The sequence below is a fragment of the Crinia signifera genome, chromosome 2 (assembly GCF_055691185.1).
Source record: "Crinia signifera chromosome 2, ASM5569118v1, whole genome shotgun sequence".
NCBI classification, from domain to species: domain Eukaryota; kingdom Metazoa; phylum Chordata; class Amphibia; order Anura; family Myobatrachidae; genus Crinia; species Crinia signifera.
In genome coordinates this window covers 217,669,606-217,787,109 of record NC_139218.1, presented here as the reverse complement: position 1 = coordinate 217,787,109, position 117,504 = coordinate 217,669,606, and the positions used below count along the sequence as shown (strand labels likewise).

Sequence of the window (117,504 nt, the reverse complement as noted above, 5' to 3'; positions counted from 1 at the left end):
TGCATGTTCCCTGGCCTTTGGAAGTTACAGACGAGTATTTTAAGAACAGGGCTCGGTGGTTAGCATTGCTACCTAGCAGTATTAGCACCCTGTGTTTATCACTGGCCAGGGATCCATCTTCAGGTTTTCCAGTTAATTTGGTCTGATTGTCTAACCCCTATTTTATCAGCACAGGTCAGAGACGCACACAATGTCAGTGCTCGCAGAGTGGCACGCAAAGATCCTTAAACACTGGCACAGTGCATGTGACATCCTCTAATTCAGGTTCTTTGTCTCAGCAATTTCCCATATGCTACAAGTTTGAGAGGTTTCACCCATTAACCTCTGTGTGTGCTGATAGCCCTGAGTCACCCAAAAGAGAACAAGCCATTTCCCATATTGTCTTGAATCACAGCCATGGCTCACAGAAGCCGGCAGGGGGCTGCAGGGTGAGTAGTAGTCTAGGAAAGCAATGTGTGGGGAGATGGAGCAGGATGAGAAGAACAGTATGTACAGGCTAAAGCGTCTAAATTTAGCGTCTGCATGGGGGACTCCCCCTTTGATAGCGGTGTGCCGGGGTGTCGACTTTTACATGCCCCCGTTGTCAGCGGTGCGCAGGGCTGCCTATTTCACTGTGGAACTACAAGTACCACAGTGACCTGTCAGCGCCTGGGCAGCGCAATGCTGCTGCTGCCCAGCGCTACGCTGATAACGTAAGCTGACAATACGTAGCTTACAGCTAGAGCGGCACGCGCACAGTTAAACAGAGCTAGAGTGGCACGCGCACAGTTAAACAGAGCTTCTGGCAGGCTGCCATGTTTCAGAGACAAAGTGTGCGCGCGGCGGCGCCGTGAAACTACACAAGTACCATATATATATATATATATATAAATAATTTTTTTCATGCCATACAATGTGTAACAATTATATGGTAGGTCAACACACCTACTACATGCACCTTTTGTGTTTCGTGTTTTTTTCCCCCTACTACTTGCTTTTCCTGTAGTGTATTTTATATCTTGATTACCAGACAGTATGGGGGAAATTTACTAAAGGAAATTTGTAAAAAATAGGTGTATTTGTATCCAGAAATACACTTATTTTTGACATTTACTGTCCCGAAAATACGGCAATTCGTATTCGCATTGACAGCACATCAATACGACTAGGAATTGCCGTATTTTCAGGATAGTAAATGTCAAAAGTAAGTGTATTTCTGGATACAAATACACCTATTTTTTTTTACAAATTTCCTTTAGTAAATTTCCCCCAAAGGACGGCACATCACATAACATTCATACATATATGCAGGTGCCACAATTCTGGAACCATACTGATCTTCATTGTTCAACTTACTGTAGATCTGAATTACAAGAAGACATAAATGCGGGAGGCCTGCCTCATCCTGGGGCTGCTTTGTTTCTGCAGTTTACAAGGTTATTGGCAGGTGATCACTCAATACCTTCAAATTGGCACATATTTTAAAATGGTATACATTCAATAACCTAGTGGTCAAAATACTGACGCCATCATATACTGTATATATGATGCAGGCTGATTACATAATCAGTGCGGCAAGTCAGCTGAAGCCACACCACGTGACCCAATGCGGAAGATGCCGGGATCTGTGCACTGACACTGCCTGGCAGCCATTAGAGTTTGTCATTCAGGTGTTGCCTGCAGCCTCTGGGCCGGTAAGTAACCAATCGGGATGGTGTAAGGGGGTGTGTCTATGTGTACCCTAATGGTTTTAAATGTTTTGTTAGTTGTACTCTGATTGTCTCTGATGATGAGGTGGATACCTCTTAATGACGTAGGAATAAAGGACTTTTAAACTGCTATAATCCAAGTCTGTGTGAGTGCCGCCCGCTACCCACTGTATATCTTTGACCCTTCATGGATCTTGGGAAGGCACTACAGAAAGAAAGCACCTATTGAGAGCTGGAGTGCCGGTCTTCCTCACTGATATATATATATATATATATATATATATATGTGTGTAAAAGAAGAGAAAATAGCGCAACCAATGAGCAATCACATAAAAGTATTTTACTTATAAAGTCAAGCTCACATACATATAAAAAAGCAGCAATCAGCTTGCCCCACACATGAAGTCCATCACCGCATCCAGAGGACGGAAGAAGCCGGGACTCATTCTCGGCCGTCAGTGCGTCTCTAATTGGACCAGGAGACCAAACCAGTCTTTGCATGGAGTTGTGAGAAGGTAACCACGCTTCAACGTGTTTTGTCGCACAATGGACTTAGTCAGGAAATGGACTTCGTCATACAAGTTTAATAGAAGCAAATTGTCAAAATGAATACCCACTTCATGCTAAAAGATAGTTGGTATACATGAGGAAACATATATTAGTATTCCTACAACAGGCAATGTCAAATTATAACATTTTAATAAATGCTTTATTTTAATGGTGTATATGGGTCACTAGAGTATTAATGCAAATGATTTAACCCTTTGAGTGCTGGCTGCTCAGCTACTGTGGGGTGTGTGTGTGTGTGACCAACATTTCAGTAAACTTCAATCAATTGACCTCAAATTATTTACTGACAATAACTAAAGTGATTCATATTCCTCTATTACAGCCCTGGCATTTTTTTGAGGATATTTAGCGCTTCTCTGACAGCAACGCTGGCTCTCAAACGGTTAAATTATCTTTATACTCTATCAATCTGTAAAGTGCCTGGTATAGGAAAACTTTTTCTATGGGATTCTTGCAAATTGTATTCCTGGGTGCACATCCCTTTTATAGTTGTAAGAGTATTTGTTATTGCCAGCAAGCCTAAAGTCCCATACACACTGGGTGACTTTATTTCAGCTTGAAAGCTGCCCAGTGTGTACGGGGGCAGTGATGAGTGCTGATGCATGCTCCCACATCATTGCTGGCAGCCGCCGTTTGTCTGCTGGTGTTACCAGCAGACTGAACGGCTTTCTATCGTGTTCTGCTACGAAAAACCGGTTACAGCAACGGAACTGGCTGGGCAGGGGGACAATCGGTCAGTGTTCATGCGCCGAGCGATTTTCAGCCCAGCGTTTTCATTGATCATCGATATCCATACACAGAGGGCAAAGTGGCCCAGTGTGTATGGACCTTTACACTACTCCTCACTATTGCTTCCTTCAGACGGGCATGGCCATTGCTGCTGACATTACTGTTATGCCCCTTTCAGACCGCACTTTTAAAACGGTAAATTGACGTTTTTTTACCGTTTTAAAACGGTAATGTGTGCGGTCTGAAAGGTCCAGTCCCACTTAACCGGTTAGAAAATGCTGTTTTTTCTAACCGGTTAAAATGCAGGGTCCTACCCGTTTCTGAACCGGTATTTTAGCGCAAAAATCGGCTCAGAAACGGTATTTAGGACCCAGCCAATGAGCTGGGTCCTAAATTCAGCACAGTGAATACTTAATGAGCGCTCATTAAGTATTCACAGCACTGGAGCCCCCCCGCGCGCGTGTCGACGCCCCCCCCGCGTGTCGACGCCCCCCGCGCGTGTCGACGCCCCCGCGTGTCGACCCCCCCCCGCGCGTGTCGGCGCCCCCCCGTGTCGACTTACCCCGTGCCGGTATCTCCGTTGTGGTTCCCGGCACTGCAGCTCAGTATGCTCGGAAAGCACTTATGAAAAAAGTGTCTTTCAGAAAATGGCTGCCCCCCATACGGAAGACAGTTTTTTTAAACAGGGTTTCCTATGGGGCAGCCATTTTCTGGAAGACACTTTTTTCATAAGTGCTTTCCGAGCATACTGAGCTGCAGTCCACAACGGAGGTACCGGCACGGGGTAAGTCGACACGGGGGGGGGGGCGCCGACACGCGGGGTGGGGTGGGGGGGGCGTCGACACGCGCGGGGGGCGTCGACATGCGCGGGGGGCGTCGACATGCGCGGGGGGCGTCGACATGCTCTCGGTCGACACGCGAGGGGGGGGGGGGAAGCTGCACGGAGGGGAGGGCTAAAGGCTGCACTGGCTTTGACCCTGTATTTGGAAAGTTTCCAAAAACGGGTCTGCCAGTGTCAAAAAATCGGCACTTAAACGGTAATATACCGTTTAAGTGCTGCGGTGTGAAAGGGGTTTTATCTGGCAGACCCGTTTTTGGAAACGTTTCCAAATACAGGGTCAAAGCCAGTTATGCGGTCTGAAAGCAGCATTATTTTGCTCCGTCTTTCTGCAGGACTGGTAACTATTATGATAGAATATCGGGGACGGATGAAATTGATTATTCATGGTTTTAGAGAATTTTCTTTTTCCCACTATAGATAGGTGTTATGAATGGGGAACAACGTTCCATTGTGATTTCCAACTAGATTTTAAATTACAAGAGCTTAGATATATGCTGTGAATGTTACTGGCATGCATGCTAAATGGTATAACCTGTATTGCAAGCTAGATTAAATAGGATTATTGAATTTTATATTTTTTACTTACTTTTATATTGGAATTTATTATCTAAAAAGGTTGTGGTTATAAAGATGTACTGTTCAAATAAATGTATCTATGCTCCAAGTGAATATATTATAATGTGTACCAATGTCAAATGAAAAGAATAAAAGTTAAACCCCTCCCTTCCCCCCCAAAATAAAGGAAACACCAAAGCATACATTTTCATGAACCATAAAAAATAAAAATGTTGATTTTTCTTTTCCAATGACATTATTCTAACTATGTCTCCCTCTAGTGGGTAAAGGTTACATGGCAACTGAGTAATACATATTTGTAAAATAACTCAAAATAAGTTCTTCAGGACAAATAAAGATTAGCTATACAGTACCATAGTACATAGGATGCTATGGGCACAGACAGTGGGGAAGAAGGCTGCCATTTATTATGTCTGGATGTAGTAACCAGTCTGATTATGCCAAAGAATGTAACTTTGTGGGTATAAAAATTGTAGCAGCACCTCCAGGGCCGGCGCTAGCCACTCAGCAGAGCCTGCAAAGCAGGGAGGCGCTGAGCTGAAGAGGCGCCCTCCCTGCCGCTGTATGACAGTGCAGCGCAGGCAGCAAGTTAAAGATTGCCCGTCCCTCTCTGTCACGACATCCCCATCCACTCTTACTCTCTACCCGGCGCTTATATGTAAGCAGCAGGGTCAAGACACATACACTTTTTTTTAATATACATTTATGTGGGAGGCGAGTGCGCCAGGCCAGCCATGTAGCGGCAGCGGGAGTGCGGGCAGGGGGATGCCGGGCAGCGGGTGAGAGCGTTGAACCAGCTGTCACTCACTGAACGTGTGTGACTGTGCAGCCAGTGGCAGTACAGCGGCAGCAGTCGTCCGCCGCTGCGGAGCTGCCTCATCCTCGCGAGTTTGGCTGCAGCACCGGATGCTGCATGTAGCCTGACCTAAACTGAAGGGGACACTGAGCTCGAGCCAGCCCAGCCCTGTATAAAAGTCTGGCTGCTCTTCAAATTTAGTAAGTAAATGTTTCTGCCTGACTTTATAAATACACACTGTGATTTGATGGATGGATGGATGGATGGATGGATGGATGGATGTATGTATACATACATATACACACACATGTATGTATAAATGCTCTAGTTCAGCCTGGCACTCCCTGGACTTAAAACATCTGCCGTGGGTGCCTCCTGGCACAATAACATATGTGCCGCTGTTTGATTACTAGTGGGATATATATATATATATATATATATATATATATATATAATCTAGCACATACATATATACTTTATATGTGTGTGTATGTTTGTGCTTGTCAATCTACATAGTGACAGCATAAGAGACAGGCAGCGGCTCTGGGATTCTGAACTTCAGTGCCGTCTGCTCCCCTCAGTCAGCAGCTTCCCTGGCTGTGAGCTTAATCAGGGTGAGGGAGGCACAGGCGTCGTGTAACAGGGAGCCCAGAGACACAGCAGCAGCACTTCTCCTTGTCCCTACTGTTTGGTCCCTCCATTCCCTCTCTTCCCCCCTCCTTCCAGCTTCATCCCAGGTCCCCGGGATGGGCTCATTCGTCCGTAGATGAACGTGAGAGGCGGCTTGGAGGGGTAGCTACCCCTCACCACGATATCCAGCCTGAACTTGATGCTGGACTTCTATGGGGAACTTGTGCCTGCCTGAAGCTGACTCTGGGCGGCGTAGCTACCATCTGCCACTGCATCATAGTCCCTTTAGAAATGGCAGCAACTTACAGCCCTCCAAAGGTACTGGGGGTACAGGAGCTTGTTAGTATTAGTATAATAGGCATTACGGTGTGTGGGGTATAATGTGTACATAATGTGTAATAAGCATTACAGCGTGCGGCATAATGTTAAGGGCATTATGGTGTGCGACATGAAGTGTAATAGGCATTACAGTGTGTGACAATGTGTAATGGGCATTACGGTGTGCTTAATCCTGGTGCAGTGTTCCTATAGGGGCTCTACCTGGTGCAGTGCGCCTAAGTAACTGGTGCAAGATATACTGTATAATTGACTGTGGTTTAAGGTGAATTATGTGGCCACATGCCTTCCCCACGAAGCCGCACCCTAAATTTTTTGACTGTGCCTACTTTCAGTGTGTGTTTGTTTTTGAGGGGGGGGGGGGGGTACAATTCCTTTTCTGGCACAGGGTACTGAAATTTATAGTTACTGCACTGCTGCTACTTTACACAAGATATCTGTATAAGTGACACTACTACTATGGGCGTTATACACCCTTTTTTCCATCATGCGTCTTCAGCACTTGCTGTCTTTTTTTGTAAAATATATGTGGGCGCAAATGTAGTTTGCAGGAGGGCGCCAAACACCCTAGCACCGGCCCTGCCCAGTGGAGCTTACAATCTATATTCCCTACCACATGTACACGCACACACAGACATTCTAGGGTTAATTTTGTTCGGCGCCAATTAACCTACCAGTATATTTTTGGATTGTGGGAGGAAACCGGAGTACCCGGAGGAAACCCACGCAAGCACGGGGAGAATATACAAACTCCGTACAGTTAGAGCCATGGTGGGAATCAAACCCATGACCTCAGCGCTGTGAGGCAGTAATGCTAAGCATTACACCATCTGTACTGCCCCAAATGCTAGGTTCGATCCCCACTGTGGCTCTAACTGTGCGGAGTTTGTATATTCTCCCCGTGCTCGAGTGGGTTTCCTCCCACAATCCAAAAATATACAGGTAGGTTAATTGACTTAACAAAATTAACCCTAGAATATCTGTGTGTGCGTGTACATGTGGTAGGGAATATAGATTGTAAGCTCCACTGGGCCATCGACTGATGTGAATGTTCAAATATTCTCTGTAAAGTGCTGCAGAAAATGTATGTACTATATAAGAAACTGTTAATAAATAAATAAATAAAATAGTATAAAGCCATTTACAGCTCAAGTCAAACAACCCCCCTAGGGGTGGCTTCAACTTTCTATCTGTAATGTTCAACCACATAATGGAGAATGATGTAGCCGTTTTCCATGACTTACTTTAAAAACCACTAAAATCTAGGTATATGATACAGTGACTGGCTTCAAGGGTACTTATATGTTAGTTGGGCGCCCACTATAGTTAGTACGCTCATACCCCCACTATCCATGTCGGCATGGAGCTGATTTTATATAGTGTGGCGAGCGCAGCGAGCCCGAAGCGTGGCAAGCCCACGGAAAACTAAGCAAATAGCTTAGTGGGCGCCCAACTAACATAAATACCGCTTCAAGTTCTCAACTGCAATCATCTCAGCATATTTACCCTTCAATTGTTAAACCATAAAAATATTATATTTATTGCCAAAATGTATAGTGTGCAAGTAAATTAAATGATAGTTTGATGAATGAGCATTAAAAAAAAAAATCACAAACTAAACATGCAATAGCAGAAACATATTTATTAATTCTTTTTAAATCAATTTTTTTTTCTCTTTTTATTTTAAGCTATACAGTGCAATTACAGGTTATCACAATGCTGATTACAAACAGTTTTAATATGGCTGGATGAACACAAATCTCCGAGTGTGGATATCTGCATAGAATGATATGAAAGTTATCCTTCATACAAATCGAAAAATCAAGTTTTATCTAAAACTTTGAAATTTCATATAACCCCCATTATATCAGGGAATAAGATGCCTTTTATTCAGAATGATGTAATGTGTGGAGATAGATAGATCTATCTATCTATCTCCACACATTATACATATAAAAACACACACGCAATTATTAACTCAAGTTAGAGTACCAGCAACTATTTTTTAAAAACAAAAAACTTGTGCACCAACAATTTTCTAATAAGCTGCGAGTGTAAAATATATATTTAATTATAGTTACTTCAAATCTACATTTGAAAATTTGTAGTTCATAAACTTTCTAAGGCCACTCATGCATTATTTATGGATCCAATGGGTAGCAGCTTCTATTTTAGATACAGGAAATTCCATTTAAAAGAAATGCTCACAAAAAAAAAAAAAAAAAAAAAAAAAAAAACTTTACCATTTTTTTGAGTTGACCTTACATTTTGTCATAAAAGGGCATTCAAGATGTTGGTACCCTTAAATAACTGTATTCACTATAATAAGCATGTATACAAAATCTTCATTTGAAAGTATTCCTAATAAACTATTTTCATGGATAGATATATTAATACTATAAAGTCTTTTTTTTTATGAAGCTTGATGTGGCACTTCATATCAAAGTCTACTTGAATCCAGAGTAACTATCTTTTAACCAAGCATGAAATAACAAAAGTATTCAGCAGACATTTGCCCTTCTTGTCTATAGAACGGATACATTTTAAATGTTCAACAAATATAGAATACACCCTGTGGAAGGCAATACCTGGTATACAAGCTATAGCGCACTACTAGGAAAACAGGAAATCAGACGTCAAACACAAGACTAAAGAATACAAGATGGACCAAACTAAAATATATTTGACCTCAATGCAGCATTTTAACCAACACTTTACTGACCTCATTAGATAAAAGGCAATTCATCAACCAATTGGGATTCACAACAAAGCATAGCACTTAATAATATCTGCAAATACTATTATTCATAACAGATAAAGTTTTTTAAATAGTATGTGCATATATTCATTGCTGACACACGCGCACACTGTAGAAATATGGCATTTTGAGAAACGTAATAAAAATAATTCATGTTCGATATTGCGAATGATGCATTACTGTGGCACATATAGGTGTAATGTGCTATGAATTGTACAGAAAAAACTACAATCATTATGGGTACAGTGCAAGCTAAAAACAAATAATATCCACTGCTGTAAAAAAGGTATGTGTAGGATACGTGGGCAGTCAATAAGTGAATATTGACTTGGTCATTATATATACACATTAGCCATGTTGACATTTATCATGAAGACAATATGTCAACATGTTACAAATGTTGACATATCACCCCTGGTGGCCCAGCTCCTGGCAACTGCAGCAGCTTCAGTGCAAATTCTAGTCGGTCATGTGACTGAGTTCCGTCTCAGAACTCTAGCGTTCCAGTGAATTTCTCCCTTACCCATTCCCTATAGTGCCTAACCTTAAACCCCCAACCTCCCTACAGCCTACCTTAATGTCAACATTCTGAAAATATGGACACATAGCCTGTTGACATTTAATAAGGTCGATATAACGGTCATTGACATTATATCAGCATTCTGAAAGTCCACCTTTTGACTACATGCTGGAAAAGGGCAAATTGTGAAAAAATAAAAATGTACATTATTACGACCATTACTACACAGAACAGCAGAAAAGGGCCACAATCAAGAATACACACTGCTGCGATATACATCTTTAGAATGTTACAAAAATTCTTTATCTAAGGTTGCCAATATCAGGACAGGGCTTAAGAGGCTTGGCATGGCATAGCAGCTGAACCCAAATTAATGGCAATTATTGTTTTAACAGCTAGTCTGAATAGAAAAGTAACGTGAACATAAATAAAATGTCCACTAAGACTAATATCTGAAAAGGTGATAATGCCACACTGGGCACCAAAGCATCAAAACATATTCTGTGAAGTTGAGGCAGATGTATTAAGCCTGGTAAAATGATAAAGTGGAAGGTGATAACGCACTAGCCAATCATATCCTAACTGTCTTTTCAAACAAAGCTGATTGGCTGGTGCATTAGCCCCCTCCACTTCATCACTTTACCAGGCTTAATACATCTGCCCCATTTTTTGGTCTAGGGGGTCCTTTAGTTTTTAGTAGAAATCATAAATAAAATAATGATATGCAATTAAATTGAAATGCATTGTAGGCAATACCAGATCTACATTTTGACTTATACAAGAAAAAGCAAAAAAAAATAAGAAAATGTCACCTCTTTTTAAGTTGCCATTATCATAATGTAGTGAATAATTAAGGACTAATAGCATTCTAAACAAGTGAGATTATGATTGTGCAGGTTTATAAAACTGTTCAAATACACTGTATTTTAATAAAATGTAAACTATAGCAAAATATAAAGAAATGCTTACCCCAAAAATAAAAAAATTAAGTAGTCTCATTATACTTTCAATGATGTACCTGTATCATTGTAAGAAACTACTCAAAAAAGGAATGTATGCATGTTTAATCCTATATCTAACTTCTCGATATCACAAACGAAATGTCACATACAATCTTTAAATACAGCAGGCACTTTAGACCTGATTCGCCAAACTTTAGCAACAAGGGTAAACAGGAGACGAAATAAAAAAAATCACAACATTTTTTCATAATATACAGATTACTTAAACTAGTGTCCGACAGTGATCTATGTCACAAACTAACCCTAACCTCCTCTCCAACGTAATGTGGCTAGCGCATCTCATGTACTATACATTAACCTCTTTAACATGTTACTGACATAGCAGACAACTAGACATCCTTAGCATAGCATCACTTAGAAAGTGCACACTAACCAGATTATGATGATCATTATAACAGAATAGTAAAAAGGCTATTTATAGATTTTTTTTTCGCCCTGAACCTAAATGGTCGCACACTACAGATATGCCTCAAGTGATTTTGGGCCAGAGTAAACTTTTTCTGTAATGTTTCAATTTGAAGTTCCTTTTAAAACCATATCGATTTTATTTATACCTAATGCCACAGACCCCTGAAATACATTACACTAAACCTTCATGTATAATGTTGTAAACTTACCTGACATTAGAGCTATTTATATCTTGTGCACTGATCTTTAAATCTACAACGGCCAAAAAGCACTTTTGAAAATTGGTCACTGAAGTGCAGAATCTCAATGAACATGAATATTACATTTGAGAATTCATATTTGCAAGTATATATTTTACTAGTGTGCCTTTAATCTGTAGAGGAAAAACCACCCAATAGTGTGCAATTTCAGTTGGGTACAGGGGTGACATCCCTTGTACCCAGCCTGTCAAAATGGCAGAACATAACATAAATGTAAGGGCCGGCATTACATAACCAAATTGAGCAACACTTAACTGTTCTATCGAGAACCATCTAGTGGCCAACGGCAGGCACAATTGAATCGCCCCCATAGGAGGTGAGGACCAGAGTTAGCCATTTATTATAGATGTCTTGCAAAACGTAGAAATTATATTAAAACCTAAAAAAATTCGCAGAACAGCCATTTTACAAATGTGAGGACCATTTCATTTCAAAAACAAAATATAAGCCGTGTCTGCAAATCTATCTCACCCAGCTTTCCTCCAGATGGGGACCATATTCTCACTGATTAAAGAATGAGGGCAAAGAGGTGTGCACAAAGTCAGGCTCCAACTATCGAATTTCATAAAGAATATTCCGTTTTGGGTTTAAAGATCATTAAAATGAAATCATGCATCTGTAACCTAAAAAATAATGCAATACCTGCAATAGGAGCTCAGCTGAGGTCTGATTAGGTTGATGGATATTTTACACATAGCAGAAAATCTGTTCTTGTGGGCTGTGTTCCAGAGTAAAGAAACTTAATAAAAACCCTCAAATTGGGAATAGTTGGTTATTTTTGGATGATGTTCAGTATAAATGTAAACCAAAATGAAGCAGAGAGATGGCTAGCCATTGATCAATATTTATAAGAGTCTGTATTGGCAAATAGTTTAGTCCTAAAGGTCTCCAATTCAATTAGTATTTGTAATTAATAGCAATTGTGGAAAAATTGGGTACATGTTTGCGTAGAAAAAAAAATAACTTTCACAGGAAATTTTTGTTATGGTTTTATTTTAAACAGAGAGAATATGTAGTTATTCCCAGCTATCAGTTCATAATGCTCTGCTATCATCATATATAGGCAGACACTCACTGGTTATACCAGTAGAAAGTGGAGAAGGCACAGTACTCATTCAGCATGCTTACTAAAATGAAGCAGCAAAAAATGCAACAAAAGCACACAAAAATGGTTTCATAGCAATAAAATTCACCACAAAACCCCGAAGTGTCACTTAACACATATGAATCAACTAGGTTAGGGTATTTTAAAGAAACGTTAAGGAAATTCTGACCAGATAAAAGCAGGGCCATAAAGCATCTCTTACAATCCAAAAGAGAAGATATTTAAAAAAAAAATTGTATTACTTTGCAGACGTACGTCATATATGAAAACAATCTTTACCTCAAAATTGCAAAAAAAAAAAAAACATTACAAGGAGAGACGGATATGAAAACCAATTCAAAAGCAAAGTGGGTGGTCTGGGCCTTTTGACATTTAAATTCCGACCTTACACCTAGGGGTCTTTATGCTGTGCAATGGTTAGACAATGTGCCAAAATCTATCCGAAATCATCATATCATGGGCGGTATTCAATGCCCCTGATGGCGAGCTATACACTGAGCAGTGCCAATAGGTTGCCATCAGAGTATTCAACGCCGTCCCCTTAACTCGCCATTTCCACCTTGCTGGTTCTTTTCATTCAACAAGGTGGAAACGGCGAGGGTGGGCATTGAAAAGGCGGGGCTCGCCACAAAAAATTGCAGCCGACTCGCTGCATTTGCGGTGAACCTCGTCACTTATGGGAATCAAGGATTTCGGCCAAACATTGAAATAAGCCATCCTCTGTATCAGCCAGCCGTACAAACCCCCCTCACGCAGCATTGAATCCACATCCATGTAGGACATTCAAAAGTTTGCACACCTGCTAACTACAAGCAAAATTTAAATTACATTTAAATTAAAAACCTTTAGAATTTATAATAAAAAAAATTATAAAGTATATGTATATTTTTTATGCACAGCAGAATGCTTACTTTCGCCTGGGTATGCATGTACAGTTTCATGTTGTAAATGTGCTCTCCATTATCCTCATTCCTAAATGCCTACCTCCCAAGTTTTGATGTTAATAACTCAGGACCTGGCACACCTGCAAAGGAGATGAAACCTCAGGTGGTGTGGGTAGGGCCTTGCATCACAATCCCTAATAATAATTTTGGAGGGCGTTGCCAGCACTCCCTAAGCAGACCCCCAGGTTCACCTCTCCACACTGTTAAATGCGGTGTACAGGAACATGGCATTTATTCAGACATCACCAGCTGCTTTGCAGAACAGTCGTGATCACTGGCTCCCCTGCCTACCACCCCTAAAAAGGTGGTGGTGGGCAGTGGGCACTGTCCATATAGCTGGACTGTCCCGCTGTAAAATCAGGACAGTTGGGAGGTATGCTAAATGTACCTTAGACCATTTTTAATAAATTATATTCCTGCAAAGCAGAAATTTTGTATTTGAAAATCAATATTAGAATTTATAATAGTATTTTAAAATCACTGAATAGTGCAAAACAATGAGAAAAATACCATTTTGCATGAATTTTTTCTAACACTTGAACCACAGTCTTACAGGATATCTTGTACACATAAGTCGGTTTTAAATATGATTATTGCTTTGCACAGTTTGCATTTTAATTTAGTAGAAGAATTTTTAATTTTAATTTTCTTTTAAAAATCCAATTTAAAATAACTTTTAGAATTGCTTGTGCTTGATGGCCCTTTCAGTATATTTGGCATACACCCAACATATAGGGAATGGTAAAGTGAAAGGCTGTCACACACACACACACACACACACACACACACACACACACACACACACACACACACACACACACACCCCTGAAAGGTAACATTCTGGTTCTAGTAAGTGAAAAATAACATGATCTGAATTACAAAAGAAAGATTAGACAGAAATACAGGATATGTTCAGAGCTTATTGGCACAGGTCAACATATGAAAAGGACTAGGCTTTATAGCACATAATAAAAGCAGTTTAAAAAAGCAGTTATACTGTACAACAAACAGAATTGGATGTGGAATTATTTGCATGTTTATCTCAGTTTGAAAACTTGCTTCTGGATGGAGAATGGAACCAGCATTAGCTACTTAGGTTTTCTGTGTAGTGAGTGGAAATGGCTGCATGCATCACACCCAGATTGTCCTGGAGAAGCACCGGCAGCCATTGAAAAAGTAATCAAATGCAGATTTGTTCTTGATTTCCAAAGCATGCGCAGTAGGCAGAAAACATTTTAAAAAAAGGCAGAAGCCAAAAACGGACATCAGACTAATGTCGCCTTACTGAATACTAGACGGTTTTCCCTTTAAAAGCTGGTACTGACAGGACTCAAAGTAATTAAGTTCAGTGAGTGATTTTGGAAAATGAGCTTCCATGAATATGAAATAAGTGGTGGAGTGCACTATTAGTTTAACATTATATAACATTATATAAACTCCTGACTCAAATGAAACAGGGAAAACACATTATCTGAAACAGTTTTAACAGTTTTATTTGCATCTTCCTGTTGGAGCTGCAAAGGAAAACACCACACACTTGTCCTTTGCCTTGGGAGCTGAAGTAGAAAAAGTGGATTAAGCAGAGAGCATTCCATAAAGTACGAGCCATCCAGCTGATGCACAGAACTTATCCAGTGTTCCAGAGAACAGGACCAGAGTCGCACCTGTGGGTTTGTGCAATTTCACAGTATGAACTTTCCCAGTATGAAGAGAAAACAGGTAAAGCTGGCCATTATTTTCCTTCTTAACATTTTAGCAATGGTGGCCTCCTGTGGTCTGTGACATTAGAAAAGACTGCACAACGTCTTCTGTTGACAAAGGGCTTGTATTTACATCCTCTAGGGCATCGGTGACCGAAAATTGACGATCCCGTAATCTGTTCCAGCTTGCCAATATATTATGATACTCAAATACCTTCTCAAAATTACCAACAGAATTATATAGTTTAATTAGGCCCCTGTAGTCGTATTCCAGTCCACTATAACCTTCACCAAATAATTTCTTTCCTGAAAAAAATAAAAAATAAAAAATTAAATAAATAAAATACAAATTTTAGTCTAAGTGGGTAATCAATCCTGCCTGATATTTCCAATAATTGTAAATACTGTCCAGGACCTATTCAATCCCTGCAGTTTTCAGCCGGGGGTCGTCAGTGCAGATTTGGCTCTTTAAAAAGCCATATCTGCATTGGTGGGAACTGACGCTTTTACGAAAAAATACATGGATTTGCAGATTCACGTCTTTTCCGACTTCCGGAATGTTTCAGAAAGGAGGGGAAAAACAGAAAAAAAAAATAATGATTGAATAGGTCAATGTGCCTGCAGGTAACCAGCACGTCCGCCGCTGGTTACCTGCCCGCCGCTAACCACTTAACACACCGGCGCTCACCGCTGCCCTGCTTTCCCGCTTCTATGAAAATAGGGTCAACACAAAAAACAGGGCAGTTTAAACAGGGACGGGGGTGTGGAAATCCGGCAAAATCCCGGGACAAAAATCCGGTACTTGTTTCCTAGCACAGCGCCCATCGCATCGTATACCATAAGACTAAATATGGTATACAATGGGATGCGATGCGACATTGTACAATAAAATATCGTATTGCATCGTATGACATACAATGCGATGGTATACGGTGTTTTATTGTACAACTACCCTGATGGGTCCTTACTATGTTAAATGGCCCCCCCCCCCCCATTGTCAACGCCAACCCAAAGTGTGGTGAGCGGCGGCGGTACGAGTCTGCGAGTTGCGGTGGTATGCATCCTCCGACCTTTTCATACCCCCACTAGCCACGTCGGCGTGGAGTTGATTTTAGATAATGTGGCGAGCGCAGCAATACAAGTAATACGCGTCCGCTCGCCATGCTTCGGGCTCAGTGGTTCGCAACACGATCTAAAATCAGCTCCACGCCGATGTGGATAGTGAGTGGGGGTATGAAAAGGTCGGAGGACGCGTACCGCCACCCTTCGGGTTGGCGTTGACAAAATCGTATACAAAACGTATGCGGCTATATGCCATAAGATGAAAATATTGGGCGCCGTGCTAAGAAACAAGTACCAAAAATCCTGTGTGACACATACAGATTAAGTATAGATATTTGTTGGACAATCACCATGATGGCAGTTAACATATGATGCCAAGTCTACATGGTAAGAATGGAGAGAAAAAAATCTACTATTTATAAACACAAAAGAAATGTTGACATTTTGCAGGTGTTCAGCTTTATTTTAAATCTCAACAATTTAACTAGTTTGACATAATCCATGCCAACATTGCACATGTCGATATGTGTAAAAGCAACAGTCACTACATATCTACAATATCTCAATTAGTTACATATGTGGTTAAACATTACTGTAAAAATTAGAAAAAGAAAACATTAAATACTGGACTACATACCAATAGCTATTGATCGGAGATACAGCTTCTCCGCATTTTCATACTGATTCATGTCATAGTTATACAGAGATGCCAAGTGCCCCACTGACAAAGCCACTTCATAGTCTTCTTGGCCCAGCAGTTGTTCCTTAATCTGTATAGCCTTTATGTGCATCTCCTCAGCCTCCTGGATAGACATCCACAAAACATACAGTTGAGACAAAAAAAATTATCTATCCATATCTCTATATTATATAATATAGCCATCACTGAACTATGGATTTATGTGGATAACCTTGACACTCCAGCTGTTGTTAAACTACACATCCCCAGCATGCCCTGCATCAGATTTCGCATGGCCAAATAGTAAAACTGATGCAGGGCATGCTGGGATGTGTATTTCAACTAAAGCTGGAGTGTCAAGGTTAGCCATCACTGCCATAGAGCCTGCATCACAACCTCCCAAATCTAGAACATAAGAAATTTTATATAGACTTCTTTAAAAAATTAGATAAAATCTCAAAGGGTAAAATCATTATAGGAGGAGACCTTAATGCCATAGTGGATCTTAAAATGGATAGAGAAGCAAGTACCCCCCCTAGTTTAAAAGTAATAAAGGAAGCAAAAAGACTCAAGGAGATTATTACATCAAATAATCTATATGACGTGTGGAGGACTCTCTACCCAAAGGAACGTATATTTACCCACTTCTCAATCCCGCATAAAGTCCATTCTCGACTGGACTATTTTTTAGTGGATGCCCAAACAACTAAAAACCTAATAAAGGCATGGGCAACGCCAGTAGTTTGGTCAGACCACCTAGCTATCACAATAACGCTTCAACTTAACCATCCTGATCCAGCGATATATATGTGGAGACTAAACTCCGCAATGCCGTCCAAACAGAAGGATAAGACAGAGATAGAAAACTCCTTAATAGAATACTTTGAATTAAATAATACGGAGGAAGTGAAGCCTGCCATAGTATGGGAAGCCCACAAAGTAGTAATTAGAGGCCAGATAATAAAATTAACGAAAGCCCAAAAAAATAAAAGATGAAAAATGAATAAAAGAATTAGAGCAACAAATAACCACATTAACGTTTACTCATCAAAAAAATCCTAAACGTACCATATATATAGTAAACTTCTCGCTTTAAAAAGCCAACTTTTTCAATTACACTCAAAAAAAGTTGCAAACACGATGAAATGGTTACAATATAAATTTTATGCTAAGGCCGATAAAGCAGATGCGCTACTAGCTCATCGATTGCGGAAAAGAAGGCAGAGAGATCGAATCTACGCAATCAAGGATTCTAACAACTTAATGTACGATCCGAAGGCCATGTCACAGAGGTTTAGAGAATTTTATGACGCATTATATAATATTCCAAATGATATCACGGAAGAGGAGTTCAAAAATAGATTTGAACAGTTTATTTCAGCATGTAATCTACCAAGCTTATCAGAAGCTCAAATACTAATATTAGAAGCCCCCATCTCAGTGGAAGAGATTGAACTTACCATCAAAACCTTAAAGAATTCCTCAGCACCCGGCCCAGATGGCTTCTCAGCCATATACTACAAAAAATTTAGTAAAATCTTAACTCCCAATTTAAAAATTTAGTTTGATTCTATTCTGGAAGGACATCCTCTAGATCAGGCTACAACAACAGCCGAGATAATAGTAATCCCAAAGCCAGACAGGGATCACACCCTCTGTAGTAACTACCGGCCGATTTCTTTATTAAATTCAGACCTCAAACTATTTGCAAAAAGCTTAGCAAATCGATTATCAAAAGTGGCACCCTCCATAGTCCATCCCGACCAGGTAGGGTTCCTACAATCAAGACAGGCCTTTGAAAATATCAGGAGAGCTATTGATACGATTCAGGCCATACGCAACTCTGAGACGCCCGCTCTAGTAATGAGCCTAGATGCGGAAAAGGCTTATGACAGAGTCTCTTGGCCTTACATGAATCAACTGCTCCCCAGATATGGAATTAGAGGAAGATTTTTGACAGGTATTCAAGCACTATATAAAACACCATCGGCGGTCATAAGCGTTAACGGGATCAAGTCATGCCCACTAAAAATTAATAACGGGACTAGACAGGGGTGCCCACTCTCGCCCCTTATTTTCGCCCTCATGGTTGAACCTCTGGCGGCGAAAATAAGAAATGAGAAGGAAATAAAGGGGATAAAAATTGGGACGGAAACATATAAAACGGCTCTCTATGCCGACGATATACTCCTAACGATATTGGAACCTGTACCATCTATAAGGAAGACGTTTGAGACAATCCAAGAGTTCGGTATAATATTGAACTTTAAGATCAATACAGATAAAACCGAAGTCTTGGATTTTTATATATCAATAGATGAGAAAAGAAGTATATCGTCTGCATATCCAATTAACTGGAAGAACTCTCAGTTAAAATACTTAGGAATAAATATTACGAAAAATTATTACCAGTTATATAACGCGAACTTCCCGAAGATAATATATGAGATCACAAACGATTTAAAGGGATGGACGCAACTCTTTATCTCATGGACAGGCAGAGCCAACGTTCTGAAAATGAATATTCTACCAAGAATGTTGTACTTATTTCAAGCATTGCCCATTAGAATCCCAGTCGAGATATTTAAAAACCTACATAAGGTTTTTACCCGCTTCTTATGGTCAGGGAAGAGAGCAAGGGTACGGTTTAAGACCTTACAATACGGAACAAAGGAGGGCGGACTGGGAGTTCCAAATCTAAAAAAATATTATTCAGCACAATGCGCACAACTGATTCTGTGGCACTCTGATAATAAAACCCGGAGATGGGTCCAGCTGGAATCGGGAGTACTCCAGCTGCACACCATCTCAACTTTACTCTGGCAGTCTAAAAACGAAAGGCCAGGATTGGTATAGAGTTTTCTCGCTTTCCTTAGCAATATGGGACAAATTAAATAAGGAATATAAGCTGAGTTCCCAACCCCCCAAGCTGATCCCAATGTGGGATAACCCGCAATTACCAGTGAGTACAGAATCAAGCTTCAAGAAAACTTGGGCAAAAACGGATATATTATTTATTAAGGAGATGGAGGCCTCTGGTAGATTTCCCTCCTTTGAGGATATCAAGGGTAAATATGACATTCCATCTAAAGCCTATTACCAATATCTTCAAATACGCAGTTATTTTATGAAAGTTAGCAAAAAACAAAAAGCCCACCCTAAGACTATAATAGAAGATCTTTGTCAAAGGAGGGTAACATCCAGAGGTTTAATATCAATTATATATAAATTACTACTGAACTATAAAAAACCAAGTAGATTGCCACATGAAGCAGCTTGGGAAGGGGAGATAGGGAAACAGCTGACACCGGAGGAATGGAACAGAATCAGACAGAACTTGATTTCATTCTCTCAATCAATCCGATATAGAGAAAATACATATAAGATTTATACGCGTTTGTATTTAACTCCAAATAGACTTCAACATATCTACCCTGATGCCACCAACCAATGTTGGCGAGAATGCGGGGAACAGGGCACACTAAATCATATTTATTGGGGTTGCCCACGAATCCAAGAGACTTGGAAGAAAGTGGTTAACTTAATTCAGCGGGTAACAGGGATAGACATCCCAATTGCCCCGGAATACCTAATTCTCCCTCAAAAAATGCCAGGGGTAGATAATGCAATACAAAAATTTATATGGTTTGCTTTGGCAGCAGTTAACATAAAAATAGCTACTAATTGGAAAACAAAGGAAACACCTTCTATCAATAACATAAAAGAGGCCATCTGGCATATATATCAGATGGAACTCCTCTCAAGTATTGTAGATGAGAAAACAGAAATGTTCAAGGAAACCTGGTCCCCGTGGTTGGAATACCATAATATTCCACGTGAGTAATGGTCCCTTGATAGGAAAGAATAGCGGCGGGCAGGAGGGCCTATAGAAGAATGTCTTGTTTGTCTGTCTATACGTTTGTCGAGTGTTAAATATAGAAAATGTAATAGAAGGTCATGGCTTGTTTATATGACATAGAATTACTGAATTTACTCACTCCCACGCAGTATTATAACATTTTTTGCAACTTGATGGACAAAAATGGAGATGAATTGAATTAACATTGTCTTGTTCTCTACGTCTTTGTGACTGAATAATACCTCAATAAAAAGGCTAAGGGGAAAAAAAAAAGGGAGAAGGAAGGGAAAGGAGGAAAAAGGAAAAAAAAAAAAGAAAAAAGAAAAAAAAAATTACCAATAGAGATTAAGTAATATGTCAGTTCGAGCCAATGTTATACAGTAGGTGAATGTCTCAAAAGTGAAAGGGAGCTATACATCCATATATAGTATGACAAAGTAAATGAGAGCTGTAAAGAATATCGAGGGATTCTGGATCCACATGGATAAAGATGCCCTCATCCCCTTACTTTCCTTCCCTTTTTTATCCTTTGTTATGTGTTTGTAACCCCCTTGTCTAATGAAAAATTAATAAACAGATTAAAAAAAAAAAAAAAAAAAGAGCCGGCATCACAAGCAAGAGTGACAACATGGAACAAGAATAAAAAAAGAGTGAAAGCTGGCACCACAATCTCTTGGTTAATGTGAAACAGAGCGATGAACTTAGGGAGAAAGCCAAAGCGATTCCTCAGGATCATCCAACCTAAAAGAAGGCATTCGTGCACGGACCATGGTAAGGATGAACCTTCTTGAAAAACTTTTGGCTCCAAGGATGGGTGTCTAAAGAGCCTCTGTGTCAAAGGGAGACTGTCCATATCTGAATGGAAGCAAAGGTCCTGCGAGTGAAGGTCCAGCCAAAGGGGAATGTCTACAGAGATGCCCATAAGATTTGCAAACCACACCTGGTAGACCCCCAAGCAATGCACCAGTAACTGGAAACGTCTGAATGAAGAGCCCATTCACCGGAACATACATTCTGGTGGCTCATGAAGTCCGCCTCCAAATTTGGCCATCTTGAACGCCACCATCATAAAGATTATTTGGTCTATTTCTTGTCCAAATAAGATTCCCCCTGAGTAAGGGCCCCCCGTGTCATCAGCCACTTCCCTTAATTATTGTCTATAGAACCCAAGGTCTCCATTTAATTCCTCCATCCAGCGGCAAGGAGCATCATTGTGACCCTCTTCTGATGCTTTAAAACTTGGACTAAGGAGTCTGTTCTGAATCCTCGATCATGCGTACCTATCTAACTGCGTTGATACGTGCCTCCACATTGACCAGTGACAAGGCATCCTCATGCACTGAGGAAGTGTCAACGTCAGAGGCTGGCCTCATAGTGAGAATAAACGTCAGAACAGGAATCTGTCCCAGATAAAGGAGAAGAGTTCTCACTTCTGGGAAGCTGGTAATAGGATGCGCAATCCTGGGCTATCATCTGCTGGCAAGATGCTGACCTTTGTGCCAGGTCATGTATGGACTGGCAAAATGGCTGCATCCACAAAGGTTGAATGGGAACTGTGTCCAGGGAGAGTGTTACAAACTGGGAGAATACTGTTAGACAGAGGAGCCAAGGGGGCAGACCTGAGAAGAAGGAGCCTGGAAATAAATTGTACCATAGTTAATGCCATGGATGTGCAGTCAGGAGAGGCAGTTGACTGCCCAAAACTCAGTAAAAAACATAACAAATAAACTAAAGTAACCAGGCGACCAAAAGGTGCCTGCTCCAGCTAGGCACCAAACTGAAAATGGACTAAAAACTGGGGCTGACGGAGGGGTATAGTGTGAGTCTGGGGCTGCCAATGAAGGAAGAAGAAAGGGACATCAAATATTTTGCTGCAACCCAGATCATAGTTAAGCATCTCCTCTACACAATCTGCATGCAAAGCAGAAGCAACTGCAAACGCTACACTCAATTGTCTAGATTGCTAATGATCAGAGGCCTTTAAAACCACTTATTCATTTAACATGGTCATCACAACACTGGACAGGGCAAATAGTGTAGACTAAAAAGAACCCCAAAACCACAAGAAAGTAAAAAAATATATATATATCTGCACGCACCCCCATTACCCAACTCAAATTAAAAAGAAAACAATACAATACAAAAAAAACACAATGCAAACCTAGAATTATCGATTCTCAGTCTCACCTTAAATTTCCTCATGGATTGGTAGAGCCTGCCAAGGTTTCCGTAGTGTTTCGCTGTCTGTACATTGAACTCCCCAAAGGCTTTTTTAGCAAGTTGCAGTGATGAAAGGTGAAGGTCATGAGCTTCTTGGAGAAGTTTTTGTTCAGTCTCCTTGTTGTGACAATCTATAGCAATTTCCTCCAGTATAAGTGCTTTGAGGTGTAAGAAAAAAAAAAAGTGTTTGCACAGTATCATGTGTCACAGTGACCTATTTAACGCTTATTAAAAGACAAAAGGATAAGAAAGACAGGCAGGTAGGCATACCTTTAACTCTTTTTGAGGATGCTAATAAAAGATGGTCTTCTGGGAGTATATGAGTGATGATATCTATGGCACGTTCTGCATGAAATCTTTAATAAAGCAAACAATTACAAGACACAATGGTAACTTCTGCATGAACATATTTACACATTATGATGCAAGAAGTATAAACAACACAAGTAATAGCAAAAAACCCACACTGTCTCATTCAGCCCTGCCAATGTAGCATCTGTGTACCAACATGGTGCTAAACTTCAAAACATCACATTCTCTTCTGTACGCCTAATGGGCCCCATACATCAGCAATCACAATTTATGGATTTTCAGATATTGGGATATTTTGGCCAGATAAATGGATTTTCAGATCTATCTGACTTTGCCCACACATTACAGTTTTTTTCAGTGATCGGCAGATTTTTCCATCTAAAGATTGCATCTTCATATCTGGAAATTGCCCCAATCGATTGTCATTTCAGCTGTTCATAATGTAAATAGATGAAGAAAACGAATTGGGAATGCCCACACATCTAAAAAAGATCTGCAGATAATACCAGATTATTAAACATGTTTAAAAACCTGATTAAGCAATCGATTGGCGATTGTGATTGGGATTGCCAAAAGGGGGAGCCCACACATCTAAAATTAATTGTGGCAATCATCTCCATATCTGAAAATTGTCACAATTTATTGCTGATGTATGGGGCCCTTAAGCCTCTCCTTGTTGTATCTTAGGCCCCACCTGCACTTCGCTGCCAATGAAGGTTGTGACACCTGACTCACTTACATCAAGCAGTAATGGACAAGTACCACAGCTGCCATTGATAGTGAAGCCAATTAATACTGCAGTTCATTAAGCTGGTACAGTTCACAGGCAGGCTGCAAGCCCACCATATCTACAGGGAGGATCCCAGACATTTGGGTGCTTGAGAACAAAAAGGATTTACTTTTACACTATTTTATAGCCATGACATTTTCCCCTTATTTATTACAATGTGATAGATCGACCATAAAAAATGGTGTACTTGATATTTTAAATTATGTTTAAAACGACAAACATGCAGATGTGGAGCCAGAGTGTGAGGAGAGTTTTCAGGTAAGAGAACTTACTATTGATTGTATAAAGAAGAAGCACTTTGCAACCATGTCTGACAGAGGCAAAGCCGGAACTTTGTGTAAGTAATGTGTTAGTTAATGTTATGTCCCGTAGTAGTGTGCTATTTCACATTGTAGGGCTGCCAGTACACACTATGAAACACAGTATCACCAAAATCACATTGACAGTGTCCCCAGTACATATTCCGCCCCACTCCACTACATACTGTGCCACATTACAGTGCTACATTACAGTGCTGTATGGGGGATTTGGAGGCATCCACATCTGAAGAAGGAACAAGCTTCCGAAACATGTTATGAGGGGGCCATCATGCTGATGGGATGACTCTGATCATACCATCTTTGATCCCCATCTAAGCCTGTGCGGTGGTGTGCAAATTCTGCTACCCGGGACCCACCATCTATAGCACCTAACCCACCGCACCTCCCTGGAATGGTGAGATAAAGATTCAGATTGCCCCGTCCAGCTTATTGTATATGCACTTTAAAACTGCATCTTTTCTGCATTTGCACTTTTCAATGTGTTTGTTTTTATAAATAAAATTGTTTTTTTCTGGCAATACAAAATCCCATTGTGGGTCCAGATCATCATTTACATATCCACTGTTGTATTACATGCGCCGACTCTGTTGACCTATCCCTGGAACTACATCACAGTGTACCAGTTAATTTTATTCCACATTACAATGAACAGGTCCAGAGATGTAAATATATTGTAGACCCAAGGGCAAACATTTGTAAGGGCCCCTATGTAATGCCCAATGGTTAAAAATGTATAATACATGGAAGTGTGACAGGGAAGGTAGGCCCCTCTCTACTCTGGGCCCCATAACAGCTGCAAATACAAACTAATTAAATCATTTAGGACAGTAGCATTTTATATTTGGAATATCAGATATCAATAGTGTAGCTACCATGGGTGCGGAAATCCCCATGGCAGTTACACTCTTGATATTTGGTATTTCCAAATCCAAAATGCTGCAGTCCGAAGTTATTTAGTAAGAGGTCATAACTATTAATTCCCTTTACAAAAATATATTATTTTTTTTTAGTAAAAAAAAAAAAAAAAAAATTCCTTTTAGATCTAGTCTGTATACAAAGTTTAAACAAAAAGGTGTTTGATAAAACGTCAGAAACACCAACGCTGAGCACAGCACTTTGTAGAACTAGATGGTTACAAATACCATGGGAAACAAATAATAGGGCATGTACACGGCTGTAGGCTGAACCATGATCACTGTACCCTGTGTTTATTATGACTGATGGCATATTACAGGGGGGGCAGATGTAAAATGTGCAGAGAGAATTAGATTTGGGTGAGTTATTTTGTTTCTGTGCAGGGTAAATTCTGGCTGCTTTATTTATACACTGCAATATAGATCTTACTTTGAAGTAAAACCCCACCCAAATCTAATTCCCTCTGCACAAGTTACATCTGCCCCACCTGCAGCGCACATGGTTTTGTCCATCTAAGAAGGATTTTGTCAGAAAAAGCGAACTAGAATAAGGCCCAATGTGTGCTGGTTGCTTTCTGGACATTCCGGAACGAGCTAGCTAGCAATTTTTTATCTGGCACATGTCCTCACCACACCATTTATGTCATCAGGGGTTCCAGTGGATGCAAGATAATATACACACAAATGTACGTATTTAAAAACTCATATGGCCACATAAAAAAAAAAATTAAAAAAAAACTATAATAAAATACTCACAGTGCATTATCAAATTTCCCTGAACTGTACTGATGAACATAGGACGAGTAAGCCAAATCTTCATGGGCTGTAGCAACATGAATATTTTTGCCTCCAAACACGGACTGCCGGATATCAAGAGCAGTCTGAAAATGTTACAAGTAGAGCTCATTAATCAACGTAAGAGCCCCCAAAAAATGAGAGGTACAACCTCTAAATCAAAAAGGTAGCAGCAGCAAAAAAATAAAATAAAATGCAGTAATAAAAATAAAAATAGGATTTTAATATACCTATCGGTAAATCCTTTTCTCGTAGTCCATATGGAATACTGGGGTTCAATACTATGGGGATAGAGATCCTCCGCAGAAGAGACAGGCACATAAGATCTCTCAGTGTGGGTGCACTGGCTCCTCCCCTCTATCCTCCCTCCACTAGTCATTTAATGAAAAACTGTGCCGAAGGAGAGCAAAGTATATGAGGAGTAAGCGAGTAAATGTGGTGAGATTCATACCAGCACACCGTCACAAAAATAACAAAATAGGTGAAGAAACCTATAATAATAACCTATGGTGAAACTGAAATATTTAAATATAAATATATATAAATATTAACTCTTACTTGTATAAAAAATATTCAAGGGCTCAAACTAGCCATACTGATTTGATTTAATTACCGCTGCTAAGATTGAAGCGGCATAAAGTAAATCAGTATGGCTAGTTTGAGCCCTTGAATATTTTTTATACAAGTAAGAGTTAATTGCTCAGCTGCCGCCCTGATTGTATCTTTGTCTTGGTAAATAAAACAGGCCGGAGAATGACGCTAGGCCAGCCCTCTGACGAAGTCGATGACGAAATGCGTTGGGGCGTGGTCTAGCGTCATCTCTGACCGGAGCTGAACCTTTGGAGAGTTGATCACCGCTGCTGGAATCGGCCGCTGTCCGCTGAATGGTGTGCGCCGCCCGTTGGTAATCCTGATAGAGTGTAACCTCTCCAACATTTGTGCTGCGGTGTCAGCTACCCTATGTGCAATTACAGCGGTGTTTGTACCGCCTGATCCGGTACGTGATCCCTGCTCTCTGTACCACCAACCTTTTTACCCTGTGTTTAATAAAACTTTTAAAACAGATTCATGCACTATGAGCGCTTGCTCTCCTCATTTTTCTTTTAGATATATATATATATATATATCAGCAAGCTAATATTAGAACGTCACTCGTTCAAAAAGGCAACCAGCCAATACAAGAACGTTAACCTTCACCAGGGCAACATGCCCAAGAAAGCAAGGTATTACCTGCAGCAGAAAATTCCGCACTGAGGCGGGCGCCCAGTATTCCATATGGACTACGAGAAAAGGATTTACCGGTAGGTATATTAAAATCCTATTTTCTCTAACGTCCATTATGGAATACTGGGGTTCAATACTATGGGGAGGTCCCAAAGCCATCAGAACAGGCGGGAACGTGCGGAGACTGCTGTAACACCGCTTGCCCGAACTGGGAATCCTCCCTGGCCAGGGCATCAAATTTGTAGAACTTTACAAACGTATGCTGCCCCGACCAAGTAGCAGCTCTGCAAAGCTGTAAGGCCGAGACTCCTCGAACAGCCGCCCAGGAAGTCCCTACAGACCTTGTCGAATGAGCCTTCAATGAGGATGGAATAGTCAATCCAGCCATCCCATAGGCTTGTTGGATCGTGGTATGTATCCAACGGGCAATAGTCTGCTTTGATGCAGAACCACCCTTCTTCTGTGCATCGTAAAGCACAAACAGACCATCCGTCTTCCTGAACCTAGAGGTTCGCCTCACATAGACCCTCAGGGCCTGAACAACATCCAGGGATGCCGGAATCCCTGGATGAGCCAAACTGGACGGGACCACAATCGGTTGGTTTAGATAGAAAGCCGACACAACCTTAGGCAAGAATTGCGGCCTAGTCCTCAGTTCCGCCCTGTCGCTGTGAAAAATCAAGTAAGGGCTCTTGCAAGAAAGGGCCCCAAGTTTGGACACCCTCCTGGCCGAAGCCAAGGCCAGCAGGACCACAGTCTTCCATGTCAGAAACCGCAAATCTGCCTGATCTAATGGATCGAACCAGGATGACTGCAAAAAAGATAAGACTACATCCAAGTCCCATGGCGCAGTGGGTGGCACAAAAGGGGGTTGAATTCTTAACACCCCCTGAAAAAAAGTCTGGACCTCAGGTAAGGATAGCAAATAGAGATAGTACCCCGCACAGGACAAAGAGTTTAGTACACTGTAGTTATAGAACCAACTTAAATACTATTGAGTCTTAACAAACATAGACAGTATTAAGTGTTGGAGGTGCCCCCAGGAATCAAGTACTAGTATACTTAAACACAGGGAAACAGTGCTCCACAAGTAGAGGGCCACCGTTCACAGAAAGGATTCCTTTTTGGAGGCACACTTTTGAGTAAATGATGATGTGTTGAATGAACTTTTATTTCCAATTATTCTTTTAAAATAATGCTAGCTCTATGTTTACATATAATGCATGAATTTGCCATAGAGAATTAAATGCGTGAAAATAATTTTTTTAATAATTTTTTAAAATTTTTTTGATGAAAAAACAAAAATGGAAAAACAAAACAGGGATGGGCCACTCAAAATTGATAACGTATTAACGTATTTTTATCAACATAAAGGCAAATTGCCATGAATTAATATTGATAGGGTGGCCGATAAGTGGTGTTATTCAGTAATCATATGTTGTTAACAAACGATTTAATAGGGTCCAAAATAGGCCCAGCGTCTGTGAGAAGTCTGTACTACTGGTATGTTTGGTATTGTCGAACAGTATATTTACGAAAAAAATATATATATAAATTAACCAGGTACAGATACTTAATCACAAATAATACCCGTTGGTGGTAAAGGGTGGTATTAATACACAAGCATAAATGCTAGCATAACAAATGTCAGGTATCTTTATAAAGTGGAAAAAGTTAAAGTACAGTGGATTAGGTTCAACTCTTTCTGCTGCCCACTGTCTTCACAAATAGGAGCGGACAGAGGGTGAGAGAAGAGGTTGATGCACTAATGGAAAGGGAGTAAATGACAGGAGGACACTAATGTGAGTGGTGTTAGGTCCGCCCTGATGCCTGCGTATTGCAGGGAGGAGATGCGCCACCAGAAAGTCTCTCCTTCATGTAAAATAAGACAAAAAGAAAGAGAAATAGGGAAAAAAGAGAAAGAAAAGGAGAGAGAGAGAGAGAAAGAGAGAGAGAGAGAGAAAAAGGGAGAGAGAGAGAGAGAGAGAGAGAGAGAGAGAGAGAGAGAGAGAGAGGGAAAGAAAAAAGGGGAGTATATAAAGAGCCAGGCACAATTTTGAATAAATGGGGATACTTAAACTGAGTTGTTAAACCACTTGTAAACCAAATCTCCTGCTGCATAGGTCTGCTGCTATGTCGACATCACTGTGTGTTCTTGAATACGTAGAAAATATACCAGTGGGACAAAAAGTCCAAACTGATCCCTTGCAGTACAATTTTTTAAGAGAAATTGTACAGGACAGTGATGGAGGTTTTCGGTAACATCTATAAAGCCAGGTATGATAGATATGTCGACACACTAATGTGTGTAGTCAGTTTTGTGGCAGACAAACAAAGACCGTACAGCAGGTAGCAATACTAATGGAACCAGGCAGCAAATATCATTGAGGAGGAGGTCAAACAATCAATAAAGATAATAATTGTACAGTTTGGACCAAGTGATACATATTATGTGCTAGTAATTGGGAGCTGCAGCGGGTAACAGGGAATTTGTTTTTCCATTTTTGTTTTTTCATCAAAAAATTAAAAAAAAAAATTCTTTAAAAAATTCACGCATTTAATTCTCTATGGCAAATTCATGCATTATATGTAAACATAGAGCTAGCATTATTTTAAAAGAATAATTGGAAATAAAAGTTAAGTTTTACTTCATTCATTCAACACCATTATCATTTACTCAAAAGTGTGCCTCCAAAAAGGAATCCTTTCTGTGAACGGTGGCCCTCTACTTGTGGAACACTGTTTCCCTGTGTTTAAGTTTCCTCAGGTAAGGATGCCAGTTTTCTCTGAAAAAACACAGACAGGGCCGATACCTGGACCTTTAAGGACCCCAGCGGGAGCCCTAAGTCCAAACCTGCTTGCAGGAACCGCAAGAAGTTACCCAGTTTAAAATCCGCAGGTGGTAGGGCATTTCCCTCACACCAGGCCACATATCTCCTCCAAATGTGGTGATGATGGGAGGCCGTTACCGGTTTTCTGTCTTGGGTCATGGTTGTTATGACCGAGGAATCCAAACCCTTGTGCCTCAGGATCTGCCGCTCAACCTCCAGGCCGTTAAACGAAGCCGAGGCAAGTCCTGGTAACCAAACGGCCCTTGAAGAAGAAGGTCTTCTCTGAGGGGCAGATTCCAAGGGTCTTCCACCAGCATGGCCTGAAGATCCCCGAACCAGGCTCGCCGAGGCCAATCTGGTGCCACCAGGATTGCCTCTGCTCCTTGGTGTCTTAGTCTTTTTAACACTTTCGCCAGTAGTGGTAACGGAGGAAAGAGATATACCAGCCGGTATTCCCAAGGCCAAGTTAGTGCATCCACTGCCTCCACACAAGGATCCCTTGTCCGAGAGCAGTACCTGGTTACCTTGTGGTTTCTTCGAGAGGCCATGAGGTCATCTGTGGAGTCCCCCACACATCCGCAATGGCAGTGAACAGCTCCTGGTGTAATTCCCATTCCCCGGGATGGAGGTCGTGGCGGCTGAGAAAATCCGCCTCCCAGTTGTCCACTCCCGGTATGAATATGGCGGACAATGCCAGAACATTTTGCTCCGCCTAAGAGATGATCCTGGCAGCTTCTCTCATGCACGGCATGCTCCTCGTTTCACCCTGCCTGTTTATGTAGGCAACCGTGGTCGCATTGTCAGACTGCACCTGCACAGCCCTGCCCTGAAGCAGAGGAGCAGCCTTCAACAGGGCGTAGTAAACCGCCTTCAATTCCAGCCTGTTGATATGGAGCTTGGCTTCCAACAGGGACCATCTGCCCTGAAGATGGACACCCTGAACCACGGCCCCCATCCTCTCAGGCTGGCATCCGTGGTCAACAGAAGCCAATCCTGGATTTGAAAGGAACGGCCGGCCAGTAGATTTGTCGACTCCAACCACCATTGGAGCGACAGCCTTGTGGTTGCAGAGAGTGTTATCATCCTGCACATCTGGCTGGGGCACCCCGACCACTTCGTCAGGATATCCAGCTGGAATATCCTTGAGTGAAATCTGGCATACTGTATGGCCTCGAAGGAGGCCACCATCTTGCCCATCCGCCTCAAGCAGAGGTGAACCGACACCTTTGGGCCCACCAACACCTCTACCACCAGTTGCTGGATTGCAGCCACCTTCTCCGGTGGAAGGAATACCTTCTGTTCTGCCTTGTCCAGGATCATGCCCAGGAACAGCATCCTTTGACTTGGGACCAGGGATGATTTCTTCAGGTTCAAAATCCACCCGTGGTCCGAGAGGATCCTCCTGGTCAGCTGAATAGCACTGCAACAGGCTCCTGCCGACCCTGCCTTGATCAGCAGGTCGTCGAGGTGCGGGATGACATTCACCCGATGCTGCCGTAGAAGGGACATCATCTCCGCCATGATCTTTGGAAAGATGCGGGGAGCAGTGGACAGGCCGAAGAGCAACGCCCGAAACTGATTATGTTCCCTTCCGTGCAAACCTCAGAAACATTTGGTGTGGGGGCCAAATGGGGACGTCTAGATAGGCGTCCTTGACGTCTATGGAAGCCAGGAACTCCCCTGGCTCGAGACTGGCGATGACCGAATGGAGGGACTCCATTCTGAATTTGAACACCCGCAGTTACGGGTTCAAATCCTTCAGGTTCAGAATGGGCCTCACTGACCCATCTTGCTTGGGCACCAGGAAGAGGTTCAAGTAGTAACCCTGCCCCTGCACTGGAACCGGCAGGATTACCCTGGACTGGAGCAGTACCTGGATTGCCCCTTGTAGGAGAATCCGGTCCTCCGCTGCTGCGGGGAAGGCCGACCTGAAGAACCTTCTGGGAGGCGGTCTGTCGAACTCCAGCCTGTAGCCCTGCGAAATAAGAGTCCTGGCCCAGGAATCTAGGCACGAGGCATCCCACACCTGGCTGAAGTACGACACACGACACCCCACCTCGAGAGGATCCCGTGGTGGGGAGATCCCGTCATGCTGACGGCTTGGAGGCAGCTGCAGTGGCAGCACGGTCCTGTGTGCCAGAGGGGTTAGGTTTCCTGAACTTACCCCATCCACCTCTGTTGGCATTGGACGCACCTCTGGCCTTGGAGCGGAACAGAGTCCCGCGAAAGGACTGCTGGGTAGGCAAGGTAAATGGACGTTTTGGCGCAGGAGGGGCTGATGGAAGAAAAGTGGACTTACCAGCCATAGCCTTGGAGATCCACTCATCCAGCTCACTCCCAAAAAGCCTCTCCCCTGAGAAGGGAATACTTTTCACGCTGCGTTTGGAGTCCACGTCCACCACCCACTGTCGCAGCCACAGGGCCCTCCAGGCTGAGACCGCCATTGCAGAGTTGCTGGCATTTATGGCCCCCAATTCCTTCTGGGCCTCGCATAGGACCTTTGTCGTGTCCTGAATGACGCAGATTTTCACCTATCTGCGCCACCGACATGTCCCCCAGCAAACCTTTCTGGATCTGGGTGGACCACGTGTGAATGGCCTTAGCCATTCAACAACTGGCCAGTACGGGACATTGAGAGGCCCACTAGCCAAATACATCGACTTGAGAGTGGTCTCCAGTCTCCTGTCAGCCCCATCCTTAAGGGTGGAAACACCCGGGACCGGTAGTAACACCTTTTTAGAAAGGAGTGAAACTGAGGAGTCCACAACGGGAGGCTCCTCCCACAATTTTCTACCTGCAGGTTCAAAAGGGTACGCATTTGCAAACCTCTTTGTGAGCTGGAACCTCTTCTCAGGGTTTTTCCAGGCGTTTTTGAAAACACCCTCTAGTTCCGCCTGCTCTGGGAACACACAGACTGCTTTTTCTGTGTCATAAAGAAAGAGTCACCCTCCGTGACTTCCTCCAGAGGGAGCTCTAAGACCTCCCTAATAGTTCTGATAAGAGGCTCAGGGCCATGTACTGGAGCCTGTTCTTGTACAGGCTCCTGATCCTGCAACTCCTCCCCCTCATCAAGGATATCATCCTCATCTGTATCAGGGGTCACAGCCGACAAGGGCCTTTTCTGAGGCTGGCTAGACTGGCTGGGAAAAGGAGTGATGACATCCACCCTAGCTGACAGGATGGCTAAATCCTTCTGCACCCTCTGAGTCTGCTGTGTATTAGCAGCTAGCTGGGATGAGACTGAGTCTAACAGCGTTTTAATGCTGCTGGCCCATGCAGGCTCATTATCTCCCTGTGACACCCCACTATATTGTGGGGGAACACCACTAGCCAGAGGGGTAGTCCCACTAGGCTGTGGAGACATACAGGGTTCACAGGTACAGATGTAACGGGTCTCATCTTTGCAGGGGATGGCGTCGCCATCGCCATCCCTTCCCCGCCGCCATCTGTATGCCGGTGGCGGATCGCCAGCAAAGACAAGACCCGATACATCTGTAACCTGTGAGGCAGGGATAAACTTGGTGCTGCACACCAGTGTGGGGTAAACAGAGCTACTTGGGTAAGCAGGGCACCATGTAACTTGAGCTCACAGATTGGAGAGAGTTCACAGTAAAACACACAGTAATTCTTCAGAAAAACAGTGCTATGCAATATTCATATGCTAGGCAAACACAATGTAAGTGTTAATTAGTGCTATAACTTGCTGTCTCTGCAGGCAGAAAGATCCCAGATCCACCCCACCGATGAGGAGCTGTTAATGGCTACCTCAGCATGCAGGAAGAAGCAGGAAGTCTTGCCTAGCAGAGCCTGGTCCCACTCTGAGCTAAGCCCCGCCCCCAAAACGGAGCTGGTGCTTTTAGCATTAAAAAGCTGGCATTTTTAGGCTTATCTGTGTTTTATGCAAAAACCAGACATTGGCCATAGCCCTGGTGGTCCAGTGGCTATCTGTACCTACCAGCAAATATATAAAAGATGGGGGGTTCGCATGGTACCTGCGGGAGGTCCGCCGCTACTGTCACCGCCATCTTGCCGCACATAAAGTCTGGGTTCCCCCTGTGGGGGACCCCGACCAGTACTCACCACTTGTAGTCTTCAGACCCTGCTAGGGGTGTGCGGCAGCTGGGAGGTCTGCTCGCTCCAGCGCAATGCTGTGCGCTGACAGAAACCTCTCTCAGGACAAATGCCTGCAGCAGGGCAGCTCTGCGCCTGAAAAGGCCGGTGACTGACCCTTCCCCTGGCACCTTCGAAGCAGGACTGCTGCCTAGGTCTAAAAGCAGCGCCCCAAAATAACAAAATGTTGAAAAAGCTCTCTGGAGCTCCCAGAAGTGCAGCCTCTCCTGAGGCACATTTTTCTGAACTGACTAGTGGAGGGAGGATAGAGGGGAGGAGCCAGTGCACCCACACTGAAAGATCTTATGTGCCTGTCTCTCCTGCGGAGGATCTCTATCCCCATAGTATTGAACCCCAGTATTCCATAATGGACGTTAGTAAAATAAACATGACTTACACTTTTTGCATACTTAGGGGTGTATTCTATCTGCGGATCATGGCTGTCGAGCTGGCTTGAAAGATGTTACCCAGTCCCGTTCTTGGTCAGCTCGACCAAGAACAAGCAGGTGGGATTCAATGTCCCGCCTGCTGCGGGGAGAGAAGGGGGCGTGGCCACGAGTAGTGGCCAGGAATAGTCGAGCTGTGGCCGTGAGCTCAGCAATTCCCGGCAGAGTGAGCCCGACTGCAGTGAAGTCGGGCTCGTTCTGCGAGATCCCCTGCTCAATGCTGTCGAGGGGGATATTCAATGCTGTCTTACCGGATATTTCTTAAGGGGGATATTCAATCACCAGCAAGCATCTCCCGTCGGGGGACATGGCCACCGGGCCCTATTCAATGCGGTCTTACTAGACAGCATTGAGCAGGGGATCTCGCAAAAAGAGCCCGATTTCACAAGCAATGGGGCTTGTTCTGCCGAAACCGGCCAGGAATTGCCGAGCTCACGGCCGCAGCGCGACTATTCCCGGCCACGCCCCCTTCTATCCATTGAATCCCGCCTGCTTGTTCTCGGTTGAGCTGGCCGAAAACAGATTCAATACCCGCCTAATGTAAAGGAAGTTTCACCAGAACAAATAAAGAGTCGAATTATACTCACCGATAATTCCTTTTTCTTCCTAGAGATCCCATGGCAGCCATAACACTGGGATGTTCCCTTCCCCCATAGAATTAGACAGGATAATTTTTCTCTAGGACCGCCCACCTTGGGGTATAATAGCCTCCTCTTCCTCCATGTCTTTTCATGTCTCCGAAATATGTCCTGGAGAAAAAAACATAACATAGGGAGGGAAAACCAGTGGCTGCCATGGGATCTCTAGGAAGAAAAAGGAATTATCGGTGAGTATAATTCGACTCTTTCTTCTACGATCCCCATGGCAGCCATAACACTGGGACATACCCAAGTAAACACACGGGAGGGCTAGATACTGCATGAATAATATATATATATATATATATATATATATATATATATATATATATATATATATATATATATATATATATATATATATATATATGTAGTCATTCACCCGTGAGGGCTTCTTGCAATACATGCGTCCCAAAGTGGGCAGTAGAAACGTTGAGTGAATAATGGTTCGAGAAAGTATGAATGGATGACCATGTTGCTGCCTTACAGATCTCAGCTGTTGACGCCTTCGCCTTATTCGCCCATGAAGTAGACACTGGCCGGGTAGAGTGTGCCTGTACTATGGAAGGTGGTGCTTTGCCCTCTTTTTTATAAGCGAATAAGATGGTCTCTCTAATCCACCGAGATATGGTCTGCTTCACAGGTGCTTTGCCCTTTTTTATTCCTTCCGGAATTACAAACAGGTGCTTAGTCAACCTGAAAGGTTTCGTTCTTTCCAGATACACCGTTATCCCTCTCACCAGGTCTAACGTGTGCCACACCTCTTCTTCTCTACTTTTAGGCTGAGGATAGAAATCAGGTAAGGTTATTTCCTGGTTTAGGTGAAAGGCTGACACTACTTTGGGAACAAAGTCTGGATGCGTCCGTAATACTACCCTATTAGGGAAGATTATCAGATATGGTTCCTCCATCCACAGAGCCTGAAGCTCACTGACTCGTCGTGCTGAAGTCACAGCTACTAGAAATACCACTTTCCAAGTTAGGTATTTTAGCGGGCAATCTTCAATTGGTTCAAAAGGATCTTTTGTTAGCACCGTCAGGAGCAGGTTTAGGTCCCAGGGGGCCACAATCGATTTAATCGGCGGTCTGATCCTCTTCATCGCCCTGCCGAACCTCTTAACAATTCTTTCTTCTGCTAGAGGTCTGTCCAACAACACACTTAATGCAGATATCTGTGCCTTAATTGTCGCTGTGGCCAACCCCATCTGGAAACCTTCAAACAAGAATTGTAATACTTGATCAGTAGGAATGTCCATACAGTCCTCTTTGAACTGCCCCCAACTGATAAACTTATACCAGGTTTTATAGTAGGCCTCCGATGAGACCTTCTTCCTGGCTCTCAGCATCATCTCAATCACTTGGGGTGACAAATTGTGTCTCTTTAGAATCTGCCGCTCAATTTCCATGCCTCTAGTTGTAAACTCGCCGGCTCTGGATGCAGCATCGACCCCTGATGAAGAATGTCCGGCCTGCTTGGCAGCTGCCACGGTCCTTGTATCGCCATCCTTAAGACATTGGAAAACCATGCTCTTCTTGGCCAATGTGGAAGAATTATTAGCACTATTACTTGGTCTTCCCTGATTTTTTTCAGTACTTTGGTTATCATTGGGAATGGCGGAAACAGGTATCCCAATTTGAAAGTCCACCTGGTCGAGAAAGTGTCTAACGTCTTCGCCTGTGGATGATAGTACTTTGCGTAGAATTCGCTCACCTTCCTGTTCAAATAGGTGGCCATCAGGTCCACTTCTGGTGTTCCAAAGATCCTTGTTAACTGTAGGAACACCTCGCTGTTCAATTCCCATTCTCCTGGCAACACAGTCTTACGACTCAGGTAGTCTGCTATGACATTTTTCTTGCCTGGAATATAAATTGCAGAGATTGACCTTAGGTTGTTCTCCGACCACTTCATAATTTCCTCCGACATCTTCATCAGTTTCAGACTTCTGGTCCCGCCTTGATGGTTGATATGAGCGACTACGGTCACATTGTCGGACATAATTTTTAGATGTGTGTCCCGAATCTTGGGTCTTAGTTGGCACATAGCTTCCCAGACTGCCTGTAGCTCCCTGAGATTGGAAGAGTTCTTTGCTTCTTCCTTGGACCAAGTTCCCTGGACCGACATCTTTCCGAGGTGACCTCCCCACCCCACTAAACTGGCGTCCGTCGTCAGGACCAGGAATTGTGGGTTCTCTAAGCTTGAGGTTTTGTCTTCCAAATCTTGGATCCACCATCCCAGAGATTGCTTCACATGGCTGGCTAACCTTATCATATGCTGATCTTTTAGCCCTCTTTTTAGCAAGGGCAGAAGGAACCACTGCAGCTGTCTCGAATTCCGCTGAGCCCACGGAATCACTTTTATACAGGAAACCATCATTCCTAATAACTGTACCGCTTTTATTAGGGGAATTTTCTTTCCTTGCAGGACTTCCAGAATTAGTTCTCTTATTTTTATGCACCTCTCGAGGGATAGGGCTACAGAATAATTTCTGGTATCTATCCTTACCCCCAAAAAAAGAATATTTCTGGTCGGTATCAATTGACTTTTGTCTCTGTTTATGACCCATCCGTGGTTTTGCAGTGTCTCTGTGACCAGGTTCAAACTTTGCTTCACCTCGTCTACTGAGCTCCCAGCTATCAATAAGTCGTCCAAGTATGGCCAGATCTGGACCTTCTGTTTTCTCATCTCCGCTACCAGCGTAATCAAGACTTTAGTGAAGACTCTTGGGGATGTTCTTAACCCAAACGGAAGGCACGTGAATTGGAGATGCTGACCAGCCACATGAAATCTCAGGAACCTTCTGTGTTCCAGGCAAATAGGGATATGGTAATAAGCGTCTTTGAGGTCGATTGACACTAAGTACTCGTCCTTTCTTATGCCCGTCACTATGGATGATAGACACTCCATGCGAAATTTTATTTTCTTGATAAAATAGTTCAGATCCCTGAGGTCCAGGATCGTCCTGAAACCTCCGCTGTTGTTTTCTACCAAGAATAGGCTGGAGTAGAATCCCTTCTTGTGGTAGATCTCGGGTACAAGCTCGATCGCCCCCTGCTTCAGTAGTTGTCTTATCTTGGAGCATAAAGCTGACCTTTTTTCTTTTTCTATAGGTACCCTGGACGTCAGGAATCTGTTCTGTTGCGGAATTTCCATAAACTCGATATGATAACCCTGCTGGATTATCCTTAGTACCCATCTGTCGGATATGGTATTCTCCCATTGGCTCCTGAAGTGGAGGAGTCTGGCCCCTATCACTGCCTCTTGGGCATAGTCATGATCTTCCTCTGTCAGGCTGGAAGCGTCCTCGAAAGGGCTGACGGAAAGCTTGCCGCGAAGTGTTCGCTCCACCTCTCCGAAAGTAGGGCCTACCCGGCCTGTAACTCCTCGAATCCCTATAGGATAGCTTGGTCGTGCTGGGGTATGGAAAACGACTCTTTCTGTCCTGCGGGAGACGTACAGACTTCCCTCCTGACAATCTCTGGATCATTGTGTCCAGGTTCGAGCCGAAAAGAAATTTCCCCTCAAACTGCAGAGTGGTCAGCTTGTTCTTGGAGTTCGCGTCAGCGCTCCAGGGTTTTAGCCACAGGGCCCTCCTTGCGGTTACCCCTGCCGCCATAGTCTTCGCCGCAAAGGCCACTGAATCTAGGGAGGCCTCGCACAGGTAATCTATGGATTTTTGCATCACCTCCAAACTTTTCAGTACATAATGTTTAGATATTCTTTCTTCTATATCTGTCTGGAGGTTAGCTGCCCACAGTCTCAGGGCCCTGGACACCGATGCGACTGCCACCATAGCCTTAAGAGACCCAGCTGAGGCCGTATGAACCTTTCTAAGTCCATTCTCAATTTTTCTATCCATTGAGTCCTTGAATGCTGCTGCGTCCTCTACCGGGATAGTAGACTTGGAGGTCAGCTCTGCTACAGCAGCATCTACCTTCGGGATAGAGCACCATCCCAGGAACTCATCATCCTTATATGGGTACATCTTCTCAATACGATTTCCCAGAGTCAGTTTTTTATCCATATTCGTCCACTCTTTGGAAATGGTTTCCCTGACCATTTTGTGAACCGGGAACGTTCTTCCCTTCTTCTCCCTATCCTCGAATAAGGGGTTCTTTGTCTCGGACGTGCCTGGTTCTTCCTTATAATTCATCGCTTTATAGATGTTTTTCAATACATTTTCCACTAGCTCCAAGTTAAAAGATCTTACATCTTCTACTTCGCCTTCATCTGTAGAATCCTTTCTATCACCCTCTATTTCTTCAGCCGAACCTTCCTCCTGGCTAAATTCTGCCTGGGTTCTGGATCTTTTCTGGGTTTGTGACTGTGCAAACTCCTGCTTTGATACAAAGGATTCCTTCATCCAGTCCATGAGTTCTCTTAGAACATCTGACTTCTTCTCTTTTCTTTCCAATCTGTCCTGTCTAGCCTCACATTCTCCACATAGAGATTTCTTTTGGGCAGATACAAAAGACTTGTCACATGACATGCAATTAGTCTGTATAAATTTCTTTTTGGCTGTTCTCTTCTTAGGAATAGCAGGTATATCCTCATCTTGTTCTATAGGCACACTACAAAAAGAAAATACTATTCTGTAGTAACATGCTACAAATAAAAACATCTAATGCCCACAAAAACCAAGGGCTTACCTCTGAGGGGCATTATCCGGCTTCTGGGGAGAAGGCTCATCCATTATGCACACAGCAGTCAGACAGCCAGGCACTGAGATCAGTGTAAAGCACGCTGTCCATTGCGTCTTTAAATATGGCGCCTTAACCCTCGGTTCCCTGGTTCACCTCCGTTCAGGATAGCCAAGCGGAACCAATATGCTTCCCCTTGTTTCCTTGGGGAAGCATTTACCGCCCGTCCCCCGGCGTCACAGGCGGAAGTGACGCGCGCGCACACTTCCGCCCCGTCTGCCTGATGTATCCGGAGTGTGCAGACGCGGCTTCCAGCCGGTCTGCATCCACTCCACGTGGAGCGCGCACACAGCTTCTTCTATACCGCAAGAACCCCGCTGGTGTCCTGAGCCATACTTACTACAGGTACCTCCGCTCGCACGTGGGACTTCCATTATTCACATACCATTGCGTTGTATACAGGCAGGAACCATTGTACTAACATAGCTAAAGCTAGTTAGACACTTCTTCTCCCCAGGGAGCCACTCCTTCAGCTCCATGCTGCGTGAGGTAACCCTGCTTAAAACAAACATAACAGCCTACTCTGTCCTAACTCTAACGGAGACAGGAAAAAAGACATGGAGGAGGAGGAAGAGGAGGCTATTATACCCCAAGGTGGGCGGTCCTAGAGAAAAATTATCCTGTCTAATTCTATGGGGGAAGGGAACATCCCAGTGTTATGGCTGCCATGGGGATCGTAGAAGAAAGAAAAAGCTCTTTTAAAGTATAACAAATCATAGGATGGTAATCAATAATTTTCCAATGTCTCAGTTTGCTGGTGAAAGAAGTGTACCTTGCATATGACCTACCTGATATATTGCAACAGATTGGCAAATGTTGTCAACGTTGAGTAGATAAAATCCATAATCTAGTAGTGTATCAGAATATTTGGGATGCTTGGGACCAAAATTTTCCCTGATAACAAAGAGCATCAGTTACTATTTGCCAAATTTAAAGTGGTCCCTCTTCTAAAAACCGCCCTCAATGCTCACCTAGCCAGATATACTGCATGTTTTATTAACTGTTCTGCCTTCTTGAACTCTCGCTTCACCACACAAGCCTAAAGAAAACAGAAGCAAACATTAAAATTCAAAGCAACATTTTTACTCACACAACATTACCATTTTTAATTTGAAACAAATGATCAACTTATAAAAAAATATTCTTCCGTATAAACCAGGCATGTCCAAACTATGGCCCTCCAGCTGTTGTGAAACTACAAGTCCCATCATGCCTTGCCACCAGTTTGCTATTAGGGAATGCTAAAACTATGGCAAGGCATGCTGGGATGTGTAGTTTCACAACAGCTGGAGGGCCATAGTTTGGACATACCTGGTATAAACAATATACAGATCCTCAAACCCGCTATAGTTCAAATCATGGGTTCTTCGCAGAGACCACTGCACCTGCAAATGTGTGTATGCACATGGGACTGGGTGGGAATAGTTGGAAAAGCTGAGTGAGAGACCATCAGTTTTATTTATTAGAAGTTAGTAATATTCTGCTTCATACTTAGGAACAACTAAAGCACAACCAGGTCAGAGCCACAAAAAAATATTACATGACCCTAACAAATGAAAACCGCAAGGGGTTTGATGTTCAGGAAACTTTGAGGGCACTCTATATTCGAACAATAACTTCTATTTTTAAGACAAGGGTCTCAAAAGCACAAATATACTCAGCTTGCAACCCTGGACAATCACAGGCACAGTCCGACTACAGGTACTGCCACCTTCCCTCAGAAAGAGGAAATAAATAATGATAATCATTTCATAATAATAATAATAATAATAATAATAATTCAGTAATTGAAGAGACGCGCGCATCTGATGAGAAAAAGCTTACAAAGCCAAATCTCTCCGCTACTTAAACATCTGGAGATTTGGCCAGCAGATTATTTTTGTACAAAATAGTGTCTTTTCTCATTAGGATTATTAAGATGAGCTTTTATGTCCAAGTTTATTCAATTACAGCACCTTTTTGTAAATGTTCTGCTAATACAGGTTAACTAGCAGGTTTCAGGAACAGTATGCAGGTGCTATGTATCTATGCCACATATTCATGGTATCCACAACCAGGACACTTACTGTGGATTTTTGTCCGAGCAACCCTCAGACAACTTGCAAGCTTATTTCGGCCTGTAATTGAATAGCACTGGCAGGTAAATTAGCCCATGGTTAGCTACTGTGGCTAATTGTATCCAGCAATATATCTTCTATTGTACAACTCATTTCTGATAATATTCTATCTGCAGGGTCCAGACTATAGTAGTGGCAACAGCATTGTTCTGTGCTTACAAGTGATGCTGAAACTGAATTAACAATTTTATAAAGTGTTACGTAACCTAAGATTTCTTATATTACAGTTTAAAAATATTATACATTGCTTAATAATACCTGCTCAAATACATTACCTACTTTTTGGCTTTTTTTCTTTAAAAAAGTGATACAATCTTCATGTAATTGTATAGATTCCTGTACAGACCTTAAGCTGGGTACACATCTATACAATCCCTGTTTTCTTGCGCCCGTTCGACCGACCGTAGACGCGTCGGACCATCCACAAACAGTCGATAGGCACGTACACACCTGTACAATTTTACTTGCGACGTCCGATGTACTCCCGTCCAGTCGCAAGAAAAAGATTGTACCACTGTACACACTCTCTCGATTATCATTGCATGATGGTTAACACCCCTGTTGCACAGGTACTTGTAGTGCCACATAAAAAGATGTAGTCAGCCGGCAGGGTTACTAGAGACAGACATACGGCAAATAGCTGGGGTCTGGCAGGATGACTAGAGACAGACAAACGGCAAATAGCTGGGGTGCGCGTCTAGATGTAGTCAGCCGGCTGACTACATCTAGACGCGCACCCCGGCTATTTGCCGTATTTCTGTCTCTAGTCACCCTGCCGGGTGACTACATCTAGACGGCCAGATACACCGTTCTTCAGAGCGGTTTGCCGGACTTAACTTTTTGCGTGGCACTACAAGTACCTGTGCAGCAGGGGCGTAAACCATCAAGCAATGACAAATCGAGAGAGTGACTACATGCTGTGCTGTAGGAGAGATTATGCAGCCACATGGGCATTACAGCTTTGGCAGTATAGTCGCAAGAAGGACAGCATATCGATAGAACGTGCGTACACACTGCACTTTTGTTCCTATATGGGCTCGTCCTGTCAGATGAAAATTAAACAGCACTGAACCTTTGACCGACCGAGTATGGACGGACAAGACCGTTTATCGCTCGTATAGAGGGAGTCGAGACAGCGTACACACCAATACAATTGAACGGCCGTCCAACCCAGAACGGCCCGACGATTGTATATGTGTACCCAGCTTTACAGTTACATGGAGTTTGAGACATCTTGCCTTAGGACCTGTATACACAAGCGGTCAGTGCTCTGGACCACATGTATTTATTATAAAACATACATATCTGTCAGGTAAATGGCTGGGAAAGCACTAGTTAGTATCAGAGCCAGATTTACACATGCAGATGATCAGAGATGTGTGGGAAAGGTACAGTAGGCAGGGGACGCAGTGCCCCACCTGTCATACCCCAACAAATATTTATAATATTTCAGGTTTTTTATTTTTATAGTTAAATTAGTGGAGTATACTGAAGAAAGACAGTTTTTGATAGCATGTTTGTGATACACGTGTTGCAAATCCTTTTAGGATACATTGGGGCAGATGTATTAAGCCTTAACGAGAGATTAATGCAAGGGTGATAAAGAGAGATAAACGTCCAGCCAATCACCTGTTAACTGCCATGTTACAGGCTGTGCTTGAAAGACAAAAAAAAAAAAAAAAGTCAGTAAGGAAATGATTGGCTGGATGTTTGTCTCTGTTTATCACCCTTGAATTTATCTCTTGTTAAGGCTTAATACATCTGCCCCATTGTTTCATTTGTTCCAAATGGTTTACATAATCTAAATAGAAGATTGACCACAATGAAGTTAATATGACCACACTGTTCACTCTGAGATTTACTGTTAAAAAAGGAGTAGGCCCATAGGAAAGGGGGATTTAATTTCATAACATCTAAACCACAGCAAAATAAAAAAGTTTTTATATATTTAAGCAAATGTAGCAAATGTAGCAAGGCTATCAAGTCCATGTTAAATACATTTTTCCATAGTAGCACATGCTAATAACCCAAAAGCTGCCTTGTATTCAAGGAAACCCACAGCCAGCTTCTCACATTTACTGCTTACATACAAGAGAGGATATTTGACCACCAGCCCCCCTCTGTCTCCATAAAAAAAGGAGTATGAATAATTGTTAGACGCAATATCGATGTTGTACGTAGCTTATTTTCCAATGTGTATGCAACAGGCTCAGACACTATTATTCAAATAAATTACTTATTTATATTAACATTATAGAAGAAAATGGCTTCGATAGATCACACATTCATTGACTTGGCCATACTGAATATGGGAAATTTAGGATTAAAACCTTACAGATTTTTATATATTGCAGTGACACTTTATAAGACAGGCTGTACATACCTTCGATGCTTGCCTGAGAACATCAATCACCACCTTCACAGGCAGTCCGCTGGTAATTTCCTTCATTGCTTCTATACACCATTTATATGCCTAAATTATAAAAAGGTATTAACAAATGTTTAGAAGAAGTTCTTGAAGGACAAGAGGTTTCAGAATGGTCGGCCACACATAATAAAACATTGCAATCACTCTGCATAAGCAAGAATCATTTGTAGCGGCTTGATCCTTGATCATTCAGATGGATGAAGCAAATGTTCGTTTGAATACCAGGAATTATTACCTGTGTAAAGGTGGCCATACACATGCAGATTTATCTGCAGATCTGTCTGGTTGGAACAAAAACATGGTTATGGATGAGAGCAAAAGACAGTTGACCATTTGCTTGGAAATGATGGAAAACTTGCAAACTGTCAGTCATCCATAACCATGTTTTTATTCCAACCAGCCAGATCTGAAGATAAATCTTACTAGTGTATGGGCACCTTAACACTACATCGCTTATGCATGCTTATTGTGGTAAAAACTAACATATGTAAATAACATTCATTTTTTAAAAAGATTTAGTCAATACGGATATATTCGTTGTAGTTTAAAAAAAAACAGCATGTACTATACCTCATCATAGTGACTTTTAGCAAAGAGCAGAGCACACAACTCTCCATACAAAGCAGCTTTGTTTGCATGTTGTCTGTGTTTGGCCAACTTCTCCATATAATTTTGTGCAAGCTTAAAGGTTTCTTCTCCCAAATAGTATTTGCAGTTACCATTACGCACATGCAGCAGCCTAAAGATAATTAAAAAAAAAAAACAAGGTACTAAATCAGAAGGAAAATGGTTATGCAAGAGTATTTCCCAGATAGTATGCAGAAAATGTCTCCAGCTGGGGTACATTCTACAAAGGGGGAAGACACAGGCTCAATAGGTATTTACCCCCTTTAAGTAAAAAAGCCTGTATGTAAACGTGTAGATATTTCACCCCAAAACAACAGTATTCGTTTTGCAGTAAAAAGATATTAAATTAATAGGTTGGCCTAAAACAGTAGCATGCAAATGGCCAACATAGTAAAAAGGTCGAAAAGACAATGGTCAACAATTGTTCCCCCATCATTTACTGTGATAGCATCCTTTGCCAGACATAGCTGGAATGGACCAAGCACGTCGCCCAAAGGTTGTGAGCCACTACTTTGGCTTAGAGATGCTGAAACATACAATATGACAAAAAAAAAAAAAAAAAAAAATTTAACCCTGTCGACCATTTGGGATTGACCATCTTTTTACTATAGATCTATTGAACCACACCCAAAAAACTCAATACAATAACATTTGTAAAACAAATGTGATGGGTTTGTGTACAGGAGATCATCATCTCTCAAAATATATCCATACTAAAAAAAAAAAACGCAAAGTTTCAGGCCATTTACTTACAAATATATTGTTAACAAGTTACTGCACCAATATTGTATTAATGCATTGTTAGGCAATTCAATGTTTCCTTATGGCATTTTACTTAAAGGAAGGTTTGTTAGCTAGGTTCCCAAGCTTTACCTTTACAGTCTATTATTAAGGAAATCCATGCTTGGGCACAGGTGACTTAGTACCTCAGTAAATCGGATTTAATAATCTGGACGCAAGCATGACTGTCTTTAAAAAATGGAACGTAATAGTAGACTTTGGTAAACTCTGAGCTGTGAGGAGTCTACTCTAACAAATGTATCTACTGTATATTACTGAAAAATTCCATTCCTTAGTATTAGGGAGAGATTTCTCTTACAGGCAAAAGGTGCAAAATGCCATTGCAGTGGTGTTTAAATGCTGGCAACGGCCCCCATCTTGCACCCTTCTCCCGCCCAAGACTGGAATTTGTACATAAGTGTTCGCTATCTTAGGGCCAGGTGGACACTGTTTTGAGTGAGATCAGGCTGCCATAAATTATGAGAGCAGAGTGAATTGATTCACCCACAATGAAAAGCCTTGCAAAGCATTCTTACTTTGCATAATTTTTTTGCACACCTGCCTAAAACATTTGCACATTTTACATTCATGTAATACACGTAGACAAAAGTAGGAATCTTTTTCGTATTTACTATTGTCCCTATGATCACATCCTGTTCTAAAAATAAAACCAAAGAACTCTGCCATACACACCTGACACAGCACTCTACTGCACGAAACCAATGCAGCATTTCATTGTGAAGGGTGCAAAGCTGTAGGCAAGAGAGGAACACCTTCTCAGCATCACCGTACCAGCCAGCATCTGAGAGGAAACCACCTAGAACAGAAACAAAGATACATTATTTCTGCCAATTAGGACCTAAATCCAGTCAAAAGCTGTATTCCTAACTGGAGGAACTATGATGAGAAAAAAAACACAAAGAAAGAAAATTTAGTAAATATTAAATTGGCAAAACCACTAATGTCGCGTTTGGTATTACAACCCGACAGGCTGGAGTCTGATGGTCAGTATACAGACATCGGAATCCCGTCTGCCGGTACTCAGACGGGGACACGGGGCCTTATTTTGGTTCATTCTTTCTGACAAAATCCTTCTTAGATGGACAAAACCATGTGCACTGCAGGGGGGGCAGATGTAACATATGCAGAGAGAATTAGATTTGGGTGAGTAATTTTGTTTCTGTGCAGGGAAAATACTGACTGCTTTATTTTTACACTGCAATATAGATCTCACTTTGAAGTAAAACCCCACCCAAATCTAATTCTCTCTGCACAAGTAACACCTGCCACACCTGCAGTGCACATGGTTTTGCCCATCTAAGAAGGATTTTGTCAGAAAGAATGAACCAAAATAAGGCCCAAAGCCCCTTGTGGACTCGCTGTGTTAGCCATGGAGCGGGCTCGCTGCTCTTGCCATAGTTTCTATTCTCCCTCTATGGGGCTGTGGACCCCATGAGGAAGAAGAGCCCACCTAAGTTGGGATCCCAACAGTAGGACATCTAACAGTCTGGATTCTGATGTCAGTATACATACCAGTAGAATCCTGACTCTGTGTTCGCGAAAACCACCCAAAAAAGTGGGGACCCTTCACTTCTAAATATTGGGGTCATACCGGACCTTTTCTGGGTCCCAACGGAATAAAGCCTCCTCTCCCCTTCTCCCCAGCATGGCACATGTGGGTCAGGGAAGGGGGGGGGGGCCATCAATTGGCCCACTCGCATAAAGGTACATATATAGCAGAAACTATCTAAACCAGAAAACAGGCATAGTGCGCGCCAAAAATTTATGGCATGGTTTTTTTTTTTGGGGGGGGGGGGGGGGGGGGGGGGAAGTGGTCACATAGTAGTACACATTACAGCACACACCTTAATGCCCAGTACACATTTATGGTGGTTGCCATGAGGGGGGGGGTCGTCGTTGCCCAAGGGCTGGAAAACATGCCGACATGCTGCTCAGCAGAGTAGTTGAGCGGGCTATCAGCTCGGCGGGGGACTGGATGTGGCTGGAATAGCTGACACGCTGCTCTGAGTTGCTTTAGCCACATCCAGTCCCCCGCCACCCTGACAGCGCGCTCATCTACTCTGCTGAGAGCGGCTGTTACAGCCACATCCCATCCTGTCCCCCCCGCTCTCAGCAGCGGAATGAACTTACATGGCGGGGGGAGGAAAAGATGAATGGTTATGTATGTTTAGTGTATATTATATAGCCAGTTGGGGGATGCTCTCAATAGTTATCCTTGACAACTGACAGAAATACTAATAATGAAATACTGTTCTTAAAGCAAAATGTTGAGATGATGAGATTTGCCTGTATGTTATAGGTACTCAGTGGCTTACCTTAAAGATACCCACTATCCTTTAAGAGAAGTCTGAATTTTTGGAGGTGTTGTATGTGCTGAAAACATTCATATTGACATGATCACAGTGCACAATAGCAGCAGTTTGTTGGCTATAGCTTCTTGCTACAAATCTCCCGTTTCACCACACCTCAAAAGGTCTATTGGATTGAGATGTCAAGACTCAAGGTGCCATTACACTTATCTGATTTGGGCTGATTTCACCCGACTCCGACGGATCGGGCTGAGAGATCGGACCAAATCGGATGCGTTGGACATCCCATCCGACCCAATGCTCTGTTCCATGCGCATCGGGTCGGACCCTACATATTGATCCTGCTGCAGGTTCTATCTGTCGGATCAGACCCATCAGTTGCACATCACAAGTGCTTTTTGGTTGGTCCTTCCCGTATGGGCTCTCAGCCAATCAGCGGCCGGCCTATCTTTTGAAATTTTCAAATTCTGCCGCGCTTTCCGCAGTGCGCTTCCCATGCACTGCGGACTGCCCGCTCCACCGCTGTACCCACAGCCCCCGGGCACTTCACACAACCCGGACCTTGAACCCCACACTGCCCAGGTAATTTTTATTTCTTCTGCCCCTGCAGCTCCCTGGGAATTTTACAAAAATGGTACATCAAGAGCCAAATCGTAGGGAGTTCTCCCAGGGGAGCTCTGGGGAAATGAGGTTCGACTTGTCCTTTGGACAAGTCGGCCTAATGTATGGGGGCCTTAAGAATGCTAACCCAGACATAGAAATTGGTGGGATCCTGGACAATTTGTGCATAAGCACTTTCATATGTATGCTGGGCAGTGTTGAGCACCAGCAGCACTAAGCTCAGATGCTGCCCAGCAGCATGGCTGTGCGTGACGTTATTTCAGAAGAAGGGTTGGGGTTTTGGTATACTTACCTGATCCCTGTAAAGCTGGCCATACATCAGAAAGATCGATCTTAAGATCGATTGCGCTCATGATTGTGTACAATTTCCCTTGAAATACCCGGCAGTCCTTGGTGGTTTTTGGACACACAATCTACACACAATCCATCATACAATCAGTCATACAATCCATCTGCTGCATGATTGTGTACACAAGATGTGCACACAATCTGCATACAATCCGTCATACAATCCATCTTATGATTGATTGTATGATTGTGTACACAAGATGTGCACACAATATGCATACAATCCATCTTACAATCAATTGAGATTGTATGATTGGGTACAATATCTTTCTGATGTATGGCCACCTTTAGTCTATAAGATTACTGCAGAATTGCGCAAAATGCTGTGCCGTTCTCCATCTGATTGGGATTAGGCACATTCTCCCCAAGCTCAAGCCGTCTGTCAGCTACCTTATATGTACTGGTCCTTGGTGATGGACCAGTGGGAATTAGCTGACACCAGTCATCAGCTATTTCAGCAGACTGTCCACAAATACACAGAAGTAGACGGTTCCTGGTTCCAATAGTAGGAGACTGGTTGAGGTAATGAATGGAGTCCATAACAGGCAGTTACTGATGGTAAGAGAAAATCCCCTAACAGGCCAAGTCCAGTGGGGTCAAACAAATCTATGATTACCAGGTTACCTGATTGCAATGTACATTTTTATTACCAAATGGACAAAACCATGTTGCACTGCAGGTGGGGCAAATGTAACATGTGCAGAGAGTTAGATTTGGGTGAGGTGTGGTCCAACTAAAACCTTAATTGCAGTGTAAAAATAAAGCAGCCAGTATTCACTCTGCACAGAAACAAAATAACTCAACCAAATATAAATCTCACAGCACATGATACATTTAACAATAAAAAGAAGTTACCTCACGCTTCCTATTGGGGTATTTAAGGCTTAAATAGGTACTTATATGTTAGTTGGGTGCCCACTAAGTTATCTGCTTAGGTTTTACGCGTCGGGCTCGGTGGCTCGCCACACTATATAAAATAAACTCCATGCCGACATGGATAATGGGGGTATGAGCGTACTAACTATAGTGGGCGCCCAACTAACATATAAGTACCCTTAAATACCCCAATAGGAAGCGCAAAGTCCCTTCTTTTTATTGTTGTTTACTGTATTTGTAGGAGGTGTTACTACCAGGTACCCTGCTTCATCCTAGTGGAAGCGCAGACGTTTATATTTTTTAGTAAAAGTACATGATACATTTGCCACATCTGCAGTGCGCATGGTTTTGTTTATTTGAGATCAGGTCTGAATAACCCACTATAATCCTGTAAACCTGCGCGTAATAAGAAAATGTGACTACTTTAATAGCCTACATATTTTGTTCTTTATAGATCTGTTATTTACAAACCTTTACATGGCATCCAGCTCATTTTCACTATGCAAGTCAGGAAAGGGTTATAGTTATGGAGATGAAAGCCTAATTTCTACGCACTATGTAGGGATTCAAAAAGCACCAGTAATTGTTGTGTTCCTACATTAACTAAGCAAATTGGGTACTTATGTAATATCTGGGCACCCGATTTTTTCATTGCATGCCACTACTTAAGGCATGCAATGTGATTTTTCATTGTAAAGACCCTATTTTTAATTGTATAGTCAACCATGGGTGATTTCATACCCCCACTATCCAAGTACGCATGGAGTTGATTTTATATAGTGTGGCGAGCGCAGCGAGCCCGAAGCGTGGCGAGCGCAGCGAGCCTAGTAAGGGGACGCGGATTACTTTACATGTATTCTGCGTGCGCTCGCCACGCTTCGAGCTCGGTGGCTTGCTACACTATATAAAATCAACTCCATGCGTAGTTTGATAGTGGGGGTATGAAATCACCCATGGTTGACTATACAATTAAAAATCGGGTCTTTACAATGAAAAATCACATTGCATGAATTGTATGCCACTATATTGCATGCGATGCGATGTAAAAATCGGGCGCCCAGATATTACATAAGTACCACAAATTGTGTATTATGAATAACTCAAGTAATTACAAACTAACAAGTGACAACCAATGACAAGCTGATGCACGGTGCACTGGGTAAAGATGTGAATACATACACGGTATGTAACGGATTAACAGAAAATTCTGTTATAAAGACTTTTTTGACAGTGAAAGTATACGATTTATATACTCTTTCAGATTTAGTGAAACTTTTTACAAGAAATACATAAACATAAATGAAAGTAGATCTATTACCATAGAGTGCAGGACCACAAAAAAAAAAAGACACCTTGCTGTGGCTGGGGGCTTACCATATGTTTGCAAGTGAAGGTAACAGATACCTCTACATTTCTACTATTATGTGGGGTATAGGACTCTCCTGTTGGTCCTCTGCAGTGCTGGTGGAGTCTGCATTTTCTGGTCTACATTTACTTCTACCTGCCATGCACCCATGATGGGACAATAAATTAAGAAACCACTATTCTGTACATCCGTGAAATATTTTACTAAAATTTGTATGTTCTCTCACAGAATGTAATGAGATCTCTACTATATGAAATATAAAACTATAGCAGTATTAAGATAGTTGACAGTTATAGAGGTGCACAGTGTTTAAAGACCAGTGGGCTAAGCAATCGGGTGAGGCAGCTGCCCATGTATCCAGATATGCAGGTGCGCACAAGGCACAAATTTGGGGAGTTTACCATACTACGTACAACTGAGCATCAGTCCTGTGTTATTCAAATGTTTTTATTTCAAAGTAGAGTTTCTTTAATGGTGGCAGAGAGGAGAGTCCACACTTAAAGCGCCCCTGCAATAAGGGAATGGGAATAGAAAAGCCAGGTGTGAAAAGCATAACGGCCGATGGATAAGTTAGAGAAGTGGTTCTCAATACATTACTACATGTGTATGCTTAAAACTATTCAACAAAATAATTATGCCAAAAAATGGTAAACTAAGAAAAGTTGCTTTTTTTTTTTTTTTTTTTAAATACAAACCCTCTTACCAAGAACAAAGCCAATCTGGATTGCCTTTTCTTTAACTTGGGCATCAGATTCGGCAATATAAGAACACCGTCTGCTAAAGGAATATGCCAACACAGAGGCAACCTTAACGCCATGGTCCATTAAAGCTTGAAAGCAGTGGTGTAGTAGATGTCTGCAAAACACAAACACATATCCCAATTACAGGCAACTTTATAACAAATGTTTATTGTAATACGCTGGGATATATTTTATGTAGTGGCATAATATATGGAGAAACCACTGCAAATAAAAGTAGTGTTTTTGTTTGTTTTTAAGTGTGACCGAGATACAGACACCTTAGCTCGCTGATTAGTTTAATACACAAAATGTTTCCAACTGATTTAGGTCGGAAAGGAGTCTGACCTATTCGATAGCTGGCTGTCCGAAACCAGGTGGATTGGCGGAAGAGCCGCGAATCCAACTGCTTTTGATGGAAACATGACCAAATCTGACAGATTTTGGCCCCGTTTCCAGCAATCTCAATCAGACTTGAAAAGATGTCGGAATGAGGCATGAAGGACGGTGCTGGGTGAGCAGAAGCGGCAGCTCAGCCGGCGCCGTCCTCCTGCTGTGCTCACCGTCCCACCGCCAGGTGAAAGCAGCTCACGTGTCGTCCCGGATCCCGCCGACATACTCACCCCAGTCGGGTGAACGTCAATCAGTGGCCAAATCAGACATTCAGATTTGGCCGCAGCATTGAATAGGTATGGTCAGATCCATTCCAGCAAAAGAATGTCAGAAAGGATTCGACACTAAATTAAATATACTCCTATGTGTATATGGTGTTTTGAAACAAATGCATTCTTTGTTTTCACTGTACTTACCTCTTATCTAATGCACGTAGTACTTTGGCGAAAACTTCCAATTCACAAAACTCACTACCAAGCTGGCACAATCTGCCTTGCTGGTAAAGCTGAAATAGGAAAGATGTGACAGGATAAGTGAATAGGATACTAAGAATCGCAGATCAAGACAATCAAAACTACTTTATCAAAGAGCAAAAAAACTAAACTAAAATGGCTTCCTTTTCCCCAGAAAACAATTACAATGCTTCAAGAAATAAAAAAAAATAAAAAAGTTTGATGCAATATATATTTAGAAGTGTAATTACATTTTAGGTGGCGTTTGAGAACAAAAGGCAAAATGATACCAGACATTTGCACCATGAAACTAAGTTTGTAAAACAGCTTAAATCATTGGTTTGCAGCACAGGTGGTAGCCACAGAATACTATTACTACCTAAATACCTGTCATTACGTGTTCATTTGCCATTTTTCCAACTATGGTATTAAAACTGGAGGTTGGAGATTGAAATTATTTACGGATCAAGTTAACTAAATGGAACCTCACATTATCTTTATTAAGGGGTTATTTAGAGCTGACAGAAAGCTGGCATTTGTGGGTGGTAACCAACCGGTTTTCTGGGATTGTTAGATAAAATGCAGGCGTGGCCAAGCATTTTCATAGAGGGCGTATATGTTGTGTTGTTAAAGGGTCAGTGTTGCACAATCTTGCACAAACTGGAAAAAATAATTTGACGGAGAGTGCATTGCGTATAGATTTGCAGCTGGCCGCCAATTTGCAATATTTTCATAAACCATTTGCACAGGGTTTACGGTGTCTGGGCGGTGACCATCTGTTCACAGCCCTCTGAAAATTTGCAGAGCAGCAATCAGGTCTCAATAACCCCCTAAATCCATATTTACCAAGTACAGAATTGGACTATGATCAGGGTATTCCATTAACCACTTTGGTGGTATGCCCGGAAAATTTCCGGGCTCAGCTGCGCTGTTGCAGTGGGCTGTCCTAGAATATCTCCGGGCATACCACAATACAGTATGTGAGCGAGCGCCAGTGGTGCCTCCAGCACTGGCATGCACCTACATTCTGTTTAACTCTCCCATCACCTGTCCTGTCCATTCCTGGTCTCTCCAGGCACTCCCAGCAGCCACCACCTCTGGAGATCATCACTCTCTGCCGGCTCCACAGATCATCACACCCGCCGCCAATCATCACTCTGCCACTTCTGCAGAGCACCACTCGGAGGTTCGGGGGCCCTTGGCAGGCAATCGAGTGTTCGTGCCTGAACAAGTGAGCGCCCGAACACCCAAGCGCATTCCTTGCCACTGCCGCCGGGCACCACTAACCACTCCCCACCCCCCCCACGCCCCCGAGTGGCCCCGAACTAAATGCAGTTGCTTGCTGCTTCTTCTCTATGCAGCACTACCTGCAGGAGGCAGCGACTGCAGCTATATTGGTAGGTTTTCCAGGGACAGGACAAACCTGCCCTGATAGGTTTGTTCTGCCCCAGGAATACTCACCACTCACGGAGTTAAGTGCCCTTATTTCAACTAGTCAGAAAAAAAAAAAAAAACTCACTTTTCGCCTTCTTTAGATCGAATTTACATTCAACCTATTCAATTGAAACAATGATTTTTTTTAGCTAGACAAAAAAATATATAAATGTCACGGTCGAAAAAAAGTGCCAATAAACGTGTTTTTGTAGAAATCGCGCCTCTTTTCAACTTTACGTAATTTTTCGCCGACTCACTTTCAACTTAAAAAAAAAAAGTGAACCTGTATCGGCAAAAAGGAGTAAAAATCAGGCAAACCCCCCCACACACCCAAAAAAACAACCTCACAAATAGTTACTAATTTATTACACTTATGCATTGATTAATAATGCTATTTGCTCAATTATTTTTTTTACAACTGCCTACACTTCCCCTTCCTGATCACCCACAACAAAAATTCATGTGAAAAACTACAATTGCCTGTGGATCTGCACAGAAGAAATAAGATAAAAAGGCACAAAAGTAATTGCACCAAAACACTACCTACTATTGCGCTCTTAAAACAAAAACAAGACTTTTCACACTCACAGAAAATAAATTCTATAGAATGTGCATCATTACTACATTAATAACCTCAAAGAGCTATTTTATCAGTTTCACGATTGCGCTTATCATGTAAAAACATTGCCACGCAGCTTAATTCTTCAGATTCTAAGTAAAAAAAAATATAGTGCGAAAAAATAAATCTGATTTCTCATTACTTAGGCCGAGATATCTAGATTTATTTATTTACAGTTTCTTATATAGAGCAGAACATTCAGTTGCACTTTACAATTGGAAACACAAGTGATTAAACTGACAGAGGTAGAAAGGCCCTGCTTGCAAGCTTACAATCTATAGATATATTATGGTTTGGTTTGCATATCAGTGCTGATATACAGACCACACTGTGCTAGAAGCACTACAGCAAACAGCGAAATCCCAGGCACAGAAGAGGAACTGCATGGGTTTTCAAAGATGGCGGGTGCTAGAATGAACACTATAATAGAAGGGATACATAATGATAGGATTCCATAGCATGGCAGTCCCTCCAGATTCCAAGACAGCCCTGATGGGATGCAATTATGTAGGGTACACACCAGAACGATTAGGGCTCAATTCTATCAATCTGGATCCAATTCTGACCGATTGGATGTAGATTGTAGTGTTCCCGCTAGGCTGTTTTAGCGGGGCGCTGCGCCCTGCCCGATTTTTAAAGGGCAAAATGTGCCCTGCCCCTCTCACAGCGCCCCGCTAAAACGGCCTCACGGGGAAGCCTATCGTCGCCGTAGACGGCGATGCCTGGTGCTTCCCCGGCAGCATAGTGACTTTGGAGGGGCCGGGCCCGCTCCCTTTCATGACGGCGGCAGACTGCCCGCCCCCTTTCATGATGGCACCGGCCGGGCCCGCCCCCTTTCATGACGGCGCCGGGCCCGCCCCCTTTCATGACGGCGCCGGGCCCGCCCCCTTTCATGACGGCGGCGGTCCGGGCACGGCCCTCTACTGACGTTGGAGGTCCGCCCCCAGCTGTGATGTCGGCAGGCCCGGGCCGCCCTGCCCGAAGCCAAACCTAGAGTGAACACTAGATTGGGCATGTTTAGATCCAATTCCAATCCGATGCGCGTCCTCGCTGTCGTTTGGTCGTTTTACAAATCCCACCTGCTGCAGGTAGGATCTGTAAAAGATCCATTCAACTGGATACAGACTCAGATCGGATTGGGATCAGATTGGATGCAGATTGTGTGCTCCCACAGATCGTACAACCATCACACAATCTGCTAACGATCTACTAACAATTAGGATTGTTCTGGTGTGTACCAGGCATTATATATGAATGCTACTAGAGGTTATGTGGGGTTTCTGGAATATGATAAGCTTGCCTGAAGAGATTATTTTTCAGGGAACGCTTAAATGTTTGGAGGCTAGAGGAGAGTCTTAACCCCTTCAGTGGCAATCCCGAGAATTTTCCGTGCTGTGCCTCAGTGCCCAGTCTGTCAAGCCTGGAAAATTCTCGGGATTGCCACTGTTTACAGCCAGGCAGCGCTGCTGAGTGCAATCACTGAACTCAGGCAGCTTCGCGCTGCCCGGCTCCCTCCCCTCTGCGGCGCCGCCTCCTGCCTCCTCCCCTCCAGGTTTCTTAGTGAAGTCCCCGATGCCGGCTTATGACAGCCAGCTGCCGGGGACAGGTACGCAGTGCGGGGGTGCAGGTCCGGGCAGCCGCTGATTGACAGTGCAGCGGCGCTGTCCGCACCCAGGGAGGAAGTGGTGGCTTTTTTTAAGGGAGCGCTCCCCATGAAAAAAAAAAACTTGCCTAGTGGGGAGCGCTCCCAAAAAATTAAAAATACCACTGAAGGGGTTAAGGTGCGTGGAAGGGCATTCCATATGGTGGGTGCTGTCCGCCAAAAATCCTGCAAGTGCAAGAGGGACCAAGTAATGAGTGTGGATGAGAAGAAGGTGTAAATTATAATTTTGCACCTGGGCCTGACACTCACAAATTCCACCACTGCATACGATGTATATTTTTACCCCATACTGCTGGCGAGATGTATTGGATGTTAAACAATAGGCATCCCTCCACTTAGTAACTTTCTCACTATAGGAGAAAATGCGTGCTTTGGAGAATTTATTCAATGGTTTTTCCCCTCAAGCAGTGAGCAGAATTATGAGGCATACACATGGGAAGATTGAAGACCTGTGCTAAGCGAAGTAGGTTCACGGACCAGTATTCTCACCATAGCGATCTAACTAGATTTATACCGCATGCAGTATAAATCTAGTCAGGCAATGGCAACGTGCGGGACCACGCATCGCAGTCGCTGGAGGAGCAATGCAAACGGAGAGATGCATGCTTAATTTGTAAGCAATCTAGTCAGCTCGCTAAGAAACAGCCCTGTAAACGCCCCATATGAAATACTACTAGACAATTTGTAGTTGGCCTCTAGATGGCTCATGACCGCAACAATTTAATTCTGCCACTTGGTGTGAAAACAGACATTCCTGCTCGCAGCCCCCTGAGCTGGCGGACAGAAACGAGCAGAAAAAAAGTGTCCCGTTTCAGTGCCGAAACGGGACTTCAGTGAGGTGGGCAACATGTTGGTCAGGCTACACCCAAACAATTACATTCGGACCAATCTAAAGTAAAATAGGGGAAAATGCTATTATGTGCGCCCATTAAAAAACTTGAACCTGCTTAGGTGAGAACCTCTATAAAAGGGAATCAAAGACTTCTTGAATCTGACTAAGTGAGAAATCAGAGGATACCTTTGTCAGAGACTAAACGTGCAGTTTTTCGAGATCCCACTTAACCAGGTTGGACCGTGCTATAAATATATTCACATCGAACAACCTGTGAGCCAGGCAAACAAGGTGTAATATAGTCCTATACAGGCAAGGAGCAGACGGCAGTCACACATGGGCTGATTATCTTGTTCTGTGTGCTATAAGCATGGTCAGAACTCAAAACACATAATCCATTTAATGTATAACTATAATATTCTGCTACTTTTGAAAACAATAACATCCACAATCATCATCATCACTAGGGGTCATCTGTGGACATTTCCTGCCAGCATTTACAAAAGCGAACTATATAATGATTTAGTCTGGGACTGCCCAGTGTGTGTATTGTCAGCATAAGCAAAGCTTTATCTCCTCTCCAAAAGCTGAACTGTACACACTGCTTTATTGGTGGTTTCCCTTTACTAGGCATAAACGGACTTTGGATTTGTGGATAAAGAGAAGCACTTAATGAATGTCGTTTCACTGCATAAATTGCAATAGAAACTGCACACATTAAACATGTGCAAATATATACTGTTGTACACAAAAGGTATAAAGTAGCTGGCATTAAAAAAATGCACAAATGATATGTACTTTGAGTGACTGAATCCTTACAATACAAGCATTAGCAGGACTGGAGTAAATAAGCTTCTTTACCTATGTAATGAGTATCATACTGCATCCAATTAAGAATGCAATTAATTTTTAAGGGCTGGCCGTGTGATACTAGTGCCTACTAGTGGTTGGTAGTGTGCATTCCTGTTTGACAATATGGATGAAGTACCATTTTACATCTGCAAGCTCATTTTTACACAACTTGAAAGAGGCTAAAGCTTGGGCAGGTATTATATATTTACCAGGCCTCCATTGTCCATTTAGAAGGTTTACAAATACCAAGAAAAGAATCAACGTTACATATGTGAAACCTGAAACGTAGACAGCTCTGATGGTGGCAAAAATGGGCTAAAACTTCCTATCCCAAATAGAAACAAGCTGAAAGCTTGTTTTTGATTGTAGACTTTGTGATGTGAGGCTTGCATGCAGCTGTTCGGACATAGAAACCCATTCCGTTAAGCTCCCGCCGAACAGTTTTTGCCCTTACATTAATGCCAGTGAAACCTTAGCTATGGAATCAGCAGAGTGTTGGTACTTTTGCACATCATGCACCTTAGTAGTCGTTAACCCAGCTGTGTTTTACATGGTCTTCCGCTTCATGGCTGAATTGCTGTGGTTCTTAAACTTTGCCAGGTACTTATGTAGTATCTGGGCTGCCGATTTAGAAATCGGATCGGATCGCATCGCATCGTATCGCATGCGACCAAATCGTATCGCATGCGATGGTCAAGATTTTTCCATAGGATTCAATGTTAAAATGGTCTGAGTCCATTTTAACATAGAATTCAATGGGAAAAAGGGGTCCTTTTCCTTTCCCCACTATCCAAGTGGGCATGGAGTTGGATATAAACCTGTGGCGAGCGTAGCGAGCCACCGAGCCCGAAGCGCGGCGAGCGTAGCGAGCCCCGCGAGGGGACACAGAATACTTTTTAAGAAATATGCGTTCGCTCGCCACGCTTCGGGCTCGGTGGCTCGCTGCGCTCGCCACGCTATGTAAAATCAACTCTATGCCCACTTGGATAGTGGGGAAATGAACAGGACCTTCTTAACATTGAATCCTATGCAAAATCGCATCGAATCGCATCGCATCGCATCTGATTGTATGCCTTAAGGTAAGGCATACAATCACAAAATCGGCAGCCCAGATACTACATAAGTACCCTTTGCCACTTTCTTATGTCACTTACAGTTGACCGTGGAATATCCAACAGGGATGAAATTTCATGAACCATCTTATTGTAAAGGTGGTAACCTATCAGAGTACCATACTTGAAGTCACTGAGCTCTTCAGAATGACCAATTTTATATTACAAATGTTTGTAAATGAGGACTGCATAGCTAGGTGCTTGCTTTTATACCATTGTGGCAACTGGTCTGACTGAAGTAATTAATTGGTGTGGCCAAATACTTTTGTCCATAAAGTGCAGATGGCAGAAGTGAGATGGATTCTGTGTGGGGCAGGAGGCATCCACCCACATAGGATGGATGTAGTGTGGAGACAGCCAAGGGGAGTGTGGGCTTTTGGAGATTAGATAGAATCTAGCATATCTTTGGGGCAGTACAGATGGGTGTAATGGTTAGCATTATTGCCTCACAGCACTGTGGTCATGGGTTCAATTCCCACCATGGCCCTAACTGTGCAGAGTTTGTATATTCTCCCTGTGCTTTCGTGGGTTTTCTACGGGTACTCCGGTTTCTTCCCACAATCCGTAAATATACTGGTAGGTTAATTGGCTCTTAAAAAAATTAACCCTAGAATGTCTGTGTGTGTGTACATACACGTGTGTGTGTGTACATGTGGTAGGGAATATAGATTGTAAGCTCCACTGAGGCAGGGACTGATGGGAATGCTCAAATATTCTATGTATAAGAAACTGTTAATAAATATCTATTTACAATTATGCGGAATTGTCGATATACTGCTCTTTGTATACAAGTACCCCTTAAAAAACGCAATGAAATGTAGTATCAACAGGCGATGAACATTCCCTATTATGTTGCACAAGCAATTTAATATTAGTACTTCCGTAGTCAGATGCAACAAATGTCATCCTAATAAATGTATCAGAATCACTTTACTGGCCATGTATACTCTGGTAAACTTTTTTGTGGATACAGTGCAGCTTCAAGCATGGTACAAGAGGGATGACAGGACATACATACATTGCATCAGTTGCGCATACAAATGACAATTCACATGTTATGATTTGCAAGGTTAGACAGAGCAGTTAGGTGTTTAGATTAGCAGTATCTAAAGCTGTGTACACACGGGGGCGATAGGGGCTGAAATCGCTGGAAATATGGTCACAGGCGACCATATTGCCAGTGATGGGAGTGTGCCCCGGCGATTCCCGTTTTCAGCCCCGTTCTAATCGATGGTCGCAACCAGCTGATTACCTCTGCGGCTCCCCCCGGCAGAGGTTCCCTTTCATCAGCGACCATCTCTGGTCACTGATGAAAAGGAGAAACTGAGCAATATATTGCTCAGCCACATATTGCTAGCAATATATTGCTGGGCAATATATCTCCCCCGTGTGTACGGGGCTTTAGAGTACATTGTTCAATAGTTGAATAGCTATCAGGAAGAAGCTTTTTGCAATGTATCCACCTTCAAGTGGTATCGGAGGGCAGCAAATATAATAAATGTGTCTTTTAGAAAGAAACAAGAACATAAAAAGGTGTTTAGTAAGGTGGGCTTACAAAAGCAAGAAAATGACAGACATCTTTCAAAAAGACAAACTATTGGAGGTCTGGAACACATTGTACAAAATAAAATTAAACAAATTGGGCAATTCAGCAAAACATTTTCCTACAGTAATAGTCATACTCCTATAATTATAAAGTATTTGTCTAGGACATAAATGTCAATTACTAATCAGCAAACAGCCAAATGCAACGCATAATAGCATATTAAAAACAAAGAAAGAACATAAATTCACTAGACCTTTTTAGACTGGTTACTATTTTTTCCCAAATAAAGACCGACACGGTCAAAGAATACAATAGGATGTGTTAATTTAATCATTTGGTACCAGAGACACCGCAGGCCATCCTCACTCCCCACTATTCACATTACTCTTACATTGTGGGGGCAAGGTCAATAAAGCCTTAACAACTCGCTTCTTAAGCTGGGTACACATATATACAATTGTCGGGCCGTTCTTCCGTTCTGGGTCGGACAGCCGTTCAATTGTATATGTGTGTACACTGTCCCGTACGAGCGATAAACGGCAAAAAACTGTCTTGTCCGTCCATACTCAGTCGGTCGATGGTTCTTTGCAGTTTAAGTTTCATCCGACAGGACGGCCTCATATCGGAACAAAAGTGCAGTGTGTACGCACGTTCGATCGATATGCTGCCGTCCTTGCGACTATACTGCCAAAGCTGGAACGCCCATGTGGGCATTCCATAGCTACATGATCTCTCCTACAGATATAGTTACACTATAATAAGTACATTGCATTCAGAACGCACACATGAATAAATCATGTGTGGAGGTGACAGGGTTAATGTAGTTCACGGAGCCGCGGCTCCGCTGCTCATGATATATCAGGCTGTCACAACATAAAGGAATTTGAGAGGCACAAGCAGACCGACAATAGCCCTTAAAATGAAGGATAATACAAGGCACAGTTGCTAATATTTCAATATGCATTACATAATGTGACACACACGGAGCACCAAACTTCTATAAAGCCGGGTATGCGACTAGTCAGTTTGCGGTAGTCACCCTGCCAAACTTCTATAAAGCCGGGTATGCGAGTATAGTCAGTTTGCGGTAGTCACCCTGTAGTCACATACCCGGCTTTATAGCAGTTTGGCAGGGTGACTACCGCAAACTGAATAGTCGCATACCCGGCTTTATAGAAATAATGAACTACAATAGTTACACTATAATAAGTACATAGATTCCATTCATGAAGTTGCAATGGCTGGACGAACATGCATATTAGATGTAAATGTGTAGCAGCAAATGATATCAGAAATAAAAAGATGAGATTTATGAGGTGAATATACTGAACACAGTTTATTTAATCAGTAATAGTGCAATGTTACAATGTTGTCAAAACAAGTCTAGATGGTAACAATTGGAAGCAACACATGTAACAATGTTAGATAAAAGGGTATGTGCACATATAATGTCTTAAAATGGTGAATGTTAATGTGGCTATTACAAAACAATATGCATTACATAATGTGACACACACGGAGCACCAAACTGCTATAAAGCCGGGTTTGCGACTACAGGGTGACTACCGCAAACTGACTATACTCGCATACCCGGCTTTATAGAAGTTTGGTGCTCCGTGTGTGTCACATTATGTAATGCATATTGAAATATTAGCAACTGTGCCTTGTATTATCCTTAGCCATTTTAAGGGCTATTGTCTGTCTGCTTGTGCACATTATATGTGCACATACCCTTTTATCTAACATTGTTACATGTGTTGCTTCCAATTGTTACCATCTAGACTTGTTTTGACAACATTGTAACATTGCACTATTACTGATTAAATAAACTGTGTTCAGTATATTCACCTCATAAATCTCATCTTTTTATTTCTGATATCATTTGCTGCTACACATTTACATCTAATATGCATGTTCGTCCAGCCATTACAACTTCATGAATGCAACCTATGTACTTATTATAGTGTAACTATTGTAGTTCATTATTTCTATAAAGCCGGGTATGCGACTAGTCAGTTTGCGGTAGTCACCCTGCCAAACTGCTATAAAGCCGGGTATGCGACTACAGGGTGACTACCGCAAACTGACTATACTCGCATACCCGGCTTTATAGAAGTTTGGCAGGGTGACTACCGCAAACTGACTAGTCGCATACCCGGCTTTATAGAAGTTTGGTGCTCCGTGTGTGTCACATTATGTAATGCATATTGAAATATTAGCAACTGTGCCTTGTATTATCCTTGGCCATTTTAAGGGCTATTGTCTGTCTGCTTGTGCCTCTCAAATTTAACTGCGGGACCAGACCGGCATTTCTATACTGAAGTTTAGTAGACGCGTACCCCGTCACTTTTGTTTAGGTTCTGTACTCACGCCTCTTTGTTTTGGTATGCCCTTAACCCAGCCCATTATGATAATTTTGTTCATATATATCGTGTCAAAAGCCCAAATCGAGAGAGTGTGTACGGTGGTACAATCTTTTTCTTGCGACTGTTTGGACGGGAGTACATCGGACGTCGCAAGTAAAATTGTACAGGTGTGTACGCGCGTGATCGGCTGTTGTTTGTGGACGGTCCGACGGGAGTACAGTCGGCCAAACGGTTGGATTGTATATATGTGTACCCAGCTTTAGCCTTTCAGACCTAGCTCAGATTTGGAAACATCCCCTTTTCACTCACAGAATTTGGCCCGTCATTGCTGTACCTTACCAGACCCATAAGAACAGTTTTATTTATCTAAAAAAAGGTATTTCCCATTTGCTTCCTTCCAACATATCAAACAGTTCCATGTGGCCTACCATTAAAGCCGTTCAAAACAAGTTTAGGTGGCTTTCAATGTGTATGGACCTTTATTGTATGCAATTTGGACTAGATCACATTATATTGCTTCACATACGTTTTGCAATGCAATAAGATGCAATCTAGTACAAAAAGTATGTGCAGCACATACATCTCATCGCACAGCTCAAAAAGTATGTGCAGCACATACATCTCATCGCACAGCTCAAAAAGTGTGTGGGAGCGCGCATCTCATCGCACCGAGAAATTGTACATTCAAATGACAGATGCAGAGAATTTTTTAAACTGTGTAGTAGTCTAATGAATGAGTTGCTGACAAAGGGAAAGACACAGAGGGCCAGATGCACCAAGCTTCAAAAAGTGATCAAGTGGAGAGTAATGGCCCCCATACACTAGCCGATTTTGGTCAGATTTCAGCCAGATCAGTCGGTCAGATTTCAGCCAGATCAGTCGGATCTGGCCGAAATCGGACCAAAATCGGCTAGTTTTGATGTCCCCTCAGATCCGATGCGCGGTCCCGTGCGCATCGGATCTGCGTCGGGTGGTCGGACCTGCTGCACGTCCGACCACCCGACTTGGGACCTAGTGGGGCGGCGAGGCGGTAGAGGGAGCAGGGGGGGGCTGGGGAAGCTGCGGGGGACACAGGCGGCATAGAGCCGCGCAGGGGGAGCCGCCGGGAGCTGTCAGTATTGAATAAAAAAAAAAAAGCCCATACAATGCATGGGCGGCCTGTGATTGGCTGAGCGCTCTCTCAGCCAGTCAGCAATTGGCTGAGAGAGCGCTAAGCCAATCACAGGCTGCCCATTCATTGTATAGGCTTTTTTTTTCTAGCACTGACAGCTCCCGCCGGCTCCCCCTGCCCGGCTCTATGCCGCCTGTGTCCCCCGCAGTGTCCCCAGCAGCGGGGGACACAGACGCTGTCCCCGCAGCGTTACCAGCAGCGGGGGACACAGACGCTGTCCCCGCAGTGTTACCAGCAGCGGGGGACACAGACGCTGTCCCCGCAGTGTCCCCAGCCCCCCTGCTCCCACCTCTGTAGCCCCCCCCTGCTCCCCAGGTTTTTACATGTGATAAATCGAGACGATTTATCACATGTAAAAAATGGCACATCAAGTGCCAATCTAATCAAGCTCCCCCGGGGAGCAGCCGGGGAAGCTCAGGGGGAAGTCGGGGGCGACTTGTCCTAAGGACAAGTCGCCCTAGTGTATGGGGGCCTTTAGGGCCAGCCAATGAGTTCCTAAAGGCCCCCATACACTAGTCGGATTTTACCCGATTCTGACGGATCGGGCCAATACATCACAGCAGTGTGTGGCCAGCTTATACCCAGTTTTCTTTGCAGGCAAATTCCCGGGTCTAGCATGTTGACCTGGAAATTTGCCTTTTAACACTGTTTTTTTGCAGTGTGAACAGGTCGCATACCCGGATCTCATACACGGATAAAACCCTTCTTTTTACCAGTGTTTGAGATCCGGGTATGCAGACACGGGTTAACCAGTTCTCACTGCATAAAAACCTGTGTTAAAAGGCAAATTACCGGGTAGAACTTCTTCACCCGGGAATTTGCCTTGCAGTGAGAATGGGGGTCCGTCCCTGCAGTCCAAAAGCCGTGTATTTCTCACTCGCAGTGAGAACATGGTATTAACTGTCATGTTACAGGCTGATTTTGAATGATTTGCTGGTTGTTTATAACTTTCCACTTTATCACTTTTTGAAGCTTGGTGCATCTGGCCCAAAAGGGTTTATAGACTGGTTAGGCAGAGTGCTCCAAATTACAGAAATTATTGTTTAAAAAAAACAATAATTACTTTTTTCTACAGAGAGAAACCTTAACTACAGACTGCATAATGAACAGATACTTGTAAATACTTACTGGATATATGCTTTCTCAAGGGTATCTGGTCATTAGTTTGACAGGCAATAGGCCAAAACATGAAAAAGGTCAACATGCAAAAAAGTTTGACATATGAAAAAGTCACCCTGAGTTTTTCATGATATTTGTTTTTTGAGTCAACTTGTTCTTACTATACCATCCACATGAGCATAGAGCGAGATTACAGTACTGTCCAGAGCAACGCGAGGGTCCATGTTGACTGGAACCCCCCCAAAAAAATAAAAAATTTACGTAGACTCTTTCATGTGCCTAACATTCTCATATCTGCCTTTTGTTGACCTAGTGCATGTCAACCTTTTTTCATGTGTCAACCAATACTGATAGACCAAGACACTGTCTACCTAATAATCCACACCCCTCTTCAGAGATCGATTTGTCAACACTAGGTTTGATGATCTGCACCTCAATGATAGCGATGCAGGTTAATAAAGAATGGAACAGTGATGGTTACATCCTTTAACAATATAGTGTAGCTCCAGCGTGTATGGGTGACCTGCGCTAATTAAGTAAGTCAGGGAAAATCCCCATTGCTCCAATGTAATCATAAAGAGCAACATGTATGCACACAGCTGCTTTCGTAAAATGGATATAGCTTTGTTAAGATCAGCAGATGAGCGGCAGCAGTCAGCGATGATGCGGGAATGCGCATCAGCACTCACAACTGGGCTGAGCGGTTTTTAAACTAAAAAAAAAAAAAAAGAAGTAAAAGTGAGCTGCTGTCAGCTTGAAGTCACAGTGTATGGGCAAAACAAAGGGGCAGATGTTTGAACCAGTAAAAAGAGTGGAAAAGTGAGACAGTAGAGTAGTTGCCCAGGTCAACCAGCTTTGAAGTAATACTTATCAACTGCATTCTATAAAATTACAGATAGCATCTGATCGATGGCTACAACGACTCTTCACACATTTTGCCGCTTCATACATCGCCCCAAAATGTGTGGCAAAACTATCCAACAAATAAAAAAAGTCAAACCCAGAGATAAACGAACCCGGCCCACATGTGCCAAGTAATGACCTGGCTGTGACCTAACGTGAAGATCTAGAAAAACATTAGTGTCTAGAGACTGTCAGCTGCACACACAGCACTGCATTAATGTAGTACCATGCAGAGGAAGACAGATCAAGCAAGTTACCAGACAGCAAACGTGTATACACAACATGTCTGCTCTCACAGGAACTCACTAACACAGTCTGTGTGCTCACATTCACCGGACTCAAGAGCAATCAGCGTGTAATTAGCTGAAATATTGGGGCAGATGTATTAAGCCGGGCGAAGAGATAAACTGGAGATAAAGTGGAAGGAGATAACGCACCAGCCAATCAGCTGTGTTTGAAATATGACAGATGGGAGTTGATTGGCTGGTGCGTTAACTCCTTCCACTTTATCTCCAGTTTATCTCTTCGCACGGTTTAATACATCTGCCCCATTGTGTCTGTAGCAACCCTGTGTGACAGCTCAGCTGCTTGCTCACCCGGTAGATGCTAAATTATAGTGGGCTAAAGGACCTGTGATGACATCACACCCACGTGACCCGCAGTGATCAGTGGGAGGAGTCAATACACTGAGTCCCATTTCCTCCTTCCTTTCCTACTGCTGCAGGCAGGATCAGCATGTGCTGCGGACTGGGTGTGAGACATGATCATCCCAGGTATCAGGTACACCCAGCAGCACCCCCTCCCCTCTCACCTGCCCGGTGGGCACCCTCTACGTCACCTGCTCTTACCACCCACCTTACCCGGCGGAACAAAACACCCCCCACCCCTCCTTCGACGGGCACCTTCTCGCCCGGCAGCACCCTCCGCTCCCGTTCTTACCCTGCACCACCACCCGCACATTCTGCCCCCACACTTTCCCCCCTGCACATACTGCCCCCACACTGTCCCCACCCTGCACATAATACCCCACACTGCCCACCCATCACATAATACCCCACACTGCCCACCCTACACATACTGCCACCACACTGCCCACCCTGCATATACTGCCCCCACACTGTCCGCCCCTGCGCATACTGCCCCCACACTGTCCGCCCCTGCGCATACTGCCCCCACGCTTTCCCCCCCTGCGCATACTGCCCCCACGCTGTCCCCCCCTGCGCATACTGCCCCCACGCTGTCCCCCCCTGCGCATACTGCCCCCACGCTGTCCCCTCCTGCGCATACTGCCCCCACGCTGTCCCCCCCTGCGCATACTGCCCCCACGCTGTCCCCCCCTGCGCATACTGCCCCCACGCTGTCCGCCCCTGCGCATACTGCCCCCACGCTGTCCGCCCCTGCGCATACTGCCCCCACGCTGTCCGCCCCTGCGCATACTGCCCCCACGCTGTCCGCCCCTGCGCATACTGCCCCCACGCTGTCCGCCCCTGCGCATACTGCCCCCACGCTGTCCGCCCCTGCGCATACTGCCCCCACGCTGTCCGCCCCTGCGCATACTGCCCCCACGCTGTCCGCCCCTGCGCATACTGCCCCCACGCTGTCCGCCCCTGCGCATACTGCCCCCACGCTGTCCGCCCCTGCGCATACTGCCCCCACGCTGTCCGCCCCTGCGCATACTGCCCCTGCGCATACTGCCCCTGCGCATACTGCCCCCACACTGTCTGACCCCGCGCATACTGCCCCCGCGCATACTGCCCCCACACTGCCTGCCCCCACACTGCCTGCCCCCACACTGTCTGCCCCCGTGCATACTGCCCCCACACTGTCTGCCCCCGTGCATACTGCCCCCACACTGTCTGCCCCTGCGCATACTGCCCCCACACTGTCTGCCCCCACACTGTCTGCCCCCACACTGTCTGCCCCCGCGCATACTGCCCCCACACTGTCTGCCCCCACACTGTCTGCCCCCGCGCATACTGCCCCCACACTGTCTGCCCCCGCGCATACTGCCCCCACACTGTCTGCCCCCGCGCATACTGCCCCCACACTGTCTGCCCCCGCGCATACTGCCCCCACACTGCCTGCCCCCGCGCATACTGCCCCCACACTGTCTGCCCCCGCGCATACTGCCCCCACACTGCCTGCCCCCACACTGTCTGCCCCCACACTGTCTGCCCCCGCGCATACTGCCCCCACACTGTCTGCCCCCGCGCATACTGCCCCCACACTGTCTGCCCCCCACACTGTCTGCCCCACACTGTCTGCCCCCTCCCGCGCATACTGCCCCCACACTGTCTGCCCCCTCCCGCGCATACTGCCCCCACACTGTCTGCCCCCTCCCGCGCATACTGCCCCCACACTGTCTGCCCCCTCCCGCGCATACTGCCCCCACACTGTCTGCCCCCTCCCGCGCATACTGCCCCCACACTGTCTGCCCCCTCCCGCGCATACTGCCCCCACACTGTCTGCCCCCTCCCGCGCATACTGCCCCCCTTGCATGCACTGTCCCCCTTGCGCATACTGCCCTCTACTGCACAAAATACCCCCATACTGCCCCCCTTGCGCATACTACACCTACTGCTCAAAATGCCCCCACACTTCTCAAAACACCCCCGGCGGGGCTAGTCCCACGGGCTTATCACCCCCTGAGCCCCCACTTACCTGGTCATCCTCCCTGCTTCTTACTCGACCGGGGCATGCCCCCCCCCCCCCCTTACCTCTGTCCTGTCTGGCTGGCACACCACCAGCTTCTCGCCCATCTTGCGGCACCCCTTCCCCCCTTTACTTACCCAGGCACCCAAAATCCTCTGCTTCCTGACGGCATCCCCACCAGCATCTCACGCGGCAGCACACACACACACCCCTTCTTACCCTGTGGCGACCCCTTCTTCCCGCTCGACGGACCACCCCCCACTTTACCTGGCGTGCCCCCTCCCCGCCTGATGGCACCTCCTGCCCGGCGGCACCCCCCGCACTTGCCTGGCGGCACACTCCCCCTACTTGCCCAGGCACCCCAAACCCCCTGCTTCTCGCCCATCCGGGGGCAGCCCCTCACTGCTTCTACCTTACTTACCAGGTGCCCCCTCCTCCATGCTTCTCACCCGCCCGGTGGGCACTCCCCCCTGACATCTGTTCTTACCACCCACCCCCATTCCTTATCCCGGCGGCACAATTCCCCCCTCTCGACGGGCACCTTCTAGGCCGTCGGCACCCTCCACTCCCGTTCTTACCCTTCACCACCACCCGCTTCCCACCCGGCCAGGGGCTCCCCCCTTTCCTCTCTCCTGTACGGTTGGCACCCCACCAGCTTCTCACCAGGCAGCACCCCCCACGCCCCCCCATTCTTATCCTATGGCACCCCTTTCTTCCGGCCCGACGGGCACCCCCTCCCCGCTTCTTACCTGGCATACCCCCTCCCCGCTTCTCACCCGACAGCATCTCCTGATCCGGCCACCCCCCGCAATTCTCACCCATCTGACGCCCCCCCCCCCCCCTTCTTACCTAGGCACCCCAAACCCCCTGCTTATCTCCCCTCCAGCATCATCCCCCCTCTGCTTCTACCGTACTTACCCAGGCACCCCCCTTGCCTCTCACCTGCACGGTGAAACCCCCTGTCCCCTGTTCTTACCCTGTGGCCCCTCCTGCTTCTCACCACACACATCCCCCCCCCGCTTCTCACCTATCTGGCGGACACTCACAACCCCCTCCCCCCCACACTTACCCGGTCATCCCCCCGCCTCTCAACTCCCCCCCCCCCCCCCCCCTTCCCGCACCCGCCCAGCGGGCATCTCAAACCCCCTGCCTGCTTACCCGGGCACCACCCCTTGCTTCTCACCTACTTGGCATGCCCCTCTTGCACTCCCTGCTTCCCACCAACCCCCACTTCTCACCTGTCTGGCGGGCACCCCCCAGCTTCTCAACCGGTGGGCACCCCCCACCACTTACTTCCTGTTTCTCACCCGGTGGCAAGCTTCTCCCAAACCCGCCTGGTTCTTAACCTGTGTGGCACTCCCCGTTCTCACCCGGCGGCACACCCCCATCCGCTTCTCACTCCCTGGACACCCAACAGCTGCACCCTTCCCTCCTCCTCCATCCAACACCCGGCGCCTGCACCCTGCCCCTCCATTCATCTCCTACCTGGTGCTAGCAGCCTGCACACACAGCGTCCTCCCCATATTTCACACCCAGCACCAGCAACCTTCCTCCTTCCATTTCACACCCGGTGCCAGCAGCCTTCACACCAAAAGAGTGCTGGGACTTACTTTTTACAAAATTGGTGGGTCCCCGGGATGCGCTGTTCTATAGCACAGCAGGAGAGCCAGGGGCCAGCTGTGCGGGGGTCCTCGGGGATGCACTGTGTTCTGACCAGCTGCAAAGCAGGAGAGCCCAGGGGACAGCGCTGGTGAAAGGGAACCCCACCAATGCTGGTGAGAATGAGACCTGCCTCCTCTCCCCCTTTTGTGTTGCCCCCTCTTGCCTTCTTCACCCTTCTTTTTCCCTCTTTCCCCTTTTTCTCACCCTCTCTCTCTTCCCTGCTGCTGACTTTTTTTTCTCTCCTCTGCTCTCTTCCCCCCTGCCCCCTCTTTCTCAACCCTCACTCTGCCATAGTCTGTCTCTTTCCTCCCCATCTTTCACCACGCTTCCTCTCTCTCCCTGGCGCTGTCTCTTTCGTTCTCTTCCTGACACCATCTCTTACTTCATCTTTGACACTCTCGTTTTCTTTCCCAGGCACCTTCTCTCCCCATTTTTTCCCTGACATGCTCACTCTTGCTCCCATCTTTCTCTCTCTCGCCCTCCCTGACGTTCTTACTCCTGCTTGTAACTCTGTCCCTCTTTTTGCTCTTCTTCCTTTCTCTGACACCCTACCCCTCACACCACTTTTTCCAAGAAGCCCTCTCCCTTTCTTGCACCCCTTGCCCTTTCTTGCTCCTCTTTTGCTGTGTTTCCCCAACACCCTCTTTGACATCACTCCAATCACTCTTTCTTCTGACCCCCCCCCCCCCACACCCAAGAGACTGCACCCTATCGACAACCGACCACAGTGTTTCATTCCCCTTCCCACTGGCTTCACACCCAGTTGCATTGTCCCCCCCTTCTCCTAACTGTGCCCCACCTCTGGTCTCCTACTCGGCAGCAGTGTGTCCCCCCCTCCCTCCTAGTCACAGTAATCACACTCAGTGAAAAATAAAGTGTGTGTCCCCGGGACCCCTCTTTGTTAAGTTGAGGTCCTACTCAGTTTTTGGGTCCCATCACATAACGCTTTTGAGCAGTGGCGTAACTACAGAGGGTACAGGGGGATGGCACCGCTAAGGGTCACGGACGCTTGGGGGGCCCCATGGCCCTGGAAGGCAATCCCCTGCACCCTTTTTATTCTCCAGGTGTTTTTTTATATTAATATTGCCGATCGGGCATGGCTGCTCTGCCAACCGACTGCCCAACCCCCCCCCTTAATTACCTGCCCCCTCCCTTCAGTGGCTGTACAAGAGACCCTGCACTACCAGTGAGGATGATGGCACATGAGACCTGCGCCACCGGTGCCTGGGCAGAGGAGACCTACTACACTACTGTTTGTACTGGGGGGGCTCCCCTCGAAACACAAACACCTACTCTCCCTCACCACCCTTCTTGCCTCTCCTTCTCCTCCCCAACACTGCCTCTATCCCCTCTCTCTCACCCGCCTCTGTGTCAACCCTCCCCTCTTTTTTTGCTGACTCCTCAACCCCTTTTCTCTCTTTTTTTTTTCCCCTTATCTTCCATGCTCTCGCTTGTCGCTCCCCTACTACCTCTCTCTCCTCTCTTTCTGTCAGCAATATCTCTCATCTCCTCTTTATTTCTCTCTCTGCCCCTAGTCTTTCTCCTTTTTCTCCTTCCCGCTCTTTCCCTTTCCTCCCCTCTCTGACACTCATAAAACACTGCTGCCTCTCCCTCTTATTCCTCTCCCACTGCTGGCTGTGAGTGGGGCACTGCTGCCTCTCCCTCTTATTCCTCTCCCACTGCTGGCTGTGAGTGGAGCACTGCTGCCTCTGCCAACTGAACTAATGGGCCCTACACACGTAGCGATATTCAGACACTTTTTGAACTTTACATAATTTTACTAAACCGCTCAGAAAGTGGATGAATCTCGCTGTGTGTAACCCACACAGCGATATGGATGCGCAGCCCCGCGGGACCCCGATGAATAACAGCCCTGCCTGTAAATTTAAAGTGATCACTCAGAACGCCTTGTACATCTCTGCTGTGTGGTGGCTTCTGAGCGATCACTGAAGGGGTCAGCCCGGCCGGTCACACAGCCACCTCATTCCTATAATGTCTCAGGTACCTGGCCGCCCACCTCTCACTGTCTGCCTGCAGCAGGAAGCTCGGACCAGCGGGAACTTCCTGTCTGGACTCTGCAGCATGTCCCAGGAGGCTGGTGGGTGGCATGCAGCGGTCTCTGGCAGCGCAGGGTTAGGCGGGGTAGCGCTGGTGGACAGGGGGTCCCTGCAGCGTATGTGAGATTATCGGCGGTGTTCCTGCAGTGGATGGGAACTACTAGTTCCCATCTGCCGCAGAGACCCTGCCGCTGACTTCACATACGCTGCAGGGACCCCCTGCCCGCCAGCGCTACCCGACCCTGTGCTGCCAGACCCCGCTGCATGCCACCCACCAGCAGGCAGGGGGTCCCTGCAGCTTATGTGAGATCAGCGACGGGGACCCTGCAGTTTATGCGAGATCAGCGGCGGGGTCCCTGCGGCGGATGGGAACTACTAGTTCCCATCTGCCGCAGGGACTCCGTGGTGACTTCTCATACGCAACAGGGATCCCCTGCCCGCTAGCGCTAACCGCTAGAAGCACCCCTCTACCTCTAAGATGCCCTGTGCACCTCTTCCAAGATGCCCAGCTCCCTCCTCACCCTGAGATGCCCAGATGCAGCACCCGGACCCCTTCCCCACTCACGGCAATTCCGCCCCCACTTGCAGCACCCAGACCCTCCCCCACTCGTGGCTCTTCCGAACCCCTCCTCACCCTAAATAAACTGACCCTTGTGGTGGCCTTGTCTCAGCGGTGGTCTTGGTCCCCCTCATCCAGCGGTGCGGAGGAAATAAAAATTCAAAATGGCCACGGCCAGACAATCATGGCTTGTCATTGCCCCAACCCCTGGAGCTGGCTATATTAACCAGTTCAAGACGGGGCAGCCAGTCCGATGGCGGAGGGGTCCCATCACATAACGCTAGCAGCAGGAGGGGGAGCAGAGAAGAGCTCCAGAAGAACAATCCCTGAGAGGTGGTGGAGGCCATGCAAAAGAGCTGCCCCAGGTGAAGACTCCGCAAAAGCCCTGGGGGGGCAGGAGCCCCCCTGGGTGAAGACAAGATGAAGTTTAATAAAATATTTAAAAACCTGTGTTTTTTTAATATTTCCTTTACAGGGGGGCTATAGGTACCAGCAAGGGCGTAACTACCATAGGTGCAGCTGCTATGGGGCCTACTTTGCCTGTCAAAGTATCATGTGCTGTATACATTTTTCAGCATTAGATGATAAATAGGGATCCTTAAAAACTTTTGCTATGGGGCCCACATGTATCTAGTTACGCCACTGGGTACCGGCGAGCCATTAATGCCCCACATGCTGGTACCTGTGGTTCTCCCAAGTGGGGCAGGCTTGTAAGATACTGGGAAAAGTCTTAAGACCTTGCGGGTACCCTCTAATACTCAAGGTCTTAAGACGATGCCTAGTATCCCATAAGGACTTTGTGAAAAGGAATTACCGGTAGGTATTAAATTCCTATTTTTAAAACAAGCTATAAACCCTGCACCCACTGCTCAGGGGTGCAGGGGATAGCCTCGGGCTTCAGCCCAGGCCTGGGTTGATTAGTTAGGGTGGGTAATGTTTTGGCCATGGGACCCCATCGAGAGTGTCCCCTGGCTACGGCATTACACCCCCTTCTAGTGGAGCCTGGTGCTGGTCCCCAAAATACGGGGGACCCCTATTCATTTTGTCCCCTGTATTTTGGAAACCAGGGCCGGCTCAAGAGCCTGGTGTGTGTCCTCCATATCTTGGGAATCAGGACCACTCCGAGCTCTGGGCTGGTCATGGGGGGGGGGCAGGAGGAGAAGAACCCCACGACATGTTTTTTTAGATTCAGGGTATGGCCGCGTAATAGTACAAATTCACATTACACCGCAGTAGTGCCACTTAAACACACTACACCAGCTAGAACCACTTGGACACACTGAGCCAGGGTTACGCACACCATAATGCCTGTTAGGCATTATGCCACGCACAGTCATGCCCATTATACAACATACCACACCATTATGCCCATAACACAACATGCCACACACCGTAATGCCCACAATTTATGCCACACACCGTAGTGCCCCAGTACTCCTGCTTATACATACTGTATGATGCCTCCAGTAGTGTGTCGTCCCCCCCCCACACAATTCCTAAAGTAACGCCATTACAGATAATGTTCACAAATGTTCCACCACATAGGGGCAGATTTATTAATGGGGCTATATACGTTTAAAATAACAGGTCCCGCTTCTCCTGCATAACGAAGAGAAGTGGGCATGCTTATAACCTTGATGTATGATGCAGGCGGCTGTCGATAAGGAGAGATGTTACTTCCTGTCTCCTCAGCTCTCCTTATTGGCGGCCAGGCAGCACTGCGCGAGCGCATTGTAAAAAAAAAAACCTCTCCCCTGGCCGGCTCTCTGGGCATGCACAAGATCTTGTTATTATCGCAAGATCTCCAGCGCAGCCAGCAGCAGGGCTAGTGCTGTCCTCACAGTGGAGAAAGGACAACACTAGCCCTAAGCTGAAGAAGCGGCTGTTAATACATCGCCCCGGCCGCTAATTGCTGGGGGGGATTACAGAGGACAGCCGCGCCGAGCGTTACTCTTCAGGCTGTCCCTAGAGCCCATTAGGCGTACTGTTAATACATATAAAAGACCGTAATCCCCCCAGTTAACCATCGTTAGGTGCAGATATGCACTTAACATTGGTTGATACTTCTGCCCTATAGCAACGCTCCTGCTCCCCTCTTAGCAGACATTTCAAATGTGGTCACTGCCGGACATTAGAGATAGAAAAAGAGTAAAGAGATGGGGTGAGGCGAAGGCAGGTCTTGCTCCAGCATCAGCCTTCCATGCACTGGCTTTTACAGTTCTGCAAAGGCATGCTCTCATGCTTCCCAGCGCTGGCAGCCCATGCTCACCTGTAATAGCACCAGCTGCCAGCACTGGGGAGCAGTAGAGCACTGGTGGCAGGTAGCATCGGGAGCAGCAGTACTCAGACAGCAGGCCCCCAGTTGCAGCAGCGGATGACCCAGGGAGGAGAGTTCAGACAGCAGTGGCGGGTGGTCCAGGGAGCAGGAGTGCTCCGGCAGAGAGACCTAGGGAGCAGAGCTCTGGCAGCAGTGGTTGGCCCAGGGAGGAGAGCTCCAGCAGGCCCTGGGGAGCAGCGTGGGTGTCCGGCTCTGCCATGCTGCAGATCAGGGCACAAGAGCACAGGATGGCGGCTGCAGCACTCTTCCCACATGGGACACGGGGGGGGGGATTTATCAGCTTTCCTTATACACCAGCTGCAGCAGTGCGCGAGGCATCCCTGGGGACCCACTCAGTTTAGGGGTCCGCAGTTAGGGCTAAAATTTTGCGAACTCTGCTCTCAACCTATTACATTTGGCCCTCTGTCTTTCCTTTCTGTCTCTCCCTCATTGACATTCTCTCTGCTCGCACTCCTCCCTTTCTCTTGATATTCCCCTTTCGCATTTCTTTTTCTTGAATCCCCCTCTCCCTCTTTCTAGCTCCTCTCAATTTTTTGCTCTTTCCCAGACACCCTTTTTGTCTATCAAACCACTTACTCTTTCTTCTGCCCCACCTAAGAGGCATTGTAGTGACGGTAGATTGGGTAGATCAAAGGCAGACTATGTAATGGAACCCATAAACAGTGAAGTGGGGTCCCAACTGTATAAAGTGAGGGGTACCTGGGCCCCACACATTTTTGCACCTAGCACGATCACTGGTTGTGTAAGAGGCATTACGGTGTTGGGCATAATGTGTAAGGGGCATTACTTTGTGTGTGGCATATTGTTTAAGGGTCATTAATAATAATAAAATAACGAGGGGAGCATGAATGGAAATATAGAGCTATGGATTGTTTGGATAACCCCCCAAACCGGTTTCTTGCCTAGGGCCCCATTGAGCCTAAATCCGTCTCTGCATCCTTCCCACCACCCCTTCCTGCTCTCACAATCATAGGCATGTCCCTCAAAGCCTGCACATCCTACCTGCTATAGCATGTAGTATTTGACCCTAAATTGTGACCTGGAACTCATTTTAAAAAGAAAATTAGGGTCCCCGGGGACGAGCTCTTCTGACCCTGACATGAGCTGGCAATGACGGGCAGGGGGAGGGAGACATGCAGGAGCGGTTAGGGAGATGGGGAGCAGCGGAGCCAATCAGATGGTTACTTGCATGAGAGCACAGTGCTAATGTATGGGAGACCTATTGATGCTGGTAAAAGGAGATCTGCCTTCTATTCCCACATCGCCCTTTCACATCATCTCACTGCCCAGCCCTCTAGCCCACTGTCACCTCAATCCATTTCACCTTGCCCCTTGTTACATTACCACTTCCCATCGCCCTCTTCAACTCACCCCCATCACCACCCCTCTGCCCCATGTTTTTGCTCTTTCTCGCTCTCTACCAGTTCTCTTTTCTCTAGCCTATGCTCTCTCTCTCCAACCCTCCGTCACCCTCTCGCCCCTTCTGTCCATCCTCTTTTTCTCTCCCCCTGCTCGCCTCTCTCTCCCTCTGACAGGCTCTCTCTTCCCCCTCTCCACCTGGTGCAGCCTCTCTCCCTAAAAAACACTTACTCCATCTTTAACCATCAATTGTGCACTGAAAATCTTCATTGAATTCTACTTTTTGAAAAAAAAAAAAAAGACTAATAAAAATGATTGTATGGACTTCGTTTGTATACATCATTTGAAATAACAGTTAAAGGAGGCTTGAAAAGACCAATTAGGAGATCACGTAACCCCACAAGTTGGCCAGGCCAGGCGCCACCACTAGGCAACTTTAGGCATTTGCTTGGGGTACCGCCCACTGGAGGGCGGCACTTGGGCGCTGGACCCCCCCTGGCTCAAGGTAAGCAGTGCAACTCTCCCCCACCCCCTGCTACCCCCATGGATTAACACAGCTGCCCTCGCCGCATCAACTGCCAGCCCCTTCCCTCCCATGGAGCAATGCGGCAACTGCATCACAACCCTCCCCCCCCCCCCCCACGCGGTCCTATAACACCCCCCTGTGGTGCGACGTGGCGGCGGCGGATGCATCACCCACGCCTGGGCCGCTCCAGTGCCTTGCACCGTCCCTGAAGGTGCCATCCCACAACTGACAGATGTCTGATTCAAACCTCTGTGTATAGGCACACTTGGATTTATACCATTTTTATTTAGAAATATATATATCTGTGAAGTGACCCATTTACAACTTTTAAGTAATTTATTGTGCCACCTAAACCAATCAGTTACACAATTTGTGTCCCATAGTTCCTTTTGTATCCATCCCCCATTCTGCCTCCTTGTGCCTCTAAAATCCAAGTCTGACCTGATTACCCTGGCAGCTCCTCGGGAGAGCTCACATACTATATGGCACTGGATGTAATAAATCCCTGGAAGCTGCAGGCGGAGGTTTCTTAATTTCATTCATCCGCCTGGCTCTTAGTGCCCCCCCTCCCCCTACATCGGATGTGATACATTGTGGATGCTGAGCAGCACCCTCGATGTGCCGCTGACAGCTGCACATAAGGGTTATCTGCTGTATGTATGTGTGTATGTATGTATGCTCTCCAGCTCTGATCTGAACGCACGGGACCGAGCATCGGATCAGATGTCATTCACATGCAATTTGGGCAAGATTCGAGTGAAATCGGGCCAAAATCACATAGGGTATGGGGGCCTTGACTGTGCCCTGTTATGACTATCTGTTCCTCTTCTGGCTCTCAGAGCCTTTGTCTGTGCCCCTTCTACCTAAATGTGCCAATATATGTGTCCTTTCTGCCAGTTTTCCTTTCCGTATCCTCTCCTCCTGTTTTTTGTACTATCCTGTCTTTATTTCGCTCCCTCTCTTCTCGCCTCTATGTTCCATCCCTTGCCCCCACCACTTGTTGTATGCAACCTCATCTGTTTCAGTAGCACCCACAGCTTGTTCCATTCTCTAATCTGAGGTGCTTCAGTCAGTGCATACCAATTGCCCACTATTCAGTGTCCCACTGGTTACCCATGAGTACAGCTGATTCGCTTCTCCTCATCTGTGAGCACCAAGCTAGTCCCATAACCGGTTCCTGCCATGGATCTACACTTGCTGGCAGTGGCACCCGGTAGTAACTATCCTTCCTCCCACCCCCTGACACCACTGGCCCGAGAAATCCAACTACGCCCACAAGCTCTCCACCTAGAGGAGTGTGGCTGATTGCTTCACCCCGCACTTCTCTTCTGCAAGTCTGATGTATTCACATTAGAAAAGAAAACACGATTTGTGTGTGGGGGGGGGGGTGTCGGACATTTATGGCGTGCCTGGGCACACAACACACCCTCCCTTTGCCCACTAGGATTTAGCCTAGCTATGTCTAAATGGGCTACAAACTTGTGGTCTAAAGGACCTGGTTCTTTACGCAAGTGTCTTGTAAAATGTGATGTACTTTTGGATTTAGCCTACTTACATAAAATGGGCTGGAATCAAGTGGCCTACAGGACCTGGTCCTTTACACCAGATGCTCATAAAATATCAGGTCCCTCTGCCCACTTGGATTTAGCCTACTTATATAAAATGGGCTATAATCAAGTGGCCTAAAGGACCTGGTCCTTTACACCAGATGCTCATAAAATATCAGGTCCCTCTGCCCACTTGGATTTAGCCTACTTATATAAAATGGGCTCTAATCAAGTGGCCTAAAGGACCTGGTCCTTTAGACCAGATGCTCATAAAATATCAGGTCCCTCTGCCCACTTGGATTTAGCCTACTTTTATAAAATGGGCTATAATCAAGTGGGCTGAAGGACCTGGTCCTTTACACCAGATGCTCATAAAATATCAGGTCCCTCTGCCCACTTGGATTTAGCCTACTTATATAAAATGGGCTGGAATCAAGTGGCCTAAAGGACCTGGTCCTTTACACCAGATGCTCATAAAATATCAGGTGCCTCAGCCCACTTGGATTTAGCCTACTTATATACAATGGGCTGGAATCAAGTGGCCTAAAGGACCTGGTCCTTTACACCAGATGCTCATAAAATATCAGGTCCCTCTGCCCACTTGGATTTAGCCTACTTATATAAAATGGGCTGGAATCAAGTGGCCTAAAGGACCTGGTCCTTTACACCAGATGCTCATAAAATATCAGGTCCCTCTGCCCACTTGGATTTAGCCTACTTATATAAAATGGGCTGGAATCAAGTGGCCTAAAGGACCTGGTCCTTTACACCAGATGCTCATAAAATATCAGGTCCCTTTGCCCACTTGGATTTAGCCTACTTATATAAAATGGGCTATAATCAAGTGGCCTAAAGGACCTGGTCCTTTACACCAGATGATCATAAAATATCAGGTCCCTTTGCCCACTTGGATTTAGCATACTTATATACAATGGGATATAATCAAGTGGCCTAAAGGACCTGGTCCTTTAGACCAGATGCTCATAAAATATTAGGTCCCTCTGCCCACTTGGATTTAGCCTACTTTTATAAAATGGTCTGGAATCAAGTGGCCTAAAGGACCTGGTCCTTTACACCAGATGCTCATAAAATATCAGGTCCCTCTGCCCACTTGGATTTAGCCTACTTATATAAAATGGGCTGGAATCAAGTGGCCTAAAGGACCTGGTCCTTTACACCAGATGCTCATAAAATATCAGGTCCCTTTGCCCACTTGGATTTAGCCTACTTATATAAAATGGGCTATAATCAAGTGGCCTACAGGACCTGGTCCTTTACACCAGATGCTCATAAAATATCGGGTCCCTTTGCCCACTTGGATTTAGCCTACTTATATAAAATGGGCTATAATCAAGTGGCCTACAGGACCTGGTCCTTTACACCAGATGCTCATAAAATATCGGGTCCCTTTGCCCACTTGGATTTAGCCTACTTATATAAAATGGGCTATAATCAAGTGGCCTACAGGACCTGGTCCTTTACACCAGATGCTCATAAAATATCGGGTCCCTTTGCCCACTTGGATTTAGCCTACTTATATAAAATGGGCTATAATCAAGTGGCCTACAGGACCTGGTTCTTTACACCAGATGCTCATAAAATATCGGGTCCCTTTGCCCACTTGGATTTAGCCTACTTATATAAAATGGGCTATAATCAAGTGGGCTGAAGGACCTGGTTCTTTAAGTGAGTCTTTTAGACCACTAGGAAATAGCCTAATTTTATTGAATTGGCTAAATCAAAGTGGATAGAGGGACCGGTCCTTTATCCCACTAGGAAATAGCCTAACTTTAATGAATGGGTTAAATCAAAGTGGATAGAGGGACCAGGTCCTTTAACCCACTAAGAAATAGCCTAGTTTTATTGAGTAGGCTAAATCAGTGTGAACAGAAGGACCTGTCCTTTAGCCCACTAGGATATAGCCTATTTGTATTGAGTGGGCTAAATCGTAGTGCCTGGAGGGACAAGGTCCTTTAGCCCACTATAAAATAGACTCAACCTTGCTCACCCCGCGCCACTGCCCTGACCACTACACACAGTGACTGCTGGCCTGTACACAGGGACACCACCACTACCCACACTGCAGCACCGCAAGCTGGGGCTCAGCTCAGCTGCCACAGCGGTGTACACTCAGCAAATATAACACACACACAGTCACCTTATAGTAGACGTCGAACTGGATGTTCTCGGGAAGACTGCGGATGTCCCTGCGGGCACGGCTGTAGTTGTCCACCACTGCGGAGATGGCCGTGTTGTACAACGTCTCCGGAATCCACTCCAGCTCCACCGCCGCCATGTTCTTCGGGCCCCCAGGACAGCGTTCGCTGGGCTCTCGGCTCTCCGGCAATTGGGCAGGGGCCCGGGAGCCTCGTCAAAAACACCCACCCCCAGGAACTGGCGAGTATAACGTTCCGCCCGTGTCCCCTTCCTACAAAGTAGCACTGTCCTCCCCCACCGATGCTGGCGCTGTCCCCGACCCCGGGCACTATGGCACGGCAGTACCGATGCTACCAATCTTATTACATTCGGGCATCTAACACTCTATTTTGCCCTCATCACATAACGTGAGAGGCCACGGTAGTGACGTCATCGCGTACAGCGAAGGGGCGTACTCGGGCGTGACAGGGGGCGGGGCTACGGGACTCCAGCGGCAAGTCTGCAGCAGCGCGTGTTCTATGCATGTTGTACAGTAGTGAAGCTGCGGTGAAGTCACTGTTGTTAAATCCTCCTGAGCATAAGTGGCCAGCGAGAAGTATAGCCGGGGACTTGCAGCAGCATTACGTCACACATCTCAAGTATTTTAAAAGGACTTTTCAGGCTAAAAGCCCTGTTATGTATAACAGTTACATAGGAGCTATTATATTCTACAGATAAGACATTGGCCGCATTATTACACACTCAGGGATAGATTTATTACCCCTCGATCAGGGGAATCTGCGCTATCCCCGTGCGTTATTGCAGGGGATAGCACTTCCCCTGATCTAAGACACCCGCCGAGCGGGTGTCTAGCGTGTGGCAGCATGCATAGCGATTAGCGCAGCTATGATATTTCGTAGTGCGCGCCTGCCTCCTGCCTAATTTATGAACGGTCAACATCGCTGACAGATCCGCCGCCTGCAGCTATCGACTTCGACAGCTGCAGGCGGCGATGCCCTATGCCCACAGCAGGGACAGCGCTGTCCCTGCTGCTGGCTCTGAGCTGTGCTGGGTATCTCGCAAGAGTAGCGAGATCCTGCGCATGCACAGTCAGCCGACCGGGGGGGGGGGGGGGGAAGGACACTGCATCAGTATTAACTGATGTTAGCGCTCCCCCCGCTTCGGCCGGCAAGATGTTGATACATCTTGTCGTGTCCCCTCCTGCTTCGCCTCGCTAATGAGGTGAAGCAGGAACTGTTATAGCGGCACCTTTATGGCCGCTATAATAAATCTACCCCTCAGTGGCAAACGCAGGATTTTTAGAGGGTTTTTTTCTAAATTTAATCCAAAATCTTCCACTCAGCAGTATAGGAGTATACTGTAGCAGTATAGGTAACAGCCCTGAAAATTGGTCTTTTATACACTGGCCACTGTATGGAATATACTGTAGTATTACTATTTATCAGTACAGATAGTCTATAGTATAGGCCAGTGGTTCCCAAACTTTTTAAAATCATGGTGCCCCAGAGTATCAGGATTATTTTTACAGGATCCCCAGTCCAAAAATTTGTCGTTGAAAAAGTCATATAAAATATTAAGTTGAGTAAAATGTGTATATATCTCATCTTTGTGGTAATTTATGCTGTAATGGATGGTATTCACTTCTGTTAGTTCACATTTTACCTATTACATTGGCTATAAAAAAAATTTCATTGGTCATGGAGCACCAATCCACGGCACCCCTTCAAGTGCTTCAAGGCACCCCAGGGTGCCACGGCACACAGTTTGGGAACCACTGGTATAGGCTGTTTCAAACATTTAAGATAAGTGGTCAGGAAAATGGTAAACTTATCATAATCAATACATTATTTCCGCCAACTAAGAACAGTTACCATCCTGACATCTCCATCGCTGTTGACAACTCTACAATCCACCCTACCCCACAAGCTCGTTGCGTAGGGGTCATCCTCGACTCTGAACTGTCCTTTCTTCCCCACATTCAATCTGTCTCCAAGTCATGTTACATGCATCTAAAAAACATCCAAAATACGACCCTATCTTACACAAGACAATACTAAATCTCTTATCCATGCACTCATTATATCCCGCATTGATTATTGCAATAGTCTCCTAACTGGTCTTCCCAAGAACAGACTCTCGCCACTGCAATCCATTTTAAATGCTGCTGCAAGGCTGATTTTCCTTACAAGACGTTCATCGTCTGCCGATCCGCTTTGCCAGTCCCTTCATTGGTTGCCTGTATCTTACCGTATTCAATATAAAACACTTATACTCGCATATAAAGCTATTAACCATACTGCACCAGCATATATCTCTTTACCTATCACAAAATATATCCCATCTCGACCACTCCGCTCTGCACAAGATCTGCGGCTCTCTTCTGCAGGGACCACTATCTCCCATTCACTATTACAGGACTTTCATCGGGCTTCTTCCATCCTATGGAATGCCCTTCCACGCACAATAAGACTCTCCACCAGCTTCCAAACTTTCAAGTGTTCTCAGAAAACTCACCTTTTCAGGCAAGTCTATTATATTTAAGTTCCACACGCATAACCCTCTGAGGCACTTATGTATAATATAGCTTCCCTTCTGGACTTGTAACTTGGTGGGACTGCTATGCTATTACTGGTGCCTGTCCTTGTGTTTCCCTCCTATATCCCTATAGATTGTAAGCTTGCAGCAGGGCCCTCCTACCTCCAAGTCTGTCTGTTACCCAGTTTGTTTTATCACTGTCTACCATTGTAAAGTGCAACGGAATCTGCTGTGCTATATAAGAAACTGTAAATAAATAAATAAATAAATAAAATACACAAACATAATAGACCCAGTACTGCAAGCTTTAAGCTCACAATCTCTCACTTTGTGGTAGTGCTCCTGTCTCTTCCTCTTGGCAGCTACTCTCTGGTCCAGGCTCAGATGAGCCACAAATGCACTTTTTCCTGACTACTTAACAAGTATTTTTTGCCAGTATTTAACTCTGCAGAATAGCGTAGTTTGGTTCTAAACTCTGGTTATTGCTGTTTGGAGTAGTTGGAGCAGTGCCTGTAGCCAATGCCAGTTCCATGACCGGTAAAATGGTGTGCAGTTGTGCACCTTGTAAAGTAATAACTTTATTTGCACAAATAGAGAATCAGCATGAACCCACCGTTTTGAAGTTTGATAATGAGTCTAATACCCCTTTCACATCGCACAAATAACTCGGGTCTGACCCGAGTTGTTGTCGAGTTGACTCAGGTGGGAAAGGGCCTTTATAAAATACCCATGTCCAGCAACCAAGCATTCTAACCCAGGTTAAAACTAAAGAAGGATTAATTCTGGGAAAGACCCGGGTTGCTGTGCACTGTGAACGGGTAACCGAGGTCAAGCGTTCACACTATAGGGAGGAGGCAGCATCAGCTCCAAGCACTGCCTCCTCCCCACCCCCTAATGACACGCTGCTCTGCCCCACCCCCTTTCGGATGTCAGTGGAGAGCTGTGATTGGCTCACCTCACAAAAGCTGGGTAACTCCTGGGATGGACCCAATACCGGGTGCGACACAGCATTTGGCAATGTGAAAGGGGTTTTACTATGGCAGTTGGTGTGAGGATATTTCCAAGCAGAATTAGGGACATAAACCTAGAGCACTACTGTGGAGAAAATTTAATAGAATGAGAGATTCAGAATGTGAGAAATTTGGTAAGAAAACTCCAGGATTTTATAAAGTGGTAATCATTTTGTCAGGGCCCGGGTCTCTGGTGTTCCCGGCTCGGGCAGCAGTGGGCCAGTGGTAGATGCTGGCAACTGGAACACAGGAGGCTTTAGGTATGGACAGTTCATATGAGTAACACTGGCACTGCGGGCACAGCTAGGTGGGCGGAGTTGATGAGTCTCTGGTCAGAGGCGCAGAGTCTAACACCACCAACGGCTTTCACCAGGGACCCCCGCAAGGAGGTTTGGACTCCGCTGCGTTTGGTGGCGAGGTCGCGGCCTGTTGACCTTAGTTCCCCTCAGTTAACTGGCCAGTCACAGGAGATAGATAGTGACTAGTGGCAGTGAGCTTGGAACTTGGAGCTTTGGTCTGCGCTGACCTGGGAGGCCAGAGAAATAACAGTGGCTTGGAAGCTGATGAGTAGTCAACGGCCTGGGAGCCGACACGGAGGGTTGACTGCCTGGGAGCCGGAGCGAGTGTTGACGACCTGTGAGTCAACATGGTACTGTAGACGGCCTGGGAGCCGCAGGGAGTGTTGAAGACCTGGGAGTTGACAGGAGCTTGTTGACGACCTGGGAGTCGACATGGGAGTTGACGGCCTGAGAGCCGACACAGGGTAGACAGGAAACTGTTAGAGTTGAGACCTGTGTTGACTTGGGAGTCAAAGGTGGTATGGCCCTTTAAGGGAAGTAGCAAACTCTGCTGAGGGATGCTGTAGTGCTCTATCCTTGTCCTTTGGGAGCTGGAAATGGTAGACTGCGAGGAAGGTAACCTGTAACCTTTTTCTTTTCCACTCGTTTTAGGTGAAGAGCCAGGGAGCTTTAACATCAGCAGATGACAGCAGCAGATTATATCCACAGGGTAACCACAAGGATAGGAACCTGGAGCCTTGGAACGCTGAGGACTGGATACAGGGGCCAGACAAGTTGTTCAAGGCAGGGGTAATGGGCCAGAGGCCTCAGCTATATACCCCCTGCTGGCCTGTGATTAACTGCAAGCAGCAGCAATTAAGTCCAGAAAGTACCTGTGCACACCTTTGGTCACAGGTCAGAGTTTCAAGGTCACAGGGAAGTCATGTGATTGCAGGTGTCATGGTGGCACCTATGTGGTATGGGCCTGGCCTGGGACCAGCGTGTAACACTGGCAAGAGTTCAGGGTAATGACACTCAGATCCTGCCATGGAGAGCACCAGGGGATGGCACAGGACAGGGGCCTACGCCACAAGACACACCAGTGTGCACAGATGTGAATGTGCACCGCTTTAAAAAAAACTGGAGTTTTCTTACCAAATCTCTCACTTTCTGAATCTATCATACGATTAAATGTCACCCTGTATGTCTGTTAGGAGCTGTAACTAAAGCTGTGGCCTTGTATCCAGGAAGCAGTCAACAACTTCTTCCTTATCCCAGTTTTTACTAAGAAATCGGGGGTTGCCACTGCCAGGATTAATGACAGTTCAGGTGCCCATACACTATATGACTTCTCCCTTCGTAGAAGTCACATTCAATCCCCCTTCATCTGCCTGGGGCAAGGGGGTCCGACCCGGAGATCTTACCTGCAGCACAATACTGCGCATCAGATCAGATGTCACACACATGCTATTTGGGCTCGATGTGCTGAAATTGGGCCCAAATCGCATAGTGTATGAGAGGCATCACACTTCTCACACTTCCCAAAGAAAAGTAAACGTTGACATTATTATTAGATAGCTCATCTTTGTCACGAAAATTTAATACATTTACCTTTTACTGAATTCTTTATTTACTGTTTGTTTAGTCTCTTGCCAAATCTGTGCATGTTATACTTGCATACCTGCAATACCTAGCAAATATATTTATTTTATACATACTGTACATATAGCTTGATATTTAAATTTTTTTTAATTGAAGTACTGTATTTTGCTTTGCACAGTACAAATAATACTGTACTTCAAATTGGAAGTGATTCAATTACTATCACGTGAATGTTGACCCCAAGATAAGTGGCCAGGGATTCGGTATGAAATCCCGATGGTCATAATACCGACAAGGACAAAATCCCGACATTTAAAATCCCGACAAGGACAAAATCCCAACATTTAAAATCCCGACAGGGTCAAAATACAGACAATGTACAGGTGAAACAGTCAACATGACTTTCCGTCGACAGGTCGCAAGGTCGCCATGGGTTTTTTCACTGTTTTTTTACCCGAATGTCGACACAGTTGACATGGACACAGTTGGAAGTGAACCGCTTCGCTCGCAATGCTTCGGGCACGGTGCCTCGCTGCGCTCGGCACACTATTTTATTCTCCGACCACGCCCTAGTGGATGGTAGGGCATGAAATACCGCCTGTCAGCACATGTCGGGTCAAAAAACAATGAAAAAAACCATGTCGACCTTGCGACCTGTCGACGGAAAGTCATGTTGACTATTTCACCTGTACATTCTATATGTCGGTATTTTGACCCTGTCGGGATTTTAAATGTCGGGATTTTGTCCTTGTTGGGATTTTAAATGTCGGGATTTTGTCCTTGTCGGGATTTTGTCCTTGTCGTGATTTTGTCCCTGTCGGTATTATGACCCATTCAGGATTTTGACCCTGTTGAGATTTTGACCGTCGGGATTTTGACTGCATCCCGTGGCCAGAGCTAGTCATTTGCTCCTATGTTAAGCCCATGAGTAGCAGATTTCTGCAGGCATCCTTATGTAGATACAAGCTGTGACATGGGAGCCCCTGGAGGGGTCACCACCATTTGTGGTTCACCTTCACTTAGGACTTGCGTTATGGGTCCGCGGCCCTATGCCACACCACCAGGGACATCAGCTAAGGTGCACTTGCCGGGTGGTGACAAGCTGCTTAAGTTTGAGAGGTACAGTCAGTGTAGGGTGCCACACTACTAAGCGCACACCCATACACACACAAACCAGCTCCAGACATAGACTGACTTTTACTACCAAAGGGGAGAGAAATCATTTGATGGTCAGTGACCATCGAATGATTTCTCTACCCTTCAGCCTGTGAGAAGATGTTTTCGCCTACACATTCCCTTGTATGGTACCTAGGGGATTCGGTGGCGAGGGGGGCATTCAGCCAGGCAGCAGACGGCATTATGTGTGAGTGAGAACAGTATAATATTTGAAAATACAAATGTATAAGTGCATAACAGTGTGTCAGCAATCGGTTTGGGGCAGTGTGTTAAAGACAACAGAGGAAATTTACTAAGATCGCTTAATGACCAAGATCGGATGTAACCGGCCGAAAATACGAATGGGGAAAATAGAAAGTTTACTAAGCTGCTGTATTCTTCTGATTTGTATTCTATGATGGTGTAACTGTTCGTATTTGTCTTCCGTATTTCCCGGCAGCCAAATATGTACGATCAATCATATCCATGCAATGCTGCCCTGTGTAAAAAAAAACAGAATAAATAAATAAAAAAGGGGCGTGGGGTCACGACTTGTACCAGTTAAAGTGGACCCTTAAATTCAAGTATTTGGGCATTTGGATAACCCCAAAAATGCACATGTTTGCTCAGCTAAATGTAGAACCAATTACAGCCTGGTTTAAAGAAAAAGTACATATATGGAAAAAACTCCCAATAACAGTCATTGGACGTATAAATATGATTAAGATGGCAGTACAGCCAAAATATTTATATGTCTGTCAAAATTCACCTGTATACATCCCCAAGGCAGTATTCACATATATAGAAAAAACTATACTCTCTTTTATTTGGAAAGATAAACAAGCTCGTGTTGCAATTAAAACCCTATATAAACCAAAAGAAAAAGGAGGCTTATCCCTGCCAAATGTCAGGAATTACTACATGGCCACATGCACAGGGGTGGGTTAATAATAATTTAGATCAAACTACCCAGGCCCTCTTTGAAGAACAAATGGGCCATTGGGAATCTCCAGTACATTTCCTGCTATCTGGATGCCCCCTAAAGGGGATCCACCCACTGCTCCGACAGCTAGCATTGATTTGGAGACAGGTCCATGAGATTTGGGAATGGACGGGAACAGAAGCCTAATGCCCCATATGGTTCAACAAGAAATTTAGTGAACTCGAAAAAATATCGGTAGATAACATATGGAAAAAAAATGGTATAGTGGAAATAGGACAACTATATGATAATGATCAATTTAAGCCATTTAGCCAACTAAGAACTGAATTCGATATACCAAATAAACAATTCTTCAGATACCTCCAGCTGCGACATGCCATATGTAAGCAATTTGGAGGATATACCCTAGAGACCTTTATATCTCCCATTAAGAAAATGCTACAAACGATGAGTAGGAGGTCGCAGGTCTCAAAACTATATGCTAATATTAATTCAAACCAACATTCTGAGATATTAGAAAAGTTAAAAAATAAATGGGAAACGGATATAGGTCATTTGTCAACAGAAAACTGGAAGAGTGTACTGGGGTCAATTAAATATGCCACAAGCAGCATTAGGTACCAGCAGATACATTTTTTTGTCCTCCATAGGGTATACCGTACTCCAATGATGTTACATAAGGCAGGTATATGGGACAATACTAGATGCCCAAAATGCACCATGGAAGGAGCAGGGTTCTGGCACCTGATATGGGAATGCCCTAGAGTACAAATGTTCTGGGAGGAGGTATGGAATGATATTAGACTTACTGTCCCAAATATAGTACAGTGTGGCCCTAGGGCATGCCTATTTGGATTAGAGCTAGGGGGAAGTAATGCAACACAATTATATCAATATATTATTACTTTGACAACTTTGGCAAAAGTGATCATTGCACGCACCTGGTTCGCAGCGAACCAACCAGATATAGCAAAATGGAGAGCCCTGGTGAGGGATGTGATTAAGCATGAGAACTATATGCATTATACAAGAAATACGATGACTAAGTTCCATGATAAATGGGATAGATGGCGGAATTCCAGACTGCATAGAATAAATGACGAAGAAGAACAGCTGAATGATGGGCATTGATCCATTCAACATAAGAAAAAGGGTAAGAAAAGTGGGAGGGGGGAGGAAGAGGGAAATGGGAAAATAATATAAGTTCACAAATTATACACTTATACACTATTTTTATAGATATTAATAAATATTAATATATATTAAAATGAATGCAAAAAAAAAAAAAAATATATATCTCCTATATATTTGGCTACATCTGTCACTCAAAGTGGGTGTCTGTGTCTATAACGCTCTGTTCCTAGACTTTCCTCTTAATGTGTGATTGCCTTCATCTGTGCTGAACACCTTTCTGAGAAATTAACCTGTTTAAAACAGGTGATGGCAATCATACATTAAGGGGAAGTCTAGAAACAGAGCATTGTGTCCCTCCTGGAGAGGGTCATGTTGGGAGGTATGTGACAGAGAACCAGCCCAGTGAGCCCACAGACAGTGCCAGACACCCACTGCCTTCCCATGTTGCCCAGCACTGCTACTCCACAGCCACCAGGTGAGCGCCCCCCTCCCGCGATTTGCGGCAAACCCCCCCCCCCCCTCCCGCGATTCGCGGCAAAAACACCCGCTCCCCTGCGACCCCCCCTTCCGCGATTCGCAGCAAAAACACCCCCGCGACCCCCCCTCCCGCGATTCGCTGCAAAAAGAACCCCCCCACGACCCCTCCCTCAATTCGCGGCATAACCACCACCCCGCGACCCCCCCTCCCGCGAATCGCGGCAAACCCTCCCCCGTGACCTCCCCCCGATTCGCTGAAAAAACACCCCCCCGCGACCTCCCTCCCGCGATTCGCGGCAAAAAGAACCCCCCCGCGACCCCCCCTTGCACGATTGGCGGCACCCCCCCGGCGACCCCCCTCCCGCGATTCACGGCACACCCCCCCCCCCCGCAATTCGCAGCAGCCCCAGGATTAAATGGCACATGCAAAACACTGACATGGCTATGGTCGACAATGAAAAAGGTTGACATGAGTTTTTGAAGATTTATTTTTAATTTTTTTTTTATTTTTTCATATTCATTGTCATGTGTCGACATGTACACCAATGAAGTGGCACACTTATGTCAACATTTACATGTTGACCTTTCTGTGTTGATTTTTTCTTGTGGCGATTCGCGTCACACCCCCCCGCAACCCCCCCTCCCGCGATTCGCGGCACCCCCCCGTGACCCCCCACCTCCCGCGGCAACCCCCCACCGGAACCCCTGTGAACCCCGCCCTCCCGCGATTCGCGGCACCCACCCCCGCGACCCCCCCTCCCGCAATTCGCGGCACCCCCCCCCCCCGTGATTCGCGGCAGCTCCAGAATTAAATTGCACATGGAAAACACTGACATGGCTATGGTCGACAATGAAAAAGGTTGACATGAGTTTTTGAAGTTTTTTTGTCATTTTTTGAATATTTTCATATTCATTCTCATGTGTCGACATGGACACCAATGAAGTGCCACACTTATGTGTTGACCTTTCTATGTTGATTTTTTCTTGTGGCGATTCGCGTCACACCCCCCGCAACCCCCCCTCCGGCGATTCGCGGCACCCCGGCACCCCCCGCGACCTCCCCCTCCTCCCGCAATTCGCGGCAACCCCCCACCAGAACCCCCATGAACCCCGCTCTCCCGCGATTCGCGGCACCCACCCCCCGCAACCCCCCCCTCCCGCAAATCGCGGCACCCCCCGCGATTCGCGGCAGCCCCAGGATTAAATGGCACATGCAAAACACTGGCACGGCTATGGTCGACAATGAAAAAGGTTGACATGAGTTTTTGAAGATTTATTTCATTTTTTGAATGTTTTCATATTCATTGTCATGTGTCAACATGGACACCAATGAAGTGGCACACTTATGTCAACATTTACATGTGTTGACCTTTCTGTGTTGATTTTTTCTTGTGGCGATTCGCGTCACACCCCCCGCAACCCCCCCTCCCGCGATTCGCGGCACCCCCCGTGACCCCCCACCTCCCGCAATTCGCGTCAACCTCTCACCGGAACCCCTGTGAACCCCGCCCTCCCGCGATTCGCGTCACACCCCCCCGCAACCCCCCCTCCCGCGATTCGCGGCACCCTCCCGTGACCCCCCACCTCCCGCGGCAACCCCCCACCGGAACCCCTGTGAACCCCGCCCTCCCGCGATTCGTGGCACCCACCCCCGCGACCCCCCCTCCCGCAATTCGCGGCACCCCCCCCCCGTGATTCGCGGCAGCTCCAGAATTAAATTGCACATGGAAAACACTGACATGGCTATGGTCGACAATGAAAAAGGTTGACATGAGTTTTTGAAGTTTTTTTGTCATTTTTTGAATATTTTCATATTCATTCTCATGTGTCGACATGGACACCAATGAAGTGCCACACTTATGTGTTGACCTTTCTATGTTGATTTTTTCTTGTGGCGATTCGCGTCACACCCCCCGCAACCCCCCCTCCGGCGATTCGCGGCACCCCGGCACCCCCCGCGACCTCCCCCTCCTCTCGCAATTCGCGGCAACCCCCCACCGGAACCCCCATGAACCCCGCTCTCCCGCGATTCGCGGCACCCACCCCCCGCAACCCCCCCCCTCCCGCAAATCGCGGCACCCCCCGCGATTCGCGGCAGCCCCAGGATTAAATGGCACATGCAAAACACTGGCACGGCTATGGTCGACAATGAAAAAGGTTGACATGAGTTTTTGAAGATTTATTTCATTTTTTGAATGTTTTCATATTCATTGTCATGTGTCAACATGGACACCAATGAAGTGGCACACTTATGTCAACATTTACATGTGTTGACCTTTCTGTGTTGATTTTTTCTTGTGGCGATTCGCGTCAAACCCCCCGCAACCCCCCCTCCCGCGATTCGCGGCACCCCCCGTGACCCCCCACCTCCCGCAATTCGCGTCAACCTCTCACCGGAACCCCTGTGAACCCCGCCCTCCCGCGATTCGCGGCACCCAACCCCGCGACCCCCCCCTCCCGCAATTCGCGGCACCCCCCGTGATTCGCGGCAGCTCCAGAATTAAATTGCACATGGAAAACACTGACATGGCTATGGTCGACAATGAAAAAGGTTGACATGAATTTTTGAAGTTTATTTTTTCATTTTTTGAATATTTTCATATTCATTCTCATGTGTCGACATGGACACCAATGAAGTGCCACACTTATGTCAACATTTACATGTGTTGACCTTTCTGTGTTGATTTTTTCTTGTGGCGATTTGCGTCACACCCCCCCCCCCCCACAACCCCCACTCCCGCGATTCACGGCACACACACACCCCCCCGCGATTCTCGGCACCCCACCCCGTGACCCCCCCTCCCGTGATTCACGGCACACCCCCCGCGACCCCCCCTACCATGATTCGCCGCAACCCCCGCCCCCGTAACCCCCCTCCCGCGATTTGCGGCAACCCACCCCGCGACCCCCCTCCCGCGATTCTCTGCAATCCCTCCCCTCCCGCGATTCGCAGCATCCACCCCCCCACAACCCCCCCTCCTGCAATTCGCGGCACCCCCCGCGACCCCCCCTCCTGCAATTCGCGGCACCCTCCGCGACCCCCCCTCCCGCAATTCGCGGACACCTAAGTTGCAATACAGGGCATCTTTCATACAATTCTAACCATATTTCTCATATACAAACGTTCACAAATTAAGGGGGCGCAGCCCCTTACGACGGTGTGAAGAGCGCCCGTAGGGCGCGATGAATCACCTAGTATATATATATATATATATATATATATATATAACCACATGGCAAATAAATATAATATGAGAAATAATGGTTATTACACAATAAAGGCACAGATTAATAAATAAATGAATAGAAATGAATTTATATACGAGTGAACACTAAAGTAGACAGGCACAAAACTTAAAAATATAAATAAAGCTCTTTTCCACAAGTAAATGTACCTAAAGGTAACACTATAAATCCTGGCACATAAGGGGTTAGGAATGGATTTAATAATAAGATGTTGCATGGATCAATGCCCAATAAAATAGGAAAATAAAAATCTGGGAATTATGATAATTAAAAAAAAAAAAAAAAAAAACGATTGCAAAATTAAGAAATATGCGCTGTAAAACAATGACTTGTAAATGATTAATGACCTGTAATTGTTATTGTCTAAATGTAAGTTAGTCATGTAAATGTATATGTGAACTGTATGTGTATGTTTGTGATACTATTTATGTTTATTGTTTTCTATTTTATATAAAACCAAATAAAGAATTTTAAAAGTTAAAAAGATCGCTTAATGACCAAGATCGGATGTAACCGGCCGAAAATACGAATGGGGAAAATAGAAAGTTTACTAAGCTGCTGTATTCTTCTGATTTGTATTCTATGATGGTGTAACTGTTCGTATTTGTCTTCCGTATTTCCCGGCAGCCAAATATGTACGATCAATCATATCCATGCAATGCTGCCCTGTGTAAAAAAAAACAGAATAAATAAATAAAAAAGGGGCGTGGGGTCACGGGCTCATTGAGCCTGGTCCTGGTTGCAGAAATACAGGGGGAAAAAAGTTGTGGTCCACCTGTATTTCTGTAACCATCGCCAGGCTCAGGGGCCGGTCTGCTTTCACAAACCACACAGCACACATCTGCATTAATGACTATATATCAATTCCTCACATCATTTGGCAAACTCTGACATTGCAGAAGTCTGGACATATTTTTTTAAATTAACAGTAGACACAGTCTGCAAAAAATAACATTAAACAACAGAGACATAAGACACTTAAATAACAACAACACTATACTAACTAATCTTTCATCTACTGTGATGGAATGGGAATGTTTGTTTGCCCATTTACATTTGTGTGAAAAGGTTAGTACATCAAGGTGGCACCTAATGTGGAGAATAAATAGTTATTTCTAAAAAGATGAAATGGGTGGATCACAGGGATTGTTATATGAGAATGCACATTCATTTAGCAGATAAATCAATCTAATTAAACATTAACATCTTAAAAATGTAACATATAAAATATAGATAGCCCCAGTGCTACTTTTCCCTAATGTCTTACTTCAAAACAAGCCTCCAAGGAACTGTATCAGCTCCAATACAATGGGGGCAGATGTATTAACCAGCTTTATGTGCATATGCTGCACTTAATGCTGGTTACCTGGGGGGATTACGTTTTGTAAAATGTATGAACAGTGCACCTAACGTGCACTAGGGACAGCCCTCTGAGTAATGCTCGGCAGGGCTGTCTACTGCATTCCCTCCAGCAATTAGCGGCTGGTGCAATGTATTAACAGCCACCTAGGCGTTAAATTGCCCCAGCCGCTTCAGCAGCCTGGGCTAGTGATGTCCTATCCCCACTTCAGGGACAACCTGCTGCTAGATCAAGGCTGCACGCGAGATCTCGCGATAATTGCGCAATCTAATGCATGGCCAGTGAGGCGGCTGAGGATGAGAGGGTTTTTTTTTTAATGCTCATATGCTGGACACTGGACATAATGGCTCTCCTTATTGGCGTGCATGGGGTGGGGTTAATGCATACAGCTATAATGGGTGCCCACTTCTCCTCATTCTGCAAAAGCGGGACCCATTATTTTTAAAACGTAAAACACATTTTAATGCGCCAATCTGCCCCAATGTTACAGACCGATTGACAGACAATATCTTTCCCAACCCACAGTGCATTCTCAGGTGAAAACAGCCAAGCTTTATCATATATTTTATTGCCTTGACCACATGAAATAGATGTTACTGTATTTTGTCTGCCTCCCTCTATTTTGAATTCTGAAGATTTATAATGAATTTGTAGCTGCAGTGAGTGCCATGACTCTATGCTTCGATGCAGTGACAGCGAAGTATGCAAAGACAAGTACTTACTCTCTATATTTATGGTTTGGAAAAATTACTTCAGGGGTTATATTTAATAAGAGAATGGTCCAAGAGTGATAAAAAAAAAAATACCTTCAAAAGATGTCATTAGTTTTTCTAATTTCTAACATTTACCAAGTCGACAAATTGTTGGTTGAACATAAAAACACATTATTTTCCAAAACATACTTTTGTCACATAATAATGTAATAAAAACTTTGATGCATCAGTGAAGACCACAAGCACCAAAAACTTCTCAGCTGTGTAATCATTCTAATGGTGCCTACAAACGCACCGATCCCGGCGGTGCGATGCTATGCGATGGGGTGCGCGCTCCCGCGGCACCTCATCACACAGTACAAAAAGTATGTGCTGCACATACTTTTTGTACTAGCTTTTTATCGCATCGCATGCACAAGGCATACGATGCGATGTGTGCTAGTTAAGTACAGAACGCACTCCGGGATCGATGCGTCTGTGGGCACCTTTAGCCTCGAAGGGCTTGATTACAACCTAATTGCAGGTATCTGTCCGCATGCAGTTTTCCACCTATAGGGAGTCTGTGGCTGCTGATTATTCCTCTCTGCTGCCTGATAGACAGGCAGCAACATTGAGGAGTTGGGAAGAGTCTCGTTTTCCCAGAAATGGGGGCATGCGACCAATGTTTTCTGGGAGGGGAGAAATGGAGGTCTGTGTATTTCCAGGCAGAGTTCCTGGCTTTGCAGCCCCAGCTTCAGTCAATTTAAAATCAAACTAAATTGAAGAAAACCGAACTTTAGTAAAAATTTCCTTATGAGTTTACTCGGGTGTGATAATACACTCGGGTGTGATAATACACACACACACATATATATATATATATATATATATATAAAGTAATGGTGCGCACCCACAGAGACATAGGGCCTTATTCTGGTTCGTGCGGCTGGGCCGTACGCGTACGTTCCGGGGTTTTTATTGATCTGCGCATGCGTACCATCTCCAATGCGCAGGCGCGACCACTCCACAACGCTTACGGACGGGTCTCTCCGTGCGAAAAAACCTGTACGTGAGAGTACGGTCATTGGGGGCGGCATAGGGGCGTGTTGAGGGGAGCGGCCGAAATAATGAGGGAAAATGGGCGTAAACATGGGCGTACACGGGGGTGTGCACCAAAAATGAACGGTGCTACTACCGCTCGATCGGCTAAAGCACCGTTCATTTCGGACACAAAACAGGCGGCCGCCAACCGCCACCTCAGACCACCCCTACAGATACCGCATGACAGCGGACGCCTGGGTTTGCTAATTTACGCTGATTACTACTCAAACACATACACCTGAATGTAATAAGCAATGCTGCAGTCTATTAAGTCCAAACCATTATTTCACTACCTGCAAGCCACACACAGCACTGAAACACCTTGGAAGCTTATCTTTCTTTACTTCTCGACATTTAAAGGTTTGTTTAATTTAAGGTAAGAATCTTTTTAAGACGTGCTTATATATGCTAAGGTAGGTATTTGTAAAACATTTATACACATTCACTACGTGCTTTCATAGACTTTACACAGTAGCACACTCAATCTACACAAGTCGACATGTGTCAACGTGTTCACTCTAATACAAACATAGGTTTCGTATTTATGATACAATAACATAAACCACATCTAACACCTACAAAGGTTGTTTCAGCAATGTTTTAAGCCCATGCCCACTATTTTGCGCACAATCCTTGTATAGTACCCAAAATACAGAACTGTACCACTTTCTGATCTGCTATGAATTGGATTTTACTACACTCTGGATGTAAGATGCCACCAATCACATTATTGCACTCACATCTCTCTAACAAAGGATTCCTACATCTGCTTATGACACTGTAAAGTGTAAACTCATATATATTTAAATAGTTAAACATGTTTGTTCACAAGCAATTTTATCATGTTTGGCCGATTCACACATCTTTTTTTAGGGAGGACACATATGCATTCCTACACAAATGTCCCTTTTGACCCTTGTTTGTCTACCTCACCCACTCCATGAGGAAATCATTGTTCTGGACCTGCTTTTACCTACTAATGTAGGAGCTACCTCACCTGGGGCGGGATGTTATAACATCCGCGGCCCCCCTTCGCCGGACATCGCATTTTTAATAACGGCATATGCTATAACATATGCCGTTAATCATGCAAGGGACAGCTCTTGCGGTAAGAGCTGTCCCTTGCGATGCGGTGCCGGCACTGGACTTCCGGGTCTGTGACCCGGGAGTCCATCTGCGCATGCGCAGACCCCGGCGCCGGCCGCAGGGCACGCTGGGAGGGATCCGTGACGGATCCCTCAAACAGCGCTGCGGTAAGAAGCCCATAGGCTTCTGCAGGGATTCGCCAGCTTTAGCTGGCGATTCCCTCCGCAGCGCTGACACTGCGGAGGCGCCATATAGCATATAGAAATGCGGTAGAAACCCCGAAAACGGGGTTTTTACCGCATTTCTGCTATATAGCATCCCGCCCCTGCACACAAACTGCTTTCTCACCTATTAAGTTGCTCTGCACATGTGCTGACACAAACTAATTAGCAGGGAAAAGTTGGATATGAACATGTGAATGGCCATGGAGAGAGTTACACATGGGAAACTTCTACCACACTTCAAGAAATGCTCAAAAATACCCTGGTCAGTAAGTACACATAAATGTATTATTTGTTTCACACAAGAAATTACACATACAACAATTGTGTTGTAATTGGGAAAATAAATGTATTTGCTGTTCAGCATCACAGCTTATTTGCCACTTTAATGTCATAAATAAAACTAAAATATAAAATATACACAAAAATAAAAATCAGCCAGAACAAGAGGTTGCATATCTCCAAACATGTGTTACCCTGCAAATGCAATGGTGAAAGAAATGTGGACCCCAGAATACGAACTGCAACAACCAGGGTGAATACTAAGCATGATACACACCACCAAAAATTTATCCTGCATTTCTAGAGGTCAAAATAAGAACTTTAATGCCCATGGCACGAAAATGGATCGATGGCCAACTCAGGAAGTGGATGTCCAGTGCAATTTAAACATTTGGGGTCCAACCACAGAGGAAGTGAACCAGGTGTCATTATTTTGGCCCTTTTTAGATGGGGCCTTGGGGACAGGGGCCTTTGTCTCTGACGGCTTGCGCCGTCTTTCCCTACTGGACACAGGAGGGTCAGCAGAGGTGGAAGGTTGGGGAGCAGCTTGGGGTGGGCCAGCAGATGGGGGATTGTCCCTTAGGGACCTGGCGGTGGTGAGCAGCTCCACCAGAATGTCATTCTGGCGGCTGAATTGCTGGACAATGCTTTGCATGCCAGCTGCCAGAGTGTCATTCATGCGGTTTAAGGCCTCACACTGCTGCCTCTTTGTGGCCTTCCAATCTGCCAGAAATTCCATAACCTGCTGCTGACAGACCGCAGACTCCTCCCCTTGCTGCTCAATCCTCTCCAGCATCACCATCCACCTGGCATCCCATGTGTCCTGTGGCTGGGGGTGTCGTGTTGGTGGAGGCTGGACCACTTGCTCCACCTGTGGCTCTGCAGAGGAAGATGCTGCCGGTTCATCCTGTGTTTCTGCTTCTTCTAGGATAATAATTGAAAACAATGTCACCATCACATACACACAAAAAAAAATCTTTCCAAATACAATGCATTACTGTGACTTACCAGCAAAAGCAGCAGCAAAGACCTCCACCGGGAGCTCACTATCCATATTGGATATCCCCCTGACCTCGGCCACATCAATAACATCCAAGGCGTCCTGCTCCAGGGGGGTATATTCCAAATTATCTGGCATAGGCCCCCTCCCGGTGGACATGCTGTGGTTGTACCGGTCAGTCATCTTCCTCTTCAGTGTAGTTTTGAAGTCTGACCACCTACAAGTTCAAAAATACAAATATCACCATGAGATATGTGCACCACTGTGCTAGTGAACATCATGACTAAGTTACATTTCCTAGTGTGGGTGATGTTATGTTTTTTAGGCATATGTTTCCCACACACACATTAATGTCTCCATTATGAGGCATTTCAGTGTCTCATCTCATTCATTAGGCCACTAAATGCACATACATAGATCACTATGCAGAAATGACATCATCCATGGCCAAATTATGCACCTCCACCTGGTGTGAAACTACACATTCCATCATAGCTTGACAGTGTTGTTATTATGGAGTAATTTAACTATGGGAAGGCATACTGGGATGTGTAGTTTCTCACCAGCTACATGTGCACAGTTTGGACATACTTGTTTCAGTAGCATCATATGGAACATGTTACAACAACTCCTTTTCAACAACACACTTTCTGTTGTCCCATCACATACTTCACATGAGCAGAACTGTGCCCATAACCTCACATCACACCAATGGTGCATGTTTCATATATAAATGTGGGTTATTAGACATGGTTGTGTTCACATGTCACATTGAAGTGTAGCACTATCTACAAACACACCTTTCTATTATTCTCAAAACATACATGTAACATATGTACACACATATGACATTATCAGGGGGAGAAACACACTTGCCTTTTCTTCACTGATAGCCAATCTCTGACCACTGGTGACACCTGGTTCACTTCATCTGTGATCTTCTCCCAAAGGTTTCTCTTTGCACTGGCACTCGGCTTCCTGGTAGCCAATTCGATCCATTCTCGTGCCCTGGGCACTAAAATTCTCAATTCTGCCTCTAGAAATGCAGGGTTTCTCTTTTTGGTGGTGGTATCCTGCTCAGTCCTCGCCCTAGATGTTGCAGCTCGTTTTCTGGTGGCCCCAGTTCTCTCACCATGCACCTGCTGGGTCACACCTGTTTGGAGAGATGCAACCTCTTGTTCTGGCTGGTTGCTTGGCCCTTGTGGAGCTGGTGGCATTGCAGTAGTGGCTGTTAGTGAGGGGCCCCCTTGCTCTTGGGTCCTCCTTGTCCTCTCCTGCTCCCTCTGCCTCAACCTTTCAAGCAAGGATTCTGCTCTTGCTCTCTGTAGAGCGTCCTCAGCTGCGGAATCATCTGAGCTAGACATGTTTGCGGCAATTCTGGCCTGCATCTGACTGAATATTTATATGGTAAACTCCCGCCATGAACAAGGGGGCGTATACTTTTCCCTGCAATGTAGTAGCTAATTTACGCTGATATTTCCCGCCGATAATTCCCGCTTAAATTACGCAGGTCTCAACGCACCTGAACATTCACCTGTACATGCACATACACAGGTTGTTGACCATTGTGTGCTACATGGTTAAATGTGTGCACCTGTCATTCCAATGATGAGTGTTTTCAGGTGGTATCTGTTGGAGTTCGTGTATGCTTTCTGAATCACATTTAAAAACATAACAACGTTATAATGCTTTCCCTACATATGTTATGAGGATGAAATTGTCATACACCAACATGTTGTATTGTGCCTTGTTATCAGCGTATGTATTAGTAGATGGTTGCATGTATTATTTTCAGCACACTGTATATACAGTACGTCTCTCTATAAATTGAAAGCATACTGTTGGTTATGGTGTGTGTATATATCTGAACGGTCCGCGTAAGTTTCTATTCGCATACATTTTTGTCAATGTACAGTAAGAAGGATTAATAAAGTTAATACTAAACAAACAAGTTTTTAGACCAATCAGCAACCACCAAAAGTTATATATGTACCTGCAATTAATAACTGCGCCATTGCCAATATGACTTCAACCAGGGCTAACGCCTTTTCTAACCAGGAGCTGGTGGCCTTGGTTGAGGTGATGGACCGGTGCCTGGGGCCCAGGGGCCCATATGTGTCCAACATGGACAAGCGGCAGGCATATAATGCTGCCCGCCGGCTAATCTAAGCCCGGACCGGCGTCCGCAGAAGCCTGGTGTGACACCCCCAAGGCCAGTGGTGGCCCGTTTTACCTGAACTAGGTGGAGTCCACACTGTGAGGTTACTTCAGTTCTTCTTTTCCAATTCGGTCAGGAGTCTTTTTGCTCACAATGAATGGACAAGTTGGTACATTTATAACAGTTTAATTTTGTGACACTTGGGTGAGGGTATAAATGATCACCTTCAGTAATAACGTCAATTATGGTATCAAACAAACAAAGCACTGCACACTTCTGTACACATCTTTAGCGGAAGAGTACAATATATCCAATCCGATGAACAATTCAATTCTTGTAACACAATCTGTTTACCTGCAAAATATGCAAACTTCTCTTCACAATACACTTACTATTATGTGCAATAGCTGCATGCATTAACTAGACTCTGCTATATCATCCTACTACTGGGTACCCAGATACAACTCAATAGTCACCATTCCTTGTAATGATCCTGCAGATCACATGATGTGTAACAGTCTCTTCAGGTTGGCTCAGTCAGCAGTAAAGCACAGTCTTTATTTGGGGGTCAGTGGCTGTGAGTCTTGCAATAGGTTTGTTAACTGAAAACAGTCCAAGGCCAACTCATTTAGTTGTTCTCAAATCCTTAGACAGGGCTTGGTTAATGCTGAATCCCACATTCAAAGCAGCTTCCAGCATGAAGGGGTTAAATGAAGTCTCTGCATTCACAGTCTACTGAGTTATAAAGGTTACAGTCTTTTTAGGGCAGTCCTGTTATACTCTGCTGGGGGGTCTGACAGGGACACACTTCTATAGCCAGGAGCTATCTTTTGCCTGAGTTCTCTGTGGATTCTTTCCTCTGTTAATACTGGAGTTGGGGTGAGTGGTGCAAACTTGGATCTAGTGGGGAGCACACTTTTACACAGGGGTGTTATAGTCAGACTCACGCTTTATTGGATGTTGCTGGTACAGGCTGTTACAGTGTCCTCCACTCTGCATGCTGTCCTGCTCTGCAGGGTCTCCTCTGAGCACATGGGGCTCTGTGTGTCTTTGCACCTTGCTGCTGCTGCTGTTAGCAGTTATTTCCACTGTGTTCCACTCAGTAGCCTGCACTTTTATTGCTAGCAGGGATGGCTGGCAGATTAGCTGGGGAGATTAAGAACTCTCTCTGTGTCACTCTCCTCACACCTCAGTTCCATTCAGCTCAGACACCATGCTGCTGCTCTCTCTCTCTCTTCCACAAGCTTCTTCCTGCTGGGTTGATCCCGCCCCTGCTGGTAGCATTAAAGGGGCCTGCACTCAATTTACCCTCAGTGCTCCATACCTTAGGCAGATACTCAAAATGTCAGTTTATAGTGATTAGCAACCCACTGGGGTGCTACATTCGCCCACGCTTTTTCATGTGCGTGTCCTCACGCATCAACAGCTAATGGCAACGGGAACCATCAATCCCCATAACTGGCGGGCAAGATATTCCTTGTGCTTCTGGCTGGTAGAAATTCCTTTTGGATATTTTTTCTTTCTTTCTTGATGCCTGCTGTAACCACAAGGTGACCTCCTCCTTGCTTATCGTGTGGTACTCAACGTCGGGCCCATGCAATTCTGGGAAGAGCCATGTCACCTTCTCCTTAGCTGCACTAGGGGTTTGTTCCGGGGCCTTACACTCAGACATTAATACATCTGACTCTTTGCTATTGGTTTCCAAGGCTCTAGATCTCTCTGCCACAACTAGTTGCCCCACAGCTTCAATGGCTCTTTCTCGGTGAGTTGCACTGGAATCTGTTGGTCTGGGGTTGGCTGTGCTGGAACCAGTGTGCTCTATCCTTTTTCTGTCCTCCCGTTCTCTTGGTTCTGGGGGAAATTGCCATCTGACTACATCCTGCAGCTTCGGTTGCATCTTGTTACCTCCCCGGGGTCTTTCCTCAACCAGCAGAACTTCACTTGGTTCCTCTCTACTTTTACTGTAATGGTAATCTTGCTGGCAGTAGCGTGAATGCTCTCTGAAAGGTGGACAGCGCCAATGCTGGCTGCCCTCTGCAGCATGCCTGTAGCCTTGCACCTGAGCCCCATTTAGACTGATCACGTGTACAGCCTTGATACCTTTCTTTCCATTTGCCAACTCAAATTCCACCATTTCGCCACTTCTCAGGCTCCGAAACCAGTTTCGGTTGGTTTTCTGAATGGCAGTAAAATGTACATACACGCTTTGTCTGGTGTCTGTTCTCTTGATGAACCCGTACCCACGTGGTACACTGAACCACACGACACGACCAGAGATCCTTCTTGGGTTGGTTCGCTCACCAGCCACAGCATTATGTACCCCAGACACTCTCATTTGGCTCTGTAATACTGCAGATGGGCCTGCATTTCTGGGTCGTCCTTCCCAGGGTGGTCCTCCTCGTGATGGTCTTCCTGAGGACTGTTGACAATGCCTCTCAATATGACCACTTTGTCTACATTGCCAACATATTGGCCTCCCTCGAGCATGAAACTGATTAGTCCCCCATCTTCCCATCTCCTGGGTAACGTCCCATCTGGATTGGTGCTTCACTCTGCGTTCTGAACGCCATTCCCCGTTTCTGTATACAGTCTGTTCTATTCTCTGGTTGGCTAGGGTCTTCCTCATCTCTGCAGTCATTTTGAGGAGTCCATCCAATGTTACAGACAATTCCCTAAAGGCTTTGTCATCTGCAGTGGGGTTGCCTTTATGCACTTCCATGTCCGATCCTGTTCGTGACGCCATATGTGACACCCCCAAGGCCAGTGGTGGCCCGTTTTACCTGAACTAGGTGGAGTCCACACTGTGAGGTTACTTCAGTTCTTCTTTTCCAATTCGGTCAGGAGTCTTTTTGCTCACAATGAATGGACAAGTTGGTACATTTATAACAGTTTAATTTTGTGACACTTGGGTGAGGGTATAAATGATCACCTTCAGTAATAACGTCAATTATGGTATCAAACAAACAAAGCACTGCACACTTCTGTACACATCTTTAGCGGAAGAGTACAATATATCCAATCCGATGAACAATTCAATTCTTGTAACACAATCTGTTTACCTGCAAAATATGCAAACTTCTCTTCACAATACACTTACTATTATGTGCAATAGCTGCATGCATTAACTAGACTCTGCTATATCATCCTACTACTGGGTACCCAGATACAACTCAATAGTCACCATTCCTTGTAATGATCCTGCAGATCACATGATGTGTAACAGTCTCTTCAGGTTGGCTCAGTCAGCAGTAAAGCACAGTCTTTATTTGGGGGTCAGTGGCTGTGAGTCTTGCAATAGGTTTGTTAACTGAAAACAGTCCAAGGCCAACTCATTTAGTTGTTCTCAAATCCTTAGACAGGGCTTGGTTAATGCTGAATCCCACATTCAAAGCAGCTTCCAGCATGAAGGGGTTAAATGAAGTCTCTGCATTCACAGTCTACTGAGTTATAAAGGTTACAGTCTTTTTAGGGCAGTCCTGTTATACTCTGCTGGGGGGTCTGACAGGGACACACTTCTATAGCCAGGAGCTATCTTTTGCCTGAGTTCTCTGTGGATTCTTTCCTCTGTTAATACTGGAGTTGGGGTGAGTGGTGCAAACTTGGATCTAGTGGGGAGCACACTTTTACACAGGGGTGTTATAGTCAGACTCACGCTTTATTGGATGTTGCTGGTACAGGCTGTTACAGTGTCCTCCACTCTGCATGCTGTCCTGCTCTGCAGGGTCTCCTCTGAGCACATGGGGCTCTGTGTGTCTTTGCACCTTGCTGCTGCTGCTGTTAGCAGTTATTTCCACTGTGTTCCACTCAGTAGCCTGCACTTTTATTGCTAGCAGGGATGGCTGGCAGATTAGCTGGGGAGATTAAGAACTCTCTCTGTGTCACTCTCCTCACACCTCAGTTCCATTCAGCTCAGACACCATGCTGCTGCTCTCTCTCTCTCTTCCACAAGCTTCTTCCTGCTGGGTTGATCCCGCCCCTGCTGGTAGCATTAAAGGGGCCTGCACTCAATTTACCCTCAGTGCTCCATACCTTAGGCAGATACTCAAAATGTCAGTTTATAGTGATTAGCAACCCACTGGGGTGCTACATTGGCCCAAGTGGAGCGGCGCTGGTCTGACCTGCGCCGGCGGCAGCCAGTGATGCTCTGCTCAATTCGCCGCCATATTGCCCGATGTAAGTATATATTTACTAATATGTCTGCGTTTTTTAGCAATGATTTCTGTACTTTTTATAAATATGTTCGTGAGTATGTGGGTGTATAGGGGGTGTATAAGGGGTGTATATGGAGTGTATAAGGGGTGTATAGGGGGTGTATAAGGGGTGTATAGGGGGTGTATATGGGGTGTATATGGGTGTATAGGGGGTGTATAGGGGGTGTATAAGGGGTGTATATGGGTGTATAGGGGGTGTATATGGGTGTATAGGGGGTGTATAGGGGTGTATATGGGGTGTATATGGGGTGTATAAGGAGTGTATATGGGGTGTATATGGGTGTATAGGGGGTGTATGTGGGGTGTATAAGGGGTGTATAGGGGGTGTATAAGGGGTGTATAAGGGGTGTATATGGGGTGTATATGGGTGTATAAGGGGTGTATAGGGGGTGTATAAGGGGTGTATATGGGTGTATATGGGGTGTATATGGGGTGTATAAGGGGTGTATAGGGGGGGTATATGTAGTCGCTCTGTTTTTGGGTGTAGCATATCATTTAGTTAGCATGATAAATGTATGAAATATAACAGAAATTATAATTTGTAAGGTTATGAGCATGACTAATGTGAATTTTTCATTCCCCCATTTTTATGAAACCCAACCTTCGATTTCTATGCCATCAACATGAACATTTCAGCACGCGCAAGGGCACGCATGGAAGCCCGGGAGGAGGTAGCCCGGGAGGAGGCAGCCCGGGAGGAGGCAGCCCGGGAGGAGGAAGAGGAAGGCTGTGAGGAGGAAGAGGAGGAAGAGGAAGGCCGTGAGGAGGAAGAGGAAGGCCGTGAGGAGGAAGAGGAAGGCCGTGAGGAGGAAGAGGAGGAGGAGCAAGGTCGTGAGGAGGAAGAGGAGGAGGACACATTGGGGCCTGCTGGAGCACACCCCATATCAACATCACCTTCCACCAGCCACTCCCCTACCCCCACCCACACCCCTACCCCCACCCACACCCCTACCCCCACCCACACCCCCTCCCCACCCCATTTCCATCCTCCCTACACCTCCCCACCACCCACCCCCAAACCTCTCCAATCCCCACTCCAACCCACTACCTCTATCCCAAGTCCTATCCCATCCCCCTTGCTCCTGACCCCCCCAACCACCGGACACCCAACCAGCGGCGAGCAGGATGGCTCAACTAGCCGTAAGTAAATAATGTGGCTAATGTTTACCTACACATTTCTACACATAAACAATCACAACAACCACATATGTGTATCCAACATCAACATTAGTTGCAACATATCACTGCAGGGCGACCATGAGGTGTGGCCTGTCCTTCTCCAGGAACAAGGGTCCCCTTGGTGGTTTTTTGGAGTGTGGCCATGCCTCACCCCTTGAATAATTGACATAACAGTACATCCAATGACATATCCGACATTAGTGGTGTTGTAGTTATGTGGGTCCAGGTGTTGTGTAACTCCACTTCACAGCATGATGTGCAACATTAATTTAGAGATTGTTTTGTTAATAGTGTGTGAGGCCATGCGGATGCATGCTTTACAAACATAGCTTTAGGCCTATAATTTGTACAGCAATGTCCTAAATTTAAAATAGTAAGGAGTGCTTAAGCCGCAACAATGTCATAACCCAAAAATAGCACAGCCTAATTGTGAGGTTAGAGGTGAGTCCCCCAAAACAAAACTACCAATTGGGATACAGCATACATTCATCCAAGAAGGAGTAATTAATTTAATGTAATGTAATATGTACAGTATGTGTGTGTCAACAGAATAGTATTTAGGACCGTGTTTACAGCAGACCCATCTTCAATGTAGTTGAAAAATTTATATGGCCTTCACAGTTAACTCCCAAATTCATATTATGTTACAATGCACAAACATTTGTGTATATGATATATTAAATATACTGTAATGTTTTTTTTCCCTTCAGTACAGACACAGAACAGCACCAGGATGATGTTGGGGAAATTCTGCGGGAAATCTTCCTGACATTATTTTATTTAACGATTCTTTTTGGCCGACTGGAGGCCCTCCTTTAATTTTTTTTCCCCCCCTTACTCTGTTTTGTTAAAATAAATGTTTTTGTAAAGTTAGACGTTGCCTGTGTTTTTAATCATAAATATGTGAGAGGGTTTGTAAGGGCAGGTACATACAGATGTGTAATGTAAGTTATATTGGTAATTTGAGGTGAGGGGTAACCATTGATGTGTGAATGTGTGTGTTTTTGAGTTAAATAACACATAGTGAAAATGCATGAATGTTTAATGTTGTTAGATTAAAACATCACACATAACATCAGGGTAGGTATACATGTTACACATTTTGGACAAACTAATTATGGACATAATTTAGTACATACACTCAGAGCCGGCCCTAGCCTAAATAACACCCTAGGCAAGATTTTGGCTGGTGCCCCCTAGCACCGCCACTAGTTCCACCTCTGACCCTGCTCCCCTTTCCCAGTACCATCAACCCTCATCAGAGCAGTCATCATTTTAATGCTCCTACCCACAATATTTTAAATAGAAACAGTGCACACATTCGGTGCGCGGCCCAAACAGGGGTGTGTTCTTGCTGGTAAGGGGCATGGCCACACAATAGTACCCCCAATTCAAATTATGCCACACAGTAGTGCAACTTTATTCACATTATATCATGCGATGGTGTCCCTTATTCACATTACATCACACAGTAGTACCACTTTACCTTATGTACATTACTCCTCACATTATTCACATTATACCCCTAGAAAAAAATCCTGAGAAAATATTGTATTTTAAGCACCTTCATGGCCACACTGCAACCCAGCACAATGCAGTGTGTGCTGGGCAGAGGAGAAGAGCTGCAGCTGCTCCTGTCACTTAAGGGGAGGGGGCCCGGGCCCCCACTGGGCCCTTCCATCAGACTTTGGCCTGGGTAATTTGTACCCCTACCCCTTTCTCTAGGCACCCCTGATAATACCACAGAGTAATGCCCCTTACATATGACACACATTATGCCAACCTTAATTAATGCCCTTCATGCACATAATGACACACATAATGCCCCTTACACATATGTTGCACATTATTAATGCCCTTATACACATGACACACATAATGCCCATTACACATATGTTGCACATTATTAATGCCCTTATACACATGACACACATAATGCCTGTTACACATGTCACACATTATTAATGCATTTATGCATGACACACATAATGCCCCTTACACATATGCCGAACACTATTGCACAACCAACCCACCCGCAGACAGCACTCTCACAGCCGCTAATACTGTGACCTCTGCTTCTGCTTGGACACAGATGTTTCCTCATACATACCTCAATAGTCCATGCAGCTCCTGGCCAGTTCTGCTAACGTTGGGTGGCATTTTTGCTGAAAATTCATCTTATTTGCATTGTTATGACCAGCACACACAAGGAGCTTCCAATGATTAAAATGATATGCGGCATGCCTATATTCTGTGTGCGACTGTGGCTGTACCTGCATACAGAATGCTGTAACAGTGATTTCCATAAATACACTTTCATATGCAGATACAGTCTCGCTCCCACACAGAATATAGGCATGCTGCATATCATTTTAATCAGCAGAAGCTGCTGATGCCCCTAGGCATTCCAAATGCCCTAGGCAATTGCCTAGTTTGCCTATGCCTAAGGCCGGCTCTGCATACACACAAGCAACAACATAAATTTATTTACAATTAAAAGCAATGTGGGGACACATAGATAGTGATTAAAATGCCACATTATAACATAACAAATATACATGTAATGAGGGTTAAAATGTTGTGTTATTAGGGTCTTTATTAAGATAGACAATTGAGTTAATAGAAAACAATAATTGAATAACAATTTGAATAATTAATTAATTGCCTTAATTATAGTTGAAAGGCAAGATTTGCAGGTCCATATATGTGAAGGGTATGCCAGCGTGCACGGACGTACGCTCACTCTCACGAGCGGTGACATAAGCTGAGTTTTCCATTGAAAACAATAGCGACCCGTCCGTGCAAGCTGGCGTACGCTCAGATTGCCGCGAGAAGTCGGTGGGAAGACGGACGAGAGACGCCCGTAAACGGTGGCGTACGCTCTGTTGTACGCCATTTGTCGGTGTCTAAGGGTTGATCCGTCCGTGTATGTTGGCGTACGCTCAATTGTACGCCACTCCCCTTTGTCGGTGTTTGTGCCCGTACGTATGCGGCTGTTTTGTGGGTGGACTTTACCTTAACGGTCGCGTACGGAAAGCGTACGTTGATATGGAACGTACGCACGTTTGGCTGCACCAACCAGAATAACCTCCCTAGTGAGGAAAACTCAGTTGTGATCAAACGTTTTCGATGCAGTTTATTGCATTTTCATCAGGATAAAGTGCAGTAACAGTGTACACGTATATATAGACAAACAAACATACAACTCACCCACCAGGTCCAGGTCCAGCACGCCCAGGCGATGACGCGATCAATCAGCGCAGGTTGCTAGGACAACCCAATACCAACGCTGTAGCTGTGTCTTGCCGCCTACTTCCGGGTGCATCATCATCACATCTAGCCAGTGGGCACGCACCACCCTCCCGGTAACCACGGAGACCTGTAAACAAATACATAAAGTGATCAAAACATGAATAATAAATATGAACAAATATGCAGAGAAGAACAAGAGTATATGGGGATAAGTACTAAATGACAATATTAATCACTGGCATGTAAAAAACATGTGCATAACGTAAACCCTCAAGTTAATGAAGTATGTAGCAAACAATGCTACTGGGAGGCATCACCGGAATATGGATGTAATGACTGCGTGAAACGCAAACTAAGAAAGGGGACTATAAGAAGCAATGGAAGCCAGTTGCTTCATTGAGGCCTTTTGGTTATAATTCCCAACAACTTATACAAGCCAAAGAGAGAGCTCTGTCTCGTGATAGGGGAGACATTAAAACAACGTGACAAGACCACCCTCAGTAAATGTATGCCATGGGTCAGTGATTTTCAACCTTTTTCAGGTCGCGGCACACCAGACAAGACTTCAAAATTGCCAAGGCACACCAACATTTTTTAATCAGATATTCCAGATATTTTGCATACCATAATGCCAGTTACATGTTATATCACACACATTAATGGCCATTACAAGTTATGCCACACATCGTGATGCCAATTACAAGCTATGCCATATACCGCAATGGCCATTACACATTATGCCAGGACTCAACAAATTTCTTGCAAACGAGGGATAATATGGACAGTGCGCGCCGAAGGCGCGCGTCAAATTTTTAACATAATGCCAACACACCGCACACCCGTATACCACATGCCATAATGGCCATTACATGTTATGCCACACACCGTAATGCCCATTGCACATTTTAGTGAACTTTGTAATTCCGATTACACATAAGCCCACACATGATGCCCATGACATACTATGTAACACTCCGCAATGCCCATGACATACTATATAACACTCCGCAATGCCCATGACATACTATATAACACACCGCAATGCCCATGACATACTATATAACACACCATACACATTTGACACATAAGTGCCACTTACCTACATGCTCAATGCCAGAGGCTTCATGCTCGATGCCAAGGTGGACTGAATTTGCTCGTTGCCAAGGGGGACAGAACTGTGCAGTGGCCCACTCCTGGCTCCCGTCCGCTATTTGCAATTCAATGCACCACCAGTAGTGTGCAGCAGGGAGGGAGGGTGGGAGCAGTAGGGTGAGAGGGTATCTGCAGTGGGGTGGGAGGGTGGCTGGGAGGGTATCTGCAGTGGGGTGGGAGGGTGGCTGGGAGGGTATCTGCAGTGGGGTGGGAGGGTGGCTGGGAGGGTGGCTGGGAGGGTATCTGCAGTGGGGTGGGAGGGTGGCTGGGAGGGTATCTGCAGTGGGGTGGGAGGGTGGCTGGGAGGGTATCTGCAGTGGGGTGGGAGGGTGGCTGGGAGGGTATCTGCAGTGGGGTGGGAGGGTGGCTGGGAGGGTATCTGCAGTGGGGTGGAAGGGTGGCTGGGAGGGTATCTGCAGTGGAGTGGGAGGGTGGCTGGGTGAGTGCAGGAGGGTGGGAGAGTGGGTGGGAGTACACCATACTAAGTTAGCCAGCCGATGGTTAGCCGGCCCGCTCACCTCACTCCCCCCCACCTCCTCCTCCCAGTGTGCGTCTGTGTGCAAACCCCCCTCCTGCCTGTGCTTACATGCCGACGAGCGACGACCCCTCCCTCCTGTCAGTGTGCGTCCAGTGTGCCGCTCACGGCTCCTCCGCTATGTACGGGAGAGAGACGTGCTGTGCTGATATGTAATATTCATATCTCCCGCTGCTGGACCACTAGCCAATGGGCGCTCGCGGTCCAGCAGCCACCAGTTGATTGGCTGCTGGACCGCAAGCGCCCATTGGCTAGTGGTCCAGCGGGATATATGATTATTGCATAGCAGCACAGCATGTCTCTCGAGTCTCGAGTCCCGGACAGTGCACAGCGGGGGAGCCGTAAGCGGGCGGGCAGTGCGCACATGGACGCACACTGACAGGGGGGGCGGATGATGCCGAGCCGCCTGCCCGTCCCCCCTGTCAAAGTGAAACTCCGCTGGTGTGTCGCCGTGACCTGAGGCATGGCGGCACACCTGTCAGCTGGCCGCGGCACACTAGTGTGCCGCGGCACACCGGTTGAAAATCACTGCCATGGGTCAACCACTACAAAACATGTAGTGGCTTGATACAGAAGACCACCAGGAGATTGTGGCCCACTGTCAGCAGTGACCCAGATCTGAACCTTAGTGATGTCACCTTGATGCCGTGCTATAGTCGCGGTAAGAACATTCGTGACTGGGTCATGAAAACTGACATCACAGGCTTGAAACAGGCCGACTCAGTACAGAACACATTTATACAACTGAGGAAAGGCTGCTTTCGCTGCATCAATTGCGCAGTGTGTCGCTCAATGACCACTGGCACTGATTTTCCACACCCCCACACAGGTGTCAGGATCCCCATTAGACATCGGGTTACGTGTACCACGAAGTACATTATTTACCTTATTACATGTCCCTGCGGACTGGGATATGTGGGTAAAACAGACCGCACCTTCAGGGAACGCATAGCCGGTCATAAATCTACTCTTAGGGCAGCGTTTGCTAGTGGAAAAAGTGACCAACCAGTCACCAGACATTTTGTCAACAATGGGCATAACATTTCCATGCTCAAATATGTAATTATCAATCATGAACCTACTAGTTTACATAGAAGTGACCGCTTGCTCCGCCTTCTACAGAGGGAAGCGAGGTGGATACACTGGCTGGGTACTCTGTCCCCTAAAGGCCTCAAGGAAGCAACTGGCTTCCATTGCTTCTTATAGTCCCCTTTCTTAATTTGTGTTTCACGCAGTCATTACATCCATTTTCCGGTGATGCCTCCCAGTAGCATTGTTTGCTACATACTGCATTAACTTGAGTTTTTACGTTATGCACATGTTTTTTACATGCCAGTGATTAATATTGTCATTTAGTAGTTTTCCCCATATACTCTTGTTCTTCTCTGCATATTTGTTCATATTTATTATTCATGTTTTGATCACTTTATGTATTTGTTTACAGGTCTCCGTGGTTATCGGGAGGGTGGTGCGCGCCCACTGGCTAGATGTGATGATGACGCAGCCAGAAGTAGGCGGCTAGACACAGCTACAGCGTTGGTATCGGGTTGTCCTAGCAACCTGCGCTGACTGATCGCGCCATCGCCTGGGCGTGCTGGACCTGACCAGAAGCCGGCAACCTGGTGCACGGGTGGGTGAGTTGTATGTTTGGTTGTCTATATATACGTGTACACTGTAACTGCACTTTATCCTGATGAAGATGCAATAAACTGCATCGAAAACGTTTGATCACATTTTTGTGCAACTGAGTTTTCCTTACTAAGTCTCCGTGGGTGCGCACCATTACCTTTCTGAATACAGGTCTGGTGACAGCCGGTTGGACGAGCACCGGAGCAGGCAGGACTTGTCATTTGGAGTGCTTTCCCTTAAAACTGTCATATATATATATATATATATATATATTAACATATGAGACAGTGTATATGTAAGAGAGGTGGTCAGGAGCGATCTGCCACCAGCTCACCTCGAATGTGTTGCGGGAGCTCAAGGTACATACAGGAAGCGGAAGCGATCGGCCTCGGCGGACACGAAGTAGCCACCCACAGTGCGTGCACTGACCGGGGAGGAATCAGAGCTGGAGGAGCTGTCCGAGGGAGTGGTGGCCAGTGAGGTGTTCGGGGGCTCCGGCCTATGGGAGCGCTCAGTGGAGCAGCACTGCCAGTGACAGGCGCAGGTCGGGCTCGCTATGCCATTGGGCAGCTTGAGGGAGGGTTGGGGCAGGTAGCCCAGGTCACCGTTGGTCATCCTCATGCCTGAGCCGGTGCCGTACAGCTGAAGGACCGATCTCCGTCCCCGGCCTCCTCCTCCGCTTCTTCCCCTTCCTCGGCCAGGTCTTCCCCACAGCGGTAGAAGGCAGGAGGACTCCCCTGGCCGCCGACATCCTCCGACCCAACCATTTGCTGCGCCGGGCCACCCTCAGCCCAAAGCAGCTGCTGACAGGCTGGCCCCGGGAGTGGTGCAGCAGCAGACGCCACCTAGTCTGGTGATGCGCTCTGTGGTGAGGGCGGCTACAACCCGCTGCACAAGTGTCTCCCCTGCCAGGACCCATTATAATGAATTAAAATGTTGGGCTGAAGAGGCGCCCTCCAGTGGCCGATGCATCAGGCAGCTGCCTAAAGCTGCCTAGTGGTAGCTATGGCCCTGTATAGGCCTGATATAATGAAGTCTAAATTTGGTGATCATGCTGGATGCTGGCTGAACTCTGACTTTTTCTTAAAGGGGCAATCATTTACAAGGCAAAATCATGCCTTGTAAATAATTGCCCCTTTAAAAAAAAAAGTCTGAGTTTGGCTGGGATCCCACTCTGCCATTGGACTCAGACTTCATTACATCCAGCCCTCTGTAATTTTCTTATAAGAATGACACAAGCCAATATTGTGAACAGTTACAGCCATTGCTAGATTCAAAAGACTTTTATCTGCCATTGACATTCTCACAGATCAGAATGCAATGGCTCATACAATGGTCCTAAGGTGTCTTCCAACTGCAAATATAAGCATGTCGCTCCTAGTCAGTAAAGATCTCTGAAATACTAGGTTCTGTGGACCAGTTTCTCTAAGCTTCAAAAGTGATAAAATGGAGAGTGATAAACAGCCAGCAAATCAGTTAATACCTGCCATGTCACAGACAAAATGTCAGTCAGGAGCTGATTGGCTGGCTGTGTATCACTCTCCATTTTATCACTTTTGAAGCTTAAAAATCTGGCCCTGTGACTGTCTGCCTTCTGACTATGATGACCCTCATGTATAAATACTAATTTCCACCATGGACTACTTCTATATGTCAGCACATATGGAGTTAAAAAAGGGCAAAAAAAGACCTCACAATCTGCCTAGGGGTTTTTATGTAGGCATCAAACCAAATGCTCTTCCATGTCAAACAAAAGGCTTCGCTGTGAGGAAGGAAAAGACTGGCAAGCAAATAAAATGTGACAGCCTGAAAGCAGAATTATTATTAACCCATAGAATTTGTAAAAATCGGTGTGAAAATTGTCAAGCAAACATTTTTATTCATCATAACGACCTATAATGTTTACCTAATATAGAAAATAAATCTTTTTTACACATCTTTTATTTGAATTTATATAACAAATGTGAGCGCCGTTGGCATTTTTAGCAGATATTTTGTATATATCTCACAGATCTGTTGGCACTCATATTTTGTGCATCTCTCACAGGGCAGTATTCAATGAGAAAGTTCTCCGTGTTTTATGGAGAATTTTTGCTTTTTTCGCCTTGGATGGAGCATTTTGCTCTCCAAAAGCGAGCAACCCTATTCAATGTGAAATATTCTCCGTCTTTCTAAGTGATTTCCTCCGTGTCTCTCCGTGTAGCAATTCTCCATCTTTTGATGGGGAGCTGGAATGTGAACTTTTAAACTAAAAGGGGTACTCTTTACCTAGAACGGCGCCCATCACGACCATCGAATGCACTAAAAAATGGGTGCGATGTGATGCCCGCGATGGCCGCGATTTCCCATAGGGATCAATGTTAAAAGTGAGATTGGACGCGATTTTAGTGTTCAATGCCTCAATGCCCGCGATTTTTACATAGGAAACAATGTTAAATGGGCCACAGAGCCCTAATAGTCCCCCTGAAGTCTTAAATGGCCCCCACAATTTTTAACGCCACCCCACGATCAACGTGAACCCGAAGTGTGGCGAGCGCAGCGAGCCCGCGAGGGGCGGCGGTACGCGTCCTCCGACCTTTTCATACCCCCACTATCCACGTCGGCGTGGAGTTGAAAATAGCGTGGCGAGCGCAGCGAGCCCCGCGAGGGGACGCGGATACCTTCACAGGTAAACGCGTCCCTTCGCGGGCTTCACAGGTATCCGCGTCCCCTCGCGGGGCTCGCTGCGCTCGCCACGCTTCGGGCTCGGTGGCTCGCTGCGCTCGCCACACTATTCTATTCTCAAGTCCACGCCGACGTGGATAGTGGGGGTATGAAAAGGTCGGAGGACGCGTACCGCCGCCCCGCGCGGGCTCGCTGCGCTCGCCACGCTTCGGGTTCACGTTGATCGTGGGGTGGCGTTAAAAATTGGGGGGGGGCATTTAAGACTTCAGGGGGACTATTAGGGCTCTGTGGCCCATTTAACATTGTTTCCTATGTAAAAATCGCGGGCATTGAGGCATTTAACACTAAAATCGCGTCCAATCTAACTTTTAACATTGATCCCTATGGGAAAATCGCGGGCATCGCGTCGCACCCGTTTTTTATGTGCATGCGATGGCCGCGATTTTTTAGCCCCGATTGGCATCGCGGGCGCCGTTCTAGGTAAAGAGTACCCTAAAAGGTTTTTTTTTTTTTAATTTTGGTGTAAAAAAATCAGGTTTTTTTTTCTGTGAAGGGGCATGTTATTTTTATTCATGTGCTTATAGCACATGAATATATATTTAATTTTTTTTAAAAATATTTTTTTAAATTTTTTTTTTTTTACACAGTGCAGCCAGCAGGGGGCCGGAGCGCTCGAGCCGCTCATTAGATATTCATATATTCACTGCACCCGATCGTTAATATGCACGATCGGGTGCAGTGAATACTGGGTCCCTCGCTGGCTATAGGGGGGGCAGCCTGTGCTGCCTGGGTCCTGGGTAGCCCCCCTCCCCACCACATTCCTCTGGAGCAGCCAGGGAGACTTTAATCTCTCTGGCTGCTTCCGTCCCCCGGCTCCCTGAAATCTCCCTGCCGCGGACACTCGTCCGCTGCAGGGGTTAAGACTCGCCGCGAGTGGCGGCGAGCATCAGCCACATTGAATAGTGGGTAAAGTGCCGTGACGGAGAATCTCCAAACATGGAGAATCTCCTCTAAAACACGGAGAGTGCATGGAGAGCGAAATAAAACGCTCTCCATGCACGGAGAACTTTCTCATTGAATACTGCCCACAGAGATGCAGGCATTTTTAACGTATATTTTTGTGCATCTCTCACAGAGATGTTGGCACTCAAAGGGTTAATTAATTAATTAATTAATTAAAGAATTTCCCTTTTTTTTTTTTATAGTTTTGGATATTTATATTACCTTTAAGGAAAGTTTTATGTTTAGATTAAAAAAAAATGTTTCTAACCA

The 117,504-nt window shown here is 45.4% G+C and overlaps 1 protein-coding gene across 1 annotated transcript; it reads right to left on the bottom strand.

The window, feature by feature from the left end:
* Window positions 1-13,827: 13,827 nt before the first annotated feature.
* APPBP2 (amyloid beta precursor protein binding protein 2) lies at window positions 13,828-81,773 on the bottom strand. Its single transcript, XM_083173738.1, has 13 exons — window positions 81,332-81,773; window positions 52,821-52,909; window positions 51,978-52,129; window positions 46,427-46,550; window positions 44,897-45,065; window positions 44,282-44,371; window positions 40,753-40,820; window positions 40,570-40,675; window positions 25,796-25,920; window positions 22,974-23,059; window positions 22,671-22,861; window positions 16,583-16,748; window positions 13,828-15,189 (listed from the first exon to the last, which is right to left on the bottom strand). The coding sequence occupies exons 1-13, from the start codon at window positions 81,467-81,469 to the stop codon at window positions 14,936-14,938; spliced, it is 1,758 nt and encodes a 585-aa protein (XP_083029864.1). The 5' UTR covers window positions 81,470-81,773; the 3' UTR covers window positions 13,828-14,935.
* Window positions 81,774-117,504: the final 35,731 nt, after the last annotated feature.

What these genes read in the sequence shown, in the direction of transcription:
- APPBP2 (XM_083173738.1), bottom strand. Translation starts at nt 81,469, where the DNA reads ATGGCGGCGGTGGAGCTGGAGTGGATTCCGGAGACGTTGTACAACACG. An exon ending in AATCTGTTGCAATATATCAG is followed by an intron (nt 25,921 to 40,569) that starts GTAGGTCATATG and finishes TAACATTTTCAG; the next exon opens with ACTGCTCTTGATATCCGGCA. An exon ending in TCTCCGATCAATAGCTATTG is followed by an intron (nt 15,190 to 16,582) that starts GTATGTAGTCCA and finishes TATTTTTTTCAG; the next exon opens with GAAAGAAATTATTTGGTGAA.